The sequence below is a fragment of the Lissotriton vulgaris genome, chromosome 11 (assembly GCF_964263255.1).
Source record: "Lissotriton vulgaris chromosome 11, aLisVul1.2, whole genome shotgun sequence".
Lineage (NCBI taxonomy): Eukaryota > Metazoa > Chordata > Amphibia > Caudata > Salamandridae > Lissotriton > Lissotriton vulgaris.
Window position 1 is genome coordinate 481536836 of NC_141699.1, and position 144179 is coordinate 481681014.

A 144179-nucleotide genomic window follows, 5' to 3' on the forward strand; every position below is an offset into this window, starting at 1 on the left:
ACTGGAAAACTCTAAACATAATGAATTTACCTTCACTGTTACAGCAGACGTAAGATCCACTCACCAACTGCTCCATCACTTCCCATGTCTAAGTAGTGTATGTCACACCCTGCGAGTTGTGCCATTCAATATTTAAAACTGCAATGCATCCTAATCTGGTTTGAACAAAATGCTTTCATAGGCAAATGTGAAAAACATGAATAGCATAAAGGAATTTGCTGGCAACTCATAGTACACAAATAATAAATAATAATTACAAAAGATAACTCATAAAGCACTGTAGAATGTCAATAGATCAATAGATAAATAAACATGTGTGCTAGGCATATGACAATCTAGAGCATACAGCCCAATTGTTGAAACAACACTATCATCGGGGAAAAGCCTAATATAAGCCTCAAACCACGTGTCAATGAGCCAGCAGAACTTGAGGGCCTCAGGCTGCTCTTCTCGAGCCTGGGTCACATGATGCCGCTGCCTCTACTATTTCAATGAAGTCTTTGTGCATGGTCAAGAATCTTGTTCATTTATCCTGCCCCTGGAAAAAATTTAGAATGTGTGGATCAGCCTGCTTTGTCAAAGCAGAAGAGACACTGGTGCCTTTAGACCTTCCTTTAGAGAAATTGACAAAGGACTTTTTCATAATTCTCTCCAAAATTCTCTGGACCTATCCAGATTATAAAACTGTGGCTCACCTACAGCAGTTGCTGATAAATAATTCATCAGTGTTTCTGGGGAAACAGCTTTTACAATGATGCCTTAATCACACAATCACGCAATGATCCTACCATTCATCCTTTACCATGCATGTCCTCACATCATAGGTAAGTATTTGTGGCTTTACTGCACATGCCTTTACCAAGCATTGTAAGTATTGGTACCGTAAGTATATTACCTTATTATATAAATATATATATACATGTATACATATATATATATATATATATATATATATATATATATATAGACCACAGGACCAGATATTAAGTTTCTTCTTTTATTTGCTCAAGTTGTGCGAGAGTGCATAACGCGTTTCGGGCTCCCAGAGCCCTTGTTCACATGCCATATATATATATATCCAACAAGCCACTCCTCAAAGTAAACCACAAGGACACAGCGGTGTAATGTGATCAAGGCTCCACGCAGGATGAAATGCGTTATGGTGGCGGTGGTGTTGGGCATGAAATAAACTAGAATTGCACCATCATTTGGGTTCGCTTTGTCTGTTCTACAAATCATTACCTTGTTAAGATTCGAACTAACTGTATATATATATATATATATATATATATGTATATATATATATATATATATATATATTACCTACTGGCGGTCGCCAGTAGGTATATATAGTTAGGATTTTTTCCCTATGGGATTTCTGAAAATTCTATGCCTAATAACTTTGGCGTTTGTGGACGGAATTGGCTGAAATTTTCAGGAAAATGGCACATTTTGTTTCTGAGCAGCCCTTGAAAATTTGGGGGGGTTTTGTGGAGGGGGGGCCGAGAAAAAAGGGGGTCCCAAAACACGTTTTTCCCATGTTAATTTCCATAGGGCGGTTGGACTCACTTTTAGCCCGAACGGCTGAATGGATTTTCACGAAAGTTGGCAAAATTGTAGGGACTGTTAGCCCGATGTGCTTTTGCTAGGTCTCAATATATGTGCTTCAGTGGATTTTGAGAAATTAACGTTTAAATCAAGATATATATCTGTAACAGCGCTCCGGGCAGCTATCCGGTTAGCGAACCTTTCGCGTAACGGAACTTTGCGATGAGAAGCTGATTGGCCCTCCGGTGTCTGTCAACATTCTAAACAGTCCGGAGCGGCCGCCATCTTGTCTCTCGGTAGGATCGAGAGACAAGAGGAGGGCAAAACAAAGGGGGAAATTACCATAAGGGGGCATAGTAGATCCTCGTTGACCCCCTAGGTTTTATGTGGAGGTTTTAAAAGGGCCTAGGAGGGTCCAAAAAAAAAAAAAAAAAATTTAATTCACGGTAGAAGCGCGGCCGCGAACTGGTAGCGAAACGGGAATTCGCCATTTTGTGCTTCGTTAATTAAATTACTAGTTATAAGTGGGTGCGGGAGACGTATCCTAATCCCCTATGTTTCCTGAGGGTGGCTGAGGAGGCTGATATATGTTGATACATCTCTTCCAGCGGCTGTGCGTGAGCTTTTTTTTTTTTTTGCTGCGTGACAGTCCGGAGCGGCCGCCATCTTGTCTCTCGGTAGGATCGAGAGAGAAGAAAAGGTGAAAAACTAAGGGGGAATTTAATGAAAGGGGGCAAGGTATCCCCCTCTTGACCCCCTAGGAATGTTGTTGGGGTTATTAAAGGGTCCCGTGGGGAAAATAAAAAAAAATTTATTTTTCACGGTAGAAGCGCTTCACGGGCCGCGAACTGGGCCGCAAACTGGTAGCGAAACGGGAATTCGCCATTTTGTGCTTCGTTAATTAAAGTACTAGGTATAAGGGGGTGCGGGAGACGTATCCTAATCCCCTATGTTTCCTGAGGGTGGCTGAGGAGGCTGATATATGTTGATACATCTCTTCCAGCGGCTGCGCCATCTTGCCTTTTTTCGAATGCCACAATTTTGTCGTGCACGGCAGCCATTTTAGATGCCAGGCTGGTCCCAGGCTATCACCTAACCCTGCGGATGTAGTTTATGGCCCCAGCTGTAGAGAATTCAGACATGCCAATCCTCCTGATTCAGGCGTGTGAGTACTGATTTCAGTGCTAGTCTCCCGCCTCCCGATTTCTGCAAGCAAAAACCCGGGGGCATATTACAAACAACTAGCGATAATTTTTGTCTCTAACTTGTTTAGAGACAAAAATTATCGCCGCACATCGGCGATTTTTATCGCAGATAAACCTTGCTATTATCGCAGAAAAGTCAGCGATATTCATGTATTATCGATCTAATGCTCTTAGCCATGTTATCCACCTCCCATTGGATAACATGGCTAAGAACTGCTCAGGGCAGGTGAAAAGTCAGCGATATTCATGTATTATCGATCTAATGCTCTTAGCCATGTTATCCACCTCCCATTGGATAACATGGCTAAGAACTGCTCAGGGCAGGTGTTAGATTTTGGAGATATTCGCGCTTAGCGCGAATATCTCCAAAAGTTGGTAATAGAAGGTAGCGATGTTAGGGACTGTTTCCAGTCGCTAACATCTTGGCACGCCACTTTGCATGTCATTAGTGATAAGTATCACTGACATGCAAAGCGGGGCCCAAGATGGTCGCTATCTCCTTTTAGCTGTCACTAACTGGTGTTAGCGACAGCTTGGTAATAGGGAAATAATTTTATCTCCGCTTTCATGGCTTTTAAAGCCAAAAAAGCGGAGATAAACCCCCTTGATAATATGCCCCACGATTCCTTGGGGGTTTCAGCTGACAGGGCTTGGTATTGTGTTACATGGTAATTTTTCCATGAAACGTCAGAGGGTCGATGCAGGGGTTCTAGAAGAGGTGATAAATCATTTAAGCCTCATGAACAAGCGCATGGTCTTTTAAAGATTTGTGAAGTACTCGGGGCGGCGGTGTGTGTGTGCCCTCTTTCAGGAGCGGGCGGGGGGGCACTGCCAGCAACTTGCCAGGTCAGGTAGTGTTCAACACGTGCATCACCCTTTCTCTGCCTGCTATTGCGCTCCATGCTTCGGAAAGGTAAGAAAAAGAACGTGCATTTGAGTTTGAAATGTCCGATCCTGCAGCAGGACACTTCCAAAGCCCACTCATGACAATAACCCGATTCAAGGCCCCATTCACCCGTTTTTAAAAAAATAGATAACACTCCAACAAAGTAAGGTTATAAAACTTTATTAACTACTAACTTTAACGAACGGAACAAAAACTAAAAACATTTAAACATTTCTCAACACAAAAAGCAACAATGGTTAGAAGCTGTCTTTTGTGCGAATAGTCCCAAGGCAGCACAACGTGCAGAGTTCTGGACGGCACCCAGGTGATGTCGCCTGGGTGCCGCACTGGTTTAGGGATCCTACAATGCTGCTCCGAAAATTGGCGTGGGGCGTCCCGGGTGGGGCGGGGGGAGGCCTCGTCAGTAGCGGTCTGTTGTGCGAATAGTCCCAAGGCAGCACAACGTGCAGAGTTCTGGACGGCACCCAGGTGATGTCGCCTGGGTGCCGCACTGGTTTAGGGATCCTACAATGCAGCACAGAAAAACAGCGTGGGGCGTCCCGGGTGGTGCGGGGGGAGGCCTCGTCAGTAGCGGTCTGTGTCCGGTGTCACATGGCTGACACAACATGTACGACAGGCACCCAGGTGATGTCCAGTAAACTGCCGCACTGGTTTTGGTATCCTACAATGCTGCTCCGAAAATTGGCGTGCGGCGGCCCGGGGGGGGGGGGGGCGTGGGGGAGCCGGCGTGAACGGGCCTCCCCAGGTGGCGGCCATCTAGCTGAGTTGCGCTCGCTCTTGCGGCCACAGCGTCTCGCTCACCATGTTGTTGAGTTGCTCCCACTCTTGCAGTGCAGCGATAGGCGGCTGCCACATGGCTCTTAAAATGGCGGACAGCTCCTCGGTTTTAGGCCTGGTCCACTGAAATGGTCCTGGGACACTTTGGAACTCGGACGCTTGCCTGCTAGGGCTTGGGCTCCATTCTCGAAAAGCGTCCCCTCAGCCGTGAAGATTGTATAAAAGTCTTGGGGGCCCCCGACTCCCGCAGGCTTCCGGTGGGGAGCGGCTGCCATGATTGCTCGCGGAATGACCACGACGGAGCCACGAGATCGTGGTGCTCTCATGCTGACGCCAGCTTCAGTCTGAATGATCCAGAAACAAGGTGGGGCTTTCATCGTTTGGGAAAAAAAAATGTTCTAAACCAATGAAAAGTGTTATTTTTAGGTCATATGACCAAGCCTTCCATCTTTAGGAAACCAAAAGTAAAATGAACCAATGAAAAGTTTTATAAACAAGTCACATGACCTGTTATGCGGCATAGGGCTACAAAAAGCGTAGAAAATCCGTTGGCACGTGAGGCGGCGTCAGTAGCGGACCGATGTGCGAATAGGCCGAAGGCAGCACAACGGGCCGAGATCCGGATGGTACCGAGGTGGTGTCTAGCAAATTGCCGCACTGGTGTGGCCATCCTACAATGCTGCGCCGAAAGACGGCGTGTCCAGCTGAGTTGCGGTCACTGTTGCGGTACAGTGACTCGAACGCGCCGAGATCCGGATGGCACCGAGGTGGTGTCCAGCAAATTGCCGCACTGGTGTGGCCATCCTACAATGCTGCGCCGAAAGACGGCGTGTCCAGCTGAATTGCGGTCACTGTTGCGGTACAGTGACTCGAACGCGCCAAGATCCGGATGGCACCGAGGTGGTGTCCAGCAAATTGCCGCACTGGTGTGGCCATCCTACAATGCTGCGCCGAAAGACGGCGTGTCCAGCTGAATTGCGGTCACTGTTGCGGTACAGTGACTCGAACGTGCCGAGATCCGGATGGCACCGAGGTGGTGTCCAGCAAATTGCCGCACTGGTGTGGCCATCCTACAATGCTGCGCCGAAAGACGGCGTGTCCAGCTGAGTTGCGGTCACTGTTGCGGTACAGTGAGTCGAACGCGCCGAGATCTGGATGGCCCCGATGTTGTGTCCAGCAAGTTGCCGCACTGGTGTGGCCATCCTACAATGCTGCGCCGAAAGTCGGCGTGGGGTGCCCCGTTGGCTTATGAGGTGATGTCAGTAGTGGACCGATGTGTGAATAGGTCGGAACCAGCACAAGGCACCAAGATCCGAATGGCAAGTCCTGGATGTTGAGTGCCTCAGTTGAGAGTTCTGAGCAGTGCTTGTAAGACTGTCTGAAGCTTATTTGCACCTGCTGCAGCTTCACTAGGTCCGGCGGAACTTTTTTCCTTTTCCTTTCTGCTTCTTTTCCTACAATGCGTTTCATCTGAAGACACGACCAGGTCCCTGAATGTGTGCAGGGGGACGCTATTGATTGAATGAAAATGGCGGCTTGACACAAAGCTGACTCAAGCGTTACTGTTGGTGCTATACAGACAAAAATTGGTTTTCAGTTTGTACATTCTTCAGGTTTTTTTTTTCCATCCAAGTCTGATTGAGAGTTTGTAGAAAAATGGCTTCAGATTTTCCACATACTACTCTTCAACATTCTTCCTAAATGTAACAATGTGAAACTCACTAGGAGAACGGCTGTTTCTGTTTCCTTTCAAAATGCTGCCACCAATATTTTCTGAATGGAAGACACCATCTTGTAGCATAAAGGGCCGAAAGGGGTTCTGGTCTGGCCGATGGTTGGTGGAGACATTTTGACTATATCTTGGACCTGCCCGGCCTCGCCCAAAATGGCGCCGGTATAAATGGGACTCGTAACTCCTTGCCCGCAAATGTATATCTAGAAAATGTTATTGTAAGTGGCCCTGTCGTATTTTAATTACAAAATGTACGTCCACCGATTCCGCAACTGTTAGACACCTTTGTTCTTGTCACCTAATGGCCCGCTCGTTACGTTCTTCTACAATGTAAATGTCTCCTCATCATATACGATTTCAGTTTGCTCCGTGGCCGGCCCACGTGGTTATAGGCCCGTATTTGTATACTGACATTTTCACAATAAAGGTTTTTAAAACAAAACACGGTAGTAGTATTTACATTTGTAAAGTTTTTACTTTTAGTGACTGTTTTCGAATCAGTAAAAGGCAAGTGAAATAAAGCAGTCCAATTACATGACGGATAAAAGGTATAATATGTAGGAACGCAGTAAAGATAAATGGTCAAGGGCAGTTGTGTTTTTCATGTCTGCAACATAAAGTGATCGATAAGAATCTGATAATCAGGCGTATCGGCGACTAAGACAGCAGGCCGAATCTCTTTTACTCAACGGCTCCGTCATGGAAGGAAGAAACGCCCTTTTTCTCGAAAAAGGAATATATTTTACTTGCAAGACAGTTGTAAATTTTCCGGGAAAGTACATTAGCCTGGAATATTATAACATATGTTTGAAAAAAAATATTGTTCGAAAATAATAAAAAGCGTAATTTTTAGGTCATATGACCAAGCTTTTCATCATTAAATTAACAAAAGTAAAATGAACCAATGAAAAGTTTTATTAACAAGTCACATGACCTGTTATGCTTACGTTACGCGCTGCGCGCCGCGCCTCGGATCACTTCCGGGTGCGCTAACGCGGCGTGTCATAAAACGCATTACGCGACAACGTAGGTCAAGAATATAGTCTAAATGTCTCCACCAACCAGCGTTCAGAACACAACCCCTTTCAGCAGTCCAAAAAGTTCTGTTAAATGACAACAGAGGGGACAGGCAACAAGAACCATCAGTCAAAGAGGGGAGGGCAAGTTCTTCTCTTCCGGGTCATGTTGGGGCGCTACCGGAACTGATCGAATTGGTAGTCTATAGTGTTTCTGGATGTTTCAGACTAAAGCTGGCGTCAGCATGAGACCACTACCATCTCGTAGCTCCGTCGTGGCCATTCCACGAGCAATCATGGCAGCCGCTCCCCACCAGAAGCCTGCGGGAGTCGGAGGCCCCCAAGACTTTTGTAGAATCTTCACGGCTGAGGGGACGCTTTTCGAGAATGGGACCCAAGCCCTAGCAGACAAGCGTCCGAGTTCCAAGGTGTCCCAGGGCCATTTTAGTGGACCAGGCCCAAAACCGAAGAGCCGGCCGCCATTTTGAGAGTCCTGTGGCAGCCGCCTATCGCTGCAGCGCAAGAGCGGGCGCATCTCAACTACATGGTGAGCGAGACGCTGTAGTCGCAAGAGCGGGCGGTAAACAGCTGAATGGCGGAAGAGGCACAGTGTAGCAAAAGCGGGCGGAATGGCAACTAAAACGATAAAGGGGCGCCCCACTACAGCTTGTCTTCAGGTCAAACGGATTGTGGGACAAGGTCCAGAATTGAAGAGTCATCAAAAGGCAAAAAGTGCCGCCGGACCCCGGGAGCCGGCCGCCTATGTCGGGGGCGATCTCAGGCTACACCAGTGCTATAAGACTTGGGGAGGGTGTCGGAGCCAAGCGTCTTCTCCGAGTCCATGGCCATCACACCGCCCCTCAGGGGCCTCCGTCAAGCTGTTTAGGAAGGTAACATATCACATTGTTTTCTAATGCAGTCAGGTCCACAAACGACACTCACTTACTTTGAGAATAGTGAAGCTGCAGTAGGTGGAAATAAGCTTCAGACAGTGTTACAAGCACTGCTCAGAACTCTTAACTATGGCACCCAACATCCAGAACTTATGCTATTTGAGAATGGCAGTGACATCGAAGCATCTCAGGGACCAAAACCATTAACGTACTTTCACGTATGAAAATCTTACTTGGGGAGGGGGCAGGAGCGAAGCGCCCCCTCCCAGTCAGCGCCACCACACCGTATGTTGAAAATCTGAAGCCATCGTTCTACAAAGTCAACCAAACTTGGATTGAAAAATCTAGAAAAATGTACAAACTGAAAACCAGTTTTGGTCTGCATAGCATCAGTAGCAACGCTTGAGTCAGCTTTGTGTCAAGCCGCCATTTTGATTCAACAAAGCACAGGCATTGAAAAAGGCTGAAATTCAGAACTCTAAACTATGGCACCCAACATCCAGGAGCTTGCCATCCGGATCTTGGAGCCTTGTGCTGTTTTCGATCTATTCACACATCGGTCCACTACTGACATCATCTTATAAACCAACGTTATGTAAATAGTTTTTTAATAAAATGTTTTACCCTGTTTCTTTGCTGGTGTGTTGTCTATATTTTTAATATTTGCATAGGGTTTGTCGTTATTTTGTGCGGGATGGGTGATGGAGCCGAGCTGTCTTGCAGCCCTCATGGTGTGGAGCTCAGTTCATCTCACTATTTTCGTATTTCTCATGAAGGGTTGTTCCTAATATTTCTATTTTAGCGAGGTCAAAAAGAGATCCAATTAGTGGCCTACTGATTTTGCTCGATTACTTTAATTTTTTTACACGATTTTTCACTATCTGCAAAGACTAAACAGAGTATTGCGACTTTGTGCTTGTTTGTAAATAGAGAATGATCCAAAGAGAACCAATTCTAAAACAGTAAATGCTTGGACAACAATCAATCAAATGGAGAGACAAGGAGGCACGACGGATTACAACGGTGGTAAAGGCTTGCGTTAACTACCCTTCAGTATCTGCAAAGAGAGAGTACTACTAAGACAAAAGAGGGGAGGGGGGGGTGCAGCGTTCAAAGCACATCAGCGTGCATAAATACGAAAATGTTTTTATCTATCACGTACTTGACATTTTAAAGCTTTTCATATTTGCTATTAAAAAACCAATGAAATTCACAGAAAAAACCATAGGTTATAGTGGATATATAGTTAGGAATTTGCATTTAGAAAACCTTGAAAATTCAATGAAAAAACCATTGGTTTTAGGCCATATATAGTTAGGAATTAGCATTTACAAAACCTTATTTTACTCGCATAAAACCATTGAAATTCCATATATAGTTAGAAGCGCTAACTATATATCGCGCACCCGCAATCCACTGCTGATGATGTCACATATTACATCATTCATGACATGGTCAGTGACATCACTGATGACATCACTGATGACATCTCAAATGACATCACTGATGACAACTCAAATGACATCACTGATGACATCTCAAATGACATCACTGATGACATCACTGATGACAACTCAAATGACATCACTGATGACATCTCATTTGTCATCACTGATCACATCACTTATGTGATAATACAATGAACCTCTTCAGACTCTAATATAACCTTACATACACTCAGTATAAACAGACACTCACAGACTGTCATTCATCCATGGAGTTACTCACACACCTAGTCAGTCATGCAAAGAATCAATCACACCTCCATTTCCTCAACTATAAAGTTATACACATCTTACTTATTCAAACATATAATAACACATATTTATTCTCTTATATAATCCCTGATACAAGCTCACAGTGATCGATACAGCCACTCACACATTCACTGGCTCTTATGTTCAGTTATTTATATATCTCAACTCTCACATGTATTGTGTTTTACATACGTACTTACTTGCACATGTAGCAATGAGAAATCCATTCACTCACCAACACACCCATGCATAGTCAACCGCCCATATAGCTGTTTCCACATGCACTCTTGAACTCATACTCCTAGTGAATCAACTGCTTACACATCTATGCACAGAGTCACGCACCTCCCAGCCACCCACACACACACTCAGCCTCCCATTCAAATACTTGGGCAACCAATCAATAACCCATATGGCCACTCTTATAGCTACTGATCAACACATGCAGCAGCTTACACAACAACAAACATACTGATGCACAAATTAAGACAGTTTAGTCACTAACCCATGCACTCAGTGAGACACATTTAATCACTCACTCATACAGTCAGTCATGCACCTACTAAATTCTTCATCCAGACACTTATACATCCACTCATTCTTCAATATGTGAAACATATTTAAACTTTACAGACACATACAATCACTGGATGTTGTGATCAGTGATGTCATCAGTGATGTCATTTGAGATGTCATCAGTGATGTCATCAGTGATGTCACTGACCATGTCATGAATGATGTAATATGTGACATCATCAGCAGTGGATTGCGGGTGCGCGATATATAGTTAGCGCTTCTAACTATATATGGAATTTCAATGGTTTTATGCGAGTAAAATAAGGTTTTGTAAATGCTAATTCCTAACTATATATGGCCTAAAACCAATGGTTTTTTCATTGAATTTTCAAGGTTTTCTAAATGCAAATTCCTAACTATATATCCACTATAACCTATGGTTTTTTCTGTGAATATATATATATATACATATACTGGGGTTTTTTAACAGCTGTGACCACTCCTAGTCAAGTTGTCACGCCCCTCCTCTGCCTCTATATGATGTATTTATATATATATATTGATGTGATCAAGCCTCTTTTGAGGTGAAACGCGTCATGGTGGATTGCAGGCTGTAACTCTACGCACAAATAAATGCACTGAAGAAACTGCACCTACTTTGTGGTCTCGCTCCTTTCGTTGTTCTTTGGGGGAAGCAGAAGTAAAGACGACGACTTTTGGATATATATATATATATATATATATATATATATATATATATATATATATATTAATTAATAACCAACTGGCGGTCGCTAGTAGGTAGTTATAGTTAGGACCTATTTTCCATAGGAAATCTGCAACACTCTATTTGGAATAACTTTAGCGCCAGTTGGCGAATGTTCGTGAAATTTTCAAAACTGGTGGGGCGCTCCAGTCCGCCCCTATCCTGAAAGTCTTGAGGTGATTTGTCAAGTGGGGGCTGAGAAAAAAGAGGGGTCCCAAAACGTTTTTTCCCCATTCAATTTCCCATAGGAACTGTTATTCGCAGCTACAGCCCGAACTGCTGAACGGAATTACACCAAATTTGGCAGAAAGCGAGACCTTGGTTCAGAGTCATGCCTTTTGCTCAAATGGTGTAAATCTGTTCAGTAGTTCCTGAGAAAATCACAATTAAAATCACATATATATCTATGGCCGCTCAGGATACGCGCACCCTGCCGAGCACGAGCTGTATGCTAATTGGCTGTCAACACTCCAAATCAGGAAGTTTTGGCAGCCATCTTGTGCCTCGGTAGAACCGAGGCACAAGAAACCTAAAATAAAAATGTGAAAAACACGAAAAGGGGCAGGCTAGAAACACCCTGACCCCCTAGGCTTGCTCAGGGGGTCCCACAGGACCCCTAAGGCAAACAAACTCCTTTTTTATTAAAATTCGCACAGGGTGCACGGATCCTGAGGATAAAAAAAGAAAGTTAAGCGAGGTCTTCGCGCTTCGATGCTAATTAGCCCTCGGGGCATGTGGAAAATAAAGTGTGGGGGGCCCAATCGCCCCCACACTGCCCTGGGGACCGCCACCCCTGGGGCAAAGTATGAATAATTGCAGGGGGCACATAGCCTCCCTCAGTCCCAGGGACTGCAACCCCCGGGGCTTAATAGTTTAATGTTGGGGGCCTCTAAGGCCCCCGAGCCCCGGGGACCGCCGCCCCCCCAGGGCTCGACTTTATTGACATTGCGGGGGGCACATAGCCCCCCTGCAGCCCTGGCAATTGCCACCCGGGGCTTTTTTTATGTATAAATACCCTGTGTGCAGGGGCTCAACCACCCACACGCCCCGGGGACAGCAATCTCCCCGGGGCACTAAAGATTCAAATTGGGGGTCTGTGACAGACCCCTCAGCCCCAGGGATAACCACCCCCCGGGGCTTTGTAAAATATGGGAGGGGGGCTGTGCGGCCCCCCTCCTGGAGCCTAGTTGTGGCCCTGGGGACCGCCACCCCCCAGGGCCGGCTCCTGCAGTGTCCCGGGGTGCCCGCGCCCGGGACACTGCTGTTTGCAATCACAGGGCGGGAGCCTCGCGGCTTTCACCCTGTCATTGCAAACGGCTTTGCTTCATTGAAGCGAGAGCAGGGAAACCTGCTCTCGCTTCAATGAAGCAAAGCAGATTGCTTTTCCACATGGGGAGCAGCATGCTAGCTGCTCCCCATGTGGAAAAGCAGTGCCGGCTCCCGCAGGACGTGGGGAGCTGACTGGGACCGTGGGGTGATTGGGACTTCCCCACAGTCCCCATAGGAGAGGGCCAGCCCCGGGGGATGGGGTCCCCAGGGCTACGAGTGGGCCATGACCCGGGGGATTGGTCCCTGGAGCCGATTATGGCCTCGGGAGGGGGGCCACACGGCCACCTTCCTTTTTTTTAATAAAAAAAAATTAGGGGGCAGGCCCTGGGGGATGGGGTCCCCGGGGCCAAACAAATAGAAAAAGAAGGGAAGCTACACAGCCACCCTCCTTAAAAAAAAAAGTCCGGCATTGCCATGGAGGCCACGCCCCCTCCTGTCATCCCTCTGCAAATGCGCCACCTGGCGCATTTGTAGAGGGAGAATGAATTCCCCTTGAATACTGGGGGTCCCTGGGGGCAAACTTGCCCACCAGGAACCTCCTGGATGCACCAGGGGGCTGCGTTGCAGAGCGGTGTTCTGAGGCCATACCCCTTTTTACACCTCTCTGCAACGCAGCTCTGTGGTGCTTATTGGAGGTACCTAGTGGGTTTGTTTTACCCTAGGGACCCTTAGTATTCAAGGGGACTTAATCTCTCAACTTAGAACGGCCACAGAGCACGTTTGCACAGTGGTGAAGAGAGGGGACGGGGCCTGAGGTGATGTGTGCAAACACGCCCTGTGGCTCGTTTTAAGTTGTGGAAAAAATTCCCCTTCAATCCCAAGGGACCATGGCGGCCAAGTAGCCCACCAGGTGCTTTCAGGAAGCGCCACCGCGCTGCGTTGTAGAGAGGTGGTGCAGGCTGTGCCCCTTTTTTCATCTCTCTGCTACGCAGCTCTGGGGCACTTACTGGATGTACCTAATGGGCTAGTTGGACTCTAGGGACCCTCAGGACTGAAGGGGAATAATTTCCCCAACTTAAAGCGCGCCATAGGGCTTCTTTGCACAGTGGTGAAGGGAGGGGATGGTGTAGGAAAGTGGCTCTATATATACTGGACTGAAGTAAAATCAGCCGAACTACGAATTCTGAGTTACTCACCTGTTATCAGGAGAGACCTCAGTGCTGCATCTTCGAACCCAGTACTGATCCTGAAAAGTAATTTTAATCATACTTACCAGTAACTTGAATTTTCTTCCTTAGGATATCATTGCCTGCTTTTTGCTGAAAAATTTTCTAAGTTTCGATTTTTGAAACTTACAAATATCCCTCTAAAATCAGCCGAACTACGACTTCCGATTTACTCACTTGTTATCAGGAGAGACCTCAGTGCTGCATCTTTGAGCCCAGTACTGATCCTGAAAAGTAATTCTAACCGTACCTACCGGTAACTTGAATTTCCTTCCATAGGCTAACATTGACTGGTTTCACTTGGAAATTCTTCTAAGTGTGTAGTTTTGGAACTTACAAATATTCCTCTAAAATCAGCCGAACTACGAATTCCGATTTACTCACCTGTTAGCAGTAGAGACCTCAGTGCTGCATTTTTGAGCCCAGTACTGATCCTGAAAAGTAATTCTATCCGTACTTACCAGTAACTTTAATTTCCTACCTTAGGTTAACATTGACTAGTTTCACTTGGAAATTCTTTTAAGTGTGGAGTTTTGGAGCTTTAAAATATTGATCTAAAATCAGCTGAACTACGAATTCCGATTTAATCACCTGTTAGCAGTAGAGACCTCAGTGCTGCATTTTTGAGCCCAGTACTGATCCTGAAAAGTAATTCTATCCGTACTTACCAGTAACTTTAATTTCCTACCATAGGCTAACATTGACTGGTTTCACTTGGAAATTCTTTTAAGTGGGGAGTTTTGGAGCTTTAAAATATTGATCTAAAATCCGCTGAACTACGAATTCCGATTTAATCACCTGTTATCAGGCGAGACTTCAGTGCTGCATCTTTGAGCTCAGTACTGATCCTGAAAAGTAATTCTAATCGTACTTACCAATAACTTGAATTTAGTTCCATGGAATATCAATGCCTAATATATAAAATATATTTAAATATATTTTAAAAAAATATAAAATAAAAGAAATATAAGAATTTCAATATTTTAGAAACATTTTTTATTCAATTTATATTAAAATATGTAATGTAATTTTTTAATATCTAAAGAAATGTAGTAAATCAGTATCAAAAAAATTATTATAACAATTAATACATTTAAAAATAGTCATTTACACAACCTTTGATATTCACAAAAAAAACATAGGTTTCAGACATGTTATAGTTAGGAATTAGCATTTAAAAAACCTTTGAAATTCACTGAAAAAAATATAGGTTTCAGACATGTTATAGTTAGGAATTAGCATTTAAAAAAACCTTAGAAATTAACTGCAAAAACCATAGGTTTTTATTAGCTGGACATTTAACTCGTACAAAACCATTGAAATTCCTCTGTTATATAGTTAGTTATACTAACTGTAACTCGCGCGCCCGCAATCCACTGCTGAGGTATACACCCGTTACAACGCATCTTTTACTCCGCACTACCATTACAATGCGACTTTTACTCCGCATACTATTACAACGCATTGCGCTGGGGGGCGCTCTAGGATAGGGAATAAGTATAATTTACTATCCAACACCTTCCCTAGGGTCCACGGGGACTGGAGTTAGAATAGTAAATTATACTTACCACTATCCAGCACCTCAAAGCGCTATGCGTTGTAATGGTATGCGTTGTAAAAGTCGCGTTGTAACGGTATGCGGAGTAATAGTATGCGGAGTAACATCATACATCCCACTGCTGATGATGTCACATATTACATCATTCATGACATGGTCAATGACATCACTGATGACATCTCAAATGACATCACTGATGACATCACTGATGACATCATCAAGTGAATGTGGTTTGATTCGATATTTAAATAGGTATTAAATATATAGAAATCTGCATTGAAGAATCAGTGGATGTATAATTGTCTGGTTGGAGGATTTAGTAGCACTGTGATTGACGGTCTAAGTGACTAATTTATGTTCATATGTATATATATATATGTGCATATGCATATATATTAGACTGCTCCATTCCCAGTGCGATGGGTCAGCTGATCTCCCGCCAATGGGAGTGCCTGAGTAATTTCAAAAGGAGGGAGTGGTGATTGCCGGGTACTAGCAGCACCTGAGGAAGGCTGACAAGCCGAAATGCATTGTGTACTGCTGTACCAGTGAACAAAGAATACTGATTGCCTCACAGCCCGGTCTGATCCCACGTTGGGGCTGGAGCATTGGGGACCAGAGGGAGCTCTCAGCACCTTTCAGCACGCAATCGCGAATTGGCCTAAAGCTCTCTCCTTTTGTTTGGCACAACACAGCGCTTACTGAAGTTACATCGATCCAGCTGCTGCACTTACCTTCGTGATGCATGCTGGGGGTAGTAGTCTTCCATTAGACTGCTCCGTTCCCAGTGCAGCCGGGTCATCTGATCTCCCGCCAATGGGAGTGACTGAGTAATTTCAAAAGGAGGGAGTAGGTGATTGCGGAGTACTAGCAGCACCTGAGGAAGGCTGACAGGCCGAAATGCATTGTGCACTGCTGTACAGGTGAATAAAGAGCTTCCAAAGTATTCCCTGCTGTGTCCTTGTGTTTACTTTGAGGAGTGGCCTGTTGGATATATATATATATATATACGCATCTAAATATATACATGTATATATATATTTTTTTTTTTGTATTTTTTTTTTGGTGCAATGTGGTCTTGTAACAGGATCGCTGTTCAGCGGGTGCTGGCGTTGGGCCAGACCAATGGCCAGAAAACAATATTTTTGTACAAAGGACGCGCACAAAGCAACTTCTGTTCACAGATTTATTTCAGTGCCCAGTCTAACACCAACGCGTTTCAGCCTGACAGCCTTGCTCACGGTAAGTGCAATTACTCTCCTGCAACTGTTTATACTTTTTTTAGTTTCTACTACTCCCATAGACTTCTGGGACATGTAGTTCTAGATTACATACAAGAATCCACTTTTGTTAGACAGTGTTCTTATTCACTTGTGGGATCTATTTGATAGCAATATATTTAATTTTATGCATTTTTAGAATACGCTACATGTTCGCGAAAATATATATCTAGTATTCTCATTATTTTAGGACCATACCAATTGTATCAAATCTATATTCTCAAATAGCACATTTTCAAAGTATAGTACTGGAAAAAGTTGATAGTCCTTATTTGACCTTTCTGTGTGTATGTCCTTTTGTATGGTATAGTACCCATATTTTTTATATACACTTTATTTCTATGCATATATACTTTAGTTTCATGCTGCGTTTTCTTATCTAGACACAAAGGTCTATATAGCTGATGAAAAAATTCAAACCACTGTCCACAGGAAAGAAACAGCGACCAATAGCCTTCTCCATGGCCTGAGTTTTCAGCCCCAGAAGCTAATAAAGAGCATTCCGTATGGCGAGCTCCTACGGATGAAAAGGAATTGTTCAGAGGATATTGAAATGGAAAAGAAATTCAAGGAAACGAAAGAACGCTTCAAACAGAGAAGTTATAAAACCACAGACCTCAACTCATGTGAAAAAAAAGCAAGAAGAAAAACGAGAGCAGACACGCTCATCAATAAGCAAAGCAATATGAACTCAGCCACAGAAGAAACACCACAAAATAAAATCAAAACAGAAGAACAACCACGGATGATAATGACTTTTAGCAAAGAAAGCTACAAAATACAAAAAGCCATGATGAAATTCTGGCATGTACTGCGGAAAGATCCAGATATAGGAACAACCATAGGAGATCATCCCTTGATCTCTTATAGAAGAGCACCAAATCTCGCAGACCAACTAACCCAAAGTCATTTTGAAATGAAAAAACCAGAGTCTTGGCTGGATATGAGAAAACATGGATTCAACAAATGTGCAATCTGTAAAGCATGTAAGATAGGACGGAACATTAAGAACTTAAAGGACCCCGCCGGAAAAAACTTTGTAATCAGAACCAATATAAACTGTGAATCATCATTCGTTGTATACATGATCCAATGTTTCTCTGGAAAATCCTATATTGGAAGCACGACATGCTCGCTAAAAACAAGAATACTCCAACACATTCGAGCAATCCAGAATACCGATTACTCTTATGCAATCGCAAAACATCTAACCAATCACGAAACCAAAACTTGGACGGATGTAAATACTTTGGACTTGCAAGCGTACCACAGCATGAAAGAGGAGGAAATCGTATACAAAGATTAAGACGGCTGGAATCAAAGCTAATTATGAGGTTCAAAACAAAGCAGCCCGCTGGCCTCAACGGCGATGAAGAACTTTATGTTCACTTATAAGAACTAAGAAACTGACTATCTTGCACAAACTTTTGGCCAATTATCATTTAAGCCATCTTTCTATGATAAATATAGAAATGCTCTTGTAAATAACAATCACGACAACTGAGTTATTTTGGTCAAACATGGACTGCCAATGTTTTGTATATAATAACTCACTGTGGGTAGTTGCACACATTGGGGACGTAGGGCACTCAGCCCTCAATTGTGAAAAGGACCTTAAGTCCCAACAGTTACGCATATTAATCAATTCTCATGTACATTGAGTCTTGATTACACACGCACGTGAGCCTCACGAGCGTCACAAAGCGATATTTTCCACGTAAACAGTGGGAACGCTTTAACATGCTGTAACTAAAATAATGCCCCAATGCTCTGCAACAAACCCACAAACTTCAATGTAATCCATGTGGCAATATTGTAAATAATACTACAAGTCTCAGCATGCCCCAGTTAAACATAGGGTGTGTTCACAGGCTAATGCATAGAAATAGCAGAGGGACCAATCACCTAAGCTACCGTGAACAGGAACTACGGTTCGAAACGCGTAGGGTGTTTTTCACGTTTGAAAAATAAAGTAACTGCTGAAGCATCAAGGAGTGTGCAGCGATTTCTTCTTTGGTATTGAATATATATATATATATATATATATATATATATATATATATATATATATATATATATATATATATATATATATATCCACCACCAGCCCCGCCTCTTCCTAAAGAACGGGTCCGACACATGCATTGGGACCACACCAGGAAATGTTATATATATATACGGATCTAAATATATACATGTATATATATATATATATTTTTTTTTTGGTATTGTTTTTTTTTTGGTCCAATGTGGTCTTGTAACAGGATCGCTCTTCAGCGGGTGCTGGCGTTGGGCCAGACCAATGGCCAGAAAACAATATTTTTGTACAAAGGACGCGCACACAGCAACTTCTGTTCACAGATTTATTTCAGTGCCCAGTCTAACACCAACGTGTTTCAGCCTGACGGCCTTGCTCACGGTAATTGCAATTACTCTCCTGCAACTGTTTATACTTTTTTTAGTTTCTACTACTCCCATAGACTTCTGGGACATGTAGTTCTAGATTACATACAAGAATCCACTTTTGTTAGACAGTGTTCTTATTCACTTGTGGGATCTATTTGATAGCAATATATTTAATTTTATGCATTTTTAGAATACGCTACATGTTCGCGAAAATATATATCTTAGTATTCTCGTTATTTTAGGACCATACCAATTGTATCAAATCTATATTCTCAAATAGCACATTTTCAAAGTATAGTACTGGAAAAAGTTGATAGTCCTTATTTGACGTTTCTGTGTGTATGTCCTTTTGTATGGTATAGTACCCATATTTTTTATATACACTTTATTTCTATGCATATATACTTTAGTTTCATGCTGCGTTTTCTTATCTAGAGTGTTTGTCATTGGGGCCCCATGACTCAAGTTTTTTGATATTATTTTAAGTGCACATAAAGTTCTTCATCGAAGTTTATGCCTCTTGGAATTTTGGTCCTTAGTCTTATGATGTATCTCGATTCCAGCTGCCGGAGTTTCTTTTTTCGATCTCCCATTCTCTCATGTTCTTCCACAGAGTCAATTGCAAAGTAGGTAATTTTTCGCCAATCTCCATTTTGATATATATATATATATATATATATATATATATATATATATATATATATATATATATATATATATATATATATATATATATATATATATATATATATATATATATATATATATATATATATATATATATATATATATACACATGTATATATATATATATATTTATATAATAAGGAAATAAACTTACGGTACCAATACTTACTCTATCTATATATATATATATATATATATATATATATATGTCATAATGAAAGTGAATGAAATGTTTTAGCAACACACATTATTTTTTAGGTTTTTTTTAATCCGCCTCAGACCGCATTTGACAAAAAGTAGGATGTTCATACCGTGACTCGATACCAAGAGACGTAGGCACTTGAACTGGAGGGGCCCGGGAGACAATGCCCGCCTAGCGATATATGACAATCACTCAAAAAGTCGCATACCCCTTTCCTGGAAAAGGGGGGGTCTCACTCTCTTGTAATGGAAGAACACCAATGACTGTTGGTCAAGTCCATACAAGATGGTAACTCAATCGCCCAACGGGACCCGACCCAGTCCGAGAGTATCCAATGAGGCATAATCATAGGATCAAAGATGGTGTTTTAAGCTTGAAAACATGACCAACATGCACCCTATATCCCCAAAAATTTACCCCAAAATAACTAATGCTGAGACTAATTAAGCAAACCCTCCCATATTAGTTTCCTCTTACTATTCTGTAGTCTGCCCAGATCTATCTTAAGATCTTATAAGGCGAGGATAACCAATCGAAATAAGTTGGGTGTGTGACCTCTACCCATCTCCTACAAATCTCTCTCCTAGCTAAAAGAATTGAATAAAAGAGAAACTCCCTTGCGGGGCCTGAAACTTTGCTGGTTAGGCTGCAGATGATTAGGGTGAGAGAGATTTTAATTGGGATGCCTATGATGTCAACTAGGGTTGCCACTATGCTCTCCCAAAATTCTATTATCCCTGGGCACTCTTTAAACATTTGTATATATGTGGTGTTTGCCTAATCACATTTCTTACACCTAACTGGTGGACCCTTTGCTATTTTCGAAAATTTCGCTGGATATAAATAGGCCCTATGTATTGTGAAATTGTGGTTCCTCTGCAGCCTGGCAGGTTTTACAATAGAGAACAGTGTCTGGAAGGAAGTCTGACACGCCTACTCCCAACACACATCTGGTATAGAGGTTCCCCACAATTCCTCTGCCAATTTAAAATCTCCATCAATGGTTTCAGCTAGGGACTCATAGAAAAAATAAACTTCTTTCCCCCCAACAGGCCTAAAAACCAATTGATCCTACAAGGTGTTTCCTATACCTATCAGCTTTTTAGGATTATGTGACCAGCTCAGCAACTGTACATACTTGAACCTGGACATATCATTCTCTAGCATGTTGTGAAAAAACTCCCAAGGTAGAAGGGACCCTTCTGAGACCAGATCTCTCCATACTATTAGCCCTGCTGTTCTAAGTGGAATTGCTAGTTTATCCTTCAAGCATTCGGAGCTCCCAGAGAGTCCCAGAGAGGAGCTGGTTAGAGTAATAATTAAGCCCATATGCTGCCTAATTCTGAGCACATTTGTGCAGCGGCCAAAAGAACCTTCAACATTATTTTCTTGAAGTACTTTTGGTCCCCGAATTTAAAAAGGAAACCCTCAAGCGGTAATCCCGCCCTCTTCAACATCGCAAAGAACATATTATCTCTTTCTGAATCATCTGGGGATTTTAACAACATCGTAGAGTACGATAATTGAAAAGCCCAGGCATAGTACGGAAGGTCGGGGAGAGTGAAACTGCCCTTATCCTTTCTGCGCCTTAGCTTTTTACACGCTATTCTTGTAGATTTATATGCCCAGGCAATTGAGTTAATAGCATGTTGTAATTTGTCTATTGCCTGTTTTTCAAAATGTAAGGGAATGGTGTTAAAAAGGAAAGTGATTTTCGGTAGTATAACCATTTTAATCAGGTTAATTCTACCAGATGTGCCCAAGGTTTGATGAGCTTCTGGCAATCTCTAGTAATATTTGCAATATTAGTCCCTGCTATCTTGTCTATGTCTTGTACAATCCTAACGCCTAAATATCCCATGTCACCCTTGGTCTGGTACCCGCTCTCTGGCAAATTCCATGCCATGATCCCTGTTTTCTCTGCATTCACCTTGTAGCCAGAAACCGAACCAAAGTCTTGTGCCAATCTAATGACCTGGGTGAAAGACATCTCCAACTCTGATGACAAGATCAAAATATCATCTGCATACAGGGCGACCTTCCTTTCCCACGTTCCAAACTTAAATGACATGATACTCAGTTCATCTCTCAGACGCTGAGCAAAAGGCTATCACCTACATATGATGAGTGAGTATATGTATGAGTGACTATATAGAACTGTTGGTGAATGAGTGGATGTGTATATAGATGGTGGAATTACTGAATTGGTTGTTGTAACTGGTATGGGTATCTCCATTTTTTAAAAAAAAATTAGTTTCTATTTTTGAATATGTGTTTCAAGGGTTACATTACACTGAAAGGAGGTCTGTCACTCTGTCACAAGGATGGTGTCATCAGTGATGTCATGAGTGATGTCACAGACCATGTCATGAGTGATGTAATATGTGACGTCATCAGCAGTGCATTGCAGGCGCGCAAGTTATAGTGAGTCTAACTAACTATAACGTGGGAATTTCAATGGTTTTATGTCAGTAAAATTTCCAGCTAACTATAACTGGTGTCAAACCTATGTTTTTTTCAGTGAATTTAATAGGTTTCTTAAATGCTAATTCCTAACTATAACTGGTGTGAAACCTATGGTTTTTTCAGTGAATTTCATAGGTTTTGTAAATGCTAATTCCTAACTATATATAGGGCCTCAAACCTATGTTTTTTCCTGTGAATTTGAAAGGTTTTTTAATAGCAAATTTCTATAGCTATTAAATGTATTATTTTTTATAATGAATCATATAGTGTATATTTATGTACTACTATTTTTTTTATGTATATTGTTCATGGGTTTTTTTTTGCCCTGGAGCGCTCCCGGTGCGCGTACCGGTGTGCGCACCAGAAAGCGCAGTCTTGCGGCGCGCCCCGGTGCGCGTACCGGTGAGCGTCCCGTCAGCGCTATTGCCGCAAACGAAAACATCATTGTGACGTATCGCGTAGCCGCGTCCGCGTGATACGCACGGCGTAAGCGCACCCGGAAGCACCCGTGCGCATACGATCGCGCTGCGTAAGCGCCCCGGGGCGCGTAGCGTAAGCGCGTCGGGTCATGTGACCTGAAAATAACACTTTTCATTGGTTCAGAACAGTTTTTTTCCAAATGATGAAAGCCCCCACCTTTTTTCCTCATTCTCACTTTGTTCTTTGACTGAGGAAGGCCTGTTTGTGAGAAATGGCTACAGTAGCAGCAGCAGCAGGAGCATCTCAACCACCACCACCACCACCATCACAAGGACCACCACAACACCACAGTGGTGGAGAAGAAGAAGAGGAGGAGGAGGAGGAGGAGGAGAGGCGGTTTCTGCCTGAAGATAATACCCCCTATAAGCCAAAGGAACACATTGTCTGGGAGTTTTTTAAAATCCCACGGGGCCTTAAGAAAGTTAATGCTCTCAAAGTTACTTGTCTGATCTGTGGCACTGTACTTTCAAGGGGGAACCCTGCCAAAAAGTATTCTTTTGGCAACAACACTATGATTCTGTGGTAAATATTTAATTACCGTCCTAATTTCTATGCAGGTAAGTACTATAAAATAACTCAGTCGGAAAGAAAGAGACAGAGTCCGTGGTGTTAGAGTTCTAAGGGGTTTTATTCCTTAAAAAGGAATGGTTCTTGAACCGGATATCATGTTCCTGACACCGCTGGGGTTCAGGAAGGGATAGAGCATACTTTATTGACAATACATAACTTTTATACTTAATGCACAGAATGGTAACCAATACAGAAGGCGTAGCAGCTGAGAGGAACAAGATAAGAACACACACGTGTTAGCAAATACGAAATCAGAAGGCGTGAACTAGGGCGTACACAGAGGTGTGTGCTAGAAACGTCACATGAAAGTGTCACAAGTGGGTGGGTACATAGCAGAATCTTGCAATGTCAGCAGGAATCGGAGGTCTGGATGCGCGCGCAGCTGCATGACGTGTGATTGACGTGAAGCTGGAGGGTGCAGGGGACTTGACATTTACACTAGAGGAAAGAGACAGAAGTCTGGCATGTCAGATCAACTCGTTCCTATATCATATATCATATCCGATATCTGATGTTTGGGAACCATATTATCTAGAAGGAAAGGTCTCTTGGGCAGAGGCTATCCTATACTGACTATGAATGCGTGCATATGTGCCTACGTGTCTGTGTGTAAAGCGAGGGGGCCATGGGCCTACCATGGTAACGGGAGCTATGAATTACTTGCATGGAGACAGAAAGGCCGGGCCCTTTGCTCTGCAGCTGAGGGGTTGCTTATCTACCCTGCTAGACTGGAATGTGTTTTCGGGAAGCTGAGCTTGGCTATGCTGATAACGTGAAGGTAAAATACTGTCTTTGGCAGGCAAGCAGGCCGAGCCAGGCCCCGCTCGCCTCGCAGGGAGTAGGACAGAGTTCATGGGGGCATCCCACGTTGCAGTTTCAGGAGGCAGAGATGACTTTGTTAAAAGAAAAGGCTCGATGACAGAAATCGGGGCCTAGCTCACACAGAGCCAGGAATACAGAAAGTGCACCATACAAAGACGGTGGCAAAGCATACTTAGGAACGGAATATCTCACCCATTCATGGTGGATCTGAAAGAGGACATGTTAACGTTGGACGCAAATGTATTTGCGTCTTCATAGCTGGCACAGGAGGGAAGTTACATGCACTTTAAGCTCGTACATGGAGACGGTGGGGTACACGTTAGGGAACATTCCTGATCATAAAATTTCTATTTCCTCAATTCGCCACATGCAACGCCGGCACCCAAACAACTATGCTGCGGCAGAGGTCAGAGAACTGACCAGAAACCCCCCCCCAATCTTCTCCCAGCACCTCCCAAAGTAAACAACCCACTCCATCGGGTCCAGAGACAAGGGAGATGGTCCCAAATATCCAAACCCAGTTTGGAGATTTTAAAATAATTTGTAAATTTTGCGGGAGTACAATTTGCTATGGAGAGCAAAGTATTAAACTAACTAACGTGCTGGAGACAACCACAAGTGCAAAAACAAACCTTAATTTTTTCCTGGTTTTTTTTGCTCCAGTTGCAATTCCCTGTTTTTTGTTTGTCCCCATAAAAATTACAAAAACAAAATAAAATTGTTCATAAAAGCCAAAAAAAGTAAAAAATGTTCCAGAAAACAATAAAAAAATATAAAACAACAAAAAGAATAAAAAACAGTTCTTTTTAGAACTACCTCCAATTTATAAAAAAAGGCAAAATTTTTTTGCATTTTTGCCCAATGGTACTCTCCCCGGTACGCTCCGCGGTGAGCGTACCGGGCGCTCCCCCCGCGCAAATCGAAAAAAAAAATATATTTTGCCCCGCGGGGCCCTTTTATGGCCCCCACATCAAACCTAGGGGGTCAGGGGGTGTCTACCCTGCCCCCTTTTGGTCATTTCCCCCTTTGTTTTTGCCACCTGTTGTGTCTCGATCCTACCGAGACACAAGATGGCGGCCGCTCCGGACTGTTTGGAATATTGACAGACACCCGAGAGCCAATCAGCTTTCCGCTCGCGAACTCGCGTAGCGTGCTGGAGCGCGCCCCGGTGCGCGTACCGGGGCACGCTTATAGATATATATTTTTTTTTTAACCTAAATTACTCAAAATCCACTGGAGCACATATCTTGAGACATAGCAAAGGCACATCGGGCTACCAGTCCCTACAATTTTTCAAGTTTGGTGGAAATCCATTCAGCCGTTCGGGCTAAAAGTGAGTCCAACTGCCCTATGGAAATTAACTTGGGGAAAACACGTTTTGGGACCCCCATTTTATCTCGGCCCCCGCTTGACAAATCCCCCCCAAACTTCCAGGGTAGGAGCGGAGCGCAGCGAGGTAAATTTAAGGAAAATTACAGGCAGATTCCTCAACCGGCGCGAAAGTTATTCCCAATACGTAAACGTAAAAAAAAAAATATATATATATATATATATATATATATATATATATATATATATATATATATATATATCCAGCAATTACCAACTTCTCCACTGAAAAGAGGCACACCAACACCTGCTGAAAGAGGTTTCAAGCGCTTTATTCCATACAACGAAAGAGCGCACAGGTACTGCAAATCCCAACATGTTTCAACTCCATTGAGCCTTGGTCACGGGAAAATTGCGTTTTTTGAAATGACCACGTGATTTTAAAGACGCAGGTCACATTCTCTCATTGAAAGCGCACTTTAAAACAGAAATGTTCATTAATTTACGGAAAGCAGCACAATTCATGCCAGTGTCACATTGCTGCAGTCCCAGTGTTCAATCATACTGTTTGGCGCTTTTAAAGTTTGCAAACCTGCATATCCAAGCAATGTTCGTCAGGTAACGCTTTCTCCTCTTTCAGCTGGCAAAAGGAAATATTTCCTCCTGTCTCCCTTACCGACACAGCTGAAGGTTTCATTAGGAATTTTCCTGTCTTGCATCAGTAAAGGTCGGCGGGTCAGGCTCACGTAAATAAATCCAGCCACAACTTGCTCCTTCAAACACGAGCCTTGAGACCCTCGCAGGGCGGGTCGGTGTTAATGGGGATGGAGCCACCCATTCATAGATCCAGCAATTACCAACTTCTCCACTGAAAAGAGGCACACCAACACCTGCTGAAAGAGGTTTCAAGCGCTTTATTCCATACAACGAAAGAGCGCACAGGTACTGCAAATCCCAACATGTTTCAACTCCATTGAGCCTTGGTCACGGGAAAATTGCGTTTTTTGAAATGACCACGTGATTTTAAAGACGCAGGTCACATTCTCTCATTGAAAGCGCACTTTAAAACAGAAATGTTCATTAATATATATATACACTCACACACATTACAAATACCCTTAAGACTAAGGGGTCGATTAGGATCGCGGGCGGACTTGCGTCCGTCCGCGACCCCAGAGCAGGAGGGAACCTCCGCATGGCATGCGGAGTTCCCTCCTGTGCAATTAGGATGTGACCGCCACCCTGGCGGTCATATCCTCTATTTTTAACATTGCGGCGGGTGCAGCTTCAAGCTGCACCCGCGGCAATGTTAAAAATGCACGCTTTCTGCATGCAAATGCAGGGGGGTACCATAGGTACCCCCCATGTGCACCCCCCACCCCCCTTCACCTAGGGGGCCCGCAACGGGCCCCCGCAGTGAAGTTCTGTATGCTTTTCCACGGCGGAAAACCCACCACGGAAAAGCATAATTCACTGGCCATCCTAATATGGTGGACGGTGTCTGGAAGACACTGTCACCATATTAGAGCTTTTCCGCTGCGGTTGTAATCCGACCGCGGCGGAAAAGCTGCGGACGGAAACCAGGACCCACCAACCATCCTAATGTGGCCGTGGGTCTTTGGTCAGTCCGCTGCGGTTTTTCCGCATCCTCGGGCCGGCGGTGGCTTCCGCCGGCCCCGAGGATGCGGAAAAACCGCAATCATAATGACCCCCTTAATATGAGTAGTGGTAAGGGTAGTTCTAGGGTTTTGGGGTGGGTAGTGGTAAAGGGAGGTAAAGGTTGGTTTTATGGTTTTGGGGTGGGTGGCCCTAAAGGGAGATACATGTAAATTTAGGGGTAGGTAGTGGTAAATGGAGGCAAAATTACTTTTTTGGTTTAGGGGTGGGTAGTGGTAAAGGAAGGTTACATATGTGTGTGCATATATAGATATATATTTATATTTATGGTTTTACTTACTTTAACTGTACTTACCATGCATGATAAAGGCATGTGTGGTAAAGGCTTCTCCATAGTTAAGGTATGCGTGGTAAAGGCTGCGTGGAAAAGGCATGCATGATAAAGACATTCATTGTTGTGTCATGCAACCATGTTTCTACCATGTTATAAATGCACCCTTCTTTCTCTACCCCCACGATTAGTACCATTTTAATCTGTCTCACTGAAAATGTGCCTTGCATACTTTAAAATGTTGAAGGCATTTTATCCAGAGTGAGCTTCAACAGAAGGACATCACAAGCATTACAAAGAATATAAGCTATCAATGTTTCAGATAATATAAGCAAAGATCGTGCATTCTTTCACTGGATGACCTGGGTACAAAATGGAGGACTATTTATTAGTAAGAATTTGTTTGAGGAACTATTGCAGAAGGTCTATCGATGGTATAACTGAGTTGAAAGGTGGGCTTGGGAACTAGGGAAAGTACTTTAACCTATGATTCCAAATTGAAAAATTTGTCAACATCAAAAAAGGGTGTGTTCGCTTAGCACTATCAGTTCAATCTAGACCACAGTTTGAAGATATGGCAAATGCTGAGCAATGCGGAGCTGAGGCAGGATTAGTAACATTACTACCTAGGCTTTGTGATCAACGGTCCATCATCACATTAGGATTGAATGCCGCAAAATGTTTAAGTGAAAAAGAGGGGGTTGGCACGCTGTGTGCTTATCTTATTCCTCTTTGTTCCTTATTTATACATTACCATTGAGTTGGATGATAATAAACAGTTGTCTAAGGGTGAACGTACGCTTTACAAATACACATGTTACGTCATGTTATGTCATGTTTAGAGGAAAAGGTCTGTTTGTTTCCCTTGATACCCCTGGATTGCTATGAGGAGTTGTACATACCTACTTTATGCAGATGATGCTCTCTTGATACCTAAAACTTTCTTCTGTTCATGGAACAACTCGGTCTGAAAACTAATGTGGCTAAATATAAGATCCTTTCTTTGGAACCAAAAACTATGAAAATGAAATCCATTGTAGTAAATGGGTTCTCACCTACCATACTCCCCGAACCTCCCGAAGCAGAAGTAGAGGGCGGTCCTTCTCACACATTGCAGCAAAGACCTCTAACAGTCTTCCCATGCATCTCCGGACCATCACCTCACATCCGGAATTCTGAATGGCCCTCAAGAACTGGCTGATTGAAAAAGCCCCCAGGGTTCAATGAACTGGAGGCAATTGGTTTCTAATAAATCCACTAACTTAGCATATATAAACGTTGGCATCAGCTTTACAAAAACTAGAGAGCGTATTCATATCCCTTCAATGCTCACAATTTATGTAAAAGAATGTTGCAGTAGCCAAATAATAAACTGGGATATGGGGTTATGCAGGATGTGGCTGGCCTGTAGGATAATTTGGCAGTGGCAGGTGGGCTGCTCTGAAACGTCAATGTGTGGCTGTCTTTTTTTTGTTTGTTTGTGGGTCTGTTCATGATCAGGTGGTTTGGTTTTTCATTTTGATTCCTCAGATATTAAAACAAACATTGCCTGCAGCAAGCACACATCTATGCAGTCTGTAATACTATGCAAAACACATTCATAGTGTTTCTTTACAAGTTGAACACTTTCCCGTTTTGCAAATGCTCTCTTTTTAGTTACGTAAATAGCTAATGGCATCACTTTTATTTTTGTGCTTGGGCCTATTTTATGCCACAGACCGACCCTGGGATTAAGAAAAATGAAACCTTTGCAAGTGAAGGAAAGCAGATTTTTCTGTCTGACCCTTAGCTTGCCATAGTCATCTTCGACGTGTTCTGTACACCAAGAGCCTGCTGCAGAATGTACTGTGCATAAGATAATGTATGCCTCTTTAATGTTGTTGTTTCATCTATTCAGTTAGCTGAGTTAACTAGATTTCTCTCGATTGACAACCTGTGGATGTGCTACTTTAGTGCTGTCCAGGGGTAGCTAGGAAAAATTTACTGTGACGAAATTTTCACTAAGCCTAGGAGGATGCCGATGTGACAAAAAGGACAATGTCTAGATTGTGTCAATCAGTGAGTTATCAGGAGAGTAAAATGATTGTGTTAAGCAAACCAACCATAAAGGCTCATGTTCTTATCAAGGCCTGTTTGGGGACTGAACAGGATGAAGACTGGGTGAATATCCCTTAGGAGAGAATCTTCTTGCACGTTAGATCTGGTAATTTTTCAGGAAATATAAGATTTTCTTGGAAGAGAGTGTCAGACAGTGGCATGCCCTATGCCTCATGATGGGACTTCTTCCCGTCTTGCATTCACTTCTTCTTTTGATAATTGTTTTTTCCATCAATGGCCTACTGTAAATATATACCAGATTTTTTTAATATACAGATGAATTATTCCCATTCAATTCGCTTTCCTCTCATGAAATTATTTTTGCTACTGAGGATGCTTTTTTTATATCTTTACGCTATTTGTAAACTTCAGTATGTCTGTTGTCGAACTTAATTGGAATATTTGTGAATTATGATTTCATTATAAGGATGGTAAATTAGGGTGTATTTGTATATGAAAATTATCTAAAATAAAATATTTTGACTAATTTGCAGAGTATAGGTTATACACAGCACCTAAAACTGCAATTCTTGCCATTTCTAAGTGATAGATTTATTACGTGTACTGTTACCCAGTTTATTGTTGCGTGACAGTGATGAATTACTGGACTGGGACTTCTAGTATCCATACCTGCGACTTGCAGCTCCAAGCACGTGCACAGTCTAAGCCATTAACTAGAAAGCCGCATTTGATATGTCAGATTATGGGTACCCAGTGACTTTTTGTCCACCTGAAAATACCAATAACCCAATAAATGACTCACCCGAACCGCCCCCCGCCCTCCCACCCCCCAAAGTCTTATCTAATGGAGAATAGAACTGTGGAACAATACGCCAGGCAGCACAGACAGCACATTGTCAATGGGTCAGAACCACCATATTTCAATTCTGGACCTCTAAATCATTGCAAAATCTAGAAATACAGGGGAGAATTTACAATAACTGGCGCATCCCCAGGGATGCGCCAGTCTTTGTGTGCCGCAGTTCCGCCACCCATGGTGCGCCGCATTTACAATGAGGCGCACCATGGGGCAAAAACAACACAGATGCGTGACGCATCTGTGCCATAAAGGCGGCGCATTGCTGGATTTGCGTCACAAGCACGACGCAGCTCCAGCGTGGCTCGGGGGTGCCCTATCTGTCCAATGCTGCGTCAAGCCTTACGCCTGCTTCAAGCAGGCGCAGGGTTTTGACGCAGCATTGGCCTAAAAGTGACTGAGTGAAATCTTGTAGATTTCACTCAGCCACTTTTAGGAGACGTTCCTGCGCAGGATCGCCCCCCCTGCGCTGGAACGCCTCCTTATGGCGCAGGGCTTTACAACGTGACGTATCTCCCAGATGCGTCACGTTGTAAATACCCCGCACCATGGCTGATCTTTTGCGCCGCCGCTGCATCACAAAAGTGACGCTACGGCGGCGTAAAAGAGGCGCAAGGGGCTTGTAAATCTGCCCACAGTTTCTCATATTTGCAATCTAATGCACCAGGCAATATTGAGCATTCTTTCAGATTAAGTGCATAGTCAAACATTTCTGTCGGAAACCAACAACACTGCTTACCAATGTTAACTACGAACTTTCGTAGTTCCTATATAATACTTCTCGGTCTCAACACAAATGGCAATAGACCGATTTCTTTCCTAAACACATGACATATTCTCTCCATCCTAGGTAAATCAATCGATGACGATTTATACTTTCAAACACAAGTCTCTGAATATAACTTTTCCTGTCCTCTTCCAGATAGTCCCTCTAAAATTCCCTAAAAAATGGCAATAGAAGGGACCAGATTTCCTAGAGTTTCCAAAGGCAATCCAAAGAGTCTCTACAGCTAAGAAATGCACCTGTTAATGAAGCAATTAATAAATGCACACAAAAATAAATGACTTACTTTGCAATACATAAGATTAAATTGCTTTGCAGATATATATTTCTCCATAATATATAAAGTACATGATTTGTGTTGTAGAGCAGTCAATCATATTTCAAAATGAAGAGCTGGAGTAGGGGTCAAATTGTGGTCAATTTTTGTGTCTTTCCCTGGCGAGGATGCTGATGGTGGGTGAGACAGATGATATTATTAAGAATATGGATTATCGGTTTCTTATGGTGAATAGTGTACTTTGACTATACATAATAGCAGTATTAATTGCATGGTAAACTCCAGTTCACCAATCACAATTATTGACCAGGAAAGTATGCAGGGCTCTTTGCAGATGCCCCTCACTTTTTGCCCCCATTTGGACTGCTAGATTGTGGCTTCTGACTCTGACAGTGCACTGAAGCCTGCAGGCTCTAGTGCCAGTGCTCTATCCCTAAAACTGTAATGTGTGCATTGGCAAAGCCAAATGACATGGACTTTACCCCCTTATAAGTCCCTACTTTATGGTACCAGTGGTATCCAGGGCATAGGTGGTAAAGGGGCCCCCAAGGCTGCAGCACATGTTTGTGCCACCCTGGGTGACCCAAATGAACTACTGAAAGCAGGCTTGCCATTGTAGACTGCAGGAGTAGTGCAAACTGCTCGAACTCGACTGTGCCCACTCCATGTGTGGCACAGTCAAATGCACTATCTTTAATATATGTCAGGCACCCCTAAGGTAGCCTTCGCAGCCTAGGAGACAGGTTGCAGTATAATAAAGGTGAGGACATATAAGTCTAAGTCTATAAGTCCCTGATGTGAGGCTCCCCATTGGAAACTACTATAAGTGTTGGTGGTCCATAGGTTAACATTGGTTGCCACCTGTGTATATTCCAAAGGTTGGTAACTCCATTTTGGTACTGCTGAAATATGTCATGTTTGGTATTACACAACATGCCTTCTCACCCCTGACACGTATCTCGTGCCCTGGGTGACAAGGTATGCACCCAGGGAGCGACCTTAGAGGTTGCCTACCTGGTTGCCCCAGCTTCACTGTGTTTTTGCTGACCAGCCAGTGCCTTCTGCACCAGCTGCTGTCAAGACATCATTCTGGCCTCCTACCTTGTAGTGTGATCAACCCAGTTGTCAGGAACAAAGGCTTGGGCAGGACGGAGGTCACACCTTCCTCCTTCCCAATATCTAAGAAGCTCAATCCCTGAGTTCGCCTTTAATATTATCACTATCACTTTAGTACAAAGGGCTTGCTCAGTAGATACCCACTCTCCAATCCATCTTTGTTTAGAGAAAAATTCCCTACATTCTTGTCTGAAAAGATGCGCCTCCTGAAGCATAATTATTTGAGCATTCTGGTCTTTTAAATATTGTTCAATCATCCTCTGGCTTTTTTTGACCCGTAACCCATTCACGTTCCAACAGAGAATCGTCAGATCTTCCTTATTCATACTCCTACGGCTGCATCTATTATTGTCCCTACGAGCTTTGGTTTTTTTTTTATAAATTATAACAGGGACTCTTTTACTGACTTGAGGACAAAAAACTTTTTTTTAATTTTTTCCCTATGTTCCCTACCATTAGTGCACCCTCCCGTGGAAACCCTACCCCCAAAAAAATATTTTGTAGGCATCCTTGCTGCCTATTGAACTTATGCTGCGGGGGAACAGTTTTATCTATATTACCTTTGCCACCTCCCGCTGCCTACCTTTTTTCTGCTACTTGAATCCCTTAATTTCACTTCCTGAATAAATTTGTCCACCTCAGTAAGGTCTGAGAAATTGTGTATTTTAATTTGCCACATCACTTTAAGAAAAGCCGGAAACCTCAATTGAACGGATGCCCCCAGTTTCTTTAAGTCATCCATTCTGTTGCCCAGTTCCCACTGTCTATCGGCAGTCTCCTTTGAGATATCCGACCTAACTCTATAGGAAGTGCCCATTGCTTGTAGTGATTTTTCTTTTAGAGTTAACCCCAAGATTTTTTCTTTTACCGAGTACGAAAGGAAGTTTACCAGAATCTTTTGTGGGTTTTTTCGGCCTGGATGTAGTTTGAAGGGATCTCTGTGCACTCACTGAATTTCTGCTTCTAAGTTTAACGGAGGGACCTCCTGTGGGAATTAACTTTTCAGCAAGTTTATCACAAATGATTTTATGTCTGATCCTTCCAACCCCTCCACCGCCCCCAGGATTCTAATATTGTTTCTCCTGGCATTATTTTCTAACCTTTCGAGTCTTTCTGAAAGGACTCTCTCTCTTTGTTTTAGACGCCTCACCTCTTGTATATCTGTTTGAGTTTTAGCATGTAGGTCCTGAAAGTCCATCTCCAGTTCTAGTGTTCGAATAGCGAGATCTTCAATCTTTCCTTCTAAGCTCAAGCAAGTGCCCTGTATTTCTTTCTGGTTTGCCTCTGAAATATCGAAACATTCTTTAATTTCGAGAGAGAGACAGCACAGCATCTCCTGCAATGCGATCTTACTATCCGAGCAACTGGAACTCTCCCCTATTCCCTCTGGGGTTGATAGCCCCTCGGCTCCAAGGTGTTGTACTAGGGTATCATTTCCTTCGCTCCCAGCCTGAAAAGGTGGTCCCTCCACATTCAAGGGCAAGAATCTTTGGGGGGGATGCAGGTCTTTGTGACCAGTATTTGTTCTACCTTTCCTCCGACTAACCTGTAATTTCACCATAGGTTGAGAGGGAGTTTTTTCGGCCCCCACCCTCTTCCAGTACCCACGGGGTGCAAATACGTGCTCTTATTGTGTAGCGTCTATCCGGCAAAATCTCTGCTCTATCTTTACTCTTGGGGCTGGTTTGCTGTCGTCCTAGTTGCTTCTACTGTGGTTCTACCCTTAGGACTATATATCCAATATAGTCATTTGTACCAATTGTGTCCATCTGCCCAACGCTGTTACTTTTCTCAACATTATTCACCAATTTAACCACGGTCACTTGAAGGTCACCTACCGCCTTTCCTTTGTTTGTCTGTTCAGCCTGTGTTGCCAATGTTGCAGAAACTGCAAAATCCCCTATGGAGTACAAACCACTTGTGCTGACTCTGCCAGCTCTCTTCTCCTCCCACTTACAGAGCTGCAGTGCCAAGCGGAGCGTTCGTAGCGCTCCTGCTGCCGCAAGCCAGGGAGGAGATCCCGGCGCAACCATTCACCTCAGGACCCCAGAGCCACTCAGAAACTGTCCCGGGCAGATCATGTTTGAATCAGGGATTACCGCAGTGGCGGTGGCGAGAGATGAAAGGCAGGTGGTGAGTACGGCTACACAATTATAATGCTACCCCTCACTAAGCTCCTGACCGGCGTCTCAGCCAGCCGCCATGTTTCCGAACTGCTGCAGATATAGAGCAGATGAGGCCGGACGTTGGATAACAGCCGCAATTAAAATATCCACCATAACATATACATTAGCGAGTTATTACGGCCCAAATATAGATGATGTGACACCTCTGACCAAGCTTTTTTCTAATTTTGTTGATTTTCAATCTCCTATTATCCTCGGTGAAGATTTTAACTTCCTATTGAATAATGATCTTGATAGGTCGTCAGCTAGGACTCAAATTACCCTCCCTAAGCTGAGGCCATACGTACTAGATATGAGAGAGAATTCTAATCTGCGTGATATCTTCTGCAGAGTTGAGGGAAAATGCAGGGGTTATTCCTTCCATAGTAAGAAGAACGGGCATTTTTCAAGAATAGATTACCTGTTCATGGACAAGAAAGAATTAGAGTTGGGATAGACCATCTGCCTATACATCTCTCAGATCATGCAGTTTTGTCTTTAAAAATTAAGAGAAGAGATACTCATATAATCGGTAGGTGGACAATGAACAGAAGGATTATTTTACAGCCCGAGATAATAGAGAAGGTCCGTTGCAATACTGAGGATTTTTTTTCCTGGAACCTGGGATCAGCCCCTGTTCACACAGTATGGGACTCCTATAAGGCTTGGTTAAGAGGTATTGTTAAACATCTAACAGTATACTGGGTCAGGGAAGGGTAATGCCTTAATAAAATAGAGGAGGAGATAGGCAAAATTGAAAATCTATTAAAAGATAACAAAGGCTTGGAAAGAGAAAGAAACAAGAGGGCAGATAAGTTGGAAGATCTGCGGTTGAAGTTTAGAATCAAATTGGAGGAGAAAATAACTCAACAGTGGGAGTTGAGCAGATCTAGAGACATTATACAAGTGGAATGCTGTGGAAAGAGTTAAGCTTGGAAATCAAGGTTGTACAGAGGCCAAAACTTTATAGGGAAGATTCTAAAAGAGCAGTCCGGGCTCATAGTTGAGGAGAGCAAAAAAAAATCAGAGCTGCATTTACTAACTTCTTCCAGGGGCTATACACAGAAGACCGTAAGGTAACTAAACCAAAAAATACAAGGTTGGCTTGTAAGCAAGCAACTTCCTAAACTCACAGAAGCTCAAGCCCTCATGTTAGGACGAGAAATAGATGGTAGTGAAATCCTGGACCTTTTGAAAAAACAAAAAAATGGGAAATCTTCAGGTCCAAACGGGATTCCCAACGAAATGTACTCTGTATTACGGGAAGAGATTATACCGGTGTGGGTTACACTTTTCAATTCCATCCTAATAGATGGAGGCCCAATCCCGATGACATGGAATGAAGCAATAATCTCTTTACTTCTGAAGCCAGGCAAGAATCCGATACATTGTCAATCATTTCTCCCAATATCATTACTTATTAATGACTATAGGATCTTTTCTGGGGTTCTTTTAGCACATTTGAAAATTTTCATGGGGCTGCTGATTCATCAAAACCAAAAGGGTTTTCTTCTCTGGAGCTATGTGGACGAGCTTAATTATACCTTGATAGGCTCCATAGGTTTAGCCATAACGCATAATGTCCCCCTCGCAATTGTCACAATAGACGCTGCAAAACCATTAAAAAAGTTGGATGTTAGGTAATGGGGTCAAATATTAGATGACGGGCAAAAGCTAACCGGGAGTTACTGGCATGCTAAGACAAAAGAGTCAATATCTTGATTTAAAATCTACAAGATCAACTTCTGGCTCCAGAGTCAGAAGGGGTTAAACAGAGACTAAACACAAATGGAGCTGGAACTTCAGATAACAACGGCGAGAAAAAAAGAGTTGGCACTGTGGTACCAACTCCTTCTCAAAGCTGAACTGGCGGAAATTAATTCACCACATAGTGTATGGGATGGATTCTTGCCAGAAGCGGAGCTGGCAGATTTATGGCAAATATCTTGCCCTGCACTTTGTTTGGTGGTTAAACCTGCTGCTTTTTAAAAAAAAACTTTTTTTACCCTGCATAGAATCTGAGACACACAATCCAATTGTAAGTTTGAAGATATTGCAGTTTTTGAAAGTGCAATATTGGAAAACTAAGGAAAAAGAGGTCTTACCTTTAAATGCCTTTTAGAGGAAATATAGTTTTCTGTCCTGATTCAAGCACGTGAATCTATGAAAGATTCAATGCTGGAGAAAAAACAAGTTACTTACCTGTACACTGTGGTTCTCCATTGTTGATATCTTTCATAGATTCACATGCGGCCCGCCCACCTCCCTGTTTGTAAGGTAGACCACTTTTACCTCACGATTACTTCCTTGGCTCACACTGGTGCTGGAAATCTGAGGTATGGTGGCTCTGCAGGAAATTGTGATCTCTGGGCTGGCGTCTCATTGGTTGACTTTTGGACCATATAATGATGGTGATGGGTTACCAAAGTATAATGCATTTGTATGGATTTTTCATTGAGTTTTTACTTTTGTACTGCTATATTTCTAATACCGTGAGACTCCCACCATGACGACGAGGAAGATTCAAGCATGTGAATCTATAAAAGATATCAATACTGTAGAACCATAGTGTACAGGTAAGTAACTTGTTTTTTTCTCTGTTACGATTGCGATAGTGGCCCCTGTGTCCCTGTAGGCCATGGCCTCTTGTCCATTGATTAAAGGTTGTTGTCTGCACTTGACCAGGTTATTCGGATTGACAAGTAAAGTGGCAAGAACTATGCCACCATCACAGACTAGAACAGCCGGATCTAGACCTCCTTGTCCTACTCTGCACCTTCCCATGAGGATCAAAGGGGGCCTCCTCTAAGCCCTCTGTGTTCTCCTGAGGGAGGTCTGAATTGTCCAGGTGGGAGTCATCAGGCTCCACCTGGTCAGGGTTAGATTCTAGGTCAAAGAGGGGTCCCCCTCCTGGCCTATCTCATGTCCATGCCGCACCCACTCTTTCCTGTTCATCTGACCCTGAGGTTTTCCTTAGCTCTTCTAACAGTGACACCTCTAAGAGGGATTGAGTAGCGGCTCCTTTCCCTGTCTTTAACTTTCTAGAGGCACAAAGTGCTTTCAGTTCTTGGAACGAAAGTTCACTGTATCTGGCAGGAGTTCGGTTATTGCAACCCTCACAAGGGATACTCTCGCCTCAAACTTAGTGAGAGGTCAGGGCATGCCTTGGGATCTGTGGAAAACTACCACCTGAGTTGCGGAACCCATGGAGTCTGGAGGAGCTCAGGATGTGCAGATCGGTCACTTAGTTGCGGTGCCTGCAAATGCAGGGGAGTAACTCCTTCACTCCATGGGAGATTAGTTCAAGTGTCTTTGATGCTTCACAGGCCTTGGAAGGTTCCTGATTGATGCACAGGCACAGACGATGCAGCAGACTGGAAGGGAGATGAAGTAGGGCCCAAACTATGTCCAGCAAAGTCCAGAATGCCCAGACGGTAGAAGTGCAGAGGTGTCTGATCCAAGTCTTATCCCACGACAAATCTAGGGCCTACACCCAGGTAAGCCCTTAAGTACCCTAGGGAAAAGGGTTGGGAAGATTCAGGAAAACCTCCCAGGGAAGGGTCTGGACAGGGGGGAGGTTACTCTCATGTCCTTTGTATAGTTTCACACCAGAGAGGGAGCCAACGGTCCCAGAATGAGTTTGAACTTGACTATGCGCAGGGACACCAAGTGTGCCCCTCATGCAGACTTTTTGGCACTGGCAAGTGCACCCACCTGGTCCAAATACACTAAATACTGTAGAAAACAGCAGGTCTGGGAGCACACCGCTGACCTATCAAGCAAGGGTCGCCCCTGGCATTCTGGGTAATGCAGTCTCTGGTAGTTTGCCTCGTAGTGGTGTTATCGAGTGTTCCGCCAAGGTTGGCGCAAATGTGCTGATCTCTAGACACCGGTGTTTCAGGTTCATTAACCTTCGTTAGTAGAGATTACAGACTAGTTTTACAAGTGAAAACACTATAATAAAAGTAAATCTTTGGACAATGTATTAACATATTTTATATTTTGTTAAAAATTGGGAAACACATACAGGACGAAACAATAATAAATAAATTCAACATTCCAATAAAAAGGAGCTACGGGAAAGGACTAAATTCAAACAAAACGGTTATTTTGAATTTTCCTTAATTTCTTATTCCAGTTTCGCTCCTTGAGCATCAACGCGTTTCAGCGGTATAGTTAGTATATGACCGCCTTCATCAGGGCAATTGTAATAATGTTTCCCAATGATTCTCAGACAATAAGCATCACTCAATGTATGATAAGGGGTGTTCTGCCTCCTTCTCACTTGCAGGAGATATTCGTCCAGCGAACTATCTTCTCAACGTATACACACACAATATTCTCGCTAAAATGGCTTAGGAGGACACAGCGAGATCATATCATGGTTTCATAAGTGACATTGCTTCAAGCGTGATAGCTGTAATAAAAAGTTAGGTATTATATAGACCCAACACGCGGTAAAATTGTGGTCATAGACATACACAGGGTCGCTACAAGGACCATAGTATATCACACGGGCCGCTTTTTATTATCAGCCAAAAGGAAAGGCACGGAGATTAGAACCTCGTGTAATTGGTGATTCCCGCATCCCGGGACCGCATAACGTTTTAAATTTATCTGTGAATCGACACCCTCTGTATGTCTATGACCACAATTTTACCGCGTGTTGGGTCTATATAATTCCTAACTTTTTATTACAGCTATCACGCTTGAAGCAATGTCACTTATGAAACCATGATATGATCTCGCTGTGTCCTCCTAAGCCATTTTAGCGAGAATATTGTGTGTGTATACGTTGAGAAGATAGTTCGCTGGACGAATATCGCCTGCAAGTGAGAAGGAGGCAGAACACCCCTTATCATACATTGAGTGATGCTTATTGTCTGAGAATCATTGGGAAACATTATTACAATTGCCCTGATGAAGGCGGTCATATACTAACTATACCGCTGAAACGCGTCGATGCTCAAGGAGCGAAACTGGAATAAGAAATTAAGGAAAATTCAAAATAACCGTTTTGTTTGAATTTAGTCCTTTCCCGTAGCTCCTTTTTTATCAGAATGATGAATTTATTTATTATTGTTTCGTCCTGTATGTGTTTCCCAATTTTTAACAAAATATAAAATATGTTAATACATTGTCCAAAGATTTACTTTTATTATAGTGTTTTCACTTGTATTGATTTTTTAATTGTTCTCATTGCTTCCTTGTTACTATTTGATATTGGTAAGTCTATTTGTTTGTCTGTAAGAACCTATGTGTCTATGGTAATTCGCCCAAAGGGAATTATTATTTTTTGACTTGTGGATTAAAGTTATTGCCATTTATGGCTGGGACAGACACGACAATGCAGCTCGGCCCCTGCAGAGTAGGAGAACACCAGACAGAGGAAGACACCCTGGCCCGGAGCTTCCCTGTTCTGCAGTCTTCAAAAGACAGAGGCGTTAAACTCGGGATTTGAAGATTCATCGGCTCATCCTGCACGAAACAGAGCTGGTTTTTCGCCGCTCTACTATAATACATTTCAAATGCCTGTCTTTCATGAAGCTGTAATCAGCCGGCTTCGCCCTAATCCGCAGCCCCTTAGAGCGAGTAATTAGATAAAGCTAAAAAGTGTATTTGTGATTTTAAGTAATTTCGCCAGCTTCAGCTTCCGGCAGCAGCATGTGGCTCGGTCTTGTTCTCCTAGGCCGCAGGATGATCTAACAAATACCAGTTTAGTCAAGAACATGCAGCGAGCAGCGGGGAGGGGCGTGGGGCGGGCGAGCCTGCTTCGGGAGATACTCTACCCTGCTAGCTTCTAGTGGCGTGTCCTCGGAGGGGAGCCCTGCAGGCTGCCACGTTATCTTATCACGCGCAGTCACACAGCCCGCCCTACGCAGGTGGGGCTCATTCACCCCACACGGCAGGAGGCGCACGATACCACGGGCCCTTTCTTAACTAATCTTAAACTTCTTTCACAAATTGGCCGTGGGAGGGCGGGGGATCATGCTTTCGCCCCCGCCCGGCCGAGGGTGCTGCGCTTCAGTTGCAGCCGAAGCTTTGGAATGCGGAAGCAGGAGCCTCATTGATGGTTGCAGAGGCGGAAGTATCGCCGGTGCCTAGCGTCCTTAGGGGACTATGGCATTCAGCTCCCCCTGATTATTGATGTATTTTACTGTTCAAACAAAAGCACTGGGCACAGTTTCTTTCCTTGCACTAGGTCCCATGTCACTCTGGCTACTCTTTAGTGTGGAAGTGAGATACAGCAATACCTCGGCAGACAAAGAACAGAAAATCAACAGTCAACACGAGTCAACTGCTACTGCAAGGACACACAACTTGCATAAGAGGACATTTGGCCATGGGATCTGTTCACCAAAATACCTGAGGCGAATGGAAGTGGATCTCATGCACCCTTTAAAGACTGCATCCAAGCCTTGGCCTCCTATTTACTTCTGAGGGTCTAGGGTAGGAACACATCTCTCCCTGTCCCTGCCTTCCTGTCCCAATGAAACAAGGGGTAGCAAGAGCAGCACCAGTGGTATAAAAGAGGGCAAGTAAGGCAAAGCAACTGCTACAATTAGCTGCCAGTCATTGACATATATACATTTTGGCATTCAGTGAGCATGATTGTTGCATGCAGTGTTACTTTAAGCACTATGGTGTTGTGTTTGGATGCGTAGTAAAAAATCTATGGCTGAAAAAACAACTTTTAACAACATTGCTATCACGGCCTAGTTCACCCTCTGAGGAATTAATGCTTTCAGTGTGCCGTCATTGTTCTGTTTTACACAACTATTCCAATGTCAGAGCTCCTCCCCTTATAACTTAAAAGATTTGAGGCAATGCTGGAGTGCAAGCAGACATGTGCTTTCCCCTCATACAACCACGTCTTGTGTGCTATACCAACGTCCAGCACATGTAGTCCTCACTGTCACACTCATTGATAGATGCTTATTAGTCTGACATGTCTCATATCGAGGACATTTGCCATATTATATGAAGCTCATTAAGCATTCACCTCCTCCCCCTCTTACCTCTCTCTCACACAGGTTCTGTTTTAAGAGTCAGTCATGCTTCCAAAACACACATGTTGGTGACTATTTTTTTCTCCTCACTAGGTCTACCCATGTTTTCTCTCTCTCTCTTTTTTTTGTCTCTTGATCTTTTTCGCTCTTCTCTTTCACCATTCCTGACCCTTATGTCTTCACTTTCTGTTAATCTTCCCTCTCTAACATTCTCCCTTCTTGACACACCACTCTCTCATTTACTCTCTCTACTCCTTGTATCCTTAACCATCTTTCTCTCATTCTAACACTGTTTCCTTCCTCTCCGTGCCTACCTCTTTCTCTGCATTCTCTGCTTTGTCACTACTCTGTCCCCTCTATCTCATCTCTCTCTTCTTTCTCTTTCCTTTCTCCCCAACACCTCTCCCCTCTTTATGTTCCATAAACAACATTCTCCCCTGTTTTTGTGATTGATTCTCTCTGCATGCTAAATTTGTATCTCAGTCGTAATCCTGTTTGCTCCTTGAATTCACAGTCTGTGTTGCTTAGTTCTCTCTTGTGCCTTTTCTGCCCTATTATTCCCTCCACCAGAGTTTGGTTGTTCTCTCTCTCTCTCTCTGCAACATTTGGTTATCATTTTTCAGAATTACCCTGACTCTTTTGCACTACCTTATAACTCTCTGCATTCCCCGTATCTCACTTTTCGGACTCTTTATGAAGTCTCAGTCGGCTTAGTCCACTCTACTCTCTGGGCATTCCCAAACTACTACTGGTTCTTCTTTTCTCTGTAATTTGCGCATATCTATATGCAGTATCTACAGTTGTATTTTAATTCTGTTCGTTTTTATTTCACTACATTTCTCCACTTATTCTGTTATTTCTCTGTCTCTTTGTAAAAATTCTACTTAATTCAATAATGCTATGTTGATGGCTTCTGATTTTGAATTATTGCAAGAAAATGGTAGATGTGTAATTATTGCTGCGTAGTTTGAATATACTTCTTTGGGTATGTGATTGATTGTACCACTGAGAACAAACTAGCAGGCATTCTAAGGTCCTGTGCTGCTTTTATTGCCATATCTGGTTCTCCAAAGATGATGCAAAACTTTTACTTGTCTTTCAGCTTTGTGAGGTCAGTGAATTCCCCATGATCACTGTATTCCCTTGTTTTCTTATATTTGGAGCAGTGTATGACTCAGTGTTTCTTGTTTTCTATGAGACCAAGACTGAATTTTCGACATATTTGATTGTCATTCTGCTTTCATGTGGTCGCTGACTTTTGTAATTGGTTTCCTGTTTTTGCAATACTTCACAGCTAGCTGGGATGCAGTTTGTCTTCAATCGATCATAGCACTTCCTTTTATTCTGTGTTTGAGTTTCCCCAGCATGTTACACATGTTTCTCAACTTTTCCTGGTTGTTTGGCAGCCATGCATCAAATTGTCTCTCATGATGTGTCTTGCAATATGGAGATTTGTTGTCCAGTGCTCTAGAGGGCTTTGTCCTCTAAACATTTGTTTTTTTCCCCTCTTCATGTGGATCTGGAATAAATCTTTCTGATATTAAATGTCCAGCTTTTGTGAATAAATACAAAGTTCTGCTTAGCAGCAGACGTTAGGTGTGATTTAGAGTTTTGGTAGAGAGGGTTCTCTGTCTCGAATGCAATGGAGTACTCAGTCTGCTAAACTAACGGTCTAGCCGCCCTCTTTTGAGTTGGGAAGACTGTCAGATATCTGTCAAGGGAGCCACTGTTGGCTCTGAAAACTGAAAGCTGCCTCTGTTGGAGCGACAAAGTCAGAGCCATCAACAGTAAAGCCACCAAGCCACTCACACTATTTAGACTGGGTGGTCTAATATGTTTTTTTCTGTTTGTTACTACCAAGCAGGGAGTGACAGAAAAAAAATAATAACCCCGCACTCTGAGCAAAAAATCCCAGGGTGTCCGGTTCATTTGTTTTTTGCTTTTAAATACCAAACTCTTACTTTGGGAGTTTTTTATTTTTATTAAAACGTTTGAAAAGTTTAGTGGACGGCCATCAAAAACAACAGCATCCATCCACCAAATCTCTTGGACCTTGAGGGGAACTGCTTTGACAGTGGATCCTTTGAGCATACAGAGATGACTGCCCCCACCACCCTGACAGATGAGACTACATCTGGTCGGTCTAATTCTGGTCCACTGTTAGGAGCATTTTCGTATAGTGAGTTTACACGTAGTTCTCCCAATGAAATGCTGTTTAATAAGTACATATTTTTAGAAGAGGAGGTGCATGTTTTCAGTTGGGGTAGATTCCCATTTGGTGTATTCACAGTATATGTGTGACCCCAAACTTAAATGCCGTATAGGGGTTTTGCTTAGACAACCCTGACAACTGGTTTCGCTCAAAACTTAAATCAGTGATTCATAGTTTTGAGCATGACCTTTATAGGATAGAACAATTGCATGGCTGTCTATTTGGAGCATTTCATGATTTGGTTGAAATAGCCACATCTATTAGATGCTATTCCTAAACAGGTGTATTTGGCTGTGTTCAGCCGCCTCCTATATTTCAAAAACATCTATCGGTTCTGTCTAATTTTAGTTTTGTTCTAGAAGATCATGACTTTAGTTTTTGCCTTATTTTCAAACTGCTTAAGTTGCAGTAGTTTTGTAGCATGCTGAGACTTTGTGATGGAATTTATTATTTTGGGAAGAGAAGGATTTCATCCTCTTCCTATAGCAGATAGCAAATCTTGGTATCTTTTGATAGTAATCTGAGAGTATTCCAAAGTGTTTGGTAGTTTTCTTCTGTACAGGTTAAATATAGCTGGGCTTAGGAAGTATTCCTTGTGTCAGTCCTTGTTTCCATTTAAGCTCTCTGACTTTGTAATGCTCATTTTACCCGAAATTTGATCGTGAAAATATTGATTTGGTTATGTAGTAAACCCTCGATCCTTCCACTGAATTTTAGGAAGGATTTTGTGTTGCAGGATGTCATTTGCCTTTTGTAAATCTGCAGACCATGCACATGTTCGAAGCCTACGTATGTTCCAAGCTGCCCTGTGCAGTAGCAGTTTAGCATACATTGGCAGCACTCAACAAAGGCATATATATGGTCCCACATCCTGAAGTAGACCTATGCACACTGCATAGGCATAGGTGCCAGCTCCACAGCCCTTCTAAGTATCCTGGTTAATGGCAGCTTTGCACAGAGTCAAACCTGTGTTTATGCACACACAGACTCTTGCAGTGTCAACAAGAATCTTATAAAGTACATACTACTCACCCATGAAGGTCTCAAGGCGCTGAGGGGTGGGGAGGGGGGGTCTGCGGTTCAGTCAAGGAGCCAGGACTTGAGGTCCTTCCTGAATTGCAGCAGTGATGGTGATTGCCTGAGGTGTAGAGGCAGGGAGTTTCAGGTCTTCGCAGCAAGGTAGGAGAAGGAACTTCCTCCAGTTGTAGTCTGGCAGATCCGTGGGTTGGTGGCCAGGGCCAGTTGGACAGAGAGGAGATGTCTGGTGGGAGTGTAGAAGGCAGTGTAAGTCTTATGCTTGGGGGACATGTCCACGGAAAGCCATATACCAGTCCTTCACTCTGCCAGCCTGCACTTTTTCTGACAGCACTTCTCAGCTCATTTCCTGAAGCAGCCATGTGTTTCATAGCCTTCTTCACTGACAGCCAAGCACTCCCTCGTAACCCTACACATTTTCAGCCTGAAGACTGTTTTGTGATCTGTCAGCCTTGCATGGTGTCTGGTAGCAACTAATTGCGCTCTGTGAAGGAAACCTTGTCCAAAGTCTCTACAGTCCTCTGAGCTCTGACAAGTAAAGCAATTATTAATTCTGCAACACAGTAACGAGCCCAGGCATAATGTGACACATGAAATGATGTGATGTATTGAGACTCAAGTCCTCTATCCAGTGCCCCATAGTGTAGGCATGGAGCACGCTAAAGGAGGCTACAAAGGTTAAGTGACAGAATATCGACCCCCCAAATATCCCCCTACCAAAATACCATGACCAAAATGTTGATAACAAAAATATCCTCATCCTATACTTGTAAATGTGAGTAGAAAAATATCGGGCAAAAAATATTGTTGCAATAAATATTTTTGTATTAAATATCTTAATTAAAAATAGTTAAACACACATATATAATAATTAATATATACAATTACATATATCTACTTAAAAACAATTATTTAACTAAACATTTAAATTTATATCATAATTTCCACATTATATATATATATATATATATATATATATATATATATATATATATCAACGCTCCAAAAGCACGCCGCTTATCCCCCTACCAAAATACCATGACCAAAATGTTGATGACAAAAATATCCTCATCCTATACTTGTAATTGTAAGTAGAAAAATATCGGGCAAAAAATATTGTTGCAATAAATATTTTTGTATTAAATATCTTAATTAAAAATAGTTAAACACATATATAATAATTAATATGTACAATTACATATATCTACCTAAAAACAAAAAACAATTATTAAACTAAACATTTTAATTTATATCATAATTTCCACATTTTATATATATATATATATATGTATATATACTAGCAGCCCGTCCCGACGTTGTCCGGGTATGAATTGCTGCCGGCCAGTAGTATATTGTTTTCTAGTATTTCGTTTTGATAGCATTTCTTATCTGTGACAGGCCTGTGAAACGCTCCGATTCACAGTGCACTGCTGATGCACTTAAGAGTGCGCGTTCAGTAGTGTGTGAACTCGAGTTTCCCTACTTTATTTTTCCTTGCAATATTATATAGAGCGAACTCGACAGCATGGCATGAGCACAATTTGCATTTCTTATCTGTGACAGGCCTGTGAAACGCTCCGATTCACAGTGCACTGCTGATGCACTTAAGAGTGCGCGTTCAGTAGTGTGTGAACTCGAGTTTCCCTACTTTATTTTTCCTTTCAATATTATGTAGCGCGAACTCGACAGCATGGCATGAGCACAATTTACATTACAGAAGGTCACATTCATTTGTGGTAGGCACGGGGAGACTAAGCGATTTGCCTGGAATCACAGGATGTTGAGCTGATGCCGAGATTCGAACGTAGCTCCCCAGCTCTAAAGTTCGCAATTCTAGAACTTGTGGCGGGAGGTGTGTCTTAAAGTGTATGTCGGTGCTGGCCATCAATGAGAGAGACCTGTGCATTTTTCAAATCGGTGGTGAAAAAATACGAGTATGTTGCTGGAGATGTGGGCCGCCGTGCCACCAATGTACTTACCGGGTGAGGGTAAACACCCATTATTCCACAACTTTCTTTCCGCATACCATCACTCCGCATACTTTCATTACGAAAGTACCATGACTCCGCAATCCCATTATAACACATGGCATTACATTTTATATGCTTTTACCACGCATACATTTACTACGAAATTCGTTGTAAATGCATGAATGGTAAAAGCATGTATTTTTTAAAATGTTTGGATAAGGTAAGTATGGGTATAGGGGTATATGTTTTGGGGTACTGAGGTATATGTTTTGGGGTGTTTGGGTATTTTAAGAGTTCAGATATAGTTTTGAGTTATGGGTTAAAGGGGTAGTTTTAGGGTTTAGGGATAGGTATGGGTTGTGGGGTACAGGGGTATTTTTAGGGTTCAGGGCTAGGTTTGGATTTGGGGTATAGGAGTATTTTTTTGGGGTATAGGAGTATTTTTAGGGTTCAGCGGTAGGTTTGGGCTTTCAGGTACAGGGGTATTTTAAGGGTTCAGGGCTAGGTTTGGGTTTTGGGGTACAGGGGTATTTTTAGGGTTCAGGGCTAGGTTTGGGTTTTGGGGTACAGGGGTATTTTAGGGTTCAGGGGTAGGTTTGGGTTTTGGGGAACAGGGTTATTTTAATGGTTCAGGGCTAGGTTTGGGTTTTGGGTACAGGCGTATTTTTAGGGTTCAGAGGTAGGTTTGGGTTTTGGAGTACAGGGGTATTTTAAGGGTTCAGGCTAGGTTTGGGTTTTGGGGTACAGGGGTATTTTTAGGGTTCAGAGGTAGGTTTGGGTTTTGGGGTACAAGGGTATTTTAAGGGTTCAGGGCTAGGTTTGAGTTTTGGGGTACTGGGGTATTTTAGGGTTCAGGGGTAGGTTTAGGTTTTGGGGTACAGGGGTATTTTTAGTGTTCAGGGCTAGGTTTGGGTTTTGGGGTACAGGGGTATTCTTAGGGTTCAGGGTTAGGTTTGGGTTTTGAGGTACAGGGGTATTTATAGGGTTCAAGGCTAGGTTTGGGTTTTGGGGTACAGGGGTATTTTTAGGGTTTAGGGATAGGTTTGGGTTTTGGGGTACAGGGTATATTTATAGGGTTAAGATGGGTCAGGGTTTAAGGGTGTTGAGGTATTTTAAGAAGTACGGGTGGGTTATGATTATGGGGTGCAGGAGTATTTAAAGGGAGCAGGGTGGGATTAGCACACGATAAAAGATATGGCATGAAGGGCGGAACGTACCACACGCCCCCAGCGTTTGTCACGCCCCCAGCACATGCCCACAGCACAACGCAGACACACCCACAAGGGACTACTTTGCTGGCACGGTTCTTTTACCTTTTAAATGTATATGGTGGGGCGTCTGCATAGCCTATGTCCTTCTGCTGCAACTGCCCTTTCCAAGTCTGTATTGGGTGTTGTGATTGGTGCTGTACTTTTTGAGTTTACCCACCTCAAAGGTTTAGGCTGTCTCTTTATATTATTAGTATGGATATCTATACTACTATTATAAAGAGAGAACTGTGTCCTTTGAGCCAGGTAAACTCGAAAAGTACACCACCAATCCAAACACCCAAGATATCTTTGAAAAACTCTGGGCAAGCAGAATGACATAGGCTATATAAAAAAATATATATATGCGTTCTTTAAAAAATGTAGGAATAAAAAAAAAGTAGTCCCTTGCAAGTAATGCCGGCCGTGATGTGCGTGATGACATCGGGAGCGCGGGGAGGAGCAGCGTTCAGGGGCAAGAGGAAGAGCGGCGGACATGAGCGCGGGGAGGAGCTGGGGACAGGCGGGGAGGAGCGGCGAGTGGCGGACAAGCGGTGAGGAGCGGCGAGAAGCAGAGGAGCAGTGGAGCGGTAAACTCAGCAGCGCCGGGAGGAGCGGCAGCTGAGGTAAGTGAAGCAGCCGCGGGTGTGCACAGAGGGATGGGCAGAGGGACGGGCGGGGGCCATGAGTGCTCGCAAGCCTTTTACTCAAAGTCGGGAAGTCGGGGGGAAAAAGCGGACAAGAGCCGCGGGTGCGCACCGAGGGACCGGCAGAGGGACGGGCGGAGGCCATAAGTGCTCGGAAGCATTTTCCTCAAAATCGGGATGTCGGGGGAAACAGCGGACACGAGCGGCAGAAGCGGCCTGGAGCAACAAAACCGGAGCAAGGAAACACTGTAAGTACGCTCTGCTACTCCCGTCCGCTGTGCTGCGCCTCTCCTGCTGCGATGCTGCCCCCAGCCTTCTTCTGCCCCGGGCCACGCTGGGGCGGGCTGCTAGTATATATATATATATATATATATATATATATTACCTACTGGCGATAGCCAGTAGGTATATATAGTTAGGATTTTTTCTCTATGGAACTTTTGAAAATTCTATGTCTAATAACTTTGGCGTTTGTGGACGGAATTGGCTGGAATTTTCAGGAAAATGGCACATTTTGTTTCTGAGCAGCCCCTGACAATTTGGGGGGGGGGTTCATCAAGGGGGGGCCGAGAAAAAAGGGGGGTCCCAAAACGCTTTTTTCCCATGTTAATTTCCATAGGGCGGTTGGCCTCACTTTTAGCTCGAACGGCTGAATGGATTTGCACGAAACTTGGCAAAATTGTAGGGACTGTTAGCCCGATGTGCCTTTGCTAGGTCTCAATATATGTGCTCCAGTGGATTTTGAGTAATTTAGGTTCAAAAAAAGATATATATCTGGGCGGAGCCTAACCACACATCTGATCTGATTGGCTGTCAGCACTTCATCCAAGAAGTGTTGGCAGCCATCTTGGGACCAATATACATGATAGCACCTCATTAAAAAGCATTGTAGTTAATAGAGGGTTTTAGGACTTTAGTTACATTATAAATCATTTGTTGATGGTACCATACTCGTTTTAGGAATTGTGGTGGGTTCTAAGGTGATTTTACCATGTGAAAAAACCTTCTGCTGTGATATCATGAATATTGTTTGAAAGAAAATTAATATCTCATGATTTTCCCACAGTGGTTTGGAAGGGGATCTATAAGCTAAACTGAAAGCATATTTTCTGTAAATTCACATTATCTTTCTCAGTCATGTGAAAATGAAGTCTGACATTCTCAGTAAAACATGTACATCCAACAAGGACAGAGACTGTCAGTTGATTCCTTTGTGTTCTACTGCAGCCTCCTAGAGTGTTCTAAAGAACAACTAGAGCGCTAACAGTCCTACTTATTACAAAGGTATGGCACACCTGAAGCCATCTTGATTGGAATAAAGTGGTAACTCTTAAAACATTTAATTTAAAAAGAAACAACATGAGGGGGTATATTTTGCCATAGAAAGTATGATTAGTGCTGCAGAATGAAAAATTAGGGCACATTTTGAGTGACTTCTCAAATCCTTTTCTATTTCATTAAAACATTCTGACATGCAGTCTCCCAAAATGGCCACCAGAGACAAAAGAGCCCAAATGTAGCCCAAATATCACCCAGATGTAGCCCAAGTATAGCCCAATGACAGAATGTCCCAGAGTGTTCTAAAGAACAACTAGAGCGCTAACAGTCCTACTTATTACAAAGGTATGGCACACCTGAAGCCATCTTGATTGGAATAAAGTGGTAACTCTTAAAACATTTAATTTAAAAAGAAACAACATGAGGGGGTATATTTTGCCATAGAAAGTATGATTAGTGCTGCAGAATGAAAAATTAGGGCACATTTTGAGTGACTTCTCAAATCCTTTTCTATTTCATTAAAACATTCTGACATGCAGTCTCCCAAAATGGCCACCAGAGACAAAAGAGCCCAAATGTAGCCGAAATATCACCCAGATGTAGCCCAAGTATAGCCCAATGACAGAATGTCCCAGAGTGTTCTAAAGAACAACTAGAGCGCTAACAGTCCTACTTATTACAAAGGTATAGCACACCTGGAGCCATCATGATGGGAATAAAGTGGTAACTCTTAAAACATTTAATTTAAAAAGGAACAAAATGAGGGGGTATATTATGCAATAGAAGGTAATATTAGTGCTGCAGAAAGAAAAATTAGGGCACATTTTGAGTGACTTCTCAAATCCTCTTCTATTTCATTAAAAAATTCTGACATGCAGTCTCCCAAGATGGCCACCAGAGACAAAAGAGCCCAAATGTAGCCCAAATATCACCCAGATGTAGCCCAAGTATAGCCCAATGACAGAATGTACCAGAGTGTTCTAAAGAACAACTAGAGCGCTAACAGTTCTACTTATTACAAAGGTATGGCACACCTGAAGCCATCTTGATTGGAATAAAGTGGTAACTCTTAAAACATTTAATTTAAAAAGGAACAAAATGAGGGGGTATATTTTGCCATATGAATTATGATTAGTGCTGCAGAAAGAAAAATTAGGGCACATTTTGAGTGACTTCTCAAACCCTCTTCAATTTCATTAAACAATTCTGACATACAGTCTCCCAAGATGGCCACCAGAGACAAAAGAGCCTAAATGGAGCCCAAATATCACCCAGATGTACCCCAAGTATAGCCCAATGACAGAATGTCCCAGAGTGTTCTAAAGAACAACTAGAGCGCTAACAGTCTTACTTATGACAAAAGTATGGCACACCAGAAGCCATCTTGATTGGAATGAAGTGGTAAGTCTGAAAACACTCAATTTAAAAAGGAACAACATGAGGGGGCTAATTTTGCCATAGAAAGTATGATTAGTGCTTCAGAAAGAAAAATTAGGGATCATTTTGAGTGACTTCTCAAATCCTCTTCTATTTCATTAAAAAAATTCTGACATGCAGACTGAAACATGCACTTTGAATACCAGCAGCAGACGTCCCTGGTGAGCAGTAGCTTTACTACAGTGATCTAATGTGCAACTAGAGTGCTAACATTCAGAATTTATGGCAAATGTGTGACACATCTGAATGCCTTCTTGATGGAACTAAAGTAAACAAGCATTGAAAATGCAATAGATCTCGCCCTCGTTTAAGTTAAAGCCATTCTGTTTGTAATGAGGTGGCTTTTTAGCTTTGCTTTTATTAGTGTTTTTTCAACTTTCATGTAAATAACATGCATCTGTATGCATATAAGTATATGTATGCATGCATTTATGTTTGTATTTATATAGATATACAGATGATATATGTTTATATATGTATGTATATATATATATATTCACTGAAAAAACCATAGGCTATAGACCATATATAGTTAGGAATTAGCATTTACAAAACCTTGAAAATTCACTGAAAAAACCATAGGTTATAGACCATATATAGTTAGGAATTAGCATTTACAAAACCTTGAAAATTCACTGAAAAAACCATAGGTTATAGACCATATATAGTTAGGAATTCGCATTTACAAAACCTTATTTTACTCACACAAAACCATTGAAATTCCATATATAGTTAGTTGCACTAACTATATATCGCGCACCCGCAATCCACTGCTGATGATGTCACATATTACATCATTCATGACATGGTCAGTGACATCACCGATGACATCACTGATGACATCTCAAATGACATCACTGATGACATCACTGATGACAACATCCAGTGACTGTATGTTTCTGTAAAGTTAAAATATGTCTTACATATTGAAGAATGAGTGGATGTATAAGTGTCTGGATGAAGGATTTAGTAGGTGCATGACTGACTGTATGAGTGAGTGATTAAATGTGTCTCACTGAGTGCATGGGTTAGTGACTAAACTGTCTTAATTTGTGCATCATTATGTCTGTTGTTCTGTAAACTGTTGCATGTGTTGATAAGTAGCTATATGAGTAACTATATGGGTTATTGATTGGTTGCCCTAGTATTTGTATGGGAGACTGAGTGTGTGTGTGGGTGGCTGGGAGGTGTATGACTCTGTGCATAGATGTGTGAGCAGTTGATTCACTAGATGTATGGTTTCAAAAGTGCATGTGGAAACAGCTGTATGGGCGGTTGACTGTGTGCATGAGTGTATTGGTGAGTGAATGGATATCTCAGTGCTACATGTCAAAGTAAGTACATATGTAAACCACAGTACATGGGAGAGTTGACATATATAAATAACTGTGCATAAGAGCCAGTGAATGTGTGAGTGGCTGTATGGATCATTGTGAACTTGTATCAGGGATTGTATAAGAGAGTAAATATGTATTAGTATATGTTTGAATAAGTAAAGTTTGAATAACTGTATAGTTGAGGAAATGGAGGTGTGATTGATTCTTTGCATGACTGACTAGGTGTGTGAGTAACTCCATGGATGAGTGACAGTCTGTGAGTGTCTGTTTACACTGATTGTATCTAAGGTTATATTAGAGTCTGAAGAGGTTCATCGTATTATCACATGAATGATATCATCAGTGATGTGATCAGTAATGTCAAATGAGATGTCATCAGTGATGTCATCAGTGATGTCATTTGAGATGTCATCAGTGATGTCATTTGAGATGTCATCAGTGATGTCACTGACCATGTCATGAATGATGTAATATGTGACATCATCAGCAGTGGATTGCGGGTGCGCGATATATAGTTAGTGCAACTAACTATATATGGAATTTCAATGGTTTTGTGTGAGTAAAATAAGGTTTTGTAAATGCGAATTCCTAACTATATATGGTCTATAACCTATGTTTTTTTCAGTGAATATATATATATATATATATATATAGATCAACGCTCCAAAAGCTCGCCGCTTAACACAGCACCTTCCAGGAGAAATGGACACTTGAATCCGGTATGCGATTTGCAGAAGAATTTTATTTCATTTATTTTTTAAGTGAATCTAGAGTGCCATGATCCGACGCGTTTCGGCGAACTCGTCGCCTTGCTCACCAGATGAAAGTGGTTGAAACCAAACACATTTTTAAAATAGAAACCACCAATGAAAAACGGTTTACAGATTGTCAGGTTTACAGATTGTCATGTGACCATTAGTGTCTATGGATGAAAGACTTTTACCCTTGGTCATATTTACAACCAACAGACTAGTGTTTTAACCAATTTTAACATTGAATTGAAATTACAAATGTTGCGTTATCTTTTGTTTTGTTAATCTTTTGTTAATTTAAAGGTAAATGTTGTAAATGTAAATGTTGTAGACTTGTAAAGCGCACAGCTGCCCGCACCGCGGGCGTCCCAGGGCTGTATACCGCTGGGGAATCCGTCCTGGCTTTCCCTGTGAGATGGTCCCTTCTGGGCATCTCCAAGGTGAGACCAGGCATCCCTTGCGTTGAAGGGGCCATTGTGAAGATTAAGCAAGCTATTGCCCAGAGTTGCAGAGTGGAGCCCAAGGTTAGAGTAGGCGCCGAGGCGAGAATTATCAGGCCCGCGGACATTTTGACCCAAGACCCTGCCGCGTTGTGAATCGAACCCTGGTCCCCGGCCGATCTCAGCTTCCGGGTCTGCTGCTTCTAACCATTGAGCCACACTTCTCCAAAGGTGATATTAATGTACAAATACAAATACAGAAATTGAACAGCCGATGAGCAATCGGAATATTTCTTTCCCACATATCACGATAAAAATTAATTAAACGCTATTCTCAAATATAATGTGGTATGTTTGTACAAGAGCCAAAAAAGTATAATTAAACTTTGCTTCTCCCTGCATAATACAGAATATCTTTATAGCCCTTGACATGCAAATTGCTCAACTTAATCCATTTGCCTTTGAAAAACACCTCTAAATACCGATATTCAATTTTAAAACATAGTCACATGTACCTTTTTATAAAAAGTTTAGTCAATCCATAAAGTGCATAAGTGTAAAGTGCCAAAAACTAATTTTTCTAAAGTACTAAACAGAAATTCCCAGCCGGGAATCATTTACTGGAGAAGGCAGCAGTACGAACATTTCCTTACATATAGAAGTTCTAAGATTCATCTCAGAAACATAATTTACTGAAAACTCTCTCAGAATGTGGATCCATGCTTAAGACAAGAGATAAAATCCAGGGCTAAAGTGGCTAGTGCGTTGTAAATTATTATACATTTGGATAGTACAGGAATCATATCTGTGCAAATGCCGCCAATAAATAGTATAAAACCATAAATTCATATACATAAATTCATGATAAAACACACACCTAACGGACAACAGATGGAGATATAAAAAATCATATCCATAATAAATAGCTAAAACCACTCTATTCAAAACTATACATGAATAGTCTAGATCTAAAAAGAAAATTAAACCGAAATTATGTACCCTACCCTACCATGCTCTTGTTTCTCTCCTATGCGGTGTTGGAGGATATTGACAAGGATTTACAGATAATGATGTAAATCGTCACACATATTCAGACCTCTCGGACTTTTTGTGTTGCCCCCTCTTTTGCTTATAGGGACACTGTCTATCACAAAGTAAGTTAGAACGTTCAGATTGTTATTATGTTCGGATTTGACGTGTCGGGCAACTCGGAATGAAGAGTCCGAATTAACGGTTGCTCTCAAGTTCTGTAAAATACGTGCATGGACCTGGAGTTTTGTGCTCCCAACATACTGGATACCACATACACAAGATAGAACATACACCGCATGATCTTTTTTGCAGTTATAGTTGCCTCCTATCTTGATCAACTCGTCTGAAAATGCATTTTTATAAGAGTTGGTATTAACCCCAAATCTACACGCTCTGAATGTACTGCACGTAAAAAAACCTTTTTTAGAAGAGAGCCAAGTATCCTTATTAAAAAGCTCAGGGCTGTTTTTGACCAAGTAACTCTGTATGGAATGAGCTTTCCGGTATGTAAAATTGGGTTTTGATGGTAAAACGTCTTTAAGAACTCCATCTGTTAAGACTATAGGCCATTGTGAATTTATAATTCTTCTTATGGTCTGAGACTGCTTGTTGTAAGTAGAAATAAATCTACATTGAGAATTAGAAGTATCATTTTCCAACTAAATGGAATCAGATATTTATTGTGCTTCCAGCTATTGATAGTTTGGGGACTACATTTAGTAATGTCGATCTGCCATTTTTATTAGCTTTCTTTATTGCCAGATCCAATTTATGTGCATCGTAGTGCCCTTTCGGAACTGCAAGCCCTTCAAATTCTCAAATGGTCAAGAAACGGGTACAGGAACATCTCCGGGCCATAACCAATGTAGACTTATACTACCCAATTACACACCACTTCCACACTGAGCATGAATCCAACAATGCCCTCTTGAAATAATATGCCATCGAGCAGGTATATGTGGGCAAGAGAGGCGGCAACAGAGAGCTGGCTCTGAGGAAGAAAGAATCCAAGTGGATTATGGAGCTCGAGGCCAGATTCCCGGGTGGGCACAATTTAGACGAAGAATTAACCACCCACCTCCATGAAAACTAATGCTTACTTAGGATAGACATACTGCCAGAAATTGTGTTTTATTTTCTAAAATACTGTTAATATGCTGTACATGTTTTTAGCAAATTTGATTTTAGAATACTCTTTTTCTTTCTGTTTATTTGTTGCAGGAGGGAAGGAAGGACCTATTCACCTTCACTTTTGAATATTCCCGGGTTCCCTAACCTTTTCTTCATTGGATAGAAATTTCACCTTCACAAGATAAGAGATTCTTCATTAGGGAATGGGCACTTTTTTATATATTTTTTGATTCTATAACTACTTGTAACTGTGTTGTTCTGTTGATCACGACAACATTGGGGGGCTCCGCTACACAAGGCCAAGTGGCGAGTATATACTGCATGCGTCAGACCAAGGCCATGAAGATGGTAATTGGGCACTAGTCCTCTGATTTAATAAAGGGCAGTAAACATGAAATCGGCACTAGACCAAAAGCATTGTAATTGATGTTTACCTAGTATTTCACGCCTACACGCTCGGGCACACGAGCGTCCGCTTCACAACACCTCCTCCTGACGCAGTGGGTTGATGCTATCACACATAAGAGGAAGTTGGGGTATTAAATTATTTCAATTTATATATCTCATATATTTCAATAGTTTATTAAATCACAGCCAAGCATTGGTAATATATATAATACTGCAATCTTAATGATGCAAATGCGTTACAATGTTTTATCTATCCATTTGCATAGCATAGTAACGGTTTAGAGAACTTCTCAATATGCATGTTTTCTTCCTGACCGAACATCTTCCAAGATGGCGACTGTTTAACCTGACATAGCGTGCAGATAGGAAGTGCCTCCTTTGTGTTTATGATTTGTATTTATGCACGTCCGTGTATACGTAATGTATTGTGTGATCAAGACGCGTAGCGGTATCATGGATTAAAACCTGGTGATTTTCACTTTCCTTCTGAGTGCGCATTTGTTATTTGCTGAACTTTGGAATATATTACCTACTGGCGATAGCCAGTAGGTATATATAGTTAGGATTTTTTCTCTATAGAACTTTTGAAAATTCTATGTCTAATAACTTTGGTGTTTGTGGACGGAATCGGCTGAAATTGTCAGGAAAATGGCACATTTTGTTTCTGAGCAGCCCCTAAAAATTTGGGGGGGTTCCGTCAAGGGGGGGCCGAGAAAAAAGGGGGGGTCCCAAAACGCGTTTTTCCCATTCATTTTTCCATAGGGCCTTTGGCCTCACTTTTAGCTCGAACGGCTGAATGGATTTGCACGAAACTTGGCAAAATTGTAGGGACTGTTAGCCCGATGTGCCTTTGCTGGGTCTCAATATATGTGCTCCAGTGGATTTTGAGAAATTAGCGTTTTAAAAAACAGATATATCTGTGACAGCGTCCTAGATAGCGCTCCAGATCGCATACTTTTCGCGTAACGGAGCTTTGCAAAGCGAAGCTGATTGGCTCTCCGGTGTCTGTCAACATTCTAAACAGTCCGGTGCGGCCGCCATCTTGTCTCTCGGTAGGATCGAGAGACAAGAGGAGGAGAAAAACAAAGGGGGAATTTAATGAAAGGGGGCTAGGTAGACCCCTCTTGACCCCCTAGGAATGATGTTGGGGTTAATAAAGGGTCCCGTGGGGCAAATAAAAAAAATAGATTTTTCGCGGTAGAAACGCTTCTCAGTTAACGAACCGGGTCGCAAACTGGTAGAGAAACGTGAATTCGCCATTTTGTGTTTCGATTTAATTAAATTACTAGGTATAAGGGGGTACGGGAGACGTATCCTGACCCCTTATGTTTTCTGAGGGTGGCTCAAATGTTGATACATGTCTTCCAGCGGCTGTGCGTGAGCGTTTTTTTTTTTGCTGCGTGACGTCTGTTAACGTTCGATTCGATGGAAATCAGGAACTGTTGACCGCTATTTTGTCACTGCAATTGAATATTTTATTAAAAATAATTGTTATAAATCAATCCTTATTGATAAATATTGTCTGCGCCATCTTGCCTTTTTTGCAATGCTACACTTTTGTTGAGCACGGCAGCCATTTTAGATGCCTTGACCAGACCCACTCTCTGCACGCCGCCGATCCTCAGCATGGCTCCCCACCCTCGCAAGCATCTCCCCCACGCACTGGTCACCCCCGCTCTCTCTCTCATGCATGGGCCAGAAACCTCCTCCCATGTGCGCTGTTCTTCTCTGAGAATCACACCCTGTGCCCGGCCGACACCTCCCTTTCACCCTCTTCACTACCGCACCCTCTGATACTCCTCTAGGTATAAGGGGGTACGGGAGACGTATTCTGACCCCTTATGTTTTCTGAGGGTGGCTGAGGAGGCTCATATATGTTGATACATGTCTTCCAGCGGCTGTGCGTGAGCGTTTTTTTTTTTTGCTGCGTGACGTCTGTTAACGTTTGATTCGATGGAAATCAGGAACTGTTGACCGCCATTTTGTCACTGCGAGTAAATATTTTGTAAAAAATAATTGTTATAAATTAATCCTTATTGATAAACATTGTCTGCGCCAACTTGTCTTTTTTGCAATGCCACACTTTTGTTGAGCACGGCAGCCATTTTAGATGCCTTGACCAGACCCACTCTCTGCACGCCGCCGATCCTCAGCATGGCTCCTCACCCTCGCAAGCATCTCCCCCACGCACTGGTCACCCCCGCTCTCTCTCTCATGAATGGGCCAGAAACCTCCTCCCATGTGCGCTGCTCTTCCCTGAGAATCACACCCTGTGCCCGCCCGACACCACCCTTTCACCCTATTCACTACCGCACCCTCTGACACTCCTCTTCCTCTGTGTCCGATTGTCCAGGCCGGTCCCAGGCTATTACCTAGCCCTGCAGATGTAGTTTATGGCCCCAGCTGTAGAGAATCACCCCTCTTCAAAGGAGTTACAGTAGATCAAGGCCCCCACCCGATGAGATCCGTCACACCACACGCGTTCCTACTATCTGATAACCATCCTGTATTGTGCTTGGGAAGGGGATTCTCACTGTGAGGGTGTGTGGGACTGAGCCTGAAGCGGAAGATTCCAGGGATGCCTCTTTGTACATGAAAGTTTTTACAATTATGTGTCACATTAAAAAAAAATAGCACTCCAACAAAGTAGTAGGATTTTAACACTTTAATAACTTATAAATATATAGAACGCAACAAAAACAGTAAATACATTTAAACATTTTTTTTGAAAAAAGAAGCAACAATGGTCAGTAGCTGTGTTTTGTGCGAATAGTCCCAAGGCAGCACAACGTGCTGAGTTCTGGACGGCACCCAGGTGATGTTACCTGGGTGCCGCACTGGTTTTTGGTATCCTACAATGCAGCTCCGAAAAACGGCGTGGGTCGTCCCGGGGGGTGCGCGGGGAGGCCTCGTCAGTAGCGGTCTGTTGTGCGAATAGTCCCAAGGCAGCAGAACGCGCTGAGATGTGGATGGCACCCAGGTGATGTCCAGTAAGTTGTCGCACTGGTTTTGGCATCCTACAATGCTGCTCCGAAAAACGGCGTGGAGCGCCCCGGGGGGGGGGGGGAGGCGGCATGAATGGGCCTCCCCAGGTGGAGGCTCGTCTGCTGTACTGGGGCGCCCCTTTACCGTTTCAGTTGCCATTCAGCCCGCTTTTGCTACACTGTGCCTCATCCTCCATTCAGCTGTTTATCGCCCGCTCTTACGGCTACAGCGTCTCGCTCACCATGTAGTTGAGTTGCGCCCACTCTTGCGGTGCAGCAATAGGCGGCTGCCACAGGACTCTTAAAATGGCGGACGGCTCTTCGGATTTGGGCCTGGTCCACTAAAATGGCACTGGGACACCTTGGAACTCGGACGTCCCCTGAGCCTTGAAGATTTTACAAAAGTCTTGGGGGCCCCGACTCCTGCAGGCTTCCGGTGGGGAGCGGCTGCCATGATTGCTCGCGGAATGACCACGACGGAGCCACGAGATGGTGGTGCTCTCAGGCTGACGCCAGCTTCAGTCTGAAACATCTAGAAACAAGGTGGGGCTTTCATCGTTTGGGAAAAAAAATGTTTTAATCCAATGAAAAGTGTTATTTTTAGGTCATATGATCAAGCCTTCCATCATTAGGAAACCAAAAGTAAAATGAACCAATGAAAAGTTTTATAAAGAAGTCACATGACCTGTTATGCTTACGTTACGCGCTGCTATAAAAAGCGTAGAAAATCCGTTGGCACGTGAGGCGGCGTCAGTAGCGGACCGATGTGCGAATAGGCCGAAGGCAGCACAACGCGCCAAGATCCGGATGGCACCGAGGTGGTGTCCAGCAAGTTGCCGCACTGGTGTGGCCATCCTACAATGCTGCACCGAAAGTCGGCGTGGGGCGCCCCGTTTACCAGTGAGGTCGCGTCAGTCAGTGGGGGCTGTTTGAGGATCTGACTGCATTGGAAAGCAATGTGATGCTGTGCGTCGCCCCCAAGATGGAGGCTCCTCGGCTGCAGGTGGGCGCCCCTTGGTGTTTCACTCGCTATCCAGCTGAGTTGCGTCCGCACTTGCGGCTACAGTAGGCCGAAGGAAGCACAACGCGCCGAGATCTGGATGGCACCGAGGTGGTGTCTAGCAAGTTGCCGCACTGGTGTGGCCATCCTACAATGCTGCGCCGAAAGTCGGCGTGGGGTGTCCCGTTGGCCTATGAGGTGGTGTCAGTAGCGGACCAATGTGTGAATAGGTCGGAACCAGCACAAGGCGCCAAGATTCGGATGGCACGGAGGTGGTGTCATAGTTGAGAATTCTGAGCAGCGCTTGTAACACTGTCTGAAGCTTATTTGCACCTGCTGCAGCTTCACTATTGCGGAACTTTTTTCCTTTTCCTTTCTGCATCTTGTCCGACAATCCGTTTGACCTGAAGACACGACCAGGTCCCTGAATGTGTGCAGGGGGACGCTATTGATTGAATCAAAATGGCGGCTTCACACAAAGCTGACTCAAGTGTTGCTGTTGATGCTATACAGACAAAAACTGGTTTTCAGTTTGTACATTCTTCAGGATTTTTCCATCCAAGGCTGGTTGAGAGTTTGTAGAACAATGGCTTCAGATCTTGCCCTCCCCTCTTTTGACTGTTGGTTCTTGTTGCCTATCTCTTCTGTTGTCATTTAACTGAACCTTTTTTGACTGCCGAAAGGGGTTCTGGTCCGACCGCTGGTTGGTGGAGACATTTTGACTTTATCCTGGACCTGCCCGGCCTCGCCCAAAATGGCGCCGGTATAAATGGGACTCGTAACTCCTTGTTGTGTATTGGTTGCACAACCTTGATATCACGAGGTACGTATGCAGTTTTGAAGCACATGGCGGGCGGGGACGAGAATGGATTGAATATTTCGACATCCCTATTGATATTAAGTTCTGATGTGTTATTGATTACTGTACTATTGAAAGTTCGAATTAACGTCACCCATGGTACTTGCCCGCAAATGTATATCTAGATACTTTTATTGTAAGTGGCCCTGTCGTATTTCAATTACAAAATGTACGTCCACCGATTCCGCAACTGTTAGACACCTTAGTTCTTGCAACCTAATGGCCCGCTCGTTGCGTTCCTCTACAGTGTAAATGTCTCCTCATCATATACGATTCCAGTTTGCTCCGTGGCCGGCCCACGTGGTTATAGGCCCGTATTTGTATACTGACATTTTCACAATAAAGGTTTTTAAAACAAAACATGGTAGTAGTATTTACATTGGTAAAGTTTTTAATTTTAGTCACTGTTTTCGAATCAGTAAAAGGCAAGTGAAATAAAGCAGTCCAATTACATGACGGATAAAAGGTATAATACGCAGGAACGCAGTAAAGATAAATGGTCAAGGGCTGTTGTGTTTTTTACTCCTGCAACATAAAGTGATCGATAAGAATCTGATATTCAGGCGTATCAGCGACTAAGACAGCAGGCCGAGCATCTTATGCTCAACGGCTCCGTCATGGGACGAAGAAACGCCCTTTTTCTAGAAAAAGGAATATATTTTACTTGCAGGACAGTTGTAAATTTTCCGGGAAAGTACATTAGCCTGGAACATTATAACATATATGTTTAAGAAAAAATAATGTTCGAAAGCAATAAAAAGCGTAATTTTTAGGTCATATGACCAAGCCTTTCATCATTAGAGTAACAAAAGTAAAATGAACCAATGAAAAGTTTTATTAACAAGTCACATGACCTGTTATGCTTACGTTACGCGCTGCGCGCCGCGCCCCAGGATCGCTTCCGGGAAGCTGCGCTTCGCGCACCGGAGCACTTCCGGGTTCGCTAACGCGGCGTGTCATATAACGCATTACGCGACAACGTAGGTCCAGAATATAGTCAAAATGTCTCCACCAACCAGCGGTCTGAACACAACCCCTTTCAGTAGTCCAAAAAGTTCTGTAAAATGACAACAGAAGGGACAGGCAACAAGAACCATCAGTCAAAGAGGGGAGGGTCACGTTGGGGCGCTACCGGAACTGATCGAATTGGTAGTCTACAGTGTTTCTGGATGTTTCAGACTGAAGCTGGCGTTAGCATGAGAGCACCAACATCTCGTATCTCAGTCGTGGCCATTCCACGAGCAATCATTGCAGCCGCTCCCCACCAGAAGCCTGCGGGAGTCGGGGGCCCCCAAGACTTTTGTAGAATCTTCAAGGCTCAGTGGACGCTTTCAAAAATGGGTCCCAAGCCCTAGCAGACAAGCGTCCGAGTTCCAAGGTGTCCCATGGCCATTTTAGTGGACCACGCCCAAATCTGAAGAGCCGGCCGCCATTTTGAGAGTCCTGTGGCAGCCGCCTATAGCTGCATCGCAAGAGCGGGAGCAACTCAACTACATGGTGAGCGAGACGCTGTAGTCGCAAGAGCGGGCGGTAAACAGCTGAATGGCGGAAGAGGCACAGTGTAGCAAAAGCGGGCGGAATGGCAACTGAAACGGTAAAGGGGCGCCCCACTACAGCGTGTCTTCAGGTCAAACGGATTGTGGGATAAGGTCCAGAATGGAAGAGTCATCAAAAGGCAAAAAGTTCCGCCGGACTCCGGGACCCGGCCGCCTATGTCGGGGGCGATCTTAGGCCACGCTAGGGCAACACGACTTGGGGAGGGGGCAGGAGTCAAGCGCACCCTCCCAGTCCGCGCCACCACACCGTATGTTGAAAATCTGAAGCCATCGTTCTACAAACTCTCAACCAGCCTTGGATGAAAAATCTTGAAGAATGTACAAACTGAAAAACAGTTTTTGTTTGCATAGCATCAGCAGCAACGCTTGCTATTAGAGTGCATGAGTTTCATGCTCGATCGATTGAGCTAGCCGGATCAGGCAACAAAAAGTATAAAATAGTTATGTAGATAGTTATTTAATAAAATGTTTTACCCTGTTACTTTGCTGGTGTGTTGTATATATTTATAATATTTGCATAGAGTTTATCGTTATTTTTGGGCGGGGTGGGTGGCGGAGCCGAGCTGTCTTGCAGCCATCATGGTGTGGAGCTCAGTTCATCTCACTAGTTTCGTATTACTCATGAAGGGTTGTTCCTAATGTTTCTATTTTAGCGAGGTCAAAAAGAGATCCCATTAGTGGCCTACTGATTTTGCTCGATTATTATTTTTTTTTTTACACGATTTTTCACTATCTGCAAAGACTAAACAGAGTATTGCGACTTTGTGCTTGTTAGTAAATAGAGAAGGAACCAAAGAGAATCAATTCTAAAATAGTAAATGCTTGAATAACAATCAATCAAATGGAGAGACAAGCAGGCACAACAGATTACAACGGGGGCAAAGGCCTGCGTTAACTACACTTCACTATCTGCAAAGAGAGAGTACTTCTAAGAGAAAAGAGGGGGGGGCAGCGTTCAAAGCACATCAGCGTGCATAAACACGAAAATGTTTTTACCTATCACGTACTTGACATTTGACAGCTTTTGATATTTGCTATTAAAAAAACATTGAAATTCACTGAAAAAACCATAGGTTTTAGCCCATATATAGTTAGGGATTAGCATTTACAAAACCTTAATTTACTCGCACAAAACCATAGAAATTCGCATATATAGTTAGATGCAATAACTATATATCGCGCACCCGCAATCCACTGCTGATCATGTCACATATTACATCATTCATGACATGGTCAGTGACATCACTGATGACATCACTGATGACATCACTGATGACATCTCATTTGACATTACTGATCACATCACTGATGACATCATTCATGTGATAATACGATGAACCTCTTCAGACTCTAATATAACCTTAGATACACTCAATGTAAACAGACACTCAAAGACTGTCACTCATCCATGGAGTTACTCACACACCTAGTCAGTCATGCAAAGAATCAATCACACCTCCATTTCTTCAACTATACAGTTATACACACCTTACTTATTCAAACATATACTAACACATATTTACTCTCTTATACAATCCCTGATACAAATTCACAATGATCCATACAGCCACTCACACATTCACTGGCTCTTATGCACAGTTATTTATTTATGTCAACTCTCACATGTACTGTGTTTTACATATGTACTTACTTTGACATGTAGCACTGAGATATCCATTCACTCACCAATACACTCATGCACACAGTCAACCGCCCATACAGCTGTTTCCACATGCACTTTTGAACCCATACATCTAGTGAATCAACTGCTCACACATCTATGCACAGAGTCATACACCTCCCAGCCACCTACACACACACTCAGTCTCCCATACAAATACTTGGGCAACCAATCAATAACCCATATAGTTACTCATATAGCTACTGATCAACACATGCAGCAGTTTACAGAACAACAGACATAATGGTGCACAAATTAAGACAGTTTAGTCACTAACCCATGCACTCAGTGAGACACATTTAATCACTCACTCATACAGTCAGTCATGCACCTACTAAATCCTTCATCCAGACACTTATACATCCACTCATTCTTCAATATGTAAGACATATTTTAACTTTACAGAAACATACAGTCACTGGATGTTGTCATCAGTGATGTCATCAGTGATGTCATTTGAGATGTCATCAGTGATGTCATCAGTGATGTCACTGACCATGTCGTGAATGATGTAATATGTGACATGATCAGCAGTGGATTGTGGGTGCGCGATATATAGTTATTGCATCTAACTATATATGCGAATTTCTATGGTTTTGTGCGAGTAAATTAAGGTTTTGTAAATGCTAATCCCTAACTATATATGGGCTAAAACCTATGGTTTTTTCAGTGAATATATATATATATATATATATATATATAGAAAAAAGAAGGAAAAAACTCTGGGTAGTTCTCAAATTTAGGCGGAAAGCAGCCCCTGTTAGAGCACTCTCAATACTAGCGACACTCTAGATCTTCTCATATATATATATTACCTACTGGCAGTCGCAAGTAGGTAGTTATAGTTAGGATCTAATTTCCGTAGGAACAGAATTTTTTGATTTGCCAATAACTTTGGGACCGTTTGACAAATCTTCACGAAAGTTTCAAAACTAATGGGCCACTCACTTCAGCTGTTGTGTTGAAAGTTTCGGGGTGATCTGTCAACCAGGGGCCGAGAAAAATGGGGGTCCTAAAAAGTAGTTTCTCCATGTTAATTTCTATAGGAAACTTTAGACACGGCTACAGCTTGAACTGTTGAACGGAATTACACCAAATTTGATAGAAAGGTCCAGAAAGCACTCTTTCTGTTTAATGGTGTAAATCCGTTCAGTAGTTCCTGAGAAATTAAAAGATTTTTCAGATATACAAGTGTGGCCTCGGTGGATCCGCCAACCCTACTGATCTCGTACCTGACATCTGATTGGCTGCCAACACTTCAAACCAGGAAGTGTTGGCAGCCATCTTGTGACTCAGTTGAACCCAGTCATAAGCAAAAAAGTTACAAAAAGAAAAGGGGGCAATGTAAAACACCCTGAGCTCCTAGGCCTGTTCTGGGGGTCCCACAGGGAACCCCAGGGCTAAATAAAAAAAAGCATTTAAAAAAGCAATTTTGGCAGGATTTGAGGTGGATCCGTGAATTCAGCGGAATTATTTTTGCAAAAACTAAGTATGTGCTCCCTGACTTTTGTTACTTTAGGCCACCAGGTGGGCCAGGTCCTGAGGGCAATTAAAAATAAAGATGCGTGCGCCTGTGCGGGTCCCCGCAGCCACAGGGACCGCCACCTCTCCAGGGCTAATTTTTTGAAGTGCACACGGCCCCCCGCAGCCCCAGGGACCACCACCTCCCCGGGGCTATATTTTATTATAATGTGTGGGGGGCTCCATCCCCTCCAGGCAGCCCAGGGGAGCGCCACCTCCCCAGGGCTAATTTTGTGAAATGCAGGGGGCCATGCACCCTCCTCAGCCCCAGGGACCGCCATATCTCTGGGGCTATTATACAAAAATGCAGGGGGCCACGCACACCCCACTCCTCCGGGGACCACAATCTCCCCAGGGCTATTTTCAAAATGAGAGGGGGGCTGTGGCCCCCCCTCCTGGAGCCGTATATGACCCTGGGGAACGCCACCCCTCAGGGTGGGCTCTAGCAATGTGAGTGGGTTCACTATTCCCACTCCAATGAGTGCAACAATAGGGAAAGTGTTGGATTGCAGAGGGCTGCAATTTGCTATTCCCACTCCAATCACTACAACAGTAGGGAAAGTATTGAATAGCTGATGGGTCAAATTTACTATTCCCACTCCAGTCAGGACAACATTAGGGAAAGTGTTAGATTGCGGAGGGGTAAAATCTACTATTCACACACCAGTAAGTGCAACATTAAAAACAAACAAAATATCTTGAACAAAATAAAATACTAAAAAACAAAGTAAATAAAGAAAAATATAAATATATACAAAAAATCTACAAATATATTTAATGAAAAAACATATTATAAAGTTACATACATAACACACATAATACGAATAATATTATAAATAAAATACAAAAATAATTTTCATACAAATACATTTTTTATTTAGAAATTATTTAACAAACAAATATTTAATACATTCATTTAATTTAGTATCCTACCCTATAACCCCACAAAACTTACAACCTGCACCTAAACTTAACTTTAAAAAGCATAATGTTGACACTATTAATACAAATATTGATCAGCAAATTAATTTTCATTAATTAAATATGAATTAATAATTAATTATAATGAATTCAATTCCCACAATATACCCCTACAAAACCAACAACACACTCATAAAATTTAGCAGAAAATGATTTACACAATTCACGCCTCGTTAGGGATAGTAAACCCGATATAAATGTAATTTCAATACAGTACAAGAATTAATTATCAATTTGATCATTAATATTAATTTTCCACTACCTACATCTAAAATCCTAAAACAACATTAATTGCACAATTACAATAATTAATTATTAATTACACAAATATTAATTAAAATCTAAATATTAATTCATTAAAATTAATGAACTTGTTGCCCTTTACCCCTATAAACCCCACAACTCGCACCTAACATTAAACTTTAAATAAAAATAGTTACACAATTAAAATAATGAATTGTAAATGAAATAATTACCAGTATTTAACACCTAATTAATAATTAATTTAAATACATTTTCTCTCCATCCTTTACCTCTATGAACCCCACAACCTGTTCCTAAAAGCTAAAAAAAGGGTAAACAATTAACATAAATATTAATTATTATTAATTAATGATTAATTATTAATTCATTAAAAATAAATTACTGTTTGCCCTTTACCCAACCCACATATAAAAAAAATATACAAATAACATAATTAATTATCAATTAACAATACTCAATGTACAAACGGTTGCTGGGCAATTCAAATGTGGGGTTTACAAGAATATCAAGGTGAATTCAATTTATAATTGTTGAAAGTACACATTATAATAATATTCTCTATTACACAGTGAACAGACAATATTTAAACCACAGTGTAGATGACTTTTCATTAAAATCTGTTGGATTACTTGGTAACCAGCTGTAAAGTTCAAACAATGAACTAGTCCCTATGGTTGAAAAATGAACACTGAACGAATCCACCTGACTACATCGACAAAGATTGAAAAACATCTCTGGAACTAAAGAAAATAATATTCTTACACTCTGTGGGTCCAAAGGGCTTATAAGTCTATTAACATATATCTAAGAATGTTGGGGAGTGATGCTAATGTGTTTGAAAAAGCTATTACTGCTTTTGATATTGATTTCACTCCTAACATATGTATAGGGATTATAAAAGATACATTTTTCCTAAGGAAGCAGTAAGCTAGTGAAATCATTGACAAACACATTGCTGCTCTTAATAAATGGTCCAAGTTTGTAAGTTTGGAGTTTTTTCAAGAATGTGTTAGAAATCAGGTGGTCACACTTACTAGGGATGAAACTGTACAAGAAAGGCTTTGGGAAAGTTTATATTTGGGCCTCAAAGAGATTGTTGTCCTGACCCCAGGACACCGCCACGCCGCACGGCCCTCCAGCTGTTGGCGCGCCCCTGCCCTGCGCCACAGGTTCGTCCCTGACCTTGGTGCCCCCTTTGCTGCCGCTCGTTCTTCCTCCCTCGTAGTTCTCCGCATTTTTCGCCAGCTTGTCTTAACTTGTACTTTTGTTTCGCCAGTTTGTCTTAACTTGTAATTTTTCTTCTGTTTAAATTCATTTTGTGCCTTTTGTTAGCATTGCACCCTCTGTTGTGTGCCCCCCCTGCACCCTGCTTCCCCCTGCTGCTCCCTCACCGGCCCGCCCCCTTTTCCTTTCTGTAAATCCCATTGGCCGCCCCGCTCCAGCCTCCCAGCTGCTCCTCCCTCCCACTTGGCCTCATATATAGCCTGCGCGGCGTAGGCGAGTGTGACCTGACCCCAGGACACCCCCACGCCGCACGGCCCTCCAGCTGTTGGCGCGCCCCTGCCCTGCGCCACAGGTTTGTCCCTGACCTTGGTGCCCCCTCGCTGCCGCTCGTTCTTCCTCCCTCGTAGTTCCCCGCTTATTTCGCCAGCTTGTCTTAAATTGTAGTTTTGTTTCACCAGTTTGTCTTAACTTGTAATTTTTCTTCTGTTTAAATTTATTTTGTGCCTTTTGTTAGGATTGTACCCTCTGTTGTGTGCCCCCCGCTCCCCGCTTCCTGCCGCTGCTCCCTCGCGGTCCCGCACCCTTTTCCTTTCTGTAAACCCCATTGGCCGCCCCGCTCCCGCCTCCCAGCTGCTCCTCCCTCCCACTTTGCCTCATATGGAGCCCGCGGGTATGCGCAGCGGGCGCACCGATTGTGCGCCGAAGGCGTGCCTAAGGCAAGCCCGTCTACGCCCGTCCGTGCCTGGACCATGCCCAGTGCCAGGACCCCTGGCCCTCAATGATGCCAGCGCACCCGACAAACTTATGCCACCACCACCCTCCACGCACTCAACGCCGGACGAAACACCGCCTGCTTCCAAGCCACCCCGAGGCTCACACACGGACCCTTCACCTGCCAAGCCTGCCAATTCACCTGCCTCTGGACCTGCACCGCACACACCAAGCTGAGCACCAGCAACAACCACCTCAAGTGCATCCTGCTCAACACCCGCTCCATCCACAGGCACGCCGTGGAACTCTGGAACCTCCTCGACACAACATCACCAGACGTCGCCTTCCTCACAGAAACCTAGATGAAAGCCTCTTCAGTCCCCGACATCGCCATAGCCATCCCGGATGGCTACAAGATCACCCTGAGGGACCGCGTCAACCAAACCGGAGGAGGCATCGCCATCGTCCACAGAAACACCATCCGCATCACAACCAACTCCGACGACACCCTCACCACTGCCGAACACCTTCACTTCCAGATCCACACAGACCCAAGACCACCCTCAGTGGCACCCTCATCTACAGACCCCCGGGACCATGCACACAATTCAGCGAAGCCATCGCAGACTTCGTCAGTCCACACGCCATCACCTCCACAGACTACATCCTCCTAGGGGACCTCAACTTCCACCTGGAGAACAAAAAGGACTGCAACACTGCCGCCCTGCTGGACAACCTCGCCAACCTTGGACTCAAGCAACTGGTGAACACCCCCACCCACTACACTGGCAACACGCTTGACCCCGTCTTCTCCTCCAGCAAGCACATCTCCTTCAGCCACTCAACAGGACTACACTGGACAGACCACAGCTGCGTCCACTTCAACTTCAGGAGAACCACGACCCACCACCACCCGCAACAGGTTCCCCGCAGAAGCTGGAGCAATCACCTCCGACCAGCTCACCACCTCCCTCAGCTAGAACCCGCCCAACAACACGACGGACCCCGACAAAGCAGCCCGCAACCTCACACAGTGGCTCACCGACTGCGCAGACGAACTCGCACCACTGAAGAACCCTCCCAGCAGACCCAACAGCAGGAAAGCCTCTTGGTTTACCAACGACCTCAAAAACTCCAAGAAAACATGCCGCACCCTCGAGAAAGCCTGGCGCCACGACCAGACAGCAGAACACATGACCGCCCTCAAGAACGCCACCCACAAACACCACCAGCTGATCCGCACCACCAAAAGGACAACATTCAAAGAACGACTGGACAACAGCACTCACAACAGCAAGGAACTCTTCAGCATCGTGAAAGAGCTCTCCAACCCCAGCGCCTGCAACAACGATGTCACACCCTCGCAAGACCTCTGCGACTCACTCGCCTCGTTCTTCCACCGCAAGATCGTCGACATACACAACAGCTTTGGCGCACAAACCACGCACCCAACCACTGAAACAGCGCCCCCCACCACCACCCTCCGCACCTGGACCCTAGTCAGCACCGAAAACACCACCCGCCTGATGAACACCATCCACTCCGGCTCCCCCACGACCCCTGCCCACACCACATCTTCAACAAAGCCGACTCCATCATCGCACCCCAACTCTGGAACATCATCAACAGCTCCTTCGCATCCGCCACCTTTCCGGAGAGCTGGATACATGCCGAGCTGAGCGCCCTCCTGAAGAAACCCACCGCGGACCCCACGGACCTCAAGAACTTCGCCCCATCTCGCTCCTCCCGTTTCCAGCCAAAGTCATCGAGAAGACCATCAACAGACAACTCTCCGCCTTCCTCAAGACCAACGGATCCCTCAACTCCTCACAGTCCAGCTTCCAAGCAAACCACAGCACCGAGACCACCCTCATCGCAGCCACCGACGACATCAGGTCCCTGCTCGTCAACAAGGAAACGGCTGCCCTCATCCTCCTGGACCTCTCAGCAGCTTTTGACACCGAATGCAACCGCACCCTGATACAGCGCCTCAGCAACACCGGAATCCAAGGATCGGCACTGGAGTGGATCATCTCGTTCCTCGCCGGAAGAACCCAGAGACTCCGCCTCCCCCCGTTCTGATCCGCGGCCACCAAAGTCCTCTGCGGCATCCCCCAAGGATCCTCACTCAGCCCCACCCTCTTCAACGTCTAGATGAGCCCCCTCGCAGCCATCGTCCGCCAACACAACCTCAACATCATCTCCTACGCCGACAACACCCAGCTGATCCTCTCCCTCACCAACGACCCCGCCACCGCCAAAGCCAACCTCCAGGAAGGAATGAGAGACGTCACAGAATGGATGAAGATCAGCCGTCTGAAACTGAACTCAAACAAGACGGAAGTCCTCATCCTCGGACCATCTCCCTCCGCCTGGGACGACTCCTGGTGGCCCCCCGCCCTGGGCATCGCACCCAAACCAACGGACCACGCACGCAACCTGGGCTTCATCTGAACTCCTCCCTCGCGATGACCAAGCAAGTGAACGCCGTCTCATCATCCTGCTTCAACACCCTGTGCATGCTCCAAAAGATCTTCCAATGGATCCCCACCAAAACCAGGAAGACGGTCACCCAGGCCCTCGTCACCAGTCGTCTGGACTACGGGAACACCCTCTACGCTGGAACCACAGCCAAACTCCAGAAAAGACTCAGCGCATTCAGAACGCCTCAGCAAGACTCATCCTGGACATCCCTCGCCGCAGCCACATATCTGCCCACCTGAAAAACTTGCACTGGCTCCCCGTAAACAAGAGGATCACGTTCAGACTCCTCACCCACACACACAAGGGCCTGAAGTACCTCAACAGCCGCCTCACATTCTACACACCCACCCGCCAGCTCCGATCCACCAGCCTCGCCCTCGCCTCCGTCCCACGATTTCGGAAATCCACCGTCGGAGAAAGGTCCTTCTCCTACCTGGCAGCTAAGACATGGAACTCCCTCCCCACTCACCTACGGCTGACCCTGGACCATCTCTCCTTCAGGAAACAACTCAAGACCTGGCTGTTCGAGCAGTAGCGACCCCCCCCCCCCCTCAGCGCCTTGAGACCCTTACGAGTGAGTAGCGTGCTATACAAATTCGATTGATTGATTGATTGATTGATTGTAATAGCGAGGAAGGCAGAATTATCAAAAAGTAGTGCTAAAGCACTGAATGTTGGATCTAAGGAGGTCCATGATGAAGTAGTGGAGAAAGTATGCGAAAGGAACTGAATCTTCAAAGTAAAAAAAAAAAATAATCCTAGTGGTAAGGAACATTCTAAAGAATATCCTAGATGCTATCATTGCGGGCTACCTCTTTGCTCGTCTGCAGGTGGTCCAGAATGCGGATGCCAAGCTGGTGTGCAACAAGAGCAAGTACAGCTTGGCATCAGAATGCATGAGGGAGCTCCTTTGGCTTCCTTTGCGACAAAGGGCTAGATTTAAACTGCTAGTCCATGCGCACAAAGTTTTACACCACCTTGGCCCCAGAAGTCTACAAGATTGAGTTGAAATCTACGCACCCACATGGAACCTGAGGTCGTGCTACAAGGCACGGGCAAAAACTAAATGCATCAAAAAGGCCAAGGCATGGGGTCGCTCATTTTCACATCTAGAAGCAACTCACTCGAATGAATTGCCACTAGAACTTCGGCTTATTGATGACTACCTGGTATTCAGGAAGACATTGAAAACTCATCTGTTTTTTAGGATCTGATCAGTAACTTAGAGACCTTCTCTCAGTACTCCATGCCCACGTAGGTTGTACTCTTCTTTGCACCGTGATTTCCATATGGATGAATGTTGCACTGTATAAATAAATAAATATATATAGCAAGTCACATTTAGCTTACGATACAGCATGTCCAGAGTTGAAGCAAAAATGTACATCATGTGGTGTGATAGGTCATTTCTACAAGGTCTGTAGAAAAAGTTTACAGTCAAATGTGTTGACAAAGATAGCACTAGAGAGGAAGGTGACTGTAACCAGATCAAAAATATCTCAGACACCAAAGGGTCATTTATGTTGAACATAAATGATAACAATATTTTTAAACCATTGATGGTCGCGAGAAGACCAAACGAGACCCCCCACCCACCCTCGCCGCAACTGGGGCAAAGTCACAGAATTCCACTTGCATGTTGCCCTCAAAGAAGCAAAACCCGTCCCCTATGACTCCCTCGAACTTTACATCTAAAACCTCTCCAACGGGATCTCCACAGCCACCAACACCATCACCCCCCTTAAGAACACCATCAGCAGCAGACCTGCCAAGCAAGCCAGAGGGTTCACCCCAGAGCTACTGACCCTCAAGAGCCACTGGACGAAATTAGAGAGACACTGGGGCTGCAACAAGACCCCCGCCAACCTCGACTCCTTCACATCCGCCCTCAATAGCAATCACCACCATCTCAGAGAGACCAAGAAAGAAGCTCTGAACACCTGCATTGAGGCAAGCGCCAACCACACCAAGGAACTCTTAACCATCATCAGAGGATTCTCCTGCCTCTCCGCCACTGAGAACATAATCCACCCCTCCTAACCCCTCTGCAACACTCTAGTAGACTACTTTCAACACACAATCTCTGACATCTACAGCAACTTTGAACCCCAATCCACCGACCTCAATCACCTCCACACCCAAACCACAGCTTCCCACCCATACAGATTTGCCGACTGGAAGCAGCTCTCAACCGAAGATACCATCTCCATCATGAACTCCATCCACTCTTGATTTCAAACATATCCCTGCCTGCACCACATCTACAACCTAGGAAGTAAAGTAATCAGATGCTACCTCTAAGAACTCCTCAACACCTCCATCGCCACAGCCTCCGTCCCGGATGCTTGGAAGCTAGCCAAGGTGATCCCCCACTAAAGAAACCCTCAGCCAACACCAACAAACTCCAAAACTACTGCCTTATCTTGCTTCTCCCATTCCCCACTAAAGTCCTGGAAAAAGACATCAACCATCAGCTCATGGGCTATTTTAAAGAAAACAACCTGCTCGACCCCTCCCAATACGGATTTTGTCCCAATCACAGCACTGAACCCACCATGATAACAGCAACGGACACCATCAGATGCCTTATCGACCTAGGTGGTACAGCTGCCCTCACCCTCCTTGACCTATAGGCAGCTTTCGATACTGCCTCCCACCAAGCCCTCATCACCAGCCTCCACCACATTGGGCAACCAAGGCAACACACTCAACTGGATCTCCTCCTTCCTCACTGGCCGAACACAGAGGATCCACCTACCAAGCTGCTCCTCGGCACCCAGAGACATAATATGTGGCATCCCACAGGGCTCCTCCCTCAGCTCCACCCTCTTCAACACCTACATGATTCCACTGGCAGACATGGCGCACACCCACCAATTCAACATCATCTCTTATGCCGACGACATACGGCTCGTCGTATTCCTCACAGAAAATGCCAACACTCCAAGAGCCAACTTCCAAAACACCCTGAGGGATATTGCCACCTGGATGAAGACCAACTGCTTCAAACTCAACTCAGACAAAATGGACATCATCATCTTCAGGAACAAGTCCTTTCCTTGGGATGACACCTGGTGGCCCTCTGCTCTTGGACCCCACCCACTTCTTCTACCACACACACAACCTCATAATCATCCTGGACACCCACTTAACCATGAAGCAACAGATCATTTCTGTATCCTCTGCCTGCTTCAAGACCGTCTGCATGCTCCGCAAGATCTTCCATTGGATCCTCATCTAAACCAAGAAGATAGTCTCCCAAGCTCTCATCTCCAGTTGACTCGGCTACGGCAATGCACTCTATGCCGGAACCTTCAAACAGCTCCTGAACTGACTCAAGACCATCAAGAACTCAGCAGCAAGGTTCATCCTCGACCTCCCCAGAGGAACTATCTTCACCCCCAACTCAGAGCTCTCCAATCACTCCCCTCCAGGAACGATGTCTCTTCAAGCTCCTCACACATGCCTACAAAGCCCTCCACAGATGCGGACCCACCTACATCAACAACAGCCTGACATTCCACCAACGGACCAGGGAGCTCTGATCCTCCACCCTCACCCTGGCCCACATCCTGCACATCCGTAGCAGCCGCTACAGAGGTCTCTCCTTCTCCTACCTTACCCCCAAGTCCTGGAATGACCTCCAACAGCCCAACTCCCCATCTTTGAAAGTCTTCAGGAAGCAGCGCAAAATATAGTTGTTTGTCCATCATTCACCCTCTGACCGAGGCTCACATATCTGTCCAGCACCTGGAGACCCCCGGGGTGACAAGCTGTGCTTTGTAAGCCCCACTGATTGATTGATAAAAAAAAAATAGGGGCCGATTACAATGTTATGCAGAAACTTTCCGCCCGACTCCTTGTCGGATTCGGTCCTGACTGACTCGCATTCTCTTGTTCCGCACGACCGTTATGATGCATCTGAACACCATTCGGAAGGACTCCTATTGAATTTAATGGGAGCCTGTGTTCCATCAGACAACATACCCTCCTATGGGGAAAATGGGTGTCTGCTGAAAATCTTGCACCCTGTCGCGGGCACCCCATGGTGCCTGCCACACAGTGCATGGTTTTACAGGGGCGTCCTTTGGGTACTCCCACGGCCCCCAACCAGAGGCCTTAGGATCATGGGGGCCTGATTGGGCCTCCAAATTCACTTTCCGACAACCTTTTCATGTCGGACAGACCAAATCAGAAAGGCTCTCAGAATCCAGCATCGTAATCGGTTGGTCGGAAACACTGTCCATAGAGCTGTACGAATCGACTCCGTCCAACTCTAATTCTCTGTGTGTTGGTCGGAACCGATTCGGAATGACTTAACGGAATTTTTTTCAATCGAGTCGGGTGGATGGGTTCCGACGCGGTCTAGGAGAATCCGACTGTCGGTCGGAGGCTTTCCACATGACATTGTAAATGGCCCCATAGTCTCCTATGCATATTGGGGTGTTGACATTTAAATGTATGCAGATTCGGATCCCCATGCTCTATTGTCAGTGAAGAGATTCAGAGGAATATCTTTGTACACAGAATTGGGTTATGATTTTAAACCCTAACAAGCCTGATCCCATTATGATCACTGACGAAGAAGAGAATATTGGGAACATTCTGCTCAAGAAATTCCTAAATGTATTTAGTGGTAAAATTGGTAACCTATCAGATTTCCAACACCAAATTGTGTTAAAGGAGAGCATGTGCACTAAAATTAATTAATTGATAAATATTCCCATCCTTTTAATGGATGAAGTTGAGAAGGGATTGGAGATATTTGTCAATGCTGATGTAATATAAGCCGTTGAATCATCCAAATGGATTTTCCCTGTTGCTGTAATGCAACACAGTAAGGCTAAGACCAGGCTTTGAATAGATCTATAATAATTAAATAACAACATACAAATTTCGACTTCCTAAGATTTCGGAAATGCTAAATGTTTTTCAACCATAGATCTGTCCGCAACTTACCTCCACATTTCTTTATATAAAGTGAGTAAGTATTACATGGCTTTTATTATGCAGTTGAGGTGCTACCAGTGTACAAGAATGCTGTTTGGGTTAGCCTCAGTGCCTGCAATATTTCACCAGTTGTATCAGCTTTTTGGTAAGATGAAGAACGTGAATTGTTTCTAGGACGATATTTTAATTTATGGTAGGGACACAAATTTGCATGATGGCATCTTCAAAACTGTATTAAATATTTTACAAAAAAAGTATTACCTGTCTAATATTACAACTATAATTTTGCTGTGCAATCTGTCACATATTTGGGTCATGTTTTGTGTGAAGACGGTATTAAGCCAGAACCAACATTAGTGGAAGTCATCCAAAATCCACCACCTCAATGAAAATAAATCATTTCTGGGATTCGCTGAATATTATGCAAAATATGTTAAGAGGCTCGCACACAAGACCTTTGGAATCAGGCAGTTAATAAAGAATAAAAACCATTTCATTTGGGGCAAGGAATGTCAGAACAATTATAATGAAATTAAGAGAGAAATTGCTAGTGCCTCAACCTTAAAGGGGTTTTATCCTGAATTTTAAGTATTGTGACAACAGATGCCAGCAACAAGGATCTTGGTGGAGTCCTAATGCAGAAGGATGAGGAGGGAGAAGAGGTAATTATAGCATTGGCATCACATACTTTGAGTCCAGATGAAGAAAATATTTGGTAATTGAAAAGGAGCCTATGCTTGTGTGTGGTGGCATAAGAACATTTTAAATCATTAATTTGGGGCCAACTGTGTGTGTTATTTGGTGATCACAAACCGTTAGTAAATAATAGACTACAGAGGGAATGCTTACTGCATCGGCTAGCAATACAAGAATGTTATTGAGGTGCCAGAAGTTTGTTTACAAAGTGGAATACTTTCTAGTAAAGAACGATTTCACTCAGATTTTCTTTCCAGAATATCATTTGAGATCAAGGAATCTGTCGAGAGGCAGCATGCTAATAGGTAGGCGCTCAGATGATGGCCACTGGAACTTCAAGAATTGCAGTTGTTAAGTCATGGAGTGAGTTTGTGGCTTTCAAACTTGTGTACGAATACACTGCCAGAACTTTTATGCGTGACATAGCAAAAAAGGTAAGCACTTGAGATGAATGGTGACTAGAGGAGAATAGATGTAGAGGAGAGAAGCTAGTTAAATTCTCAACTTGGCAAAGGCTAAACCATATATCTGGCCAAAATGTCATACACTTGAAGAACCATGTATGAAACCACTGAGGTGAGTGGGAGGTACAGGATGTTTGCAGCCCCAGGTACTGCGCATTGCGCGTGTCACATGGGGAGACATCCTTTACAACGCATGCGATACATCACATGCCATTACAACGGGGTTGTTACTACGACTGCATTGTTATAACGCAAACCCTTACAATGCAAGTTGTTACAACGACTTGCTGTAGGGGGCAGAAAGTGTTTGATTTAAAATCTAACTCTTTCCCTATTGTTGCACAGACTGGAGTTGGAATAGTAAATTATAATTTTTCAACATCCAGCACCCCCTACAGCAAGTCGTTGTAACGATGTGGGTTGTAATGGTAGGTGATGTAACAACTCGCTCGTTGCAACGACCGAGTTGTAATGGCATGCAATGTATCGCATGCATTGTAACGTGGCATATTCGTCACATGTGCATGCATCAAGAACAGCCCTGTCATGAGGTGGTATAAATATCTGACCTCTTGGAATGTGAGTGAAAGTCCACCCCTTGAAATAAGTACCCAACTGTAAGAATTCCTGTCTTGGGCCATACGGATTCATGGGCACGCTAGATCACTGTTCGTAATCTTGCCATGCACTATACCTAGAGATCCAGGTCAGACAGGGCCCCACCACCAGCAAGGGCAATACTTGAATGACAATACGAATGTATGGTGTGCTGCAGCTTAGGAAGACGTTGCTTGCTATCCAAATATCTTAAATGAGAATGTTTATGGACAGTAGTAGCATAACATCAGTCAGAAATGTTATCTCTTCTGTTAGTACTGGGTAAAATCAAGGTGCTAGCCACTACTAATTGGCCAAAAGAAAGTAATCAAATGTGATACTCCATGGCCCTTTTCTGAGTCATCAGGAGTACAAGTTTTCCCTACCCTAGAGGTGCACTGACCTCAACATGCAAAACATATTTTCAAGATGTACTATTACAAGGTTCGCAATTGAGTATAATAATTGCGGAAGCAATGCCGGTTTGGACAATGTCAGGCGGCCAATCATGGATAATTGAAGCTGGTTCCACAAGGCTAACTACCTCTCAATGCTACAAATTCCCACAGAAAATTCCTGACATGTAGATTATGGTCAATATGAAATGTATATTTATAGCAAGATTGCTAAATGTAGGCTGAGTGCATCTCAGCTATGCGTTTGGGAGTATGCATGACTGTGACTCACCACATCAATTGAGAAGAAACAGGATTTAGACCAATTCAGTGGAATTCTAGATGGGTCTGTAAAAGTCTGTAACCGGGTTTTAAATCTATGTCCCACATATATTTCCAAATCACATCAGAGCACAGTTTTCATAAAACATCATATTGCCTTAGCACTTATTCCACTATTTGAATATTCCTCCTCCCCACTCTATACTAATGTAATCCGAAGATGTCAGGACAAACTATTTACATGAACAACAGCAAACTCTTATCAATAAATAGGGTACAGTGAGTAACTGGAAGGTTCTTGAAAAAGAATCCTTACTATGACCATGCTGGAAAACATTCTCTGCAAGCAAGACAACATCAATGGAAATAAACAAAACATGACTTTGCTTGACTGTGAGCAGGGTCAGATTAGGAACACAATTAGGCCAGGGCAATGAAAGAAAAAGTGCCCCACATTTGTTGATAATGACCTTTCATCGAACACTGCCTAGTGTTGTTGGGTCGGTAGCACTGGCCAAGAATAGACGTACCACTAAACATACCATTATTCCGCTCCAACTCACCCGCAGGTCTCCTCACCTGTTTTCCAGGCCTATACATTTCTTTACTTTGGGTGCCTGAATGTGTTAGTCACCTATTGGTCCCCTAGTCTCTGCTTCCCCCAAAGATCCCTGAATATCCCCGGCTTGGAGAGCAAAATGAACATGTCTGAACTGGGGTGGCTTGCTGAGCAAAATAAAGATGGATTAAACCCAGATCTATGACTGGGGGTGAATGTTTTGCCATTGTGCAACATTCCGTCCATCATCTTGTTTGTTTTGCTGTTCACCCTATGTATGAAGGGTATGCCCAGACGTGGGTCCCTTGCTCACTACGCCACTGGAGTCAAGCTATCCTGGCTGAAGACGGCTGATAGCCAGAAACCAGTCCTAGAATGCTTGATTCCGGTCCAGAGAAGACATGGCTTGGCAGTTCGGGCTGGACTGTTCCCATGAGGCACAGGGTCAAGACTGATTTGTGTATGGCCATGTCTGAACTGGGGTGGCTTGGTGAGTAAAATAATGATGGATTAAACCAAGATCTGTGACTGGGGCTGAATGTTTTGCCATTGTGCAACATTCCGTCCATCAATTGTAGTTTTTGCATTTAGTTTAGTTAACACTGCTAAGTAATGTTGTCCTCCACTGCTACATCATTCAAGAGGCCCTAAAGCAGGCAGGACATGTTAAAAGTGCGTGTGCATGAAGCAGAGAGACTGTGAAGTTTGCGAACTTAGTTTGGTGTGTATGCAAACCCTGCATTGCCGATCCCTGGTGAGTTGCATTACTACTGCTGAAACAAGGCCAGTGGAGGTACCATTGGGTGAGACAAACTGGCCTCAAGGGTCCTGTGACCTCAGTGACAGAGTCACTGTCGCTCTAGGATGTGCTGCTTTGTAGGCCTGCTAGACTGGAGGTGAACTTCAGTATGGATTGTGGTGTATGGGCCTTCAAGGTTAACCTATACTTGCCACAGCAAGGGTCCACCTGCTGGTGCTAAGACACCAGGGCTACTAAGGACTAGCTGGGCCTTCTAAGGTCTAAAATGGGAATGTGCTCCCTCAGGAGAGCGGTCTGTTGGATTGGTCAGGAATGCTGAATCTGGTTCCCCTGTTCCAAATTCGGCAGCTCTGGCCATAGTGCCACATCCTCTCCTCCACTGAACACAATACTGACCTACTGAGAGATGCTGGCACTGCCTTCAGCTACAACCCACATGTGCCCGCTATAAACAACTGCATGCAACTCAATTCAAATTATGCAATAGACAAGAATAATATGATACCTAGAAAAAATAATTGTCATAACATCCTGGAAAAAGCAAATACTCATAGGGAATGCAAGATTAAGTAAACCATGTAAAATGTAAGCAGGAACAACATGGTTACCTTAACGCTTTTACACTCATTATTCAGAAATCAATGAGTGTTTATGCCTGAAAAATTAAGGACATGACTACAGGGCCCGTAAGGTATCAGTTTCAATGTCTATTTCTTATATCCTTACAAAACTAAAGCAGTATTGTAGGGAGGTAGGATCCTTCTGTATGGTTTCCTTCACTTTTTGCCTAGTGCCAAGCTGTTTTTGATCAGTCCGTCTGGGATCCTGCTAATCAAAACCCCAGCCTCTCTGCTTTTTCCCTTAAACTGTTATGACAAATACTTAGGTACATCCCAGATTAGATACTGGGATACCCTTCTAAGTCCCTAGTATATAGTACTAAGGTACCCAGGGCATAGGTACCCCAGAGGTCCCCCATGGGCTGAAGCATGCAATATGCCACCCATGGGATACCATTCAAAATTAAACTGCAGGCCGGCATTGCAGCCTGTGTAAGATGGCGCCAGCACCATTTACTAAAGATATAGGTTTCCTATATTTAGGGTCACTGCACTTAAAACTTATGCCACCTGTACAGCAGGCCTTTGCAATCCTGAAGGCAGGGTGCTTGTTTCTAAGTGTGAGGATGCCTCTGCATGAGCAGGACACCCCTGCAGCCTATGGGGTCCATTCTACCAGGTTGTAAGTGAAGCAGCCATATACTATAGAGAGGGGCATAGCGTGATTACGCAATTACCATCTGAAAACGGCTGCAGTGAATCCTATCATGTTTGGTATCAAACATGTTGGAATCATACCCCCACATCATAAATGGTGTGCGGGTATGATTCCAAGTACTGGAAGAGCTCGCTGTTAGGCTCTCAGTGTTCCAGGTACCAGCCTTCTAGACCAGGACAGCACAAAATGATTGCTGCAGACCAGAGACATGATTCTGCCCTCCTGCTGCTGAACCAAGCTCGAGCAGGGGATAGCAGAACAATAGGCATCCTGTCACAGGGAGGTGTGACCACATCCCAAACAGGATTTAGTGTATTGGGAAAGGGTGGGTGAGCCTACCAGCGCCCCTAAGTCTGCATTAGGCGCACATGTGGTGTCCCTGTGCATCGTCCAGTTCAAACCAGTCCTGGGAGCCGTTGGCTCCCGCTTTGGTGCAAAACTGGACAAAGGACATGGGAGTAACCTCCCCCTGTCCAGACCCTCCCCTGGCAGAGTCCCCTACATCGTCCTAGCCCTTTCCTTAAGGTACTTAATCGCTTACCTGTGGGTGGGTCCCTAGATTCATTGTGGGACAAGATTCAGATCAGACACCACTTCTTCTTCTGCAGTCTGGGCACTCTGGACTTCGCTGGACTTTGTTTGGGGTTGACTTAATCTCCCTTCCAGTCTGCTGCATCGTCTGTGCCTGTGCACCACACAGGAACCTTCCAAGGCCTGTGGGCATCGAAGAAACATGAAGAAATCTCCCTTGAAGTGAAAGAGTCACTTCCCTGCATTTGACGGCCCGCATCTAAATCGACCGGTCAGCTGATCCTGAGCTCCTCCAGACTCCGAAAGGTTCTGCAACACAGGTGGTAGTTCTCCAAAGTTTTGAGGCCTGCCCTGCCCTAACACCAAGATTGAGGCCAGTATCCCTCGTGGGGGCTGCAATAACTAAACCTGTGTGCACCGCGCCAACTTGCAGCTGCACCGGTTTGTTTACTTCCTTTTAAGAAGATCTCGGGCTCCAAGTAAGCCCAACCTTGAACATCTCCAGTGACCAGAAACTTCGGCTACACTGCATTGTGTTTATCGTGACCTCCATCTTTTGGTGAGCTGCTTGAGGTCCTCTCGCGACTCCAGTGCCTCCGCCTTGTGGGTCCACTTGAGGGTCACCTTTGTTTCTTTTGGGCTCCACTGATTTCTCCGGGCCTTCCCTGACTTCCCTGCTTGTGGTGAGTTTCAATGACTGTGCCGGTCCTGACAATGCACCTTCATCAACTTCTGCGTGGGTTGCTATTGCCAAGGCTTGTTGGTGCTCCCGCCGGACACCGACCCCTCACCACTTGACATTCGACGTGGGACAGCTCTTGCACAGATCCTGGTCTTTCTCAGCGTCGCCTGGTCCTCATAGCTGCAGAGTCAAGGTCATTGCCAGGTCTCTAGCAACTCCCAACATTGGTCTGCATTTGTTTACAGATCTCCTGGTTACTCCTGAGTGACATAGACACTGTCCTTTGCTTGCAGGTACCTCTCAACTAGAATCCATCTTCAGATTCCACCGGACACTTTGTCCTTCTTCAGCAGCAGCACTTTCCTGAAGTCCTCCACTGGGTTTGACTGCGGTTTCCAATGCAACTTCACACCTATGCACCCGACTTCCCTGGTGTAGGTAACATAGAAACTAGGGTATCGGCGGATGGGGTGGCTCTCTAACCTTCTGCCTTCAACTGGGTTTCTTCAAGGTCCACTATAAAGGGTCTTTAATCTTTAAAATTTCAACAGCGACTTGTATGGAGCATGCAGAGGTGTTCTCACACTGCACACACGCTCCGTGGGGTTCCTAGTCACTCACTGTGGGCGGTTCCTTGGGTCCCCAGCACTTCTATGCCCTCTTCACATTGTCTTGACCAAAGTCGTGGTTCTTATACCACTTTCTTAGTATATGATTTGGTCCCCCCCTGGGGCTCGTTTGTATTCTGTGTTATTTACTGTATTTCTATGCAGAGTATACTGTGGATTGTGTTTATCTCTGGGTAGGAGATATCTAAACGTGCTAGAGAGTATTATATAATAAATACATATTTTTATACTATAAGATTGCATTTTGATAAAACATGCTGCTTTTCACTCCTTCTGGACTAAGCCTGAAGGCTGCTCTCTACAACTATCACTTACAGAGCTTTCTAAGGTTGTCTAAGACCTCTTAAATCACCATAAGGGTTCTCTGGACTGTTGCCAGGTGCCCACTTACATTAGTGGACATCATATATGAGGTCGGATTCTCACAAGTATGGTTTAAAAAGATCACATCCCTGAACACAGAGCCGCCGTATACATTTTATAAATTAAAATAAGGAAAAGAACTCATTTGGATCACATTAAAGCTTACCGTTTTCCACTCCACCCCTCAACCAGATATTGCAGTTCCTCGGGAATGGTGCACTTAACCACCTGGGGAAAACAATGTTGTTCAAAGAAAGAAGAGAAAGCGAAAGAAGCCCTTCACTGCCAAACTGTGTAAAGTGGTGCTAATCTGTTTGGGTGTGAATAAAACCATTCTGGCCACTTTGCGACCACTCTGTTTTGCTTTATGTAGTTATTTTTCGTATTCTGAACCTTTTTTCTCTCGTCCTGCGGCTGCACTTTGGGATAGAAAAATGGCAGAAAAAGAAGGCATTTCCAGCAAAACTGTTTCTTCCTCTTTTTGGATCCATTTCACTTGGGAACGAATGAAGGGAAGGAGAGGAAAGGGTAAGAGCCGTTTCTTGAAGTCACGATTTTCATTCAAGTGAGGAGGAGCGAGACAGAGACAGAAAGAGAGGGGATATGTAGAGAGGTGTGGCTCACTGGTTAGAGGCGGCAGACCCGGAGGCTGAGAACGGCCCGGGACCAGGGTTCGATTCCCGACGCGGCAAGGTCGAGGACCAGGGTCAGCGGACTGATAATTCTCGCCTCGGTGCCCACTTTGGGCAGTGATCACACTCGGTAACTCTGGGCATTAAGCTTGCCTCATCTCTACAACGGCCCCCCACAGACGCCGGGGATGCCTGGCTTCACCTTGGAGATACCCAGCATGGGACCATCTCACAGGGAAAGCCAGGACGGGTTCCCCAGCGGTCATTTGCGCCAGGATACTCTGGTAGTAATTGAGTGCGCTATAAAACACCTTACATTTACATTTACATAAGAAGAAGGGGGAGGGCAGCTGCCCAAGGCAGAGCTGGAGAAGTGGACACTGTCCTTGCCTTCTCTGGCACCCCGCCCGTCCCCAAATGGCCGAGCCTTATCTATAGGCCTGCTCTATTTCTGCCGCCCTGGAAAGTATTTAAAAAAAAATATATTAGGGGAACGGATTATATTGAATTGAAAAAGTTGGGGCACGCCGTGCCCTGCCGATCCCGCCCACTTCAACCAGTGCCCCTATCACTGATCCAGCTAGTCATGGGGTCAACATTTCTAAACCAAGCCTTAGGAAATATTTAGAGATTTTCTGTAGTCACAAGCATGCAATCTCCCCCACTGGAATATAATGCCTTGTTTTTCATTTGAAGGTGATTGTGTGACAAATATATATAGAAGCAACCTCCGCTCCTGTGTTAGTAGCTGATGGGAGGAGTTTCTGGTTTTTCAACAGTCTCTCCTACAAGAGCAGTGGGCCTTGCCTTGCATTCAGTCATGTTTTGTGGCGTATTTTGAGGTAGAAGACAGTGTTTTCCTGAATGAAGAAACAACTCTGGAGTTTCCTTAGATGCCTACGGAGATCCCTGCCTCCTGTCCGGGCAGTGTGTAGTAAACACTATCTTCACTGTTCCTCTCTGGCTAGACAATACTACAATACTTATGACATCATAGAATGCCAGAGTATCTCTCTAGCTGGTTGTACCTCTCTATTCCCTGTTGTGGCAGTTGGTCACCTGAGGCTGAGCTACCAACAGCGAGCTCCTGGTGGGGTTTCCTATCTATCCACATTATATAGTAATCTATCTGTCTAACCTGGAAGGAACCTGAATAAAGGATCTTAACCTATCAAGTGGACTCCTGATCTTCCTTTACTACAGTTTGGCGACGTTTCTTAAGAAGGATGAACCTCTGCGTGCACTAAGGAGAAAGGACAACTAAGGAACTCAAGGATAAGGAACTAAAGACTTTGTGGACTCTCAAACTCAAATTGAAACCCAAAGGTAATGCCCCAGCCAACCCCACCAGTGTCCTGTTCCACCCGGATAGCCTACACCCTGGGTGCATGTCTTTACCTTAATGTCTGTTTGAACTTAGTCAACCTACAGCCTACAAACTGAGCGTTTGTAACTAATTTGCCTGCTTTCACGCTGTTTTTGTCTGGGAAAAGTTTATCCAGCAACACTCTTCCCTGAGGCCTTCAGTATGTTTTTATTTCAACTGGCCTTCATCCAGTCTGGGAAGCGTCAAGTGTTGGCAACAACTGGCATAGTTTATTGACAGCTTTAGTGACAATTACGGTGAACTTTTATAATCTTCATCAAAGGAACTGTCTGCATGATTTATTACACTTATTAACAGGAGCCAAATGTGTCTTTATTCTCGCATGCTCTGCGTTGGTGTATCGTCCCTTGGTCTGTGTTTGACAGAGCTCTTTGCGAGGAATAAGACAAGACAAGAGGAGACCTTTCAATGAGGTAAATGTGTTGTTGTCCCCTCTTGTGCGTTTGTATATATACCGTGGACACAGACAGTTTTGCCGAGCAGTTTGACAGTTTCAAATTTCAATCACGCGCGAGCTGTCCTATTCTAAAATGTCTCAGCGCACTCTTACCAATACTCTCTGTGCAGTTTCCATGGTACCACGATGTCATTCTTCCGTCTCCTCTGTTCTATTGTCTCACCTCTCCACACGCACAGACGTGCCGTGAGCCACTCAGCGCGGCGTGAGGCAGCGTGCCGTCATCGGTACTTGACATTAGCATACCAATTTGAAGTTTGGCTGTGGTAAACGCGCATCGCGCAAACTGCCGAGATTTTGTCTGTTTAGTGTTGCAAATAACCACACGGAGTAACGCCTTCGAACTGTACTAGCAGCATGTCTTCATTTTCACTGAGGTGCTTAGTCCGGTCTTCCAGGTCTTACTTGCTGCTTTTCACCATGCTCCTGACTGAGTTCACGTATAGTTCCCTATCTAAGCACTGGCAAGGACCTTGCTCCTGGAGCTGTGATGACTACATGGACAGCGTTTTCAACGTTGCATCGATCAGTAAGCCTTATACTGGGACACAGCAAGTTGACTTCATGCATATCCTGTTTAGTAAATGGTCTGTGCATTTGGATCCCGGGTGAGAGGTCGCTCACCGGAGATAATATCATTATTTATTAATATATTTGTGTTACAGATATTTCATGAATGCATTAGAGTTAACACTGTTTTTTTTTCAGGAATGTGGTGTGTTTTTAATATAGCAAATCTGTTGTGCTCATATGAAAACTCTATATTCTACGTTAGAGATATAGTAAGGTGTCAGGATATGTAGTAAACACTATCTTCACTGTTCCTCTCTGGCTAGACAATACTACAATACTTATGACATCATAGAATGCCAGAGTATCTCTCTAGCTGGTTGTACCTCTCTATTCCCTGTTGTGGCAGTTGGTCACCTGAGGCTGAGCTACCAACAGCGAGCTCCTGGTGGGGTTTCCTATCTATCTACATTATATAGTAATCTATCTGTCTAACCTGGAAGGAACCTGAATAAAGGATCTTAACCTATCAAGTGGACTCCTGATCTTCCTTTACTACACAGTGCAGTTTGCAGAGTCATGCCAGCGGCTGCCCTAGTTCGTCACAGATGCCGTCTCGGTGCGGGTGGAGCTTGGGAAGGCATCAGAAGGGCTGTTCTCTCCAGAATGAGCTGTGCCTGTCCCCTAGTGACTGGCAGTCCAAGGGCGGGTCAGATGAGAATGAGAACAGAACACCCGGATCTCCTGCTTGGCACAGCGTGACACACACCATTGGGCAGGGTGCCAGCTGTTTCACCATGTTTTATACAACTTGCAAATGCAACCGGAAGTGTGGACTTGCCCACATTGCCTCTCCTATAAAATTAGTATTCCAAGGTCACAATTTGTATTGCCTGTGTCTTGTCGGTTGCGTTCGAAGTACTTTTGTCATCCACAATTGTGTTTATTTTATGCTAGGAATGTCTGCTAATTTTTATTACTCTGAAGCTGTAAAAAAGGCAGTATAGCTGCATGAAATAATAATGCATTGGTAAGATTAGCTGCAAAACATGCGGTGAAAGAGGACAGTCAGTAAATTAAAGTACGTTCACATGCTCCAACGCAATTTACCAGCAAAAAAACAAACGCTTTAGCTGCATTTTCATGTAAGTGTTGTGCCAGTTTTGACAAAATTCCGAGATTGCAGGGCCTCTCGTCAGTCTGACTGAGCGCAGCTTCCGGGGTGGGGTGTTTGGAGTGTTACACCTCCCTGATAAATGAATTCTGTACTAAAACCTTGGGGCATATTATCAAGAAAGGCGATAAAATTATCGCCGCTTTAGCGGCAGGAAACTGCCGCTAAAGCGGCGATAATGGCCTTGATAATATGCCCTTGTGAATTCCCATAGCAGCCCAGGTTCTGGTGTTAACCTGGGCTGCTATGGGAATTCACAAGGGCATATTATCAAGGCCATTTTCGCTGCTTTAGCGGCAGTTTCCTGCCGCTAAAGCAGCGATAATTTTATCGCCTTTCTTGATAATATGCCACCTTATGCTTTAAGTATCGCTAACTATCCACACTGCTCTTGTTCCCATAGCCCCTTAAGACCCTCTCATGTTCAGCCTCTCAGATAATGTATTTTACCACAATATTTCAGCGTGATTGTTGGGAAATCTGAAGCTCATACACCCACGACCTGACTGGCCAACCTATGCCCCTGCTGTCTAATCCCACTGGCAGGAAGTACAGATTGGGAAAATTGAGTCACGTGATGGCCATACCGGACATGCCATTGGCTCTCCCAAGCACTTAGAATGCCACAGTCTGAACCGCCGTCTAGCATTTTGTCAGAGGCATTATATTCTTGGGTAACCTTTTAATTTCACAAGAGCATCCTGCCCATGAAGGAGCGGAAACAGAAAATGTTATATGTTTCAAAATTATAAGCAATAACGGCAGACGTGTTTTAAATTTTGTCATGTCATATCGCAGTGAATGGCGTCACATATTTTTTTTAAGGGCCAGTGACTTGCCTGCCTGGTGATTACAACCTATTTGGTGGTTTCCCAACCCCCTTGGGGTATATTTATATATTACTTCTGGTCAGGCATCTTGCCAAATTGTGGGCTGAAGTATTTGAATTTCTACATCTCTGCACGAATAGTTCTGAAGAGGCTAAAAAAAGCAAGAACTGGCCGCGGCTCGATTTATTTTGCATTTTACAAATAAATTATTCAATTATAAAACAATGAAATGAAATGCAGTATTTAATAAAGCTCACAGCTACTCAAGCTAGAGTGTCATAGACAGCGGAGAGAAACGGAGTGGAAGAAGCCCAATTATTGGTTATGTTTTTAGATTCTTTCTAAAAGAAAGTAGATTTGTGTCAAGTCTCAGGAGCTCTGGCATGTTGTTCCAAAGTTTGGCACCCAAAAAGCAGAAGGATCTACTGCCGGTGCGAACAAGGCGAATTATGGGCACAATGGCCAGATTAGCGTTAGAGGAACGCAAAGGTCTCGATGTAAGGTAGTGGTTTACTCGTTTGTTAATGGGAATGAACGCCCACCCTTGAAAGGCAAATTTAGTACTTTTTTAAATCATTCTGCGCTGAATTTCACCTCAGGTCATAGTTCTGGCAACTACTCAGCGATCAAAGGGATTGTTGACCCCGCTCTTATATGACCAACCTACCACCACATCACTGCCTATGTGGACCACACCTCCCTTCTACAGATTAGCGCACTTGCATGCAACATGGTTGTAAAGGCCTGTGATTCCATAGACCAATCAGATGGAGAGACCTAAGTGTTTGTGACACAAAGGACAAATGAGCTGATGTATTCTTGGGCTGGGAGTTAATAGAGGGTGCAAATTGCACTCTGACTTTTTGCTTCTTTTCAATATTTAATCAGGCACCAGAACAAACAATTGTAGGGGGGAGCAAATCCTCCAGCATCATCATTATTACATTTTGCAAATCACATTTATGTTTTTTATTTTTTAATCTTTGTAAAGTTCTGCATTCACCCAAAGGTATCTTGGAACTAGAATCTAATTGACATTAATAAGTGTTACTGCATCTATGGAAAAACAAATGACTAATAATTAGGAAAGATCCAGGTTTTCAGGCAGGACATACATTTCTATAAAAAAAAACATTACAATAACTAATCTGGATATGAGACTGTTTACCAGCAGCTGCAAATGCGCGTAGGTAGGCCTGAGTGAGACAGTACACCTCCATCACTGAGTTCACGCTCAGTACATGTCAATATTTATTTTTAAAGTAGTCCCTGTCTAGTTTTTTTTAAAGTATTGACATAAAAGTGAGATTATGTGGAACAAGCAGTGGTGCCCGGAACTCTGTGGGCTGCCCAAGTGGCCGCTCCACACGATCCTCATAATGCAAATCTGGTACCACCCCAAGTTGGGGGTCAATACCTGATCAATGGTTATGGGTTTGGTTTGGGACCAATATCCCAAAGCATCTGTACATCCACCTGCAACTCTCAAACATAAGGGAGAAGCGCCTTTCACACCCCCTCTGATAAACAATTAGGAAAGGGTGACAAAAGCGTTTCTATGAATCAAAAAGACTTTCCCAAGTTGTAGATGAGGATGCAGGGCAGACGTTGGCACTGATCCTTTTGGATCTCAGTGCCGCGTTTGATGCGTGTCTCATGGTATCCTGCTGAATCGTCTGTCAGAGGCTGGTGTTACTGGTTCAGCACTTAAGTGGCTGTCCACTCTTCTTGCTGATAGGACGTTTCAGGTGATTGCCCCCCTTTCTCTTTGGGTAATTTTCCTATAGGCCAGGGGGTCCCACAGGGCTCGTCCCTGAGCCCTCTGCTCTTTCATCTCTATGTCCAACCTTTGGCTGGTGTAGCCAGGAGCAGAGGGTTGACCATGGTCTCTTATGCCGACGATACTCAGTTGGTGGTGGCTTTCTCGAGCTACTCCGAGCAGGACGCCAGGAAATTTCGGGGCGGCCTCTCGGTAGTTGCCGAGTGGATGACCGCCAACTGTCTCCAACTGAACGCCAACAAGTCGGAGGTGTTGTTGGTTGGAGGGAACCATGATCGATAGAACGAGCGTTGGTCACCTGAGAACCTAGGTATGGCCCCGGTCCGCAAGCCTGTAGTGAAGAACCTGGGGGTTTGGATTGACACCTCGCTCAATTTTCAGACTCAGACTCAGACTAAAAATGTGGCGGGAACTTGTTTCGGTCTGTTAGGAGGGTTCAAATCTATCCTGGCCTTATTTGATGCCCCGATTAGGCAGATCATTATTCAGGCTTTGATCTTGTCTAGGCTCGATTATGCCTGCTCTCTGTACTTGGGAGCTAACAAGTCCGAAATACAGAGGTTATAGAGAGTTCAGAACACGGACGCAATTTCTCTCCTGGGCCTGCGTAGAACCTGTTCAGTGACTAGTGCCATCCATCCTCTCCACTGGCTGCCTGTGGCCAGGCGAATTGAGTTTAAGGCACTGTGTACAGCCTATAAAAATCTGAAATTGGCCTCCCCGCAAATTCTGACTGATCTTCTCCTCCCTTATATTCCCACGTGATCGCTTTGATCGATGGGCCAATGCCTGGTTGTGATTCCTCGTGTGAGTAGGGTTTGTGCCGGTGGCCGCTCTTTTCGTAATAGAGCTGCCATTCTGTGGAATTCATTGCCGGCCCACTTTCGAGGGCTCATCAATTATCTTCATTTTAGGAAAGCTATCAAAACATTTATTTTTCCTTCTCTGTAGCCCCCTGTTCCTTATGTGTGTGCTATTTTCTTGTTGCTTAGCGCCAGGACGCCTCCTAACTGGAGCAGCTGTTGCGCTTTATAACATTTTAACACATAGAATATTTTTTTGTACATTGCTAAAATCTCTTTGTGGGCCCAAACCCTGTGATTTTGCGAACCACAGGTATTACATTAATTACGTCCTTTCTACTTCTGGCCCAAAGACACTCCTAGTATTCTTAAAATACTAAAACAAAGATATTTTAACGTGAATGCTCTGATCTCAAATTTTGAACCTGCTCTAACCAGAGCCAGTTAGGGCTCAGCGAAATGTGTCAACAAGAGATTAAATACTATATTGCTTGATTGCTTTTACACACTATAGGGACATAGATAAAAGTCACACTGTGAGAACCAACTCAGGACTTTGCAATAATGAATTGAAAACAGTAAGAGTGGGTCGAAGAGGGATCCGAGCTCCCGAATGCAAACTAGCCGAATAAGAAATCCACTATATTTAACTTGCAGTTGGGGTGTCGGGTGGAGTGTGGGCTGGTGGTAAATGTCAGCAGAATATAGTAAAAGGTTCCTCTAAAAGCCACATAGGGTACATCTACCAGTGGCTGTTTCTTTCTCTCAAAAGAAAGACTTCTCAGCCTCGAAGTAGGATTTCTTGCAGACTGGGTGTGGTAGGGTGGAGAGACCTTCTGATAGCAGCACACCGGACGATGATGTACAGCACACGAGGGCACTGCACATGTTGTTCCACCGGCTTATCCAGTGGTGCACGCCACAGTCTGCTTATCTCGAGGATGACTGAACACAATGCAGCAGGGTGGGGGAGGGGAGAGGAGCAGGTGACCAAGAAACGCTTGGTCAGAGCTGCTGTTAATGTATGCCAGAAAAGAAGTACAAAAATATGCCAATATGTCAACGGGCAGAGCACGCTGTGTACCAGAGCAGAGGGTGCCCACGCAAGTGTGAAAAGATCTGGGAGGCATGGATGACTTACCGACCGATTGAGTGGTATTGCCCACTTCGGTGCGGGAGGGCTCTGGGGGTAAATCGGAAGTGCCGCGGGCTATTAGAGAACTAAGAGATCTATGCAGTATGAATAATGCTATATATCTGTTTTGACTGACCCACTGCTAAGTATATTGTCTCATTGAATGGAAAGCATTTCTTTTTGTTAATAAAAAGATGTTTAAAAAAAATGTAGATAAAGCAGTGCGTACTTTTTTTTCAATGAAAAAGCAGCTCTTGCACATCACACCCAAAGCTGATGACGCGTAGATACTCGCATACAAGTAGATTGGTCCGAGGGGTAAAGAAGCTGGAGTGAGAATTCGTTATGCCATATCATTTACTGCTTGTTGGCCTCGTTCTTTGTTCTCTGTGCACAGGTGTTTTATGCCTGTGTCGCCCATTAACTTCCTCTATTTCCTGCTGTAATCTTACGCCACATAAAGGCATGTTTTTTAGGCTTCCAAGTAGATAAGCTAAAACCAATAAGAATGCAAAATGTTGGTGCAACCGAGTATTACATAACTGCGGGAGTCCTGCAATTGTTTTCCGCCACAAAAATGCTGCCGATTTCCCAGACCTCATTTTTTTTAGTATGCCAGTAAGTTTACATCAGAGATCCAGTAATTTCAGGAGCTAAAACATACTGAAATAAGTAAAGATGTTAAATGATAATACCTATTTGGATTTCGTAGGAGATGTAAACAAAGAATTAGAGCACCACATAACAAGAAGGAAACAAAACAATAGGAAATGTAAAAAAAAACACATAAACATATAAAAGAATAAAAATAACTAACAAAAAAAACAAGGAATACATTATGTCCCAAATATTTTTTACTTCAAATAGGTATAATGTTGTTTACAAGAAAATGTACTGTTGTATTTTCTTTGTATATCAATATAAGGCAGCCAGGGCTTTATAGTCCATTGAATAACACAAAGTTAAGTTAATTAAACAAGAAACTAAAATCGACAACATTTAGGCCCTCATTATGATAGCGGTCGGTTGGACCGCTGAGCAGCATTGTATCGGGCAAGTGACTGTCCGACAATATGTCGGCAGTCCCGCTCGGGCTATTATGATCAGACCGCCATGTAGGCAGTCAGAAAGTGCCTTTTTCCACTGCGGCTTGTACTGCAGCCCAAGACAAAGGCAGACGCACAAGCAGCAGTAGAGAAAAAGCAGTTTGTGCACATCCATGCACCATCTGTGGGGGCCACTACATGTTGCGTGGGATGTGGTCCCTGCTTGGGGCCTACAAAGTCTTCTTCCGTCTGCCTTTTCGTAGTGGCGGAATCGACATGAAAAGGCAGGTGGAAATGGACAACCTAATTCTAAGGCGGTGCTTGCACAGTCACTGCCCCCATTGTAGGGATTGGAGTCCAACCACCGCCCCCTACGTGGTATTGGATCCGGTCTTCCCTGTGACCTCTGTGCTTCGACTGCCGGTATTGTAATCCAGCAGTTGGGCTGATGGCCTGGATGTTGGGTGGACCGCCACAGACAGCCTGTTGGTGGAGATTCCCCCACCATCGTAATGAGGCACTAACAGTTTGATATGGGTGCAAAAAGATGTCTGAATAATGATGGGGACACTGTGTAAATGATGATACCTTTATGAAACTAATTATGTATCACCAGATTATGAAATTATATAATATTTGATTTTATGAACTGCTATTAAAAAATCCCAGTTGACTACAGTTGCATCTTGGAACTAGACACTGGCATCTCATTGTTTCTGCTGGTTTCAGATGATTTTTTTCCTTAAGCAACATAACCTTCTTTGTTACTTTTTCTCTGAACACATGTAGTTCAAGGTTCAAAAGTACATGTCCACAACCGGATCCACCAGAAACCATTTGCAACTGATGGACTGGAACTACACCAAATACAGTCCATTAAGGATGAGATCAAAGTGTCCACATATAATACTCTGGAAAGAAATGCCTGGAATGCCAAGTTCTTTTAATGGAGCATGTGTAGCAGAAACTGCATAGATCTGTAGAATAAGGGTGTGTTTGATTTAGATGGCTAACAGAGTTCTAATTTGTGGTGCTGGTTGGGGGTTTTGATAAGGGGCCTGGAATTAATAGCCATAAGCATTGGCTTTCAGAGGTTTGTTTGAGACTTGGGATGGTATAGTGTTGTCTTGATTCAACTTGAGCAACTTTTTATGTCTCGGACGGTGGCTTCAAGGAGGTTGTACATGGTGATTGTAAGGTGGGATGAGCATCTTCCAAATTCAGATTTAGAATGTGGTTTGCCTTCATGCAATAAAATGTTAATACAAATGATGTGATCAGGTAGACACGTAGGTGGACATAACAGAGAATACATGAGAGGTCTAATCACTGTGGCATGGTAGAAGAGAGGCTTGCATTGCAGACTAATCTAAAGAAACTTTTACATTTCCATGGTAGGTCTTCTAATTTGAAGGCAATGAGTAGGGCGAGGAAGGTCTGGTGAGTGAATACATGGAAGTCAAGGAAGGTCGAGGCAGATCAGAACAGCAGAGTCACCCTTGTCTGTGATCATGCTCATTCTTAGGCCATGAAGAAGCCAGACCAACTTAGATCCGGGGTCACTATTACAACATGGCCAGCTTGTCAGTCACACACTCAACTGTTTTATGAATGCTTCAGAGATGCAAGGTTTATTCCCTTTTCCGGAGTTTGAGTTTTAGTATTATTTGGGGAATCTGTTGGGAATTTTGGGCTTCTGAGGGTCTGGTGGATTAGCAGACATGCATCCACTGTAGGAGTCTGTGTTTGACCTCATGGTCACAGGTTCAAATCCTGGTGGGTTTACTCAGCCTTTCATCCTTTGGAGGTCGATAAAATAAGTATAATTGAATTGGGTAATAATAAACATTTTTTTTTCAGCGCCAAGATACCCCTTGTTGAAAATGTGCACTTTACAAATACACATGTTATGTGAGGGTTGAGACATTGAAGTAGCCAAGAGGGGTGTGCCAGTGGTGTACCCAGCAATCCTCTAAGTTTTGGAGGTGGGAGGACCTATGTTGTGGATACTTGCACAGCCTTAGTGGTTTTCATTCAAGGCACAAGGTGAACACTGACATGGGAATAGTCCTTTACAGAATGGGACAATGCTTTACACAATGGGGCTAATACGGATACTTGCATTTCGGCAAAATAGATCATGTATTAAATAAATCTACTCTTTAGGGGTTAAGCCTTGGATATAAGCAAAGAGTAACGTGACACAACCCTAACGCCCTACGGAGCCCTCTGGCAGAATGATCGCCCCTGATTTAATGATCAGTCTTGGCCTGTTCTAAGCCTATGGGGTCTATAAGGATGGCGGGCGGATGGCCGCCGCCGGGCCGGTGGTAGCAACTGCCGGACCAGCAGCGGACATCCGCCCGCCATCGAAACCCTGAAAACCGGCAGTCCGATTAGCATTGCGGTCATGACCGCAGTAGTGTGCTTTTCCGCCTGCCACTTTTCCTTTGGTTGCTGTCCACCCGCTTGCCTGCTAAAAATGGATGGCCCAAACCACACCCACCTCCTAAAAGTAATGGCCGCTCAGATCCTGCCTACATTATCATATGGACTGGTGACATGGCTTGGAGGGGAGGCCGGTATACGAAATGATCTACAGAACAAAATATACAAGGCTGTACTCAAACTACCCAAATCTGCATCAGCGGCTCAAGTGCGTCTTGAATTTGGACTTCAAAATCAAACATTTTGCTCCAAGTCCAGATTCGCAAAACTATGCCACAAACTTCGTTCGGCTCAACCAGACTATAAACAACATCTGCTGGCAAGAAATAAACTTCGACGCCGCCCAGCCCGCGAGAAACTCGTGGGCAACCTACTTGAGAACCTGCCTCTCTGAGCTCGAACTACAAGAAGTCTGGAACAAAAAAACGGAACTAGCACACGTTAGCAAAATTGCCAACACAACCGCTAAAAGGAAGTCTCTACTTCAGGACAAAAAAACTCTGACCCACCGATGTCACGCCTGGACAGTAATTTCCTCCTATAACTTCCAAAAACCACAAGCTTATTTGGCCATCCACTTTAGCCAATATCTAAAAAAAATCTACACAGATTACCGAATGGGTCTGCACGAGTCTAAGGACCCAAGACCGTCCTGGAAACACCAAGAAGAAAGCCCACAATGCAGAATGTGTGTATACCATAACGAAACCCTAACCCACTTGTTTTGTGTGTGCCCAGCTCTTATGGCACCGAGAAGACTGCTCTTACGGGACATCTTGCTCCAACTGCACATTAGAACATGTCGGGAGGCGGTCATAACCTGGCTGGGAGGATCTTCTCCAATTTTGACCTGTCGGAGCCTCAAATTCATGGTTTAAGTGGGAAAAAAGCTGCAGGACAGTTAGTGAAGAATCTTAACTCCCACATCGGCACGACCCCGTTTAACAGAGTTACAAACATTCCTTATGGGTGGACTCGAGAAACAGTTTTAAAATCATTTTTTACAAAGATTTTTAACATTATCCCATTTTGTACATGTGGACCACTTCTAATTTTATATTGTAATGATTTTTTATTAATCCAGCATAAAAAATGATTGATTGACAGTTATATAAGTAGGGTCCTAGATCATTACCCAAATACCATTGGCTGCATTCTTGAATCATAGTTCAGAACACAAGAATCCACGGAGAGCACCACCCCATACATTTATACTTTTGTTTTGTTTCGTTTATAAACTTTATTCGACAGTTTAAAAAAAACGTCATAAAAGTACACAGATAAAATCAGACATATAACATTACTCAAGGAAAGTACATATCATCATGGTTTGGTTTCAGAGCATACAAATGTCAACCAATAGAAAAGAATAGTAGCTAAAAAACCATACTTTTTCTTGCAGCAACAGATTTCAGAATAAAGGTTGCGATAAAAAAACACAAATCTGGGTTAGCAAGTGAAAATAAAAATTTCATGGCATTTGATGTAGAAGACACAGAATATTTTTTAAATAACGGTTTCAGATAAAAAATACGTAGGGATTTATAAAGGGGGCAGATTAACATAAAATGCAGGGTACTTTGTTTGGTCAATCCGTCACATGGACATGCACAGGTAGAATAATTTTTCATCTTTGGAAAGGCCACAAGATTGTGGACGATACCTAGTCTAAATCTAGATAGGACAAATTGGTGGGATTGTCTGTAGATGATTTTAAGATAGGCAGGTAAACCAGAGCCCTCATTTACATTGGAGGAATAGAAAGCATGAGTTGAGTAATTACTTGTATCAGCTTTTCGTTTATCGGATTTTACCCTCAAAAATTCTTCTTTCACCTCCTTTTTGGATAAAGTAGTTGCAATTTCGGGGTCATTACATACATCCAAATCAAAGAGTTCTTTATAGGTAGTGGTCACATACTTTAACCATGGTATATTTTTGAATTTATCCAAAAGCAGACAGTCTTTGATAATGCTCTTTGTGAAACTTGTTTTGTCCTTCAGCCAAATAGATCTCCATACCAGGAGAGGTCTCAATTCGATTAAATCGGCTATATGGTCCATCCTTAGTTCCTCATGGACCAGATAGGTAGATGCCGATGGTGGTAAACAAAGTAACCGTTTCAAAAACATATCTTCCAAAGTTTGTAGTTCTCTGCTAGGCCAGTACCCCCATACCCCTGAACCATAAAGCGCTATTGATGAACATCTGTGTCTATAAATATTTAACATTGCTGGGATCCGTCGACTGCCCAGTTTATTGGCAAAACGGAAGACACCTAGCGAGGCCTTCCCCATCCTAGCTTTTATGTTAATTTGTTCTGGTGTCCATGAGCCCCGACTATTAAAAATAATGTCCAGATAACAGAAATTATCTACAACCTCAATTCGGTTATCTTTAAAATAAAAAGACTTAAGATGGTTCACCTTTTTACCACAAACCATTATGAATGTTTTGGAGTTGTTGATTTTAAGTTTCTTACCCTGAATGAAATCATAAAAACAATTCATTAGCCGCTGGAGGCTGATTGGGGTTCTAGATAATAAAACAGTGTCGTCCGCATATAACAACACTGGAATAGGTAGGCCTCCTGCTTGCGGTGCATCTGCTTGGACCTGTTTTAATTCCTGTTCCATAGAATTAATAAAAAGAGAAAAAAGCAAGGGGGCCAATACGCACCCCTGCCTAATGCCTGATTTGACAATGATCTTTTTGGTACACTCTCCTGCTGGACCATATCGAATCTGGGCTGAAAGATTGGAATATAACCTAGCTAAGAAATGGATAATAGCTGAGGGTGCTCCCATGTCGAGAAGGGTTGTCCACAGCAGGGAATGGTTCACCAGGTCAAAGGCACTAGAGAGGTCCGCAAACCAAAGGAACAAGGAGCCGGATTTAACCCTAGTATATTTCCCTATTAAAAGGTTAAGGTTAATGCACTGATCAATGGTCCCCAAGCCCTTTCTAAAACCATATTGGGATTGTGCCAGGATATTATTATCGGCCGCCCACTCCTCCAGGCGTAGCAGTAAAACCCGGCTCATAATTTTGAGGGAGGAATCTAAAAGGGAGATAGGGCGGTAGTTTTTGGCCTCACCTCTGTCTCCCTTCTTAAAAATAGGGATAATAATTGATTCACTCCAAGTTGCCGGGGTAGAGTAATCGGTGGCAGCATTAAAGACCTGAGTCAACAATGGGCTTCAAAGGGCCAGACCGTGTTTATAGAGATCTATGGGGACCCCGTCGGGTCCTGGAGCTTTACCTCCTTTACTGGAATTAATTGCCGTGACTACTTCTTGGGTGGTAATTCCCAACGGCTGCGAAGTCAACAAGGGATTCGTACAGATTTTATCATAAGACTCCCCATGAGGATCAAAAATTCCGGTAAAATATCAGACCCAGCTATCTTCGCTTACTTGTGCGGTGAGTACTGGGAAATCTTCTTTCTGGAGGAATGGGGCGTTAATTGTACTCCAGAACAATTTACAATCCTTCAGAGCTGCTGCTCTATCCAAATTGTCCCAGGCTAGTTCCCGAAGTTCATTTTTCCTGCGTTTTAATTCTATATTATAATTGGACCTCAGAGTTTTGACTACTTCCCTGTCTCTTGGGAGATTAGACAACGCCTTCTTAAGGGTTTTCAGCGCCATTGTGCAAGCTTGGTCAAACCAGCCAACATTATCCCGTTTGGTATTGATCTTATTGTTAGTAAAAATTTTACTAACAATAATACCAAGTTCCTCAAAATCCGCTATAATACCCATAGGGGGGGGCATTGATTTCCAGACAGCGAAGTATCTGTCTGGAACCAGCTACCACAGCTGTACTATGTAATTTCTCTGATTTTTCCGTACACCACTTAATCCGAGTTCCATTTGGCCTACTTGGGACAATATCATCAATGACCCTGCCTGTTGGCGTATTTCTGGGGCCCCAAGTAAGAATAGACATAGTTAGAGCATTATGATCGCTCAAACAGTAGTCCTTAATAATTGGCACTGTACAAAATGGCGCCATAGGGGTTGAGATCACCAAATGATCAATAACAGACTCAGTATCCCTCCCTTTGAAAGTTGGGACAATATTGCCCATTTTATCAAGAGCTGGTTGGTGGATAACTAGGTCAAATTTTAACAGAAGACTGTTAAGGGAAGTACCATATGGGGAGTGTTGGAAGTGTGCTAAATTATCCCCCGAATCCCCATCAAACCCACAAACTGGGGTGTGAGAGTGCGGGCACGTTCTGATGTTGAAATCACCCCCCCATATGATGTCAAAAGATTTGTTGGATTTGTTACAAATTTTGTTCAAATAGGCTTCCAGTTCATCCACGACTAGGGTACTGGTAGGGTCAAATGTATTATTATAATGATTAATCAGTAAGGTGTTCCTACCCTTTTTGACTTGTAGTTCCAGAATTTGTGAATGTGTGCCAACAATAGAGCAGGATCTTACGGTTATCGGGAGATCTACCGATATTAGAACAAGCAAGCCCCCTTTTGCCCTCCCCATAACAGATTCCTGGGCAACACAGTTATAAGAAACAAAACCATCAAAGTGAATGTCTATAGTAGACCATGTTTCCTGTAAACATAAAATATCATACCCTAGGATAAGTTCCCTCCACCCTAGAGCTGAAACTCTCTGACGCCACCCTGCTATATTCCAGCTCACCATGGAATACCCTTGATCACTTGGAGTAGATATCTCTTCTAGCGGAGTAATCATGGGCGAAAGCAATATACTTATACATCCCCTATCAGCAATAACCCCGGCTGGCGATGGAAGATGGGCTTCAGTTAGTTTATCTGGGGTTAAGGGGATCAGATCGAGTAAGTCTGGAGTTGTCTTACCTCCCATTACCGGCAAGATGTTATGTTCCACAATATCCCCGTTATCAAAAAAATTAGTCTCTTTGGATAGAGGGGGAGCAGTGTTATACACACTGGGTAGTCAGTCAACTCCTTCAAGCCCATCTAGACAACTATATCGATTATGATTCCAGAAGGTGTTCTGCGGGGTCTGAAATCTGGGGGGTCTTGGATGAAATGACCTTCCCCTACGTTCAACCCTAGTCCAGTCGTTACCTCCGTCATAATACATGGGATTAATAGGTGGGAAAAAAAAGGAAACAGGGAGAGTCTGGATAGTAGAATCTGATGACCTATTAACACCCGCACATATGTAAGACACAGTACGGGGATCTCTAAAACTGACAGTGATACAATCTCCATTAATGGATTTTGGAGTCTTACCAATCCAAGGTACCCTCCTCACCATAATAACTTCATTGTGCAGGTGTGCCGGTAAAGGTCGGTTCCAATTAAGCCATTTTATAACTTGGTTTTTAAGGGAACTAAAGGTTTCAATTTCATCCCTGTCTAATGGAGGTGCTCCTGCCAGGATTACCATAAACCGGTTGGCCTCCGGGGGGAGATCAGGCCGTCTAGTTCTTGGGGTTTTGAGATCCTTAGGTGGGGGCCCTTGGGTATCATTAGACATAAGTGTAGGTAGGATATGCAAACCTGGGGGGGGCTGGAATAAGTTGTGGGGCAACTAGACTAGCTGTATTAGAGACTTGGGGAACAAGTTGGGTACTTACGGCCGTTGAAACAGGTATTTGGGACACAGTAGTTAGATGAGTAACTTGGGGAGTGGGCATACTAGGGGGGGGACTGGGACTATTAGGCTTGGTGGAATTAGCTAAAAGAATAGCAGTTGATTTCTCTATATTTGACATTCTGAAGTCAAGCCTATCTAATTTAGCCTCTAATGGAAAGATAATAGATTTAAGCAGGGTAACAATTTTATCCATGGAGATATCATCACTGGGTGGGCACCCTTCACGATTGGCATTCAACAATATAGTTTCTCCATCTATTTTGGCTGTTTTGGATGCCCTCCCGGTATTTTTACCCTTTCTAATATACTGTCTCTTCCGTTTCTTAATAGCCCCTTCTTTCTCCCCCTGGGTGGATAGTGCTTTCGTCATTTACAGAGGGAAAGGAAACATTATCACAATCAGAGACAAGGCTAGAATCAGCTACAATAATAGAGGGATTTGGTATGACAACAGAATCTACTCTAAGCGGAGGAGCTGATTCAGAGAGTAAAAGTTGTGCATCCTCCACAGGCAAGCAGTCAGTTGATCTTTCTGGAGTTTTGGCGTTGGCTAAGGGGCCCATACTAGAACGTTTAAGAGTCATTAGTTCCTTGGACAGTCGTTTCTCCAGTGTGACAATTTCTTTGTCAATAATGGTATTAGCCCTAATAAGAAACTTCTCCATACCTCCCGCATCAGAATGAGATCCTCCAGCCAACAGGGATTTACTCCTGGTTTCCCGTCCGACCATGATCCACTCAATATCAGACAGCAGGAAGATTAAGAGGAGTAGCCCAGTCCGGTCACTGTCGGTCACGAACGGGCACAAACGGGCCCGCTCTTGGCCCGGTCTTCGCCCGAGCTGCGTCCCGCGCTGCGGGAGACCAAACACTGTTTATAGTAATTGCGGAGGGGCAGGGGGTGGAGCTACAGGGAGAGCGGACCGCTCGCAGCCCTGTAGCGTTGCAGGCCACCAGGTTCAATCAGGAGTGCCCCCACAAGCAACAAGCAACAGTCAGCTCTCTGACCCCCAACGAAGCGGCACCTGCGGAGCTGGTGCGGCGAGCTTCGGGGAGCTGACACGGCAGGTGAGCAGACAAGCGCGGGTCCAGTTATGCGCTCAGGCAGCAAACGAAGCGATGTGTCCCAAGGGTCCAGGGCTACCCAGCTGATTTCAATGGTCCTCCAGTGGGCGGGGGGTGGAGCTACAGGGAGAGCGGACCGCTCGCAGCCCTGTAGCGTTGCAGGCCACCAGGTTCAATCAGGAGTACCCCCACAAGCAACAAGCAACAGTCAGCTCTCTGACCCCCAACGAAGCGGCACCCGCGGAGCGGGTGCGGCGAGCTTCGAGGAGCTGACACGGCAGGTGAGCAGAAAAGCGCGGGTCCAGCTATGCGCTCAGGCAGCAAACGAAGCGATGTGTCCCAAGGGTCCAGGGCTACCCAGCTGATTTCAATGGTCCTCCAGTGGGCGGGGGGTGGAGCTACAGGGAGAGCGGACCGCTCGCAGCCCTGTAGCGTTGCAGGCCACCAGGTTCAATCAGGAGTGCCCCCACAAGCAACAAGCAACAGTCAGCTCTCTGACCCCCAACGAAGCGGCACCCGCGGAGCGGGTGCGGCGAGCTTCGAGGAGCTGACACGGCAGGTGAGCAGACAAGCGCGGGTCCAGCTATGCGCTCAGGCAGCAAACGAAGCGATATGTTATACTTTCACCACAGCTCCAACAAGTAGGCAACTGTATTATACTACTAATGACACCTAAAAATGCGCTGATTAGACTCTGACCTACTGCAAACATAGTGCTTGTGGGAAAATAGCAGCAAGCCAATGCAAGACTTCTACAAGAATAGTTTAACATGACACAATAACGTAAATATTAGTTAAGTGTTCGATTGCTATAAATAAAAGTGTGGGATAACAAAGAAACAATGTTCATTGTCTAAAAAACTTATGCTGCGTACTCTACTTACTACTCATGCACATTTTCCATGAATTCCATTATTATTGTCTTCTCTCTCCTAATTTATGGTCCCTAAAAATAAGATAGAGTGTTGGTGCTGTGTAGAACATCTAAATCAATAAATAGCTAATACAATGGAAAATAGCAGGTTTATGATGCAAGCAATGCATTCCATAGCAGTATCTCACCTTTAGAGATGCACATTCAGGCCCAAAATTCTAATACAGAACTCAAAACCAGCCACACCCCAGGGAGCTCCACTGGCTACCCATACATAAATGCATCTATTTCAAACCCCCCACGCACGCATTCAGGCACTACACAATTTAGGCCTCATCTGCCTGAACAGTCTCTTTCCACCAGCCACCCAGGTTCCTCCACTCCACAAGTCGTCTACTTGTACACATCTCACACATGCACATCCAGATCAGGAGGACGGGGTCCTCTTACATTGCTCCTAAAGCCTTCAACAATCTCCTATTGCACATCAGGGCCTCCTCCTCTCTTCTTCAATCCTGCTAGAAGCTGAGGACCTGGCTTTTCAATTAACTAATTTACAATAGGCAGGGATAAGCACACACATCTGCTCAGCACGAAGATACACTTGCGGGTGATAGTGTATACTCATTTCGTAACATAAGCTGGTTGTTGTGGGTGAATCATGGGGGACTCTTGTGTGATGTTGAAAGTAGCTGCAAAACCTGACAATAGCAGAGTTAATTAACCCACTTTTGCAACGCTCAAAGTTAAAGTTTCAGAAACCAAGTGTGCTACGATTGAAAAATGAACACCCGCATCATATCACATACATTCCAAGTCCTGCCATTATAATGAAACAGGGTAAGTCTGCCCTCCACAACATTACTGGCTCTCTGTTGAAATGATAGGCCCCTATTCCCACATAAATAAAAGTAAATCTGCACTTGCGTTAGTACTCCACCTTGTTCCCTGGCACGACTTATGGACCAGCAGTGGTGTTAATCCCTAGCAGATTTTGGTCCACCTTGAGGGACCTGTGTCTCTTTAAAGCATTCTAAATAGCAATGTCAAATTAGACATGTAGAACCCATTTGGTCCAACAAGAATAACAGACAGGGAAGGCTTAAATGTTACAGGCTTATTTCTAGATTTAAAGTCATACCGAAATCGATTAACAAAGTCAAAATCAATAAATCAATACATCAGAGAACAAAGCATGGTTAAAGTGCAGAATAATTTAGGGAACTTAGTAAAGTCCAGGTCAGCAAAACACAGAGTGCAAAAGGAGAGAGCAATCCAGCATGGATTCGCCTCCTAAACCCAGTATTAAAGAGGGCTTTAACACATATGAAAAGAGCACACATTTTCAGGAATCTGAGCAAAACAATGGATTTCATACATTCAACGCAGCTGTACACTAACCTCACAAAAGAAACCAAACAGAATTAAATAGTGCAAAACAGTTGCAGATAAATACATTTTGAAAAAATCTCATAATTTTACAACATGTATCTTCTCACAGACCCCACCTGTGCTAGAACAACTATTGCTACCATTTGTGTGATGTTGCTAACACAGCTAGATGTTACCTTGGACATGCACATTTCTACTGGACTATTCTTGTGAAGGTCGTTGTGTTGTCTGCAAAATCACATACAACATTATTCAACTAACATATGGAAATATTAGTTTGTCCTCGTGATACAAAACATTGGCAGCAAAAGTTACAAACAAAATGGAGTATGAGGCCTGCAATTGCGAAGTTAGAGTTTGTTTTTATTAGTGCACTGCATTTATTTAACAAAAAAATCTGAACTAACACTACTACCAACGTACAGATTTACTTCTTTTTGTTACTCACACATATTGTCAATAGTACACTTAAAATGCTGCTACAGTCACAGGTTTCTAGATTGTGTACATTTTTATGCGTTGATTTAATCCCAGTGCATAATTGCACGCATCATACAGTTAGATATTGGAGAAGGCAGCTCTACTGTGCAGTGCACATTTTCTTTCTTATTATCCTTTGTTGAAACATATTTTCATCATAGAGAAACCTCTTTCTTTACACCCCAATTAAGTATGGTGAAGTCCTCTTTCCTTTCCCACTCTCCAAGTGCATTTACTCTTACATTTTACTGGAGCAAATATTCGACCATTCCCAGATTTTGAAAGGGTTAGAGAGGTGTTTGTGCATGTTCATATGCTCACAAGATTATGGGCATTCACAGATTTTCAAGGCAAACTACACATTGATCTGCACATTCCTCAATTTTGAAATTTGTTTAATTGTGAGCACTTATGGTATTCAGCTACACAGTGGAAAATGCATATACACCTGCTAAGTATTCTTTTGTGAAGTCAATTTCAAACAGATTTATTTTATTTATTTATTTATTTATTTATTTATATAGTGCCTCAATCGCCATCAGAGGGGTATCTCTGCGCTTATGGACATACAAGAAAGTGCTGGCACTATGTGAGGCGTCTAGAATAAAAATGTTTTCAGGGACTTTCTAAAATGAAGATGGTCTGGGCACTGCCTCAATGTAATAGGGAGCGAATTCCAGTTCTGGGGGGCAAGATATGAGAAAGCTTTTCCCTCAGTCCTAGACTTATTAATCCGGGGAGGTTTAAGAAGGGACTTGGAGCTAGATCGAAGGTCTCTAAGGGGAGTATATTGGCTATGTTTCTCCGCAAGATATGTTGGACCATTGCCAAACACCGCCTTGTGGATGATGCAGCAAACCTTGAATTTTATTCTTTTGTGCACCTGAAGCCAGTGAAGCAGCCGCAACAGCGGACTCAAAGAAGATCTGTAGGGGCATTCAGTACCAACCGTGCCGCTGTATTTTTGACTACCTGTAAACTGTCTAACGAGGCTTCGTTAGCTGAAATCAATAAAGCATTACAGTAGTCAAATCGACTCAGCACTAGCGTCTGAATAAGAGTCTTCCGTGTATGGTCTGGGAGAAAAGGAATTACTCGTCTCAGCAAACTCAGCATATGAAAATATGAGCTCACAATATGGGTCACCTGCTCCTTCATGTTCAGACTCTGCTCAATGCGAAGTCCTAGGTTTTTTTACTGATGCCTTTGGGGCGGGGGAGACACCCAGCTCACCTGGCCACCACTCTGGTGTCCACAACAATGCGGCCTCTCCGAAGAGGATATTTTCCATCTTCCTGGCATTTAATTGGAGAAAGTTGTTATACATCCAAGAGATATTGCTGGCATGCCCGCGGAGAAGATGGTCCGGGCTGTTGTGGAAGATTTATCAAAAGAGAAGGTAAGCTGGGTATCATCCGCGTATGATATTGGCACAAACCCATATGTCCTCAGAAGATCGGCCAAGGGAGCAACATATATATAAAAAACGGGTAGGGCTTAGACAAGATCCCTGAGGTACTCCCTTGGTCAGCTTCTTGGACTTTGACCTATAAGGTCCCAGGTTGACTGTCTGGGAACGATCAGAAAAGAAGCTAGTCATCCACCGCAAGGCCTCTCCCTTTATCCCAGATTACTCTAGTCTCCTGAGCAGAATCTGGTGATCGACCGTGTTGAAAGCTGCCGAAAGATCTAACAACACCAGTAGAGTGGATTGTCCTCTGTCTAGTGCTAGCCTGATGTTGTCCGTGACAGCCACTAGGGCTGTCTCTGTACTATGGTTAGGCCTGAAGCCTGATTACGACACATCCAGGCAACTTGATGCTTCGACATGAGCTGACAGATGTCTATTAGTATGCTTTTCCAAGATTTTGCTCAGGAGCGGTGGGAGGGACATTGGTCGTAAATTTGACAGATCTTTCATAGAGGCCATGGTGTTTTTTGTGTAGTGGGATGACCCGTGCTACCTTCCATTCAGATGGTAAATGACCTTCCTTTAATAACGCATTCAAGAGTTAGCAGATGGGAGCATACAGTTGTTTTGCAAGGCCCGTGGATATTTTGGCCGGTATGCCATTGAGCGGGGAACCTTATTTTGCAGTGTGTAATAAGGTTTCTACCTCTTCACAAGTCAGAGGGGGAAACTCATCAAGGTTTTCCCCCTCTTGCAGGGAAGGTGGTCATAGGTCATGACCGACTTCGTGTTACCAGCTGTAGTGATCTTGTTATTATTAGGATTGATTTTCTGCTCAAAATATTCCACAATAGTGTCGCATAAAGCTTGAGATGTAGGTTCTTCCAGATTAAACGCGTTGGGGTTCGAGAAGGATTTAAGGATATGGTATAATGCTTTTGGAGTATTCCCTGCCTGGGTTAACTGCTGAGCAATAAAAGTTTTCCGGGCTATTTTAATATTCTTATGATATTGGGCAAGGGGGGGCGTGGCTTGAGCGCCGAGGGTGATGGCGGCGTGAGCCTAGAGTTCCGTGCCTCTTCCCCTCATTAATCCTGCTAAAAGTGGCGGAGAACCCGCGTGTGCCCCGGCGCCGCACGAGGACACAGTGGTGACTGGCGGGGCACATTCTGAGCAGCTGGCGGGACGGCCTCGAGGAGCACGGCCGCCGATCATAGCGGCCGCCGGGACGAAGAAAGAAGAACGGCGCACAAGATGGCGGCCGCGGCGGAGCCCTAGAAGACCGAGGGCTACCCGGCTGATCACACTGCTGGGACGCTCTGAGAGAGCGCGACCGCCGACTTCGAGGCTTCCAGCGGTGAACCCCCCCCCAGTGCAGGAGACACTCTCTGACCCCCCGGCTGCGGTGCGCGGCGGCCACGAGCGCTGGGAAAGGAGACAGCCCGGGTGCGCCCTTACAAGTGGGGCTGGCAGACGGCTTCCGATGCCGGGAGGAGGAATGGCGAGATGTAACCCAGGACCGAGCCCCAGCTATGCAAGGAGGTGAGCGGGGGCAGACCTGAGTGGACTACGGAGGGGGAGACACTGTGCAATACTTCCCCAGGGGCCCAGCCCCCCCCCCCCTGCGCTGATTGCGGGGACGAAGTGGAGTGGCCCATAGAGCCACGGAGGGACCTCGGCGGTACCAAGCTCCCTGAGGCGCGGCGGAACGGAAGTAGTAGCCCAGGCGGACAAGGACAGGGTGTTGCAGGTCCCAGGGGGCGCGCATCGAGGGGGACTGACCGGAGGCCCTGATCTCCTCCCCCCCCCTTTACCACGGCAGACGCTGCATCAGAAGAGCAGTACCTGCGCAACAGGAAGCCGTTGAGCCTTGGAGCTGAACACGCTGCGGAGGCCCAGGGGGGGCGCAGGCCATTGAACGGACGTAAGCGACAAGGCCGGCCGCAATGGGGAAGCCGAGGTCCAAGGCGGAGGAGGCGGCGTCGTCCGATGTGGCGGAGGGTGGCCCCATTGAGCAGACGGACCTACAGCGATTGCAGGATCGCATTTTGGACGCCATAACGGCCACACGTGGCGCGCTCCACAATTATATAGCGCAGGTGGCGTCGGGGCTGGGCCTGCTCTTGGCGGACCACGATAAATTGAAGGACAGGGTCAAGGACACTGAGACTGCGATTAAAGACCTGGCGCCCGTTCACAAAGTGCTGGAGGGTAAACTAACGGAGGCCCTGGACCGCATACGCACCCTGGAAAGGCGTGCAGAGGACGCAGAAAATAGGAGCCGGCGCAGTAATGTGCGGATCGTGGGCGTGCCAGAGACAGAGGGGACGAGAGACATGGTGGCCTACATGGATGAATGGCTGAAAACGGTAGTGGCACCGGAAGGACTTTCGCCATTCTTCACTCTGGAGCGTGCCCACAGGGTCCCTTCTGGGCCTCCCAAGCCCGGGCTCCCGCCCAGACCGATCATAGCCAAGTTGCTTCACCACAAGGACAGAGATTTGCTCCTGCAAAAAGCCTGAGAGGATGGCCCATTCCAGATTGCGAACAGCAGGGTTACACTCTTCCCAGATTTTACCTTTGAGACGCAGAAGCAGCGGGCCTCCTTCCTCACAATCAAAAAGGAACTGCGTGCTGAAGGGATCGCCTACTCCTTGCTTTTCCCAGCCAGGCTCCGGGTGGTGGTGGACGACAAGACGCTCTTTTTTAGCACAACAGCGGACGCCTGGGACTGGTGGGAGACATACAAGGCTGGAACTGATGGTGCCAAGGTACGAGAGGAGAGGGAAAAGGAGCGGGAGCGCTCGCCAACCCGGCTGCGGAAATCGAAGAGGTTGAGGAAACGGAGGCAGGGGAAGCTTGGGCCGACGGCCTCCCAGACTGAAGCAGAACGGCAGGCTGCGTTGTTGGAAGTGGGGAAGCTGGGGCGGGCTGAGGGCCCCGGCTCTAAATGTGCTACGGGCTCGGACACTCATGTCTCGGCATCGGGCTTGGAATCGGATCTTTCTGGGGTTCATCGGACCGAAGGGCCGCTGGTGACGCCGCAGACGGCGGATGAGATCCTGAATATCTGAACTGCCAGCAGAGGACAATGGGTAATGTTTGGGGCGCTGGGAGGGGACCCATAATTCGATGCCTTCGAGGGTCGGGGCACACCGGGGGGCTCAGAGCAGGAAGATCATGGGGAATTGGGAAGGGAGGGGGGAGGTGGGCAGCGCAGCCCCCCTCTGTAAGAGTCCGCGCTCCGTAGGCCCTTAAGGCACCGACGGCTGCGGCTGTGTAGTTGAGACCTGGGTCAATCAGGCGCGGGAGTTTGGATGGGGACTGATATTTCGATATTGGGGCCTGTTCTGGGGGTGGGGGGGGGGTCCACAGTTGGGGTTTGTTTACTCTCTTTGAAGTCATTGGCCCTGGGTATGTCATGGGCAGGACAGTTGGGAGGTTTTGTTTTGTTCAGGGGGGGCACCACCACCGTCGAAGGGCAGGAACTGAAGAGAGTGTTTCAGCCGGATCATTGGGACAATGGCTAATGCGAATCGTTTGAACTGCATAACCTGGAATGTGCGGGGCCTACACACCATGCAGCGTAGACATAAAGTGCATGCCTTTTTAGTGCGGAGGGGGGTGCATATTGCACTGCTGCAGGAAACGCATCTCACAAAACAGGAGGGGGCGGCGCTACAGAGGAGATGGCGGGGCCAGATTTTTCACACCAGCTACTTAGCCTATGCAAGGGGAGTACTAATTTGGATTAGAGCAGGCACACCTTTCCAACTCACGCGCCAGTGGGTAGACCAGGAAGGGAGGTACGTGGTGGTGGAGGGGAAGCTAGAAGGCAGAGATGTAGTACTAGCTAGTATATATGCCCCGAATACTGACCAGCTGGCTTTCTTTGCGACACTGTCGGGGACGCTGGCTCACTCCCTGGCGGGCCCGGTCCTGCTGGGGGGCGACTTTAATTCCATTGCAGACCCCTCATTGGATAGATCCCACCCCCCACTGCATGATTCCCCGGTACACAGGCTATCTAGAGGTAGGAGGGAGTGGCAGGAGAGTTGGGAGTTGACGGATGTATGGCGCGGACAACACCCGACTGACCGGGATTACTCCTTTTTCTCTGGGCTACATGATTTGCATGTCCGATTGGATGCGATACTATGCTCCCGGGGGTGTTGCCGTACGTCACAGGGTCGGAATACCTGTCGAGAACGATCTCGGACCATAATCCACTCCTGATCCGGCTAGCGTGGGTAGCGGAGAAGCCCAGGGTCCCGACCTGGAAACTAAGGCCTGAGACTCTGCAAGACCCCCTATTCGGGGCGGCCCTGGCGGAGGGGGTGGATTTATATTTCGCGGAGAATGAAGGGACGGCGACCTCCAGGGCAACGGAATGGGACGCCTTTAAGGTGGTGATGCGGGGTATCTGTATCAAGGATTATGTAGGCGTGCGGAAAGTGTTGTTGAGCGATTTGACTAAGGCGGATGACAAGCTGAGGGAGGCGGAAAGGGAGCGGCCCGGGCGCCCGGAACTCCAAGAGACGCTTTGCTCGGCTAGGGAGGCGGTGGCCACTGAAGTGGAGAGGCTCCGAGCCTTTGACTATAAGCGTTATGTGTTGCGCTCCCACGTAGACGGAGATAAGGCGGGCACCCTTCTGGCCTGGCTTTCGAACCCCACTAGGCGATGCTCACCCATACTTCAGCTGCGGGATGCAGCTGGCATGGTGCAACATACTCAGTTGGGTATAGTTGACGGATTCCAGAAATATTATGAGGGCCTGTACAAGAGCACCCCGGGAGATCGGACGGGACTGGCTGAGCCCTTCTTGGGCGGCTTACCCCTACGACGGCTAGAGGCGGAGCAGGCGAAGGAACTGGGATCGGACATCGGACTAGGGGAGATAAGGAAGGCGGTGCGGAGTATGGCACGTAACAAATCGCCGGGGATAGACGGGCTCCCCATAGAGTTCTATAGTAAATATTTAGACACTTTGGCGCCGCGACTCCTGACCGTTTATAAGGAGGCCAAGGCAGCGGGCCGTCTACCGCAGTCAATGCGGGAGGCATTGGTAGTACCACTGCTGAAGCCCGGCAGAGAGAGTAGCGACCCCGCGTCTTATCGGCCGCTCTCTATGCTCACCGCAGATTACAAGATCTTGAGCTCCACACATGCCGGGACTGGTGCACGAAGACCAGAACGGTTTTATACCGACTCGAAACACCACGATTAATTTCAGAAGGCTTGTTCGCCTCATGGACGAGCTGGAGGGGGGGGTCGGGGCTGAATTGGTTCTCTCGGTAGACATTGAAAAAGCTTTCGACAGCCTAGAGTGAGACTACCTCTATGCTGTTATGGAGCGATTCGGTCTGGGAGCTGGCTATATCCAATGGACGAAGGTCCTCTACGCGGAAGCGATAGCAAGAGTGAGAGTTGGGTCGATGGTGTCCCTCCGCTATTCGGTAGAAAGGGGCACTCGGCAGGGTTGCTCCCTCTCGCTGCTTCTATTTGCACTGGCTATCGAGCCACTGGCGGCTGAGGCCCGGACGGGGCGGCACTTCCGCGGGGTGCGGGCCCGAGACGGGCAGCAGTTCATCTCGCTTTATGCTGATGATTTACTGCTATTCCTCCACGACGGGGCTGAGGACCTGCAGGGCGCAGAGGCGTTGCTAGAGCGCTTCGGCGCGATGTCGGGCCTGAGGGTTAATTGGCCCAAGACAAGTTTGTTCCCGCTACTGGAGGGGGCTGCTCGGCCGCAACACCGGTCGGAGTTAGCCTGGGAACCTGCCTGTATTAAATACTTGGGGGTCCATATTTACCACAAGGCGGAAGACTTGCTTGAGGGCAACCTGGGGCGGTGCGTGCGAGGACTAAAGGGCTGTATGGCCTTCTGGGCCATGTTGCCGCTCTCGGTGGCAGGCCGGATCTCCTTGTTGAAGATGGTTGCCCTGCCGAGATTGTTGTATTACTTTTGGACGCTCCCAATCTGGATACCTAGCTCCTTCTTTAGGCAGCTCCGATCTTTGATCACAACGTTCATCTGGGGAGCGGGGCGGTGCAGGGTGGCGCTGGCAACGCTCTCTCGCCCGAAGGATGAAGGGGGACTGGCGGTGCCGGACTTTGAGCTTTATTATTTAGCGGCCCAACTGCAGGTCTTCACGCAGGAGGTGGCACGAGTATTCAGGGGCCCGGAAGACGAAAGGTTGCGGGGGACGCCCAGGCATGTCTTGGCGTATATTACCCTCCAGCAGCGGATAGATAATCGGGACTTGTCTTTGGAACAACGCACGTACCGCCAATGCTGGAATCGAGCACAGAAGAGGGCGGGAACTAGGCGCCCATATGCACCGGAGATCCCTCTGGGCATGCTGACAGCATTACCGCATGGCGGCGACTGGTCGCATCTACAGAGGTGGGAGGAGGCGGGGGTGCATGTGATTGGGGACCTTTATGAAAATGGTACGCTACTTCCGTTCCAAGAACTACTGGAGCGCTTCGACATCCCGAGAGGGGGGGTTTTACTTCATGCGGCAGTAACCAGGGCAGTGCAGGCCCACTGGGGCACTGGGCTAGACCATGATGTCAGCGGGTACAATCAAGGCGGTGACGTGCCTCTACAGTAGAATGGTGAGAGAGAATCTCCCTCCTCTTACATCACTGAAAGCCAAATGGGAGGTGGACCTGGGTAAAGACATACCTGACACGACGTGGGCACAGCTGGTCCGTAGGGCTCGCAACAGCACGAGAAACGCTAGATTTCAACTTATACATTACTATGTACTGCATAGGGCGTACATGACCCCGGGGAGGATCAGGAGGTATTTCGGCGCGGTAACAGCGACCTGTCCCCGGTGCCCGGAAGAGGGGGTCGAATTAGTGCATATGCTGTGGGCGTGCCCGGCCCTTCGGGACTATTGGCAGGACGTAGGCGACGTGCTCAACGAAGTAACTGAAAGGTCCATCGCCTTTGGACCGGCGGAGTGTCTTTTACACTGGTTCCCTCATACCCCCAAAAACAAACTCACGAGCAAGTTTATTGACATGGGGTTGATGGTGGCTAAGAGGGAGATCACTAGGAACTGGAAAGCGAGGGTGGGTCCGACTCCCTGGAGGTGGCGGCAGGAATTTCTGAAATGGGCGACGGCTGACAGCACACACAGGTACCAGCTTGCGCGCAGGACCCCTAGCCAGAGGGCGGATGACACTGCGACCTCATGGGAAGTGATGGTACAAGCACTCAGAGATAGCGAGGCAGACGAGGAAATGGAGGCCCCCGAGGCAGGAAGGGTAGATGGAGCAAGCTGATGCCCTAGGGGTGGCAGGCATACAGGGGAGACGAAGAAAGCACTTCAGGAACGGAGGAATGATCGTTGCAAGGGCCATAGACAGGTGGTGGGGGGTGGGGTGGGACAGGTGGGGGTTTCAGGTTTTAGCGCAGGGGATGGGAGTTGGGGCTCAGCGCGTTGTTTGGCAAAGCTGTAAAAGTAGTCATGCACACAATCCGGAAACCGGCTACTCCTTTATTTTTAACATCAGGCGTGGGAGAGCCGTGAAATCATCGCCGCCCAACCCCCGGGTTGTGGGCACGAAGGCTGTGTATGAGACAACGAATCATATTATGTAACTGCTCAAATTTATGGTGCTGAATATCTATGCAATGGCCTGTTTTGGTGTGACTACAATAAAAATTATTTAAAAAAAAAAAAAATGATATTGGGCAAGGAATATCCTATATTTTTCTTTGTCCCTTGTATTATGGGTCCGACTCCACCGCCTTTCAAGATTTTTGCAATGGTCTTTCTCAATTCCTAGTTCAGTGGTGAACCAAGCTGCTTGAACCTGTCTTGGCTTACCCATAGAAGTTTTCAAAGGTGCGAGTTGGTCAATCGCAGCTTTTGCCAAGGCATTGAAGCTGACTAACCCCTCCTTTACCTTTTCATGGTCCCCTTCCCATGATGCTGGGAAGGTAGCTGAAAAGCCTCAGGAGTGATTTTATGCCACTGTCTAAACAAATGTTTGGAATCAGAGCCCATCTTTTCCTGCCCTCAGGGTCCCTGAATCTTAAAATCAATAAATGCATGGTCTGAGCAGCTATTGGGTCATGGAGTTTCACAAATAATATGAGACAAATTAGTAAAAATACTATCCAATATATATGTTTAAGACAGAAAGTGGCTTTGCTGTTTTAGTTCTATAGTTTCCTTTTTTTCATGAAATGCCATTTCCTACCATAAATGACGATGAAAATGCTCAGGGGGAAATTTAAAGGGAGAAGAGGTTTGCTACAATATTTCCATACAAACCTGTGCTCCACCCCGGCTGTGCCTGAGTGAATGCTGTGAGCAGTGATTTGTGTCCATACAGGAGCTTGTCACAGGACTTGTCAAAAGGCTACCCCTGCATTAAATCCTACCTGTGCATGGCCAAAGACTGTGCACAATGGGTCAAGTCTACAAGGGAGCTAAGAACATGGTCTTGCCGAAGGCCAATTCCTATGCTTACCCTGCACCTCACACACCTAAAGGCAATGTACACGGTGTTTTGTTTATATAGTGACTGCGTGCAAAATTGAGCCAAACATCAGGCTCTATGATAAACCCTTATAGTGCATGACCGAAGCTCAGCTGATATTTGCCTTTGTCAAGGGGATTATGTATAAGATTACAAAACGGAAAACTTCCCTGAATTATGAGTTATTATTATGAGTTATGGTTAGTGTAAGGCGATGGGTTCTGCCTATCTTATCCGCCCTGCTGGTACAGGGTCATACATCAAGTATAATTGGATAACCTAGTGACCCTCAGAACCTGGGTGTCTAGAGTATATACTAATGTAGGTTCTGTTGGGTGCAGAAAAATGACTTTAATCTATAATATACATTTATGCATGAAGAAAGAAGAACTCACCTAGTTTGACGTAATAAAAAGGAATTGTATTAACAACTTAATCCATTTTTTCTTTTTAGAATTTCATCTGGTTGTAGCATAGTCAGGCTATCACAAAACCAAAAGAATATTGATAACTGACGCAGGGCAAACTAATCGGTGATAAGGTGATCTAAAAGTGAAAAAAATGATTTATGTGAATAAACTATATACAAGGCTGAGGAGGAAGAGGACCTTCTGGGCCACCCCAGGGCTAGCTTGGCTACTATTGACTGAATCCTCTGCAATCTATCCAGAAGAAATTAGGGGAAATCAAGCAGAAGGGCATTACAATAATCTAGTCTGCTAAGAATGGTGCTACGTGCCACTAACGCACGTGCCTGAGGGGGCAGCAGAGGAAAGATTTACCGCAGTGATCTAATAATGGTGAAACAGCAAGCCACCGTTTTTCGTAACCTTAGCCTCCATAGTAAGTTTATTGTCAAACATAACGCCCAGGTTACAAACCGTTTCAACAGGCTGAACAGCGGTCGAGGTGTCCGTGGGCCAAAATTACTGGGCATCACCGAAGGAACCCTATGTGCTGAGCAGTAGAGCACCTTGGTCTTACCTGCATTCAATTGCATCGAATTTTCCTTCAACCAACGGGCTGTGTCACTCAGACAGCTATGAAACACTTCCAGTAAAGTCAACTGATCTCCCTCATAGGAGAGAATCAGCTGCGTGTCATCAGTATAATTTTCTATATTAATATTATGTTATTTAAGGGGGCAAAAGAATCCAAGACCGAGGTAATCTTCAAGCAGAGAGAGGCACGATTCCCCTCCACTTGCTTGTCCAAAGAGAAGCAATCCTCTACCTGGAACACAGGAACAAGGCCCCTCCTAAGCAGGAGAGCCTTCCAATCTCTACTGACATATTTGCTCACGGAGCAGGCTGCCAGAGTATTATGAGTAGCAAAGTTCACAAGGAATTTTTTTTTTTTGTTCAAAAACCTTTATTGCACCTTCAAATTTACACAGCTGAAGGCCCACAGCCCAATGGGCTGGCCGCTATAGCGATCTTGTAATCATCATGCAGTAGCATTGAGTTATTGTCAGAATGCCAGTCATTTTAAACATCATTGTAACTGCACCGATGAAGAGGTACTTTGTAGTCATTATAATATCAATCAGTACTGGTGCTTGATTTTCTAATTTTTACAAAAACAACAAAACAAAAGAAACTCAAGGAATCACATTGTGGTCATGTATTGTTTGGTATCGGTCGTGTTTAACTGAGTCGTGAAATGTTCCCCCATTAGAACTCCACCCGGTCCCTCCAGTACTGCCTTAAATGCATGTTGGTGTGAGTACACCGGCTTCGTTGAACTCTACTCCCTAGTAGCCTCCCCCATTCGTCCCACTATACTATCCTGTAAAATCTGGTGAACCCATGGTCTATGGCTTCCCTCCCCATCATACTCTGTGAGAACTATCATTCCTCCTCCCCCTCCCCATCCGACACATCCTGGTCATCTTCCGGCAAGGGATCACATATCTCCCCTCTGTACACGTTCCACTTGGTCCAGATTTTGTTCCATTTCCCCGGACAGGCTCGGTTAGAGTACACCGCCCTTTCCGTTACCATCACCCTATCCATGTTCAGGCACCATTGCGTCTTTGTTGGCACTTCTGCCGCTCCCCATCGCTGTGCGATATCACGTTTCGCCACTATCAAGCCCACTGTGACCTAAAGTTGACCATACCTGGATAGATCAGTAGGTTCCTGTATATTTAGGAGGCACCTCTTTGGTTCAGGTAACAGTGAGATCTCCAATGTCTGTGATATTGTTCGCAGTATTTGTCTCCAAAACTCCTGGACCCGGGGGCAGTCCCATATGGTGTGAAAAAACGTGCCCTCCTCCCCGAACCCACGAAGGCAGTAAGGGTGTTGTGTTCTGTGAATGCGGTGTAACATAGTCCTCGTGTAGTACACCCTATGTAACACTTTCAGTTGTACAAGTCTCAGTCGTGAGGAGATGCCTACTTCCTTAGGCGATGCTATCGCCTCATTCCATTCATGTTCGTCCATTTCACTAGTGTCTCCCTCCCATTTCTCCTTCAAAGGGGTCAGTGGGTCCGGTAAGTTGTTAAGTAGTTTCTCAGTGAGAATGCGGTCTTCCAATGGGGACGATTCTGGCAGATCCGTGTCCGAGGGCACAGCAGTGAGCAACGCATGTTGTATCTGAATATATCTATATAACTCCTGCTCACCCAGGTCGTATAGCTCCCTCAATCTACTGAAAGGTACCACACCTCCCCTCTCCCAGAGATCCCCCACTGTAGATATACCTATAGTATCCCAGTGTGAGAACCCTCTGCTGTTTCTCATGTTACCTAAGGCTCGAGAGTCCCATAGTGGGGTAAGCTTGGTTATTCTCCCCTTCCATCCCAGTGCTGCTGTCGCTGTATGCCACAGCGCTGCAGTTAGTCTGGTGGGCCCCACCAATTTGCGCATTTTGCTTTGGTCATATAACAGAGCCGATAAACTATTTGTGCCCAATTGTGCCCTGTCTGCCTGAAATGCTTGCTCGTTTTGTGGAGTGTGTATCCAATAGTTGATGGGTTTCAGGTGCGCTGCCCAATATTACAATTTTAGATTAGGCAACGCGATCCCGCCATCGGACCATCCCCTATGCAATTTGGGTTGTGCGATGCACGCCGGGAGGTTCCCCCATAAAAGATTGGATACGATTGCCACCACTTTCTGAAAAAATCTCGGAGCCACCGGATATGGCGTGTTTTCAAGTATGTACAAAAATCGGGGCAAGGCCATCATTTTATACAGTGCCGCCCTTCCTAGTAGCGTTAAAGGCAGCCCCGACCAAAACTTAACGTCCAGCTTGAGCCTTTCCAAGTGGGGCCCTAGATTTTTGTCGATAAACTCCGAGGGTTCCCTAGTAACCTGGATACCCAAGTATTTAAATGACGAGCCTGCTATCTTCAGAGGGCATTCTGCACTCAGTGTCGGGACCGGTCCCTTCAGTACATATAGTTCCGATTTGCTCCAGTTCAACGTATATCCTGATACCCTACCATGACTATCACAGAGATGCAATAGAGCCGCAACCCGCGTTCTGGGTCCGTTAGATATACCAGCATATCGTCTGCATAGAGTGAAAGCCGGTCCTCCCAGCCCTCCGCCCAGCGTATGCCCGTCAGGAGCGGTGAGGTCCTTATTAGAGTGGCTAGGGGCTCCAATGAGATCGCAAATAGCAATGGCGAGAGGGGGCATCCTTGACGTGTGCCACTCCCCAGTGGGAACGTTCGCGAGATATGGCCGTTTGCCACTATCTGTGCAATCGGGTCAGCGTATAACAGTCTAATCCATGCGGTAAACCGGGGGCCGAATCCCAAACGTGACAGAGCCTCAAACAAGTAGTTCCATTCTACAAGGTCAAATGCCATCTTGGCATCAAGGGTCAATATCACTGCTTGTGTTGCGATCGATTCCGCCCTAGCCAGCACTCCATGTAGTCTGCGCAGATTCAATGGCGTATTTCTATGTGTATAAGGGACGGCAGATGAGGCAAAATTCTGGTAGCCAGGAGTTTGGCGAGGATTTTAACTTGTGCATTAAGCAGCGAGATGGGGCGGTATGAGGAGCAATCTTCAGGTGGCTTCCCTGGCTTGGGGATGGCTACTATAGTTGCCAATCTCTGATCTGGTGGAAGTAAGCCTTTCTCTAAACATTCCTTAAACATCGCTAGTAGAAGTTTGCTTAGGCTCTCGGGCGTCGCTTGATACCATTCTATAGGTATGCCGTTTGGTCCCAGCGCCTTACCCGGATTCAACGCATTAATAGCCATTTGGATTTCTTCAGCAGTAATGTCCGCATCTAACTCAGTTGCCACCTCCGAAGAAAGCGTCCGGACCTCTATCTGTTCTAGTGCTTCCTTGGCCATCTCGGGTGTCACCATGCGATCAGGGGTGTAGAACCCCTCGAAGTGGGCTGCAAGCTTCTCAACTATTTGTTCTGGGTTAGTGTGCATCATCCCCAGATTGTCCCTCACTTGTTGAATACCTCTAGAACTTCCTCCTCTCCTGTCAAGCCATGCCAGCATCCTTCCTGCCTTGTCTCCCACCTCATAAATCCTGTTCTGTGTGTCAGTCATTTGCCCCTTAACCTGAAAACGTAAGCGGTCAGTGTAAAGCTGCTGTTGAAGGTTAAGTGCGTGTAATGTGGCCGGAGTGGGGTGTTGTTCATGTGCCGTTGTCACTTCCTGCAACGTTAATTCCAATTTAGCTAGTTCCTGAGCCTGTTCTCTTTTGTAGCCCGTGATTGAGTTTATGGCTTGCCCCCTCAAAAAACGTCTTATACGCCTCCCACACGACCTCTGAGGAGCGTACTGAGTTTACATTCTCGTTGAAATACTGTGTCGTCACTTTTTTAAGAGCCTTGCGAACTTGGGGAATCTTAAGATATGCAGCATGTATGGGGTATTTGCGTTTGCGTGACTTCTCCTGAGTGGAGATCGTAAGAGTAAGTGGGGAGTGGTCCGAGATTCCCCGAGGGTCAATTTCTACAGTGTCTATATGTTGGATACCATTGCCCAGGGCCAGGAAGTGGTCAATTCTTGACATACTGCCGTGCACTGCGGAGTGGAAGGTGTATTGTTTAGCCTTGGGGTGGGTGTATCTCCATACGTCGGTGAGACCCATGGCTGTCAAAAAACGTTGGAGGCGGGGGGCCCCCCGTGGGAACTGGCGTTGGGAACCTATCAAGTTGTGTATCTAAAATGGCGTTGAAGTCCCCCCCAAGAACAACGTCCCCCTCGGGAAGAGTCAGTATAAAGTCTGCCAGTTTCGGGAGCTGCACCGAGTGAAGTGCCGGTGGGATATATACAGAAACCAAGTTAAGGAGCCTATCCTCCCATTGTCCTTGCAGTGCCGCGAAGCATCCTTGATCGTCAGTCTTAGTTTGTAATGGAATGAACTGTGAGGATTTCTGAATCAGGATACCAGTCCCCCTGGACCCCGACGTGAAGTCCGAGTGGACTACCATCTTGTAACCTCTCCTATCCATGGCCTTGGTTGCCCCCCGTCAAATGTGTCTCCTGTAGTAGTGCTATAGTGGGTTTCTGTCTTTTCAGTGCGGTCAGTACCAGTCCGCGTTTTACCTTATCACCCAGCCCTCTCACATTCCAAGTCAGTAATCGTAGGGACAAGCCCTGTGACTCTGTGTCTACTCTTACCGCTCTGGGTGCTGGGTCATCAACCATTTGCAATTATGAGGTCCGTGGTATGTCTGACATGATTCGTGTCATGGGTGCTGGCTTTGTACCTGTTCAATAAACTGCTTAGGGTCCTCACGGAAGATCTAGACCAGTGTTGCATATACCAAACCTTTGCCAAACCACCCGTATGCATAACAGTATTCTTCGACCTTACATGTGTATTCCGAACTGTGTCAAAACAACCCCCCCCCTCACACCCTCTCCCTGCACCCCTGCTTAAAAGACTTCCAACTGCCCGCCTCCCCAACTGAGCAGAGTGCTTAATCCATACCACAACCAGAGTACTTGCGTGTAAGGGGGAGAGCGTCTACCCGAGCAGGCAGCATCTCTGCTTACATCCGGGGCTAACCAGGCCAGCGTCCAACTGTCAACCAGTATGTCCATGAACAAATATAGCATCCATTATATTCTCTTATGTTCCAGGTCATTCTTCTCCATCGGCCCCCGTGAATCCATGAGTCGGGGATCCTCCCGCTCCTCCTCTGCCTGATGTTTGCGACCCTGTCCGGCTATCTTCTCTGTGCCCGTGGTTTGAACTATGAGTTCTCCGCGGCTGGTCCGTAGTGCGCCAACCCTCGATCCAATCCCTGGCCGCATCTAGGGAGTCGAAGAACCAGACCTTTTTATCCGCTACCACTCGGAGCCAGCTGGGACGAGCATCGAGTAAGGCAATTCTTTTTCTCTTAATGTCTTTTTCACCTCAAGAAACGTTCTCCTTCTCCTTGAGACCTCCGCCGTATAGTCTGGGAAAAGGGACACCCTCGAGTTCTGGATTTGAAGGGCTGGTGCCACTCTTGCCGCTTGTAAAATGGCGTCCCGGTCCCTGAAGTTAAATAGTCTCGCTAGTATTGGCCTCGGCGGTCCTCCTGTCTTTGGTTTTCCCCCTGGCACCCTGTGGGCCCTTTCCACAGAAAGGAAATGTGAGAGGCCTTTAGGCTGGAGCCGAGTTTTGATCATATCCTCCACGTAGAGGTCCATCGCTCCCGTATCTTCAGATTCCGGTACACCTAAAATTCAGACATTGTTTCGCCGAGAGCGCCCTTCCTGATCGTCAAGTTTTTCTCTGAGCATTTTGTTGTCCGCTTGCAGTTTACCCATTTCAATTTGTAGTTCCGACACATCCTCGACTAAGGATTTGGTCACCACCTCAACTTGTTTAACTCTCTCATTCATCTTCTGGAGGTCCGCTCGTATCAAGGTAACCTCAGTTGCCGTAGCCCCCACTGTCACCTGTACCTGAGCCAACGCCGCCAGAACATCCTCCAGTGTAGCCTTCTTCGCCCCCTCGGCTTCCGTCGTTTTCCCCGTGGGCTTGCGTTGTTCTTGGGGGGGAGTCTGCTTCTCATAGGCGAATTTGTCGAGCTTGGCCTGTGTAGAGTTGTGTCTGGGGCCTCTGTTTGCCATGTTGCGCCACCGAAGAGCGTTCTATTCCCCCACAGAGGCGCGGTACCTGAGCAAGAGGAGGGTTTCCCACGTGCCTTCTGGTTGATGTCTGCGTGGTAGTCGCGACAGCCACTCCGCAGTGTGTGATACTGGCCTCACCTGGTGAGCCCTCGTCCTCTGGGTCTACCGTTGTTGACAATGCAGGTTCGGGCAGCGCCCTGTGTAAGTAATGAACAATTGGGGTGTCCCCCCGCCTCTTTCCAGGTGTAAAGGACTCGGCACTCTTCTCCAGTACCCCCGAGCAGCGTCGCGGCTCAGTCAGCCGACTGAGCCTGCAAGAGCAAACAGTGCAGTGGCCGGTTTAGCCGGGGCATATGTTGCTTTTCCTTTGCGCTGCCCAGCGCGTCTGCACGTCACTGATCCGGAGCCCCTTCTCTAGAATTCAGGCGCTCGATCTCCACGCTGCCTAGCGTCGCTCGTGTCCCAGCAGTAAGAGGAGGGGGGGTGAGGTGACCCGATTCCCTGCAGGCTCTCAGTACGGTCTGCACCGCGTCCCCAGATGGTGCACCCCCAAATGTTCACGCAAATAATGCGGATCGTCTCTCACTCACCCGGGGTTACCCCGAACGTATTATGCCAAGCGTACCTTTACAATGGGTCCCGCTTTTGTTTCATGGGGTCTCTGCCCACGATGCGAGTCCGCCGCCCAAGATGGCGGTTCTGCCCTTCCGGGCCGCGGCGTCCTCTACGATGCGTTCTGTGCACTTTCTCCTGCAGCGCTCACTATTTCGGGTCTCCGCCCGGTCCTCTGCCACCCATGGAGGCTCTTCGACTGTTTTCCCACCGCTAAGCAAGAGGACCGGCACTTCCGGCCGGCAGCACCCGCCAGGACACCGCTTCCGGTCGGATTCGTTCTGCCCACTACGCCGCTGCTGCGAGGAGGACAGCAGGCCCCTCTTCTCTCCTCGTCTTTCTGGCAGTTGTCTGGCCGCCGCTGTCTTCAAATTGCTCCGGTGGGCGCCGCACGGACTCCGGACCCAGTCCGCCCCGACTGGTAATGAACTTTATCGGATAAGTATAGCGGATTTGTGTGGGAAGCCGCCTTGCCGCGGGGGCCTCCCTAAGCTGCGGCCGCCATCGTTGGCTGCTAGCCACGCCCCCGTTCACAAGAAATTTGATCAGGAAATGGTCAGTCCAATCCATAGGCAAAATTTCCCCAATATTAAGATGATGGGCTTCTGAAAAAATTAAATCAAGAAGGTGCCCACCCTTATGAGTGGCCTTGGGCTCCTGCTAAAAAAGGCCAAGGCCTTCACATGAATGAAGAACATTAAAATAGCCTGAGTCAAGGGATCCATTCAACCACAGATTAAAATTGCCCAAGATCACTAGTCTGCAGTGAGTGGCGGCCATACTAGTGAGAATCTCCAGCAGGGATTCCTGCTGATGCACACTAAAAACCCCAGGGAGTCTATAACAAACAATCCCAGTTAGAGTATGGCCATGGGCATTCTTAATGGCAAAGTCAAGTAACTCGAATCCTACAACCACATCAATGTCAATGCTGACCAGATTCAAGGTATCTTTATAAATCACCCCAACCCCACCCCCCCCTCCCCCTCAATCTCGGTTTATGATAAATTTTGAAACCGGGCGGACAGGCCCATCCGGGATCGACCTCACATTCTAAGTGAGTCCAGGTCTCCGCCATAAACAAAACATCTAGTTCATGAAATTCCAGCATCAGCTTAATTTCCACACTGTGCTTAGGCAGAGATCTAACATTTAAAAGCCCATACGATAAAAGGCCTTTATCTAAAAAGTCTGACATCGGAGAGGCAGACTCAGCAAACCAGAGAGCCCCTTAATCCCTACCCAACTCACCAATAAAATGAAGCTCTTCACTGGTGTAAGTTAAAGGACGATGCCCCCTGTCAGATCCCAAGCCAGCAGCAAAAGGGGCAGCTTGGCTGGCTCTGAGCGCGTCCTTAGTGCGGACGGGTGTAGACGGGCTTTCCCCAAGAGAGAGAGAGAGAGAGAAGGAGTTCCCAACTCTGGGCCCCAAAGCATAACGGAGACTACAATGTGCCCAGAATGCCGCTGCCAGGGTCCTTACCAGGACAAAATCCAGATGCTCCGCCAAACCCGCCCTCAAATCATTGCACTGGCTCCCAATTCAGGAAAGGATCACCTTTAAAACTCTCTGTATCTCACACAAAATACTTCATGGCAGAGGCCCCCCTATTTGGAGACCTCTCATCAAACCCCATCATTCCAACAGACAGTTGAGATCAGATTCCCTCTCCTTGGCCAGTGTCCCCAGAATAAGAAAAGCTCGTTCAGGGGGACGTCTCTTCTCATATAATGCTCCAAAGTTATGGAATACCCTTCCGCTCCCCATTTGAAGGGAAATCAACCTACTGGTCTTTCGTAAGCTACTGAAAACCTGGCTCTTCCCATAAAAAAAACTCCCCTCTGAATCATGTAGGTTGAATGTCAGCGCTGGGACGCCCTTGGGTAGCTACGGGCTTTACAAATCTGTAATCAAATCAAATCAAATGAAATCAGAAGGACGAGGAAGTGCTGCAGCACCCTCCCACCTGTGGTAGGACTGCCTGGTCCACATGTCTAGGGGAGCAGGCGACCATCACAAAACGCAGTGCCCTGCCTGCAGGAGCGGACAAGGGAGAAGAGCTGCCGGCTTTCGTGGGCAGTGGAGGAAGTGCTGTCCACCCAGGAAGTCTGCTGGGCAGCCAAGGGTGCGCTCCCTCAACTGCCCCCAACATAGGGAGGCATGGGGGCCTGGGTGGTCTGGCACCCCTAAATTTAAAAAAAAGACAGGCCACACAGCACAAGACCCCACAGTGCAACTTAAAAAAATCGGCCGGAGGCACAAATATAGTAAAAAGGACTTTGCTTAGCCTAAAATACGCTGCAATGTGCTGGCTCCAGGATGGCACGAGTGCCACTAACAATGCAATGGGGGGACGGGGAGACGGGGGGACGGGGGGACGGGGGGAGGGGACTCCAGGAGCACAGCACCTCTTCCAAGGAAGTTGTATAGCAACTTCTGACCCTAGGTTTGAAGTGTTTACAAAAGAGGGATCAAGCTGGAATTTTCTGTTACGTTCAAGCACTCCTTGAGGAATGAGTATATGCTCTACAGCTGGGAGTATAGCGCCCTCTAGGGGCTGAGCTTATTGCAACAGGTTCCCTGGCCTACAGATGGATTATTTAAAGATGGTTTTCAAAATGTTTCAATGAAAAGTGTTCAACATGACAGTTTGACACTACTTCTTTCAAACTAGTATGCACTATGAGTCTAAACAATGCTTTATCCAAAGAAGCCAACAATGCTTTAGTTAAAGGGTTGTTAATGCTGACAGTAATTCATTTTCCAAATGGCTTTTATTAATATTGACGTGAGCACCTTCTTGCAATGCCTGATTACTCATAAGAAGTGTAGAAGAAGATTTCATATTTTACTACTGATAATTCAGGGATGTCATGCTTTATTATTGCTGATGCTGGCACATAATTGCAATGCTTGGCTATTTATAACAGGTGCACAGGGATTTTCGGTACTGAAGTCAGTGATGGTATTACCAGAGCATGTGATTCCAATTTATGAAATGGGACAATATTGTTCTAATGTAAACTGACATCCTCATATATGGTTAGGTGCTGCGTTGTACATGAAGGAAGTGTACTGTGAATTTTATGCTCATGAACTTTTGGTGTCAAATGTAATGTTGTCAAAGGTATTTCCAACAGTCTTATGTACATTTTGAAATTACTCCATAGTATTGAGTAGCTTTTGTTTGTATGTAATCAATGTACTTTTCCTTTCTAAAGAAAAAGCGCTGACTTGACAATTATTTATTGGGTACTATTACTGCGCACCAATGAATGGTGATTATTAGCCCACACCACCTCCCATTGAGTAGGCCTTGTACTGCCCTGATTCGCTACCCTGAAAGAGTCAAGCGCTACAATGGGGTTTGGAGTTTTCAAATTGAGGGTGAATCTGGACTTTGATGGGGCAAGACAGGAACATTCATCAATCCTCCTCCTGTGGCTGCAGCTCTTATAATATGGGGAGGCTGCTGTGGTGAACTCACTCAAGGCTTGACTGCTGGGTGGGTTCAATGTAGCAGGCTCATACAGTAGCATTTGTCTTCAGTAGTAGCTGCCTGCCAGACAAGATACAGAATGGATGCTTGGATTGGGCTACTGCGGCCTTCGGACCAGTCTTCAGCAAGTGGCAGGCCGAACAAAGCATCTTTGGCGAAGGAGAACCTCCTCCTCCTCTGATGTCAGCAGTGGCAGCACCATTAACTTGGGAACATGGCAGGATGGCAATTACAGTGTTTGGCAATTCAATGTTTTAGTGCAGTGGTCACCAAGAGCCTCTCTGGGAATCTGGAATCATTACTTGTACAGGCCACACAACTAATGGCCACCCAACTAATGGCCAACTCCTCAGTTAGGTACTCAAACGACAACAAACAATCATTAAAAAAACAAAGAAATTCCCTTAAGAAATTTTGATTTAAGGGTATTTTATAACCTGTTTGGAGGAGGAGGGGTACATGTTGGATAGTGGCTATTAGGCCTGACAGTGTTGTTTGAGGTAATTTATCACAGGAGTTCAAAGGTATGTCCTACTCTGGCTGTGCCTAATTGGCCAAGTATACCTGTTTCACACAAGACTCTCCGCGAGCATTTAAAGGCTTTCCAGGGAGGAACAGTAAACAGCAAGAGATCAGAACTCAGCAGTCAACCAACCAACAGAATAATGTATTGTCTATCAAGTGCTTATCTTTAAGGGAAAAATAGACTTTAATCACACAACAAAATTACACTAAATATTATGCAGCACAATTAGAGGTGCTGGTACAGGGTTGTAATCTGTTTTGTGGTCGTAGTGAGAGGCGACTCCACTTCAACACCTTCTACCTACTATTGGAGTTTCTTAGTGATCACAACCCCTGGAACTGGTGTTGAGACTTTAATATCCCTTAGCCTCAGAAACAGGGGGCAAGCCAACAAGCCCTTGGAGATCACCCTGGGTTCAACCAGAGTCCAGTTCTTCCTCATCAGATTCAAAGGGTAGCAGGCAGCAGGGCAGCTAAGCAGAAAAGCAGTTCTTCTAGAACAGTAGTTCAGCAGAGTGACTGTCCGTATAGCAGCACGGTAGTCCTTCCTCCTGGCAGATTTTCTTTACAGGTCCAGAAGTGTTTTAGTTGATAGGGTTAGAGACCCAGTACTTATACCCCGTTTGCCTGGGGTCTTTGAAGTCCACAAAGGTCTGTTTTTCCTAGATTTGGCTCCAGACTATCTACAGGGGGTAATCAACCCTTTGAGTGGGGACAGAATACTGTCTTGTCAGGTGTAAATGCCTGTTCCTCCCTCCCGTCCTGCCCAGGGTGAGCCATCAGGAGGCAGGTGGGCATTCATACACACATAACCTTCCTTGGTGTCTGGCTGTCTAGAGGGAATGCACAAAGTCAAGTTGTCACCAACAATGAGGTGCACTGGAGACAGCCTGCAAGAACACAGAGCTTTAAACGCAGAGAAATACCAACTTTCTAAAAGTGGCCTTTCCATAATAGTAATGTTAAACCCAACTTTACCAGTTAAGAGGATTTATCATTACCATTCCAATGGTATGAAACATGACAGAGCTACTCCTTCTCAACCAGGAATTACAGTTTTCAAGTGTAATAAGGAATTTTCAATGTTAATCTATGAGAGGAGTGGGCCTCACAGTATTGAAAAACAAATGTAGGTGTTTTTCACAACCAGGACATGCAAAACTTAAAAGTATATGTCCTGCCTTTTACTTACACAGCACCATGCCCTATGGGTTACCCAGGGCCTACCTTAGAGATGACATATTAAAAGGGGGGTTTAAGGCTTGGCAAGGGGTTTAGATGCCAAGCTGACATGGCAGTAAAACTGCACACAGAGGCTCCGCAATAGCAGGCATGAGATACATTTAAAAGCTACTCATGTGGGTGGCACAATCGGTGCTGCAGACCTACTAGTGTAACTGCAACAAATGATGGACGGAATGTTGAATGATTTAAACATTCTCCTTCAGTCAAGAGATCAGGGTTAAAATCAGTGTTCTTTTGCCACCATGTGGCCCCAGTTTGGACCCATTCAGAAAAGGGGGGTGGTGATGAACAGAGTGTCTGAATTAAGCAGACCACTCTTACCCAGTCCAAAGATCAGGGCTTGATCCATCACCGTTATTTATCTCACTGCACCATCCCATCTCAGAACCTGGCTATATGCAAATCAGTCTGTCCCTGGCCCAGTGCATCATGGGAACAGGGCAGACTAAACTACCAAGCCAATTCTTCACCAGAAAGGAGACAAGCTACCGGGGACCGGTTTCTGGCATTTCAGCCGTCTTCGGCCCGGCTTGCTTGAATCCTGATGGTGCAGTGAGAAAGGGACTCATGTCTGAGTATACCCTGCCACACCTATAGTGGCCAAAAACGATTCAGAAAAGGGGGTGGTGATGAACAGAGTGTCTGAATTAAGCAGACCACTCTTACCCAGTCCAAAGATCAGGGCTTGATCCATCACCGTTATTTATCTCACTGCACCATCCCAGCTCAGAACCTGGCTATATGCAAATCAGTCTGTCCCTGGCCCAGTGCATCATGGGAACAGGGCAGACTAAACTACCAAGCCAATTCTTCACCAGAAAGGAGACAAGCTACCGGGGACCAGTTTCTGGCATTTCAGCCGTCTTCGGCCCGGCTTCCTTGAATCCTGATGGTGCAGTGAGAAAGGGACTCATGTCTGAGTATACCCTGCCACACCTATAGTGGCCAAAAACGATTCAGAAAAGGGGGTGGTGATGAACAGAGTGTCTGAATTAAGCAGACCACTCTTACCCAGTCCAAAGATCAGGGCTTGATCCATCACCGTTATTTATCTCACTGCACCATCCCAGCTCAGAACCTGGCTATATGCAAATCAGTCTGTCCCTGGCCCAGTGCATCATGGGAACAGGGCAGACTAAACTACCAAGCCAATTCTTCACCAGAAAGGAGACAAGCTACCGGGGACCGGTTTCTGGCATTTCAGCCGTCTTCGGCCCGGCTTGCTTGAATCCTGATGGTGCAGTGAGAAAGGGACTCATGTCTGAGTATACCCTGCCACACCTATAGTGGCCAAAAACGATTCAGAAAAGGGGGTGGTGATGAACAGAGTGTCTGAATTAAGCAGACCACTCTTACCCAGTCCAAAGATCAGGGCTTGATTCATCACCGTTATTTATCTCACTGCACCATCCCAGCTCAGAACCTGGCTATATGCAAATCAGTCTGTCCCTGGCCCAGTGCATCATGGGAACAGGGCAGACTAAACTACCAAGCCAATTCTTCACCAGAAAGGACACAAGCTACCGGGGACCGGTTTCTGGCATTTCAGCCGTCTTCGGCCCGGCTTGCTTGAATCCTGATGGTGCAGTGAGAAAGGGACTCATGTCTGAGTATACCCTGCCACACCTATAGTGGCCAAAAACGATTCAGAAAAGGGGGTGGTGATGAACAGAGTGTCTGAATTAAGCAGACCACTCTTACCCAGTCCAAAGATCAGGGCTTGATCCATCACCATTATTTATCTCACTGCACCATCCCAGCTCAGAACCTGGCTATATGCAAATCAGTCTGTCCCTGGCCCAGTGCATCATGGGAACAGGGCAGACTAAACTACCAAGCCAATTCTTCACCAGAAAGGAGACAAGCTACCGGGGACCGGTTTGTGGCATTTCAGCCGTCTTCGGCCCGGCTTGCTTGAATCCTGATGGTGCAGTGAGAAAGGGACTCATGTCTGAGTATACCCTGCCACACCTATAGTGGCCAAAAACGATTCAGAAAAGGGGGTGGTGATGAACAGAGTGTCTGAATTAAGCAGACCACTCTTACCCAGTCCAAAGATCAGGGCTTGATCCATCACCGTTATTTATCTCACTGCACCATCCCAGCTCAGAACCTGGCTATATGCAAATCAGTCTGTCCCTGGCCCAGTGCATCATGGGAACAGGGCAGACTAAACTACCAAGCCAATTCTTCACCAGAAAGGAGACTAGCTACCGGGGACCGGTTTATGGCATTTCAGCCGTCTTCGGCCCGGCTTGCTTGAATCCTGATGGTGCAGTGAGAAAGGGACTCATGTCTGAGTATACCCTGCCACACCTATAGTGGCCAAAAACGATTCAGAAAAGGGGGTGGGGATGAACAGAGTGTCTGAATTAAGCAGACCACTCTTACCCAGTCCAAAGATCAGGGCTTGAGCCATCACTGTTATTTATCTCACTGCACCATCCCAGCTCAGAACCTGGCTATATGCAAATCAGTCTGTCCCTGGCCCAGTGCATCATGGGAACAGGGCAGACTAAACTACCAAGCCAATTCTTCACCAGAAAGGAGACAAGCTACCGGGGACCAGTTTCTGGCATTTCAGCCGTCTTCGGCCCGGCTTGCTTGAATCCTGATGGTGCAGTGAGAAAGGGACTCATGTCTGAGTATACCCTGCCACACCTATAGTGGCCAAAAACGATTCAGAAAAGGGGGTGGTGATGAACAGAGTGTCTGAATTAAGCAGACCACTCTTACCCAGTCCAAAGATCAGGGCTTGATCCATCACCGTTATTTATCTCACTGCACCATCCCAGCTCAGAACCTGGCTATATGCAAATCAGTCTGTCCCTGGCCCAGTGCATCATGGGAACAGGGCAGACTAAACTACCAAGCCAATTCTTCACCAGAAAGGAGACAAGCTACCGGGGACCGGTTTCTGGCATTTCAGCCGTCTTCGGCCCGGCTTGCTTGAATCCTGATGGTGCAGTGAGAAAGGGACTCATGTCTGAGTATACCCTGCCACACCTATAGTGGCCAAAAACGATTCAGAAAAGGGGGTGGTGATGAACAGAGTGTCTGAATTAAGCAGACCACTCTTACCCAGTCCAAAGATCAGGGCTTGATCCATCACCGTTATTTATCTTACTGCACCATCCCAGCTCAGAACCTGGCTATATGCAAATCAGTCTGTCCCTGGCCCAGTGCATCATGGGAACAGGGCAGACTAAACTACCAAGCCAATTCTTCACCAGAAAGGAGACAAGCTACCGGGGACCGGTTTCTGGCATTTCAGCCGTCTTCGGCCCGGCTTGCTTGAATCCTGATGGTGCAGTGAGAAAGGGACTCATGTCTGAGTATACCCTGCCACACCTATAGTGGCCAAAAACGATTCAGAAAAGGGGGTGGTGATGAACAGAGTGTCTGAATTAAGCAGACCACTCTTACCCAGTCCAAAGATCAGGGCTTGATCCATCACCGTTATTTATCTCACTGCACCATCCCAGCTCAGAACCTGGCTATATGCAAATCAGTCTGTCCCTGGCCCAGTGCATCATGGGAACAGGGCAGACTAAACTACCAAGCCAATTCTTCACCAGAAAGGAGACAAGCTACCGGGGACCTCTTTCTGGCATTTCAGCCGTCTTCGGCTCGGCTTGCTTGAATCCTGATGGTGCAGTGAGAAAGGGACTCATGTCTGAGTATACCCTGCCACACCTATAGTGGCCAAAAACGATTCAGAAAAGGGGGTGGTGATGAACAGAGTGTCTGAATTAAGCAGACCACTCTTACCCAGTCCAAAGATCAGGGCTTGATCCATCACCGTTATTTATCTCACTGCACCATCCCAGCTCAGAACCTGGCTATATGCAAATCAGTCTGTCCCTGGCCCAGTGCATCATGGGAACAGGGCAGACTAAACTACCAAGCCAATTCTTCACCAGAAAGGAGACAAGCTACCGGGGACCGGTTTATGGCATTTCAGCCGTCTTCGGCCCGGCTTGCTTGAATCCTGATGGTGCAGTGAGAAAGGGACTCATGTCTGAGTATACCCTGCCACACCTATAGTGGCCAAAAACGATTCAGAAAAGGGGGTGGTGATGAACAGAGTGTCTGAATTAAGCAGACCACTCTTACCCAGTCCAAAGATCAGGGCTTGATCCATCACCGTTATTGATCTCACTGCACCATCCCAGCTCAGAACCTGGCTATATGCAAATCAGTCTGTCCCTGGCCCAGTGCATCATGGGAACAGGGCAGACTAAACTACCAAGCCAATTCTTCACCAGAAAGGAGACAAGCTACCGGGGACCGGTTTCTGGCATTTCAGCCGTCTTCGGCCCAGCTTGCTTGAATCCTGATGGTGCAGTGAGAAAGGGACTCATGTCTGAGTATACCCTGCCACACCTATAGTGGCCAAAAACGATTCAGAAAAGGGGGTGGTGATGAACAGAGTGTCTGAATTAAGCAGACCACTCTTACCCAGTCCAAAGATCAGGGGTTGAGCCATCACTGGTATTTATCTCACTGCGCCATCCCAGCTCAGAACCTGGCTATATGCAAATCAGTCTGTCCCTGGCCCAGTGCATCATGGGAACAGGGCAGACTAAACTACCAAGCCAATTCTTCACCAGAAAGGAGACAAGCTACCGGGGACCAGTTTCTGGCATTTCAGCCGTCTTCGGCCCGGCTTGCTTGAATCCTGATGGTGCAGTGAGAAAGGGACTCATGTCTGAGTATACCCTGCCACACCTATAGTGGCCAAAAACGATTCAGAAAAGGGGGTGGTGATGAACAGAGTGTCTGAATTAAGCAGACCACTCTTACCCAGTCCAAAGATCAGGGCTTGATCCATCACCGTTATTTATCTCACTGCACCATCCCAGCTCAGAACCTGGCTATATGCAAATCAGTCTGTCCCTGGCCCAGTGCATCATGGGAACAGGGCAGACTAAACTACCAAGCCAATTCTTCACCAGAAAGGAGACAAGCTACCGGGGACCGGTTTCTGGCATTTCAGCCGTCTTCGGCCCGGCTTGCTTGAATCCTGATGGTGCAGTGAGAAAGGGACTCATGTCTGAGTATACCCTGCCACACCTATAGTGGCCAAAAACGATTCAGAAAAGGGGGTGGTGATGAACAGAGTGTCTGAATTAAGCAGACCACTCTTACCCAGTCCAAAGATCAGGGCTTGATCCATCACCGTTATTTATCTCACTGCACCATCCCAGCTCAGAACCTGGCTATATGCAAATCAGTCTGTCCCTGGCCCAGTGCATCATGGGAACAGGGCAGACTAAATTACCAAGCCAATTCTTCACCAGAAAGGAGACAAGCTACCGGGGACCGGTTTCTGGCATTTCAGCCGTCTTCGGCCCGGCTTGCTTGAATCCTGATGGTGCAGTGAGAAAGGGACTCATGTCTGAGTATACCCTGCCACACCTATAGTGGCCAAAAACGATTCAGAAAAGGGGTTTTGGACCCAGCCATATGCAAATCAGTCTTGATCCTGTGCCTCATGGGAACAGTCAAGACCGAACTGCCAAGCCAGGTCCTCCCTGGACTGGAAACAAGCATCCTGGGACCGGTTTCAGGGTATGTCACCCTTCATCAGCCAGGCTAGCTTGAATCCAGTGGCACAGTGAGCAAGGGACCCACGTTTGGGCATACTAGTAACATTTTATTTACAGGCCCTGGACACATGTAGTAGACTCTATTAAATGTAACCATGTTTATGGGGGTGAGCACATGCACTTTGGCACTCGCTAGCACCGGTAAGGTGCTCAGAGTTCTAAGGCCAACAAAAACAAGCTCAGAAAAAAAGAGTAAGGCAAAAAGTTTGGGGTGACCCTTTAGAGAGGGCCATTTCCAACACGAACTCTTCCAGTCTAAAGCTAGGGTGGACTAATCAATACCTGAATGGAATTCCCTGCGTAGGTTGATAAAAAAAAAGGGACAATGGCCCTCTACTGCAGGGGCACTTGCCAGTTCTATGCCTATCTGTCTATACTATCTGGGGCCACTGAGCTAACCCATGCAGAATCCTTCCCTTACCTGTGGACCCCATCTGTGTATCACCTAACTGTAACTTTCTCACTGATGAATACCAGTAGGTAGACAGTACCACCATGGCCAACAAAGCGATGTTACCCATTCAACCCCTTGGGTTTGACTTCTATTCCCAACCCAAGGAAAACTCGCTCCACAAGGAGAGCAACCAGCAGAGGCCACTGATGACTGTCAGTGTCAAGAGGTAGACCACCCAGTGGCCTTTCTCATCTGTAGCCTCTAAGAGTGGGGGCAGTAGCCCCAAGTGCCTTGCACACTTTTTCCACTCCACTTCCCACCAGTTTAGGTTTGGTATCCTGAAACTGGTCACCCAGCCCAGGGTTTGTAACCTTAGGATGAACATGTGCGCCAGAGGAGTATAACCACTCTCCAAGGGAAACACATTCTGCATGTGTTGTGCAAGAGTCTGCCTTGTGCAGGTCTCCAGCTCTCTGTCGCTGTGATAGTGCATGGAGCCCCCCCCTGCCAGAAGTGGCTTTATCAGGGTCAGTCTTGGGGTGCTCTGGTGTCAGAGCTTGCAACCCCTTACCCAAAGGTCCTCCCACTTTGGACTCTTTCCACCTCTTGCCGCTCCATCTGGGCCTCTGTACCCTCCACAGTGGAGTGTTACCCCCTGAAAACAGAACTGGTATGACGCCTGTGGCTGCCGCCCCAATCAGCTCCCATGACACTGAGGAGCTCCCATCAGTGTATGGTCTCTCGGTATAACCAGGTCCCCCTGATTTGCTCCTTCTGGGAATAGTCCAAGCTATAGGGGTGAAAATATAGCACTTTGGGCCTCTGCCCACCCTCACCTCTCATCCTTTTAGAAGGGACATGTGACCCCGTTCCCCCTCTACTACACTGGTGTAAGAGAGCAGGGTCTGCTTCCTATGGTCACCCCCACTTTTTGCTGTGATACTCTGGTTTTTCGACTTTAGTGTGGCTGTGTGTCCTGCTAATCAGACCCACAACCCAGCTGTTCGCTCTCTAAATTGATACCATGTACTTTAGGTACATATCTAATTGGGAATTGGGTCACCTTTTGAGCCCCTGTATAGTGTACCATAGGTACCCAGGGCATAGGTGCATCCAAGGACTACCAGGGGCTGTAGCATGTATTATGCCACCCCTGGTTGGCCATCCAAACTGACACCACAGGCTGATCACTTGGCTTGGGCAAGGTGGTGTAATCACCCCTTGCTTAGATATAGTATACCTATATCTAACCTTATATATAGACACATATACACCTATAAGTCACTCCTATGGCAGGCCTTGACTATCCTGAAGGCAGAGTGCTTGGTTTTATGTGAGAGGATACTCCAGCATGAGCTGAGCCCTTCTGCAGCTTTCAGAACCATGTCCTTATAGCTGTTCTATGATATAGCCATACCATATACTCTTAAGTGCATTATAATCCTCGCGGTTATTGCTAACTTTGGTTTGGCTTTACCAAAACATGTCCTGTAAGGTGTCAAACACTTTGGAATACTACCCCCCCCCCGCCAGTTCTGGCGGCGGGGGTAGGATTCCACCCTTCTAGAGGGAGAAGACATGTAGTTACTACTTTACCCGTTTAAAGTTAAACAGAGCCTCAGAATCACAAAATGGATGCTGCTGCCACAGACACGAGTCTGACCTCCTGCAGCTGGACAAAACTCCGGCAAGGGAGGCCTGGACAATAGGTTTCCTGTCGAGGGAGGTGCTAGCACCTCGCCAGACAGCCGTAGTGTATTGGGGCAGGGTGGGTTCAATGGAAAGATGCGTTTCCAGACACTGTCTGGGGCACACAAGGTGCTCTATGCATAGCCCGGTTCAAACAAGTTGCTGGGGCACTCCAGCCCCAGCTCTGGCATGAAACTGGAACAAGGGAAAGGGGTGTAACCCCCCCTTCCCAGGTTCCACCCAGAGGAGGGACCTAGCAGGTAATCCAGCCCCTTAGATTAGTATAAAGATAGGAGCTGTGTCTAGAGACATTAGATTATCCTGGACTGAAACTCTGAAACAAAACTCTTGGACCTTCGACGTACCATATCGACTGGAAGACTGAAGACATCTCCCTTGTGGTCAAGCAGTGACCACCCTGTGCAAACAGGCACCACCAGTAACTTGCCAGTTTGCTTTGTCGGCGCTCCCGCCAGAAACCAAAGACTCAGCGACTCAGGAACTGGACTTCCAGACTTCTCCGACTCCGATCCACATCCACAGCAAAGCTGAGACCCGTGGCGGACACGAGAGACGTGGACCGGACACCCTGGACTACCTGCTCTTTGCTAACCGTGCAGCTTCTGAGGTATCCTCGAAGTTGTGCATTGGGGTTTGAGAAGCCCCAGACCCGAGCAGCATTTGCACCAAAGTTCAGCCCTCCACACTACACGAGTGCCACGTGGGGCCTGTGCCTGCATTTCAGCTCAATGTGTCTTCCCAGTTGCTAGCCCATTGGCTAGTGAGCCCTCTGAAGACTTCTTTGTAAAACTACACTGTTTGCCCGATTGCTCTGGGCTTGCTCCAGTTTCCCTGCAAAGGAGAAGCTCCCCAGACCTTGCTGGTCTGAACTGAAGCCAATCTTTCTATCCTGCATGGATTGCATTTGCTAAGGCTTGTTGGGTCCAATTCGGATACCGACACTGCAATCAACTAGATCTTTTGTGAGACAGCTCGAATCCAGCTCCTGGTTGTCGTCGACGCCTTCTGGTCCTCGTGGCTGCAGAGACAAACTTCACCTTCTTCACCTGAAGCACTCAACATTGCCTGGTTCCTTCCTGGTCACTGGCTAGTGACCCAGACTCTGTCCCCTCTGCTTTCAGGTTCCTCACATCTTCGATCCACCCTTGGATCCACCCGGATACTTTTCTCCTGGTCGCCTGCAGCACTTCTTTGCAGCTCTCCATTGGAAACAGCGACGAAACCCGACACAAAAGAACACCTATGCACCCGGCTTTCCCTGGGTGAGGTAACTCAAGTACTCTGGTACTCCCGTGGGTGTTGACTCTCGAAGTGTCCTAGTTTAAAAGGGTTTTACCGTAGTCCATCAGTAAGTGTCCTTAATCTACTACTCTGTAACTTTTACGTTCCCATTATAACTCTAAGGTAACTTGCGTGTGTGTTTAGACACTGCACACGTCTCACGTGGGCCTCCTACTTCCAATCCCTTGGATGTTCCGTGTATCCCCAGCGATTCCCTAGGCTCTAGGCCTATTCACTCTTCCTGAAGAGGTTCTTATACCACTTACTTAGTTTATGGTTTGTGAGGCCCCTAGGGCAGAATTGTATTTTTGCAACTTAAAGTAAGCTTATTGAGTAACTTGTACTGTATCTCGATCTCTGACCTCATAAAGAGTTCAGAAGGGTTGTGTTAGTAATAAATACATATATATTTTAATATATACCTTGTGTTGTGTCCTTTCATTTGGTATTCAAGGGATTATAATTGGTAAAACAGCTTGCTTCACATGCTCCCTGAAGTTTTAGCCTAAGACTGCTGGTCCATGCTACCACTAAGATAGCTGATCTATAAGGTTGACTTTACAACCACCACCATAAGGGTCAATTAGACTGGTGCAAGGTGTCCACTAGAATAGTGTACATCATATACCAGGCTAACTTCTCACATTGGGGTGCAGCGGTTGGGATAAGAGCTTGCTGTTGTTTTACCATATAATCTTAAAATATCATTTGAAAGATCACATTAAGGTACCTAGAGGTACATATAAATCAAGTCTTAGAATACTTAAGTTCTACTGAACTTAGTTGTTGTAGAGCAAAGGCCCGAGCACACCCTGACTACAACTCCTAGAGAGGTTTAGTAGATAACACTTACTATAGGTAGGTGCACGCACCACACGTCACTAGAAAATGTCCTTAAGAGGAGAGCCTAGTGGATCTCTCCCTGTAGAAGTTGACCCTCCCAGGGCACCTTCTCCCTATGATACATTTACTTTTAATGAACTTAGAAGTTTATGTTCACTCAGGAAACTGAGACAAGGACAGAGTTCAACTCTGAGACACCTGATAGATCTTTTAGTGGAGTATGATGCTGAGAAAGCAGCAACCCCAGATCAGACAGGTAGTGAGGGGGGGACATCCCTCAACAGAAGATTCCCAGATGGCAATCTAGGGAATGATGATGATGAAGTGGATGCTGATCAGGTCCAAGTAGGAGAACTTAACCAGATCAACCTAAGCCTACATGGTGCTGGAGAGGGCAGAATCTCATCCAGGCTCCCAAGCAGTCTTAACTCTGAGCACAGAAGGAGGAGATCCTTTTCCAGGGAATCCTACCATTCTGGTGACTCAATAGGGTCAGATGCTCAGCTCTCAGGAGAATGACTTCCCCTGAGAGAAGAGAGCATGAGGCGAGGATGAGAGAAACCAAGCTTAGAATCAAGAGGCAAGAAATTGCCCTTGAGAAAGAGACCCTGGCTCTTGAGAGAGAGAGAGAGAAAATTGTGTGGACTAGAGTCCACTGGTGGCAGCAATATCCCTAGACATAGGGAAGGGTCATATGACCATAGAAACCTAAGTAAGATTGTCCCTCCCTACAAGAGTGGGGATGGCATCCACAAATTGATAACTGCTTTGGAAAGGGCCTGCAAAGTACAGCAGGTACCCCAGAGTCAGTGGGCAGCTATACTTTGGCTCTCCTTTTCAGATAAAGGCAGAGATAAGCTCCTCACAGTTAGTGATAAGGATGCTGATAACTACAAAGTCCTGAAGAATGTTCTGATAGATGGGGTTGGCTTCACCACTGAGCAGTATAGGTTGCTGTTCAGAGACACCCAGAAGACACAGACTCAGGACTGGACTGACTTTGTTGATTGTGCCACTAAGACTCTGGAAGGCTGGTTACTGGGCAGTACGGTTAATGACTATACAGGATTGTATAATTTGATCATGAGAGAACAAATACTTAACAACTGTCAGAACCAGTTATTGCATCAACACCTGATTGACTCTGATCTGACCTCTCCCCAAGAATTGGGAAAGAAGGCAGACAAATAGGTCAGAACCAGGGTGAAGCAGGAGGTACAGAACCAAGGTGGTGATCAGAAGGAAGACCAAAAGGGTGGGGAGAAAGCAAATGACCAGAAGTCTTATTCAGGTCCCCAAAAAGCTTCTAATGAAGGGGGTTCCAAGAAATCCAAGGAAAAAGAAGGTCCAAAGAAACCCTGGTGCAATTTTTTTAAAAGTAATACTCACTGGACCAGTGATTGCACCAAGAAGGAGACAGCTCCAGCCACCGTTGCCCCTAAGGCAACTGTTCCCTCTAGTACAGCTAATAGTGGTGGTTCTCAACAGAAGGGTGTAGTAGGGTTAACCCTGGGAACTGAGATGGATTCTGGCCTAGTCAGAATACCAACTCAAGCTGCTCTTGTCTGTGATGTGGCCATGGTTATGTCCTCTACTGTGAGACCCACTAACCTGGGCAAGTACAGACAGACTCCTTTGATTAATAATAAAGTGGCTCAGGCCTACAGGGACACATGTGCCAGTGTCAGCATGGTGACGCCTAACTTTGTGGACCCTGGACAGATAATACTAGGTGACAATTACCTAGTGACCAATGCAAGCAATGCCACTACCACCCATAGTATGGCAATTGTTAATTTCTCCTGGGGAGGGGTAACTGGCCTCAAAAGAGTTGTTGTTTATTCAGACTTCCCTGTAGAATGTCTGTTGGGCAATGATCTGGAATCTTCAGTCTGGTCTGAAGTGAAGTATAGGACTCATGCAGAGATGTTAGTCCTATAAGCACATGTCCTTGCTGTGACCAGGTCACAGGCCAAAAGGTGCAAAACTGAACAGGCCCAGGATCCTGAAACTATGGACCAGCTGCCTACCACGAGAAAGAGCAGTAGGGTTAAGGCAGTGCCTTCCCCCTTGCCTCAGGATGAGGATCAGTCTTCCCAGGAAGCTGACAGTGAGACCCCAGATGGAACTGTCCTAGAAGAGCTTGAGCCTGATCAGTTTGACTTTCTTGGGACAGGGGGACCTTCAAGGGCAGACCTGAGGCAAGCGCAATTAGACTCCCCCTCTCTTGAACCTCTCAGACAGCAAGCAGCTGCTGAGGCTGCTGGGAATGCTACAGGTACCCATAGAACTTATTGGGATGAAGGGCTCTTTTATTCAGAGGCTAGAGACCCCAAGCCTGGTGCTTCCAGGAGGTTGGTCATACCTTTGACATTCAGGGGCTTCCTTCTTACCTTAGCTCATGATATTCTCTTAGCAGGACATCTTGGCCAGAATAAGACTTGGGGCAGGCTTGTCCCTCACTTTCAATGGCCCCACATGTCAGAAGATACCAAGGAGTTTTGTCGCTCCTGTGTCACCTGCCAAGCCAGTGGCAAATCAGGTGGCACCACAAATGCCCCCCTAATACCACTACCAGTGGTGGTGGTTCCCTTTGAAAGAGTTAGGATAAACATTGTTAGACACACGTTAGATGGGATATGTACCAACAATTCCCGTATAGAGATTAAGAGGGTCTGCCCTTTGCCGTGGACCGATCATTATGCAGTGCATTTTGACACCATGCCTGTAACATCAATTAGAGGACGGAGTTTTCGTCCTCTGGCCGATAAATACTGGGCATGGAAATCAGTAAGCAAATCAGATTTTGTGTCGGCACTTAGTAATAGGCCAGTAACATCCAATGACATAAATCAAGCCGTCACTGATTTCTATAATTGGCTAAACACAGTGGCTGATAAGGTTGCACCTGAGATGGCTAAGAAACCTCGACTTAAAAAGGTCTAGTCTCCCTGGTATTCGTCCAATCTCAAACGAATAAAGATCAAGTGCAGACAAAAAGATCGAGTTTGGAGATCCCAATATGATGATGCACATAAGAAAGGATATTGCGCAGCCTTGGAAGAATACAAAGCCGCAATTATACAGGCTAAAGCTACCTATTACACTACCAAAATCCAAGACGCCGCTAACTCCTCAAAATAATTATTTCTAACTATCACTGCCCTGCTGAAATACCCGCGTGATGTAATCTTTACACCTGATCAAAAATTTGTAGACAAATTAGCGGCTTTTTTCCAAAGCAAGGTGCAATCCGTGTACAACAGTTTGGAAAAATCAACAAACAACATAGGAACAGAAGCCCTAGTTCAATCTGAATGTAGGGTAGGCCATGAAGGTCTGTTATCCTTTCCATTAACCACAGAAGGAAAGGTAGCGGAATTGGTGGTAAACATTAAGTCTGGCTCCCCACTGGACCCTTGTCCACCATATATACTGCATTTGGCCACACAGGAGATCAGTATATCCTTATCCCAGTCATAAATAGAATTTTGTCCTTAGGAGTCTTTACCAAAGCATGGAAAAAAGCTTGTATTCGTCAATTTTTAAAAAGCCAAAGCTGGATCCACTTGATGAAAAGAACTATAGTCCTATCTCCTGTTTACCTTTTGCTGCCAAAGTGTTGGAGAAAGTAATAAACCTAAACTAACATAATTCTTGGAGACTAATAACATCTTAGATACCTCGCAACACGGTTTCCGTTCAAAACACTCTACGGAGACAGCTTTGATCATGGCAACTGTGGAGATACGTAAGGTGATGGATGAAGGGGGAAGGGCGGTGCTGGTCCTGCTCAACCTAACAGCAGCCTTTGATACTGTAAATCATATGGTATTAATTCAAAGGTTACAGGATGCAGGTATCAGCGGCACAGCTCTTTCCCTCCTATCACCCTTTTTATCATCTAGAAAACAAATGATCTCTTGGGATGGATATCGACCGGAGGAATTCTCCCTGCCGGGGGGAGTCCCGCAAGGTTCGGCCTTATCACCAACTCTCTTTAATATTTACGTAGCCCCTCTGGCCAGACTGGTAGGTAAAGAACTATGGCTTTTCATTGGTGTCTTACACCGATGATACTTAGCTTATAGTCTCTGCAACTGAGTCTGCAGATGTTAGGGCAGCTGATTTCTGTAAATGTACCTCAGCTTTAATGACCTGGATGAGTTTGAACTTCCTGAAGCTGAACGCCATGAAAACGGAAGTCTTGAAGTTTGGCACGAAAGACCCAATCTGGAATCAGCTGTGGTGGCCTAGTACAGCTGGCACTTGCCCAGTGCCATTCACAAAGGCCAGGAACTTGGGAGTTATGTTTGATAAAAATCTCACCTGGGCGTCGCAGATTAATCAGGTCATGTCTGCATGTTTCTTTACTTTAGGGGCTTGAGAAAGATTCTCCCTTATATTCCTTTCTCTCTGAGGAAAACGGTGGTTGTAGCCACCATTTTATCTAGAATCGATTATTGTAACACCCTCTAACTGGGGATGGGTGCTGCTCAATTGGACAGCTTCAATCTATCCAGAATGCGGCAGCAAGAGTTTTGCTCGGACTGCCTAAGCATCAGCCGACATCAAAAGCGATAAAGAATCTCCACTGGCTTCCGGTACGAAAACGTATTGAATTCAAATCACTCTGCCTGGTGCACAAAGCTCTGTTTGGAGCAGGGGCCGCGGGTGTGCAAGCTCTGTTCTCCCATTACTCTCCTCCCCGGACTCTAAGGTCATCCACTCTTGTCCTTGTACAAATCCCGAAGATAAAAAGAGCTCGTTGTGGAGGAAAACAATTTTCCTTTCTAGCTTCCAGACTTTGGAACACGCTACCAGTACATTTGAGAAGATTACCTAACAGATTGGCATTCAGGAAAGAAATTAAAACATGGTTCTTTTGCCAACACTAAAGTATGTGTTATATGTCTTAGCTCATCTCTACCACAGCGCCAAGACGCCATGGCAGTAGTGCGCTCTACAAATACCGTCAGTCAGTCAGTCATTGTTGGACCAATGGATCCCCAAACAGCATCTGGGCACAGGTTTATTCTGGTGGTAGTGGATCATGCCACCAGATACCCAGAAACTATTCCCCTAAGGACCACAACAGCCCCTGTTGTGGCAAGAGGCCTCCTGTGAGTTTTCTCAAGAGTGGGTTTTCCGAAGGAGGTTGTCTCCAGATAGAGGTGCAAACTTTATGTCTGGGTACCTAACTGCTATGTGGAAAGAGTGTGGATTGAACTACAAGTTCACCATGCCCTACCATCCACAGTGCAATGGTCTGGTTGAAAGATTTAACAAGACCTTAAAAGGCATGATCAAGGGTTTACCTGACAAGCTTAGGCGAAGATGGGACATCCTTCTGCCCTGCCTTTTGTTTGCTTACAGAGAGGTCCCACAGAAGGGGGTTGGCTATTGCCCTTTTGAACTTCTGTTTGGGCATCCTGTAAGAGGACCCCTTTGTCTGGTGAAGGAAGTATGAGAGTTATCTCTCAAAAAGCCTAAACAAGACATTGTGGACTATGTACTTGGTCTCTGCTCCAGGATGGCTGTGTACATGAAAAAGGCATCTAAAAACCTTGAGGCTAACCAGGAACTTCAGAAAGCCTGGCATGACCAAAAGGCTGTGCTGACTGTTTACCAGCCAGGACAGAAAGTGTGGGTGTTGGATCCAGTGGCCCCAGCAGCACTCCAAATAGTCTGGACCCCACACTGTTGTTGAACAGAAGGGAGAGGTAACCAACCTGGTTGACCTTGAAACTCCCAGGAGCCCCCACAGGGTGCTTCATGCCAACAGGCTGAAACCATATGTTGACAGGGCAGACATATATATGCAAAGTAACAACCTAGGCAATCAA